Consider the following 144,179-nt stretch of genomic DNA (forward strand, 5'->3'; position numbering starts at 1 on the left):
TAGCAAAAAAACATTATAATGGAAAAGTCTTGATCCCCTCTGTATTGATGGACTAATGAGATGTTATACATGGTACCTAGTGGAGGAATCAATATGCCAGTGGTGTTAACTACTGGATCATCCTTCCGCTCCTTAAGTCACCATCCCTACCTATAGAAGAGTTGGGCTTAGTTCCCTACTCTGCCACATACTTCCCAGAGGGGCAAGTCAGCTAATCTCTCTGTGCCTCATTTCCCCATCCGCAAAATGAGGATATTTGAACTTCCCTGCTTCACAGTTGTGCCATGAGGATAAATATATCAAAGGCCACAGCCAAATAAATACTATAAATAGAGAACCAAAACAGTAATTTTGTCAGTGCTACATATTGGCACCTGCTTCACTTCCTAGCCAGCATGGATTTTTACTAGACAACTCAGTGACCATGCCCATGGTTCACCTTTCCCAATTCTGCTGACTTAGAATGCACTTAGTCCATAGCTTGAAGGCCATCACAACTCTGGCAGGCCAGCTGATTTTTGGGCTTCATGCAAAGGAAGCAGGCTGTGGACCAAATGGCTGTTGTTGCTATTGAAAGGAAAATGTGAACAAGGCAAATCCTGAAATGGAATTGAGTGGCCATGTCTCTTCTTTTCCAGCTGCCCCTAGAACTATGTAAATGAAAATTTCACCAAACTTGAATTGTTTGCCCTCACTGGCTTGACCCAAATTCCAAAACAACTATGCCAATATGACCTAGCTTTAAGGACTCATAGCCTGGCTCCTTGCACAACTCCCCAGCCAGACACACTACACAGGAACTGCAGTTACTAGATAACAGTTCACAGAAATGCTTTAATACTCTGACTAGTCCCACTTGGCAATTTAGAGAAACTTCACTTTTTAAAAAATGATCAGAATGAGTCTTCTCCTGTCTATCCAGTCATCTCTGCTCCCAAGCTGCTCACGTATTCACAGGGTGCTGGAAGAACCTGTTAATTATAACATCTTACCATTCTCTGACATTCCAAGCAGCCTGATGGGTTTAATGGTCATTTATTACTTCTCCTTTGGAGCTCCTGCATGTTAATCTGGCATGAAGTTGCTGCTTGGGTTGAGGGGTTGGGCTACACGCTGATCACCCCTCAAGGGCAATGCTCCAGAGGGAGAGTGCATGGGTTCTGGGCTCACCTGTGGAGCATATATAGTGGTAGTTTCTGATGCTCTTTCACAAGGTGCAGCATGCACTCCCATCTCCTCTCCAGCCCTACCCTGCTGACCAGTGTAAAATGAGGAGTTGGGCATAACCCCACCTTTGTCTTTCTTGCTCCTGTGGGGTTTCTAGTGTCACTCTTGGCCAGAATCCTCTAATCTTTATACACGGACAACTCACTGGGAGATCATACTTGGCCACAGTACAGGGGCATTAAAAATAGCTCTCTGCTCCTCTCCTCACACTTCCATCTATATGTCTGTGCGTAGGGCTAGGCACAGCCTAGTGCTAAGAGTTTAACTTTGCATCATGGGTTCAAAATAATGCAGGTCAGATCACTACAAAAATCTCCAAGAACCCTAATAGTACACATGTGGTTGGGAAGAGGGTGAGTGAAATACTAAGCAATCAGTACTGCTACATGCATATTAAAATATATGCTAAAGGAATCTTGAGAGGAAAAAAATTGCAAAGGGATGTAAGTAATCTTAAATTAATCTCAGGAAATGAGTTTTGCCTGCATGTGGAATAGTCTTCCAAGGTATGTGAGTGTGCATCCCCTGGGCATATGTGGGAGGAAGCCATGGCCCTGAGTCATCTTAAATACATGGGTCTATACTTTCAAGTGACCAGTGACATTGTTTTGGGGTGCCTCAGTTTTTCAATTGCCCAGTTTGGGGCACTGATTTTCAGAAAGTGCCTATTTCAGCTTTCCAGGGACTCTGCTATTGATTTTACACGGAAAGTGCTCAGATGAATGGCAGTATAAAAACCTGAGATAGAATAGACAAATAAATGAACCAGCCATATAAATCATAACTCCAGGGAAAATTTTAATGAGTATTTTTAAGCACAGGACCCTTGGCATTGTGACATTAGTCAAACAGCACATACCACACAGACAACTCATTAACAGACCCTTTCCCCTCCTTCCTACCCCATTCCCTTCTCCTGACCCACACATGGAAACTTGCCTTTAGGTTGCCACTCTTTTGATTAGTTAGAAACTAAGCCCAAAGCACATTCAATATCAATTTCCCTATGAAGAAGACATCTTGGTCCCTCTGGATAAACATGACACTTGCTGTGGCTGTACAGATTGCAGATTAATGGGCTATTCTGCTATGAAGACTAAAAGAAATGATAGCCACCTTGCAGTATTAATCATTTTGTGACAGTCTGCCCTAATAGCACCATTTTTATACCTCTATGGGAAAATTTAGCTTTCAGAGTTAAATCATCCCATTGGATATCATCCAGCCCATTGGATATCATCCATCCTATGTTTCTAATACAAAATGTTGAATTAAAATGGAATGGGAGGGAGGCGGTTTACCTTGTAATGTTTTTGATAAATCAGATGACTTGGTAGCACCGTCTGATTTTCAGATAGGTACAAACATAATCATATTCACAACATGGTCAAATACAAGTTGTCTTTGAAGCTATAGATGAAAAGCCAGCACAAAATGAAGAGATTTGTTTTGTTCATTGATGTCAGTATTTTCTCAATGCTTGAAAAGAATGAAGGCAGGAAAGGAGTTTGGCTGATGGGCCCTGTTTGTGTTCCTGATGCATATGTGTGTATGTTAACTTCTGTTTAATCCAGAGAATCATAGGTTAAAATGTTGAGCTCTGATCTTCCATTAAGGAAAACGCAAATATTTGCTTACCAAACAGAGCAAGCCTATCTTTTAAATGCTCATCTTGACATTTCTCCCCATATTTAAAATTATCTTATCTTATTTGATCTTGACAGTAGACCCCTCCTTCATCTATAATTCAAGGGAAAATCTTGTAGACTTTGAATTTAAATAATTGGGGTTTTGTTTATTCTCACATGAAGAAATTGATTCAACCCTGTTTTGACTAAGCTACAAGTACACAAAAGTAGCTTTTTCCCTGTATAGACTAGTTTGCGGATCCATTGCCCACTGGAGTCTTTCCACTGACTTCCAGTGTGCTTTGCATGAGACCTGAATAGTTCCTTTTACAAAACTCTTCCACCAGTTATGGAATAACAAACTGTGATTTCAAAGCTGTGTAGAGGTTTGTAGGATGACCGCATTTGGTCCTCCGCTGAGATCTTGAGCACAAAAGTGAAAACTCAAGCCAATGTGCTCTATCAAATAGTAATTAAAGCTGCACTAGCCAGTGTAAAATATGCATTACTCTCATTTTACAGATAACATTTTGGTGCCTCAGTTTACCTAGCTGATTTGCCCAAGGTCACCGAGCATGTCAGTGGCAGAACTGGAGATAGAAGTCAGTTCTTCTGCTTGATAACTCGACAGTACTGCCTTGCAGAACTGTGCTATTATCTGTATTCAGTCACACTGAATAAATGACTTAACCTTAATTTCCCTATTTCCCCATATTTCTGCACACATACTTTACACAGCCAGTGTTAAACTATCCTGCGCTCTTTTGTCTAACCTCATGCACTTCTCACATCAACTCGTTCTTCCAAGCCACTTCTTGTAATCAAGTATGCTCTGAGGCATGAAATGTGCATGTCTCAGCCATGAAGAATTACTTCTAGGGTCCCATTGTGTGCTGCAGTGCACCCTTCTCCCCTCTCCCAACCCCCAGTACATCTTTTTTTCCCTCTGCTTTTTACACTCTGGACCACTATGGATTTGTTTTCAAGATTGTTGCTGTACAGCTACAAATTCCATTTGCTGCAGCCCTGATTTTCCAACATGACCCCAGACAAAAACGAACAAGGAGCACAAGCACTTTGGCACAGGGACCACCTTTTGTTCTGTTTCTACAGTGCTGAACATGATGGGGTCCTGGTAAATGACTGGATCTCCTACGTGCTACTGCGATACAAAGAACAATAAATGTGTTAGGGTGATTATACTTGGCAGAAAGATGTTGGACATTTTCCAGCAAGAAAATAGAAAGGAATAACTGATCGGTTTACTGCCTGCAAGTCCTGCTTGGCTATAGTGGAGGACTGGAGCTGGTAATTACACTCCTGACATTTCCTTGGATACTAGCTCTTCCACTCACCCTCCCTGGTCTCTCCAAATTTAGCAGGGGTGGGGACTTAGCAGTTGTGGGGAGTGCTGCTGCAGCTCCATTCATCCTGAGCAACACGGACACCCTCTACTGCTGATAGCCTCCCCACCTGAATCGTGTGAGAAAGCAAGCGTCACACTGATTCAAGGATAGAATGGATGCACTCAGTTGGTTAGAATACCCAATTGCTCTACCACAGATTGATCTTTCTAGGGCAGACATACCCCTAAATAGGTTATAATCCTAGAAATGAAATAAAACACAAAACTAGGCAGAGGATATATTTATCCTTTCTGCTTGCAAAGTGTCAATTAGGAATAGCTGTTTGATTTTCTGTTGCCACAGATGCTCATTAGCACACCAGTTCATTAAGTTTCTCTTAATTGCTTCATTGGTTTAAGCTTCAGCAAGCATCTGAAAATATTTTCTATTCAAAATTACAAGAAGCTGGAGATGTGCCCTACTTGATTTTGTTTGTTTTTATTCATTAGAGAATAGTGGTATTTTTGCCTTTAAAATAATAGAAAACGGACTGACTTTGCTCAAGGAGAGTAGATCTAAACACAGGCCTCCTGTAGACTCTCTTTAAAAGACAGAGAGGTGTTTGCCTAAGATAGGAATGTCTTCTGAATAGCAATGCTTACTGCACTCATAAGTCTGTATCTGGCCCCAGGAATCTGGAGCTGCCTTCCCCTCTTCCAGAAAAGAAATAGGATTCTTGGTAATCTCAAATGTTCTGAGACTCCCAGATGGCATAAGTGGTTCAGCATCTGACACAGAATGCGCTTCCATTCTCTCTCTTTAATGATGAAGAATGGAGAGGGTTGCTCGATAGAGAGGCTCTTTTGGTCTGTACAAAATATGAACCTCTGTTCAAATATAAAGAGCTCCTTGTATATATCTGAGCAGGAATGTTCAGCTCAAATATAAGTTATGGCTAAAACAAAACTGGTGTATCAAATGCACTGCAGAAATGAACTGCTCAGAGTCAGTCAAAATATTTTTTTTTCTGCAGAAAAATTCCAATGAAGGAAGTTTTTGAAATTTTCAGCCACATTGTTTGACATAGTAAAAAACTCCCAAAAACCTGAAAATCAAAATTTTCAGCTGATGCTAAAAAAAAAAAGGATTCTTCAAAATGTAGTTGTAAACATTGTTAGTTTCAACGAGACCCTTTCATCTATAAAAGCAACCCACCAGGTTTTTCCATTTGCTTTAATAGTTGTAGGGTTCATAGAAAACTCAGTCCTGGAAGGCTTGCTTTTTGTATGTGAACTGGCTCACTCAGCTATACTCTTTTGTTCTGGTCAGTGTTTGGAGAAATGACATCTGAAAGATTTTACTGCTCAAGGTGTCACCTTCCATGTGATAGAAAAAACTTGGGTTGTCCATAACTCCTTGTGTCATTAATGATCTCTTGACTCTACTCTGAAGAACAGGGTATTAATTCTTGTGTCCTGGACAAATACTGTGTAAGTAATTACATTTCACTTCCTTAAATCCCACCAACAGAACTGAGTTTTTCACTCACTGTATTCAACTAGGTTTATCTACATGAATACTTAGTTTGTGGAGTGACCCTCACACTAGCCCACTGTGCCCTAAGGGTATGTTTCTGTGGCCTGTGGCTGTGAGCCTCTGAGCCTGCGTTGACAGATTGGGGCTCATGGGGCTTGCACTACCACACTAAAGATAGTGCTTTCTAAGTTGTGGTTTGGGCTCTGAAGCTCACTCCTCTCCCTCAGCTTCAGAGCCCAAGCTCCAGTCCAAGCTGCCACATCTACACAGCTATTTTTAGCAAGGTAGCACAATCCTGAGTCATTTGACCCTGGCTCGGAGGCTCCTTGCCACAGGCTGTGTAGACATACCCTAATTGGCCATGTGCACCTCAGCAGGGGTCCACAAACAGCTCATTGGCACACTTTGCAAACTCCAATTTTGAAGTGGGGTGGTTCTAAGTGGTGGTGGTGGTGTATTGAGGACTGTTGGAACTGCAAACTATCATGATAAAAGTGGGAGGGTTTCCTGGTCCTGCTTGTAGGCTAGGAGCTCAGTGGCAAGGCATATGATCAGAGTCAGTAACAGCTTAAATAAAGGCATGGTGAGTAGTGCCTCATTGCTTTGAGAAGCAATCTGTTTTCTCTTTTTCTGAGTTCTTATATGTATATCACTAAATTCTACGAAATAAAGCTGTGTAATGTTGCAATCCTCCAGCAAGAGTATTTGTTTATCTCTGCTTTCTCTGTGTATGCTGTGAACATAACAGTAATGTGATGACAAGGAGTCTGGTGGCACCTTAAGAATAGCAGATTTAGTTGGGTATAAGCTTTCCTGGGTAAAAAATGCATGGAGTGAAAATTACAGTTAGTCTTTAAGGTGCCACCGGACTCCTTGTTGTTTTTGTGGATACAGACTAACACGGCTACCCCCTGATACTTGAGTAATGTAATGGTGACTGTGTGTGACTGAGCACAGTATGTTATCCTCTTGTGGCTGACTGCAGAGAGAATAAAATCCGTACTGCTTCTGAGATCTGAGATTATCTTGTAGCGAAACTGTGTTGTGTTTTAGGAACAAAGGACCAGATTTTTAAAGGTATGTAGGTGCCTAAAGATACAGATAGGCATCTCGTGTGCTTTTAAAAATCCCACTAGGTGATATCTTTAAAAATCTAGGTCCCGAATTCCCAGGTTGTGTCCATTTTGGCATGTAGCTGTTTTTTGTGCCTATTGTTTCATTGAAGACTAGACTGAACAAGATGCAAGTAGATACAAACCAGCAAAGCACGTACAGAATTTATTGCCAATAATTTTTTTTAAACAAAATTGTGTATTCTGGAACACATTAGAATAATTTTAGCCATAACAAGTTAGTAAACACCACTGCCTTGATTGCCTGCTTTAAAAGGATGGTTGATAATCCTCCCTCCAGAGTCTCTTGTTTGATTTCCACCTCCATCCCCACCCCCACCCTGAAACTTGTTGAATGAGAAGATGCTATAGCTTCTGGATTTATCTGGAGGTTTTTAGACTGAAACTAATTACTCCTGAGGGCATTCTGTGCCAATAATTAAAAATTCTGTGCACAATATTTTGAAATTCTGCAAGTTTTATTTGTCAATAAATAAATGCAGAGGCTCCAGCATGGAAGTGGGGAGCACAGGCTACTGGCTGCATGAAGGTGGGATATAACCCTGCAGACCTCCCACCATGGGACATGGAGGCTGCACCCGACTCTGACACAGCACAAGGCATGGGCCTGTCCCAGAAACATCCTGGGGCCCTGCCCCTATGTGCCAGGTGCACCAGGAGTAGGGCAGGCAGACTTAACCAGGCAGGATCCAAGTGTGGACGGGCTCTGTGTGGGGAGATCCAGATGTGGAGTGAGAGGATTCTATGTTGGACAATCTGGGTGCAGGCAGCTCAGAAGGGGGTCTAGGTGTGTGTGGGGATCGCTGGGAGGTGTTCCAGGTGCTGGGGCAATGGGACTCTGCAGTTGCTTCCAGGTAAAAGTGGTTGGGGCTCAGTGGAGGGGTCTGGGTGTGGGGTTCTCGGAAGCGGGGTCTGGGTGCTGTGGGAGTGGGACTTGGTGGGGTGGGAGGTCTGGGTGCAGCTAGTTGGGGGTCAGTGGCATAGGGGTCTAGATATGGGAGCTCAGGGTGATGCAGGGGGTGGGCTCATCATGGTGAGGGTTTGAGTGAAGGGAGCTCAGTGGGGAGTCCATGTGCAGGGGGGCTCTAGATGCAGGGGGTGAGGTTCAGTCGGGTGGGGTTTGGGTATGGATGGCTGGGTGAATTCTAGATGTATTGTGTGAGGCTTTGCAGGGTTGTTTGGATATGGGAGGTCTGGATGCACAGGGGTTGGGTGAATAGGGGAGAAGCTCCCTGTATGGTGACTGCTCCCCCCACAGCTGAGGAGCAATGGGGACAGGAAGCATGGGAGGATGCTGAGCTTTCTGCAGCTGGGGGAGGTTTTTAGCCGTGGGTCTGACACAGCCCCAGCAACTCTTTGCAGGGGAAGAGGGAGTTCTGTCCTCTCCTGCCTCCAGCACAGCCAGACTAGCAGCTGATTCCAGCTTAAGGTAGGAGACACTGGCTAGGGTGTCCCCAGCCCTGCGATGATTTACCTCTCTGCTGGCTGCTCTGGGTGCCTGAAACAATGTACTTGCACTGCTAGGGAGTGGTGCATATCTGCTCTTGCAGCTTCCCTTTGCTTTCCTGTCAGAAAGTCATTTTTTCCTGCGGGGGACACGAATTCTGTGCTCGTGCATGATGCAAAATTCCCCCGGGGGAACTAATCAACAGAATTTTGTGCATAGCAATGATTTATGTTGTCAGAAGTCCCATGTTCAGCAAAGTCCAGTGTTCTTGTCCCTATGCTAGATCAATATCCCTATCTGATCACTGGTGGAGCTAATGTGAACTGCTTAGAAATCCCAGCACACTAAGTAAACTAAATTAACTCTCTCTACTTCCTTACAGTGCATAGAGTTTTTAAAGTAATGGCTTTTTTTTCCTAGAAAACCAGTACAAATCAGAAGTGTCCACAAATTAGACAATCAATTTTGTCCAGAAGAGGTTGAGGTTGGTAATACTGAGATACACTTACCTCTAATGGATAAGCCTAAATCAAAACTTCAGTCATACTGTTAGCCAAATAGGCTCGTTTCCCCCTGGAGCTACTCAATTACCCCAAGGAGGCACGGAAGACAGGATGACGGATACCAGACCTTTATTTTTGGTCAGCTGAGCGGGTGCCTCTTTCTCGGCTAATGCCAAAGGAAGAGGACACACCTTACAAGCTCAGAGTCAGCCTTCTTATACTCTGTAACAAACAAGTTAGCGTGCATACATTCCATTAGCCTATACATTGTTTACATTCCTCTTTAGGAGTAATCAGGATGCATCTGCCTAGCGTCTATCCTGAGTACTGGGGAGGAAGCAGCCTAGATGATAAGCGGATAGTTCAGATAGTTAACCCTTGCTCTAACACTAGGTTACAAACATCCTTTTCGTGCAGAGCTTCCATTTCTCAAGTTCCTTTTACAGACAACTTGGTTCCGCTTAACATCTTTCTCCTATGTATTTTGCCTATGTGCATTAAGAAGGGTTACATACATGCAAAGATTAGCTGGGAAGATACTGGGCGGATAAGCAGAAGTTGCCAAAAGCAAGGAATTGGCACTCCCTTTTGCTCCAACAATACATCAGCTGATCAACTGAGAAATTACAAAGATGGTGCAACATGTAATAGTATGTTAACAGTATTGTCAGCCTTACACAGTCAAATCGTGAGATTTTAAAAAAATAAATGTCTTCTCATTTGCTTTGGGGTTTGTGAGTCTTTCAGGTTCACACTTTCCAGCTTTTCTCTGTAACCATGAGGGCTAGAAACTTTCTTTTTTTAAAATGACAGCTGAAATTCTGAGTAATTGCATGACTCCAGGAGTTGGGGCTTAAAGAAAAACACTACGCGTTGCAAGGCTCACAATAAAACCATGAGCTGGCAACACTGCAATTAATGCCCCCAAATCTGTTTAAAACACACCAATTCCATTTGATTTATTCCATTAGATTATTCACTGCTGTCTGGAAAGATCAATCACTATTGAAAAGTGCATCCTAGATTCAGATGGGTTCCAAGTATAGAATGAAATCTTATAGATCAAGGTTGTTAATTGAAGAATTCTATACAATAAAACAAAAAAAACACTGGTTTTTCAAAATTGTAAATCTTGCTTGTAGAGCTTTCAGCTGAACCTTGAAAATAGGTAATTGTACATATATGGTTAATTCGGTGCATTTGCACATGCAGTTAACCAATTTGCAAGGGCAATTCTAATAAATGCATGCCATTGCACATCTTACATAACTAAAAATCATGTCTAATGCAATTTGAAATGAACTGAGAAAAGTCCAATGAATGCTTCTGGGGCTTACACTAAATATTCCACAAATATAATGACCTTTTAAAGAAGTTTGTACCTCAAGCAAGTCCCATTAGAATCACTGATTTAATATAGGGAAGTTTAAACAAAAGTAATGTTTGAATTAAAGTTTAATGTTAGGGAAATGGACTGTCAGGACGTGTACAGGCTGAGAAGGAAGGGCAGCACTTTCAGATTGTAAAATGTTGCTAAATGTCATAGCAACACTTATTTTGCTGTGGAAATTAATAATATATAAGAGCTTTTGCAGCCATAAGTTAAGCCGTGACTGGCAGCTAGAGTTTTTTCTGTCAGTCAAGACCATCTCCCTTTTAGGTATTCAATCCTGCTCCCACTGGATTCAATTAGAGTTCTCCCAATGACTAGCTACACATGTTCAATTAAGACCTGATTTTGTTCCCCTAATGTCTTAACTTTGTAGCATGCCTAGGGCAGAAGACAAGACCACAGGTGAAGCTTTGGTAGGCCAGACTTTCTAACAGTGTAAATTGACATTGCTCCTTTGAAATCAGTGGAACCATGACAACTTCTATGAGCTGAGACTCTAGAACAGAAGCTCATACTAAATAGTATGAACAGACCTTACTTGTTCAGCCACACAGTCACTAACTATTGCTATTGACACAGAACTGGCATATTTACCATTTAAAGGGCTCCGCTGATATTCAAGGATTAAGATACTGGATCCACAAAGTATATAAGCATGTGCTTAACTTTATTACATGAGTAGCCCCATTAATATTGGTGGGACGGCTCACATGCTCTAAATTGCTGAATCAGGGCTTTGCAACCTTCTGTGGAAAAGCTTGAGGGAGGGCAGGAGGAAAGTACGCTTGAAATTCTCAGGAAATTAATACTCCCCCACAGAAAAACCTAAATAAATGCTAGGCTCGCTAAAGGCTGGCCCTGAAGGGTAGCGCATGTTAAAGAATGTCAAAAAAGCTCCATCTGTCATATGTTTCCACAGCTGCCCCTTCCTCCAATATTCCTGTTTGTCTGGAGTGTCTTTGCCTTCTCCCATGCAACTGGAGCACCTGGTTGAAAAGGGACCCTCCCAACCTGGTGAAAATGAGTGAGTGAGGGTGGGGTAGAGCGAGCGATGGAGGGAAGCGGGTGGAGGGAGTAGGGTGGGGCCTCAGAGAAGGGGCAGGGCAAGGGTGTTCAGGTTTGTGTGATTAGAAAGTTGGCAACCCTACATGCAAGTTGTGGCTGAAGAGCCACATGATAGTCCTGAGTAACTTGCCCACGGTCACAGCCTGTCAGTGGCAGAGCTCAACAATTTTGAATCCTACTTCCAGGACTTAGAAAACCCATTTTACTGCACTTAGAGGAACTTAATGGAGTTCAGCCTCCAAATCCCATTGCAGGTTCAATGGGTTGGGCTTCTAAGTCTGTTAGTCTCTTTAAAATCCCAACCAAAGTGAATTATTTCAAATATATGAATGTCTAAAGTTCAGACAGTTTGAGTTGAGACTTTAAATAGAAGGCTATTGTCATGTGCTTAAATGTCAATACGAGAGCACCTGGACAATTTTTCATCTCTGCTTCAAACCTTCAGACGGTGCCAAAGGACAGATAATGCTACTGCAGCAAGAACAGGTACTGTTCAAGCTGACTGTATTTTTCTTTAAATGTATCTTAATTCTAACACCTCACCAGCATTTTGTTTTCAAAGAAGAGCTGTGAGCTAGACGGTATATTTCATAAAAGCTGCTCTTTGAATAACCATACCTTCGGTTTCAATAGATTAAGACGAAAGATAACATTGATTAGTTAACAGAAGCTCCATAGTGGGAGTCCTGCAGTCTTCTTTTCTTTCAGTTCTAGATAAATACTCCTTGGCTAGCATAGCAAATGAAGATGAATCAATAAGGAGTTAAATCATATTTATCAGGAGCACAGCGCATTGGACAAAGCACGTAGCCTGAGACATGAACTGCATGCCCCCAAACTGTCCAAATGCCATAAGAATTCCAGCTTACTCCCCGAAAGCACGCTGAGCAAAGGAAGACGACAGAGGCCAGTCTATTTACAGCAAAACACTTATACCCCGTTTGTGCAACCATTGCATACTAACCAAACATGAATTCATGGACACAGGATACTGTGTACACTAATCAGTCTTGGGACTAGCTCCTAAAAGAGGATTTAGGAATATGTTAATGCAAATTAGATATTTTTATAGTTTGTGCCAGCAGCATCCACATGGGGCAGTTTTGAGCACGACACTGGTGCGCCTTGCAGTTTGCATGTCCACAGCCCACACTGTGCTGCAGCGTAGGCAAGCCCTTGGACTCAGCGTTGCAGTGCCTTACTCTTAGATGTTCTGCCACCTCGTGGAATGCACAGCTCCAAGGTAGGTGCTCAGGCTCACTATACAATGCCTGGGGAGAGCTGGACCCCTAAGAATGGGACTCTCAGAAGCCAACATGCTGAGTGGGAAGCCATCTAAACTTGCCAATAGGCCATGCCCCTCTTTTCAACATTTCTTAAGTCCTACCCCTCAAAGGGATGTAGACTAAATTGGAGGCACCTCACTCTGCTTGGGATTCACAGCTGAATTAGGAGTACAAGCCCTTTCTTGGGCAGGTACACACATGCAGGTGCTCCTCCTATATCCAATAGCCCATGAGTTACCCAGGTTTAGTTCCCCATTCACCCTGATTTGGAGCAGATATTTGAACCCAGGTTTTCTCCCCTCTTAGGTGAATGGCCTAACCACTGAGCAATGGGGAGTTCTGGGTGGACCTTTCTCAGTGTCTCCTATGGAAGCTGTTCCTATGTATAAATAACTAAGTAGTCATTGGAACAGACTTGAACTTAAGTCTCTACCATCCCACTGGACGATAGTCACTGGGTGAAAGAAAGAGTGACTAGTAAATGCTCTCTGCAAAGGGACACAGCTTTAATGGGAAAAGACCCACCCTAGAATACCCCAAAGCCCCCAGGTTAGGGCACTCTCCTGGGAGATGGTATTTGAGCACAGGTTTACCTACTCAATGTCAGGTAGTGAGGGTGTGAATCTGGGTCTTCCACACCTGGAGTTTGTGTTCTAACTATCAGGCTAAAGGTTTTAAGTTTCCTTTGTTTTGTGTGAGGCCTGATCCACTAGGTATGCTCTGAGCACATCTACCAGACTGAGACCACAGACCAGGTAGATGGGGATGCCCTGTGGCAGAAATGTAGGCATTTAGACCAGTGGAATTTTAGGTGCGTGCAGGGCCAGGTAATAACTGAGTGAGGGTTTTGAGGCTCTAAATTTTGGATTTTCAGGCCTAAATGGTACTTTGGTGCCTAAATCCCTTTGTGGATCTAGCCTTTAAGAGTCCAATCCTGTGAGGTTTTGAGCACCTGCAAAAGTCTTAGTGCCATGAATGGGCGTTAAAGGTGTTCATTGTCTTGCAGGATCAGACACTTACGTCCCTTGAAATTAAACTGAAGCGAATGGAAGGGGCGTTGTAGAGGCATAATGGAGGGAAGAATTTGATTCTACAGTTCTAAGGTGACAATACATTTTGCTGTAATCAGTTAAAGCCACCAGTGTATCCTAATTTTTGTCAGTCCTCTACATGCCAAAGGAGGAGGGCATGAACTATGCAGTTGGAACTAAGTTTAATTTATCTGAATACAGGATTAAAATCATGGAAGCAGGAACAAATGTAGGTCCTGACTTTGAGACAGTTTAGGTGCAGAACAGTGTGCCTATATTGTGCATACAGGGGAGACTTTCCAAAGGAGATTTGTCCTCCTAAAACCCTTAAGCCTTTTGCTACCACTATGTTACTGAGGTACATACATATTTCTGAACCCTGTTTGAGTGCAATGCACTTTAGCCATCTTTAGTATCATGAAAATATTCATCACATTTTAAATAAAATTGTGACACAAGCTCATGCCAAGGCCCTGGGGCTTACTGAACAATGACAAATGCATGGCTGGAAACCAATCTGCTTCATCTCTATTGTGGAAATAAACATTAGAGTTATAAGAATGTGTTTAGTATTTAAACTTTTGGAATGCTTGGAGGATGTGGCATGTATTAATCCTACTTATAGCTGTGTACAATGTTATAAGGTAACATTTACATGTTTGCTCTAACTATAAAAATGTTTATGAAGACTGTAAACTCTCTATAGTCAGGTGAGAAGTATTACCAGCTGGGCAATGCTAGCTTACCACAAGAAGCATTCTCCCCAACAGAAGAAGGTCTATAGACAACTGAGAAGCCATTGTGCACAGGAGACTATGCTGATTGCTTCTCCCCAAATCCCTACAGAAGGTACATGAACAAACCCTCATCCCATCACAGCTTGAATGCTGGGGGAAGGGAATAAAAATCCCTGATAAGGAGAAACTTTATGCTGTCTGGACTCTGAGGGACAAGGATTCCTAAACATGGACAAGTGATCCCAATGCTGCTTGGCTTGCGTTAGCCTTAAAGGACATAACACTTGCTTATTATAGAAACTTCTGTTATATTTTTGAACTTAAGATTGTGTGTATATGTTTAACTGCTTTAGCCTTCCAAATAACTCTGTACTGGTTCGCTAACTCATTTCTTTTTTTTCCTAGTTAGTAAACCTTTAGTTACAGGATTGGCTTCAGCATTGTCTTCGGTTTGAGATCTGACCTTGTGTAAATGACTGGTTCTTTGGGACTGAATATTGATATTTTTGGTGTAAGGGACCATCTATCACAATAGCAGGCTTGACTGTGTGGCAAGATAGATTGGAGAACTCAAGGGGACTGTCTGTGGCTCCTTATTAGAGTGCCTGAGGTGTTCACGCTTGTTACTTGGTTGGTGAAATCTAAGTATGGAACACAGAACCAGCTTGGTGTTCATGCCCTGTTTTTTGACAGTCTGCCTTGAGTTTGACACTCATGGTCATGAGCCACTCCAGACAGCGTGACAAAAATAATGCCATCTAACAAGCTCCCAAACCTTTATGGAGCCAGGTTGTGAGCAGTGCTGGAGGTGGGAGGTGCGAGGAGAGACGAGTCATTGGTAGTGTTCCCTTTTAATTATACCTATTAATTTGAAAAAGTACCATACATACACCTAAAAGCATCTCAGGGGGACAGTCACCTCCTGCTCCCCATTAGCCTCACAGTCCCAAATCATGAGCTAAGTACCTTTCTTTTGAGTAAGAGGAATGTCATCATATTGTCCAGGTAATTGCATTTCTTTATTTTGTTTAGTTTGTCTTTTAGTAAACGATTGACCACAATGTTTGCTTTTGGATCAACTTTTACCTTGAAAAGTAGCAAAGAACATTCATGAATCTGGGGCAGGTTTTCAAACAAATTAGATGTACGTTTTCACATGCAAATTGCCACAATTTAGCCACTTTATACACAATTGTTACTAAGAAGTAGATTGAGTCTTCAGAGTCAGACAATATTAAGGGGAGGAAAATAGCTGCAGTGCCCCAGAGAGCCTTACAAAGACACTGTGACTCTGAGTCCTAATTCCTGCACTGAAACCCACCTTGCTCCTATGGAATAATAACTTACCACATTCCTTTACTGGATGCAAGTTACTCTTCCCCACATGTGACATTTTGGAAGAACAGCGTGGGAGCTAGGACTGCCATACTCTGCCCCTTCCACATTCATCTGCTCAAATGGAAAGAGTTCTGGTGCACAACCACTCCATTTCCCACTTGCAAGCCCAGCAACGTTGCTAGAGCACTATGTAGGCATAGTTGGAGGTTGTCTCAACCCCCTCTTCCTTCCCTGAGCAAAAGATTGGACCAGTCATGATCTGGTCCTGAATGAGCAAATGGGCACTTCTACTCCCTTGAATGTGAAACCAATTGAATTTGGGTGTGCAATTATGGAAAAAAAGCTTACAGTTGCAAACCCAAACCCTGAAAATCTATTCCAATATTTATTGATTATAAAGGCAGTGCATCAAACCTGTGTATTGTGTGAAATAAGACCATTAGTATCTTTTCAAAATGCAATCTGCAAATACTTTAATTAGACCATTTATTTTCCTTCTACCATTTAACATCAACAAATGTACACTTTCAGGCATAATTTATCAACAGACATGCAGCAATAAATGCTTAAATATGCATTGATTCAAGATAAGAATTTGCCTTGGAGACATTGTTAACACAAACATCAAATTAGCTTGACATTGATTCAGTAATGAGTATTTAGGGCAAAACAAACTTCACTGGAATCAGTCAACATTAGGAGACCTATAAAGATAAATGTGGAAGCTTAAGTCATAAATGAATTATTTCTGTATGTTCAAAATTGTATGATAGAATGTGAGAAGCTTTCATCAGAAGTGGTGTTTTCCTAAAGCATAAATTTAATAAAATCATTATTTAAAATTAAACATGAATGTTTCTTTGCCACATCAGATGCATAATTGTCAGGCTCAAATAACTAGAGGTCCCTTTTAAAACTAACCACCACCACCACCAGCTTAAGCCCCTACCCAGGATGTCTTGGATCACTAACTACTTTCCATGGGTGCCCTTAAAATAGGCAATACATCCCAGTTTGCAATCTGTTGTCTCTCTGTGTGCAAGTGTGAATTAAACAAGGTAAACTTTATTGGGTGAATGTTGCTATGTTCCCTGTCTATATAAAGAAAACACCACCCCACAGTAATTCTGGTAATAGCCCATTAACTTGGACTCCCACCTGCCACTGAATGTCCAATAGGCAAATATCCTTTCACCACATCACTTCCTCTTCCTGTCCATGAAACCCCAGCCAGTTTGGTGTAAGTGAGTAGTGAGTTCCAATGTCCTCATGTACATTTGGGCAGGTCCGTCTCAAGTTCATTGACATGCTGACTGATCCTGTTCTGAGGCTCCACCACCTAAACCAGCTATGATTTCAGCTTTATTTACTTGCTAGGAAAGGGCCTCACTACAATTCACTCAGCTCTGCTGCTTTCCTCTGCAGCTTCAGCAATGAGCTATCTGACTGCTGCACCTGGCTGATGCACCTCCTCTGTTATTTCCTGTCAGTCTTCCCAACAGCACAAGATCCCCAGAGAGGAAGCAATACCATGCAACCATGCCACTGGGGATACATTTCTCACCACAAAGGAGATGCCCATATTTCCCCCTCTCTCTGTCAGGTCAATTCTGGTACACAACCAATTCTGAATTTCTGTATAGCGTGGCAGATCCCACAGTGCTACTAAAATAATTTGGGGAAGAAAGCTTATGCAAATGAAGCACTCATTCTGTAGCTACTTCCACCTGTTCACCAATAGAAGAGGGAAGAGAGCTCCAGGCCCTCCAGAGCATCAGGTCACAGGGATCATATTGATATAATTATTTAGGACTTTATGAACAGGATTTCACTATGAGGATCAGGATTTTCAGGTTGTTGAGACTTCCAGAAAGAAGTATGGAAACCAAAAGGATGAAGTTCAGCACTTGATGTTTACTCCACACCTGAGGAGAGAGGTTTTAAGACAATGACTTGCAGAAGTGCTCAGCAACCTGAGCAAACCTTTACCAGAGTGGTGAGAATGGGTGAGATGGGGTAGAAGTGGTTGTGATGGGACAGAGATGGCAAGTGGCTACAACATATGTGCCATGAGTGCAATCCAGTGCATAGTGGCCATTTTAAGGATTTTTAATTACTCCCACGGCCTGCCAGAAGCAGAGGCTACATAAGTGTTGTCAAGAGCGGCACTTAGAAGGAAGTGGGCCAGACCCTTGGCCCCTCTTGTGGCAGCACAAGAAAGCAGCCATTGAGCTCCTCTAAAGTTAGCTGTGGATTTGCCTAGCATAGGAAATTCCCAGAGTAGCCTAAAGTTGACATAGCTGGCCTTATATTGCCTGCTCTCCTCTCTTCCCTCACAAAAGAGGCATGTTTGGGTTGAACAGAGCCTCTGGCTACCAATTGCTAAGAATTCTAGCCTTTGACCTGTCCATAGAGGAAATATTCCTGCTAGTATAATTTAGAGTGTTTTTAGGATGGGATTTGGTCAGTTGAACATGGGGTCAACCATGAGGGCTGCTGATACAGAAATGTACCGGAAAGTTCTGAGCAAACACTAACCTTCAGTCAACTGTTGGTGCCTTCTCATGAAAGCCAGGTACAGTGGACCTGCTAGTCCGCTAGCCTTTAATGCCCACACCTCTCACCTAATTTCTCCTTAGTAGATCATGAGTAAAAAAGCACACTACTCAGGAGCTCTAGTGGCGGCTCAACACCGGTCCCACACAACTCTTACCAACACACGTGCAGGATCCAGCTCTAAAGAAGCAATAGGATGACCCTCTTTATATTTTATATTAGTATGCCATGTAATCTTATTTTATGGATACACTTTCAAAATGAGGTACAGGGATTTAGCTATGCAAGCTCCACTGACATTAATGTCAGTAATGCAGCTAAATACCCACACCATTTAACATATCTATCTCTTAAGATATAATGTCATAGATTAGAATTTGCATTTTGCCATTGCTAGTGCCTGTATCTCCAGAAAAGTTGCACTGCTTCCTTGTTGCTTGTAGCCGGTTTTCACTGATAGCTATAACTACAGATTTAGGACTAATCCTGGGAATAATGCTCCTTGTGCTGACTCAGGCTGAGAGAATTACATAGACAATGATCCCAGCCACCAGGAGAAGCTAGCCTGTATCAGTCAGAGCTGTCCCTTAGCAGCCAGTTCAAAGGAAGCTGTCAGTCCTGGAGCTGTGCTCTGGTATGCTGTAGATTCTGATGAATTACATACTGGAAAGAGAAGAATGGATGCTGATGACTTTGTGATCTGACATTCAGTTCTACTTAATTCCTGAGTCACTGTTGTGTGGCTGGAGGAAGGTCCCTTGGCATATGTCCTCAGGAGATTGAGGATGACAAAGTTGTTCGGATACTTGTAACCTGTCAGAGAAACACAAAGCAAACAAAATAAATGTTTGGTTTCTCAGTAGGTAATGTTACCCAAGATTCAAATGCATTCACTTTGCCTGCAGATTTAGTCAGCATATATTTATTTTTATCTTAACAGTCACCATTTTGACAGTAATTTTGTTAGGCACACAACATTAAAATCAGAAACACAGCTTCCAGTAAAAGGACACATTCCATTTGCTGCTGTTATTTTTAATATATGCTGTCTCGCCCCACTTTGGCCCATATAAAATAAAAATATTTGAATGGGACAGAGGCAAGATAATTACAGTAACCTAGGACTCCATAAACTGGCATATCAGCCTGGTCAATAGATTCTTTATTTTCATAAATCATAACAATACAAGGTGTTTTCAGTAATAATTTTTTTCCCAGTTGTGCAATGGGTAAATACTTCTATTAATTCATGACCATATGTATTTGTTTTTTTAAAGTTAGGTGGGAAGTGAGCTGAATTTGTACATGCTGTCTCCTGATTTGTAGGGGCAATCAGAGTAATTTCATTCAAACTTAGGTCCATATTTTACTTACTTCACATTCTTGAAAAGCTGGCAATAAATTAGGACATTAAGTGGGTTCTAGAAAAAACACTCCATAGATTTCCAAATATAAGGGAAGAATGGAGGCTCCAAAGAATAGCCCAATTTTTAGGTCTGCCCAAATTTTGTGATCAGAAAATGACTACTCTGCCAGAAATATGTCCAAGTAGACTTAGGGATTCCCAGTCTTTGATCACTCGTGGCCATGGTTAACCTTGACCTCTCCTCTATGTTCACATATATGAACTTGCTATGCTTAATTCTTTTTCAACAGTAACCACCACAATAACCCCACCACACTGGCCTGATAGAGGCATAATTCCAGGGCTGAGCCAGGACATCTGCCTTCCTTAGACCTTCCAAGTTCTACAGTCATCCTCTGCAGAAAATGGTCCACACTGATCATCTCAAGATAATGACAATAAGTGTTCTTGGAGTGAGCACTGACATTTTCTCAAGAAATCCTCCTGGAGTTAAGTCTTTTGTGTCCAATGTTAATGTTGCTCCATCTGCTTGCTCAAATCAGATTAACTGGATAGCTGCATAATTTGGGAAATTCACAAAACATTCCTATAGCCAAGATAGAGCCATTTTTGGCCTTGTTTAATCAGACAGAGTGATTAGGTAGAAGAAGGCTCCCCCTTGATTTTCTCTTTATATAAAAGGATGTCACAAATAGAGAAGATAAAGCTATGCAACCCGGTTAATTCCACGCCAAGTAAAGAAAGCTGATACAACTTTACAGTCTCTCAAAGGCCACAACCTTCTGTATTGAAAAGAATGCTTATTAGGGACAGATTTTCAACAGTCAAATTACTTACAAATTTAATTAAATAGACTTTTGGGTTACTAAATGTTTATACACACTAGCTTTGCTCTCAGCTTAGTTCCATATATCATATAAGAGACAACCAGTCAGGAATAAAGGAACACTTGCAGGTCAAATTCTTTTCAGTGTGCATTATATCTTCTCTTCTAACACCAAGTTAACATTCCTCTCAAATCAAGTTAGGATGTCTTTCTATGTGCTCTAGTGCAACCAAAAGTTGTGGACGTTTGCAGTAATTACTGGGTGAAAATTTATTTATTCCCTGTGTTCTGCAAGAGGCCAGTCTAGATGATCATGATGGGCTCTTCTGGCCTTAAGAATCTCAGTGGGGAGAAAAAAAATCTTGGATTATCAAAGACAGATCCATGGTTTATGTAGAAAATATTACCATGGTATTACCATTACTGTCATCTGCTTTCATAGCAATTGTAGAGAATGTCAAAGGTAAAATTAGAGAGCTCTCTCAGCTGAAGAACTTGTTTCTCATCATAAGAACATAAGAACGGCCATACTGGGTCAGACCAAAGGTCCATCTAGCCCAGAATCTGGTCTTCCGACAGTGGCCAATGCCAGGTGCTCCAGAGGGAATGAACAGAACAGGTAATCAGCAAGTGATCCATCCCCTCTCGCCCATTCCCAGCTTCTGGCTAATAGCCATTGATGGGCCTATCCTCCATGAACTTATCTAGTTCTTTTTAGAACCCTGTTATAGTCTTGGCCTTCACAACATCCTCTGGCAAGGAGTTTCACAGGTTGACTGTGCATTGTATGAAAAAATATTACCTTTTGTTTGTTTTAAAACTGCTGCCTATTAATTGCATTTGGTGACCCCTAGTTCTTATGTAATTAAAAGGAGTAAATAACACTTTCTTATTTACTTTCTCCACATCAGTCATGATTTTATAGACCTCTTATCATATTCCCCCCACCCCGTCATCTCTTTCCTAAGCTGAAAATTCCCAGTCTTATTAATCGCTCCTCACATGGAAGACTTTCCATACCTCCTAATCATTTTTGTTTCCCTTTTCTGAACCTTTTCCAATTCCAATATCTCTTTTAAGATGAGGCAATCACATCTGCATGCAGTATTCAAGATGTGGGCATACCATGGATTTATATAGAGGCAATATGATATTTTCTGTCTTCTTATCTATCCTTTTCATAATGATTCCCAACCTTCTGTTTGCTTTTTTGACTGCTGCTGCACATTGAGTGGATGTTTTCATAGAACTATCCACAATAACTCCAAGATCTTTTTCTTGAGTGGTAACAGCTAATTTAGACCCCATCATATTATATGTATTACTTTGCATTTATCAACATTGAACTTCATCTGCCATTTTTTTGCCCGGTCACCCAGTTTTGTGAGATCCTTTTGTAGCTCTTCACAGTCTGCCTGGGACTTAAAAATACTGAATAGTTTTGAATCATCTGCAAATTTTGCCACAACACTGCTTACCCTTTTTTCCAGATCATTTATGAATATGTTGAACAGGGCTGGGCCAGTACAGACCCCTAGGGGACACCACTATTTACTTCTCTCCATTCTGAAAACTGACCATTTATTCCTACCCTTTGTTTCCTATCTTTTATTCTGTTACCAATCCACCAGAGTACCTTCCCTTTTATTCCATGACAGCTTACTTTGTTTAAGAACCTTTGTTGGGGGACCTTGTCAAAGGCGTTCTGAAAATCTAAATACACTATATCCACTGGATCCCCCTTGTCCACATACTTGTTGACTGCCTCAAAGAATTCTAGTAGATTGGTGAGGCAGGATTTCCCTTTACAAAAACCATGTTGACTCTTTCCCAACAAATTATGTTTGTTTGACAATTTTGTTCTTTACTATAGTTTCAATCAGTTTGCCCGGTACTGAAGTCAGCCTTACCAGCCTGTAATTGCCAGGGCCACCTCTGGAGCCCTTTTTAAAAAAAAATGGTGTCACATTAGCTATCCTCCAATCATTTGGTACAGAAGCTGATTTAAATGATAGGTTACAGGCTACAGTTAGTAGTCCTGCAATTTCACATTTGAGTTCCTTCAGAACTCTTGGGTGAATACTATCTGGTCCTGGTGACTTCTTATTGTTTAATTTATCGATTTGTTCCAAAACCTCTTCTAATGACACCTGGGTCAGTTCCTCAGATTTGTCACCTAAAAAGAAATGGCTCAGGTTTGGGAATCTCCCTCACATCCTCAGCCATGAAGACTGATGCAAAGAATTCATTTAGTTTCTCTGCAATGGCCTTACTGTCCTTGAGTGCTCTTTTACATCTCAATTGTCCAGTGGTCCCACTGGTTGTTGTACTTAATTTTTTTTGCTATTACTTTTTGAGTCTTTGGGTAGCTGTTCTTCACATTCTTTTTTGGCCTTCCTAATTATATTTTCACACTCCATTTGCCGGAGTTTATGCTCCTTTCTATTTTCCTCACTAGGATGTAACTTTTTAAAGGATGCCTTTTTGCCTTTCACTACTTCTTTTACTTTGTTGTTTAGCCACGGTGGCACTTTTTTGGTTCTTTTACCAAAAGGTGGGTCCATGAATTAATCCATTTAGGGTATGGAGTAGAGAAGTAGAATATCACTGTGGAGAAAATAGCATGACCTAGGACCTGCCTTTTCCAATACAAAACTCTATCTGAGGTAGTAGGTAAAGCAGGAGTTGACTCCCTTAAATATACCAGTGTTCTGTCTCTGGTCCCATCAGCTGCATTTAATGGAGATGCCTATAAAAGCAACCCATAGCTACAGGGCTACAGGCCCAGATGGCAGACCACATGCCTACACTCTCTGCTTCCATGGCTCTCAATGAAATTATAAAACCTTATGTGACTGGCCAACTTGTTGCTGGTTTGATGCCAACATTATGCTTAGGTCTGTACAATAGACATAAAAAAAGCAATCCCTGCCTGAAGAATTTAGTTACATACCTAGAAAGTACATTCCACATTTACTGTTGATCTCTGGTTTTCAGTGACTCTTTTCTGGTCTGCCTTGTAGCCATCTGCCCAGCAACTCTATAAGAAGGACGTCATTGCAGTAATCTGGCAGTGTCAGTGTAAAAGGGACAGGTATTTGAGTATATTCCTACCCAGACAACGGGTGCCTGTGTTTAGAACTGTTAACAGGTAGTAAAGGATGCATTTTTTAGGATGTCCAGTTTTACACAGTGAGCAATTCCTTCCCCAGCAATGGGGTGTATGAACAAGTCAATTCAACAGTGATGGTGGGGGTGCCTGGAGTTCTCCCTTTCCTGGTTTCATTGTTATGCTCAGCAGTGCTTGCAAACATCTGAAAACAATGACTATCCACCAGCTGCAGCATGCTGCCCAGTGCCAGCCAAGCTTTTTTCATTGGGACAGCCACATATTGCCTGAGTAAAAGTGGCATATGTCTGTGTGACATTTCTACCACTTCCACAGGGCCAACGCTCAGGTTACTTTCAGTCAGAGTCTGGAGTGGTGCCAGCTGACGCTTGTTGAGGCAGCCAAGAAACTTTCTGGGAAATGCACTTTCCTGCAGAAAACCACAGGTCACCACCACCACCTGTCCTGAGAATTGCTGGACAGCCCCTGTTATTGAGCACTGGTCCTTTCTTACGTGGATCTTAAACTTGGTACAGCACACACACACACACACACAATAAATAAATAAATATATAAATAAAAACGAGACTAAGAGCCTGATCCAATGCACTTTGGAGTCTTTTTGTTGTCTCCAATGGCCTTTAAATCAGGCCCCAAAATTGCATGTCAGCTTATACTCGGAATTGTATATAGATGCTGAAATATTGTAGGACAGTATCACTTTCAGTGGTTTTAAGGGTGATGTGCACTTTTTTTTTTGCTCCCACTTACCGTGGTGTGGGGGGAGCGGGCTTGTCTGTGGCTTAATGTGTGGCATGTCAGAGTATGATGATACAGTGGACTAGCTTGCTGTGCACCATGTTGACCCTGATACTGAGCATGAAAAGTTCTCTAGCATGCTTTGACATACTCTGATCTGTTTCAAACAGCTGTATGTCAAAGCATGCTCCAGAACTTTTAACTAAAGTCGCTTGTTCCAAGTGGTCAAAGTGCTATAGGTTTACACCCCCACTCTGCCCCCTTCTCCACCTCTTCCCCGCAAGGCACTGCCCCCGCCACTTGCTTCTCTCCCCCACTCGCTGGATCATCTCCACTCCTACTCCTCAGCAGGACTCCCTCTGCTTCGGGGCTGGGATGGGAGCTGATACAGCCTGACAAGGAGCCTGCTTGCAGGTAGGAGGTGGCCCTGGCTGAGCAGGAGCTGGCCTGAGTCAATCACTCAGTGCCTCCCCACCCTAGGGTGACCAGATGTCCAGATTCTCAGATCTTTTTCTTATATAGGCTCATATTAGCCCCTACGCCCTGTCTCATTTTTTCACATTTGCTGTCTAGTCACCCTACCCTCCCACCCCACAGTAGCCGGACTTTTGGTGGCTGGTCAGTACATCCCACTGGACACTGCTAGGGTTCCCTTTTCGACGGAACTTTCCAGTCAAAAACTGGGCAACCCTAATTAGGGCACCCAGAAACCAGACAGTCCAGGTAAAACCCGGACAGGTGGCAACCCTATGCTCAGCCCTATAAAAGGGGGAAAGAGAGACTGAAACATGGGTAATGAGAAGGGGTGAACACAACTGAGATGATGGTGAAAGAGGGGAAGAAACAGAAGAAACTGGGACAGCTTAGAAATAGACTTAATAAGGGTGAAGGTAGGTAGTGAAGAAATAAAAAGGAGGCCTAAAAAGAACAGCCAGGAAAGCTAAGTCAGTCCAGAGTGTGTGTTTGTATTTAAAGGGGCCGGGCAGAACATGTAGGGAACGGGAGAAAGAAAACAACTCACAAAGCAGCAACGTTTTCCAGCCAGCCCTATTCCACCAGGCTCTCATCCCTGCTCTCATTGTCTTGCACCGAACATAATTCTCCCTGGGATCCTCCCCACAACTTTCCCGTGCGTCCCCCTGTGTACAGCCAGGACTGCTGCTTCTCCAGGTGCAGCCTCTGCTAGGTGGGCTGGCCGGGGGGCTTTCTGCCCCGCTGGGGAGGAAGGCAGAGGGCGGATCCCGCTGTTCCGCAAGAGGAGAGGAGCTGGGCTGAGCTGAGCTGAGCTGGAGCGCTGAGCTCATTCCAGCCGGCAGCGCTGTCAGCTGATGCAGAAGGGTCCTCTAGCCTCTTCCCCCCTCTCCTGAGTGGATTAAAACTCTGGCCGCTGAGTTTCTGGGTCAGGAGGATTATTCCAAGTGATGTGAATCATTTCAGCTACCGACTGGATTCACCTTGGGCGAGCGGCTCCTCCCCACAAAAAGGATGGCTGCCAATTTTAATGACATAGTGAAGCAAGGGTATGTAAAGATTAGGAGCAGACGTTTAGGTGTAAGTATTTGTGCTTTCCCTTTCTGCTTGGTTGTTCCGTGTGACATTAGTTAGCATTCTTGTTGGCAAGGGCTGGAGGCAGCACGCGCGAGGGCTCCGATTGTTATTTCTTTTGCAAACTGCTCGGTGGCTGTCTAGGGGGCCGGGCGGGGGGAGGAGGATGTTGCCTTTTCTTTCTGTAAAGTGTGAGCTTGGGAAACGTCTGTTCCCTGCAGCCCCCAATTCAGATCGCTGCTGTGTCATCTGCACACCACAAATATAGGAACGGCTTGAGGTGCAGCGCAATAGGCTGCTCTCTGAACAGCAGCACTTTGGGTCTGGGGAAAGGGCAGATCAGAACTTGGACTCTGTCCTGCTTAGGAACACAAGCAAGATCTCCATTGCCAAAGGGCTCTAGTTCACTTAACTTTGCAGTGGAGCTGCAAGCTTTTTGATAGCAGGGACGGTGGCTCAGAGTCTGACAGTAACATGCAGCTATAAAAGAATCTGAACTGGGAAGATAGCTTCTGAAATGTAGGGTGGGGTTGGCTTTTGGTAACTTCTTTTAAAACAGATGTGTGTTTTGGGGAGTTGTTGAGAATCACTGGGGGCAGGGAGCAATGACATATGTGGAGGGGTGTTAACTAAAACTTTCTCTAGGATGCCATTGGAAGGCCTGTGTGACTGATTTTTAGAGCTTGTGTACAGGGAGAAACTCAGGAAAATTAATCCTAATTATGTAAAGGTGTGAATTTCGTGGATTAGTTAACTCCCATTAAACCCTTGTGTGGATGCTCTTACTCAGAATTAAAGCGGCCTTAATTCAGTTTATTAATCGTTAAGGCTGCTTTAGTTCTGAGAAAGAGCATCCACACATGGGTTTACTAAAGCCACTTTAAATTCATCCCCTTAGTTAATCAGGATTAATTTTTCTGAATGTCCCCATGTATACAAGACCTTACTTCCTGCAATGCAAACTTGTGCCTTTTGAACTCAGTAACATTTGTGGCTGTCAAAACCATTCATCTCACCTGGATTTGCAATTGCAGCTGCTCTGATGCCACACTGGATATTCCTATGACTGATCATCTGCCCATTAAAAGTTGGCATTTGTGATTTAAAAGCTCAGGTGTGTTGGGGAGAGGAGGGAGATTTGTACTAGTCTTAAAACATTCTAAAACTCTCTGCGCTGAGTTTGGGGGCTGCACAATAGATTTATACTTTCTGATATTTTTTCCTTCTGTCTGCCACTTCCTTTTCTTTTGCAAATATGTATTTGGTTACTATTGTGAAATGTTTATGGATTTACATGTAGGTGTGATACATATAATGTAAGCAGGCCAATTCCTTATGGAACATCTTTTGGCTTTCATTTTCCTGTCATGTGATTTATTCCCATTAGCATTATTGAGAATACGGTGCTGCTGTCTCTCTTCTGGGTATCAAAGCATGGCAGCTACCTAAAAGCTGCAGTTAATCAGCCTTTCAGGCTGCAAAGCATGATTCTTATTGTATAAAATATGCAACCTAGTTAGAAGGTAGTTCAAGGTAGGGAGTGGGAGGGTTCTCAGAATAGATTTTTCTTTTGGATGTACTTACCCTTTTGTTATGAGAAGTTTAGAATGCCTTCTGGTTTTTGTTGCATACCAACACGAATAGCCCTTGTATTATTAATCCAGTGACTCCTAATGATTCATAATTTGAAGCTTACACGGAGGTTTATCACATGGGAATTTATGTGAAAGATTCTGCAGATATCTAAAAGTTTTTGCGTGTTTATTACAGTTATGATTTTTTTGATCTATATTTACTTGGTATATAAACAGTGTTACAGAAAAACAGGCACTCATGGAAGTATAAAAGGAGAACTTTCCATAAGTGGTGAAAGGAGTTTGTACAGTGCAGTCTTCTGACAGCTAAAATATGATACTGCTTGTAATTTCCTCATGTTGATGGAATCTGCACAATCTGTATAATTAGTCTTGGAAGGGTTAGCTTTTTATCAATAAATGTTGGTAAACATTGATTCACTGTACACACACAAACTAATAAAAATATTTATATCAATAATTGAAATGTACAGGTAGCAAAGTAAGACAACTACTGCTTAAGAGCTTATTAATTTGATTTAAGGATATTTACTTTGTAGATTTTGATATGTGATATCAATTTGTGCTTTACCAGTGATAAAGCTTTAACTTTTTGAATTTCAACATCTACTGTCATAAAAAAACAAAAACTGACACCTTCTCACCCCCCTAATTTCCCCCCACCTGCAGAAAATTTAAATTGATGACAAAAAAAAGTTCCAAAATAAATATAGGTATTATCCATTGAAATTATTAAAAATCTAATTCTGCCAAGTATACACTAGGCGTGACCCTTTGAAGAGAAGGATTTAATTCTGGGCATTCTCCGATAGACTTATTGGGCTTAATACATCTCAGGTAGAACTCCATGACAGCCATGCATCCAGACCTTTATTATGGGTAACTTTTATTGTATTTATCAATACCGGGGAGGGGAAAAACACTCGTAAAACAGAGGAAAATGAATACCGTGTGTGTAATTTCCCATTGAAACAAACAAGGAGTATACCATGCAGTTCACAATAGATAAATAAACAGACCAAACTTCCAAACAGCAGATAACTGTAAAAGGGGTGCCGGAGAAGGTGGATGGGCATGTAAGCAAGCCCAGTCAGTGGTTTAGTGTTAGTAAGACAATGTGGAACTTCACTTATCGCTGTGTAAAACCTTGCAGCTGCCTCACTTTTTATGGAAGAGTACTCTCAGTCCCTATGGTATGTAGACTGACATTTTTCTCTCGTTGGTTTATTTAGTTAAGATCCATAGAATTGGAATTAATTTCTTTTTAAAAGGTTCTCTCCTTTACTTAATCTGATTGCCTTTTGTTCCAAGTATTGTTTATAATTAACCAAGGTAAAGAACTTTGCAGTTTACCGTCACCAGTTGATCTAAAACAGGACAAACGTGGTGTGGAGAGTGCACTTATAATTTGAAAGAGTCAAAAGTTGAACAGGACCAAAATTTGGACAGTGACCTAGACTCTAAGTCAAACACCCACATTTGGACCTAAATTATACCCTTGCCAAGCCACTGACTTTTCAACCCAATGGGGCATAGGTAATAGACTTGTTACAGCTACCAAATAAGTGGGTTACTCCTTTAGCTCAAGTGACCAAGGGCTGTGCTGAGGAACTGAGGACCAGGGGTGGCTGTGGGAGTGGAAGTCAGGGAGCCTTTGGCAGCATGCCTGCAGGAGGTCCGCCGGTCCCACAGCTTTGGCGGCAATTTGGTGGCATGTACGTTGAAGCCGCAGGACCAGCGGACCTCCTGCAGGCGCACTGCTGAAAGCCGCCTGACTGCTGTGCTTAGGGCAGCAAAATGCATAGAGCCACTCCTGCTGAGGACCCACCTTCAAACTCCACTGATGCCCCATACACATGCAACGAGTAATTTTGCAGTGTGTAATATTCTCTCTACTACTAGTTCAGACTGCTAACGCTAGAAATAACCGGGCTTCAGATTTTTTAGCACTTGCATTTGCTGTAACTGTCTGAGCTCTCCAGTGCCAAGATTTCTGATTCCACTTCGTTCTAGTAATACTTGAAGTAATTATAATTAATGTAAGTACTTAAATATAAGACCAGCTCGTGTAGAGTGCTGCAGAGACTAAAGATCAGTACCACACCCACTTGTCACTCTGAACTAGCACATATGTATCAGCATAATTCTGCTTCAGCCAAAGCTTTCAATGGGTTGTATTGACTCCTGGAGCTGTCTGTTTTAGGTACCTATGACCTCCATTAATGTAGTATCTGTGCACCTCACAATCTGGGATGATTTTTATCCTCAAAACACCCATGTGGGGAAGGAAGTGCTATTTTATACCAATACGATACCATCTTACAGATGGGGAACATAGGTCTAGATCCTCAAAGGCACTTAAGTGTAACTCTGCTCTGCATTGCAACTCCTAACCCATAGGCAGCTTGCTGTCTAGTGAAACGCACAGCTCTTTGTTAGGTGCCCAGGCTCCCCATACAATGCTTGGGAAGAGTTGGGCACCTAAGGAAGGGAACCTCAAAAGCCAGCAACCTGAGTCGGGAGCCTAGGCAGGTAGCTAGAAGGGAAATACTGAAGAGAGAGAGGCTTATGCACAAGACGGGGACCTTTCTTTGCTCAGGATCCTCTCCTGGAGTCAGGTGCCTGTGACAGGTCAGATAGCTCATGCTTCAGCAGCCAAAACTGAGACCTTTCTTTCTGTGGTTGAGAGAGAGAACTTCACCCCCTGCCAATATCCTGATGGTTAGGACACTGATTCAGAGCAGTCATGGAGGCAGGTCATGCAGGAGGTCTGTGGTGGAAGCAGGGAGTTGGACCCAGGTCCTGAGACATCTGGGCTAGTGTCTTGACCACAGGACAAACCTCTCTCCTAGATGGGGATACAGTACATCAAATTACCACTTTCCATATATTATGGGATGCAGCGGGCAACTCCTCTAACCTTATCATAGTGAAAATGGTAAATACAAGCTGCTCAGTACTCGCAACTGAGCCCAGATTTTCACTTCCATATCATTTAGGTGCCTACACAAGAGCTGAGCTCTTTGAAAATCTGGTCCATGAGTAACTTGGCACACTTTGTGGGAAGTCGCATTAAGTTCAGTGTGGCTACTCATGTGCCCAACTATCGATTGGATTGTGGCCTTAGTTTGCTTTATTTTAGAGAGAGACAGAATCTAGATGAATAAAAGGGCCTCTTCTCTTCTTTCCATATATTTATGGTTATGATATAGGTCTTGCAGTTCACTCAAGCATGCCTTGTTGACAGCAGTGATTAAGCTAATTTGGAAGTGGGTAGTTACACACCAATATTATTCAGTCCCACATTATTTTGGTGATTTCTAGCATGGTGTATTGGACTACAGGTGTATTTTCCTGATGTATTCTGGAGTTAGATACATTTAGATTGGAGAAGTAAAATACATAAGTAGATGTATAGTGACACATCTTCTTGCTTTCGTCTTCACAATAGTAAGTTACAAGTGCTATTTTTATGGATACAGGGTTGAGTTGTCTAGTGCTACTGTGTTCGAATCCTGACTCGGATGCTGAGTCTGTGGTCTTGAACAAGTTACTTCAGCTTTCCATCTTGGTGAATCTTGCTGGCTAAAGTAAGACTCTAATTCAGTTTGCCTTAGCAGAGGCTGGTGCTGGTTGTATTGAGCCCTGTGCAGGCTGAGGGGCAGGGAGGAGTGGGAGGTGAGCAAATACTGGTGAAATTCCTCTGAAATAAAGCTGGCTGAAAATTGTCTGAAATATTTGTGCAGCAAAAGAGGGTTTAGCTGAAAACATCAGTATTTTTCATGGAGAAACTTCTATTTTGTGTGTGTGTGTGTGTTTTGTTTTCTAACTTGATTTATTTTGAAACAAAACTTCAGGGGGGAAAACTGTTGTTTAAATTGTGGTGTTAATTCCACTTTCTGATTGTTTTCTAATTGGGAGAAGGTGGAGGAATAGTAAGTGTGTGGTGGTGGGGCAGGGAGACAATTTTAAAACCACAAATAAAACTTTCAATACGGGATTTTTCTCACTAAAACTTTAGTGGGGAAAACATCCTTGTTTTGTGAACCACTGTCTGAGGGCTCATTCCAAAGTGGGAAGGATTCCATCACTCTGTGGTGAGAGAGAAGATAGAGAATGGGTCTAATGTTTTTCTCCAAGAAACCTGGCATGTGTTTAATCAGTGAATCGGCTCTTCAGGCCATATTCTGCGCCTAGTTTCTCAAGTGTAAATCTGTGCTAATTCCATCCTGAGGAAAAATGGGAGCAGACTGTACAACTTCTCTTAAATTCTGACATTTCTACGAGAGTGGGGTGAAGCTGATGCTTGTGTGTGTGTGTGTGTGTGTGTGGTTCTTAAAGCTTGTTCAAGTAATTTTGTTTGAAAGCAAACCATTTATTCAGAAAGCGAATCAGAGGACAAAATTCTGGAAGGCCAGTGTATAACTTGAAATCTAATTTGGGTCATTTACGGTTTTTTACATTATCTAAAACCTGACAATTTACATTTATGTAATAAAGAATAGTTCCCATAGCAACATTTTTATCACATGCTTCCTCTGCAGAGCATAATGTATTCCTAAGAAAACACAACATTCTCATCTTCCAGAGTCTTTCCATCCTTACGAAAAAAAGTCCTCTAAACGATGACATACTTCCATCTCACTTTCCAGTAAAATTGAAATACACAAGGGGTTGCAGCTGGATTGTACTGCTGGTAATTTTTTAGTATGCAATATTTTAAGATTCATTTCATTCCACTGATCACCTGTTCTGTGTTAATGGACAGCAGTTGTTCCTTTGTATTGTGGTAGTACTTACAAGCCCCAGTAATGGAGCAGGACTCCGGTTCCTGTTTACAGTCTGTTGTGTGATCCTCTGTGATTAATATACAACTAATCAAAAGCATTTGAGCTGATTAAAGCAATGTTTGCAAGCAACAATCATACATTTGTGTCACAGTATAAAATGTGTGGATCTTTTTAATCCAAAATTAAATATTGTGGGTGTGACGGGTTCCCCCTGGGGTGCCACCTGAAACTGGGGTACTACTGAGCTCCCGACCCACCAGCCTGGGCTCCCTTTCACACCGTACTACTGTGATAAGCTGCAAAGCCCTCTGGCCTGCACTTTCACCAGCAGTCATACAGGTAGGGACACCACCAGCTGCAGTTACATGCAGGCTCTCTAACCACCAGCTTAGGACCCCAGAGCAGTACCATCCTGCGTGGTCAAATCTGGCCAGTGTATGGATTTAATACCCGGTCTGCCTCTCTCCCAATGTGAAGAGAACAATGCACACTTGTGATAACCAGGCAGAGATTTTTCCCAAGCACTCCAGTCAAAGCTCACTGGTTTAGATTAAAACAAAAATAAGTTTATTAACTCCAAATGATAGATCTTAAGTGATTATAAGGGATAGCAAACAGTTCAAAGCAGATTACTTAGCAAATACACCTCTATCTCGATATAATGTGACGCGATATAACATGAATTTGGATATAACGTCGTAAAGCAGTGCTCCGGGAGGGCTGCATACTCTGGCGTATCAAAGCAAGTTCAATATAACACGGTTTCACCTATAACGCGGTAAGATTTTTTGGCTCCCGAGGACAGCATTATATCAAGGTAGAGGTGTAAACAAAAACACAACCTAAGCTTAATATACTAGATTCTCATCCTGGGAAGTGATACAAGCAGGCTGCAGATTCTTACGGCACAAGCTGCATTAGCTTTACAGCTTGGATTTCTCATGTGTTCATTCACAGGCTAGAAATCCCTTTAGCCTGGGTCCAGCACTTCCCGCAGTTCAGTCTTTGTTCCTCAGGTGTTTCCATGAATCTTCATGGGTGGGGATTGAAGAACCACAGATGATGTCACTCCCTGCCTTATATAGCTTTTGCCTATGGCAAGAACTCTTTGTTCCCAAGATTGGTTCCCAGACTAGTCTGTGGAAAAATACTGACCTCTCAAAATGGAGTCCAGCATCATGTGGCCTGTTCACATGTCCTTGTCTAGACATAGCAGCCATCACTCTCAGGCTGTCTGTAGTGTTCTCAGGAAGACTCACTAGATGGGAGATAAACTTCTCCTAGGGCCTATTATTCTTTCAAATTGCCCATTTCTCTGAATAGGCCCTTCCCCACCCACTATATAGTGGATGTTACCCAAGTGTAACTTCATTTGAAGTACAGATACAAAAAATTATACATGCATACAAATAGGATAATCATACTCAGCAAACCATAACTTTTCCAATGACAGCTCACATGACTTATCTTGCATAAACTACATCATAATTATTCAATAATCATATCATAATATCACTATGAAGAATATGGGGTGCAGTGTCACAGTGGGATGCTGTCTCATTAAATAAGGCCTTGTGGTCCTTCACTTCTTGAAAGGTAGATGGTCATCCTACTGCCTGGAGATGTACATTCAAATTACCAGATCACATTGGACCAGCAGTCCATAAAGTCTGGCATGTAATATAAATAACTGACCATGACAAAAGCAGATCTTTGTGAAATAAGATTCCTCCTGTACTTGGGAGACATGAGAAATACAGGACATGCCAGTCAGGTTACACTGAAACTGATCTTGCCCTGTCATTTATCCTTCTAAAAAAAAAAGATTTCTGTCTTGCCACTGAATAAGCCAAACCAGAAAAAAATTTAATGAGAACTTTTCAGGTTTTTTTGACTGGCAGTACAGCTGACCAATGGCTCAACTCTTTTTTGAAATATTAAAAGTAATCTTTTAAATATTAATAATGGTTAGGACCTTATTGCCATTGACTTTTTTTTAACATGGAAGGTGCTCAGGTATAGCAGTGATAGACCGCAGTGTAATTCTCTAAGATAGGACTGTAATAGACAGCAAAGGCCAAGTCCTTATGTCAAACTCTACTCAGTGTGGGAGTGGGGTGGGAGAAGTGGCTGTAAGCCACTTTTCTGCTCCCCTAATGCAGGTGTTGGCTGGGGTCCAGAACACTTGATGTTAAGGTGGCAGGAGCACTTCTGAAAGGAATGCTGGATAACAGGATGAACTTTGTTTCTGGGGGGCAGGGACTGGGTGGTGTAGAGCTAGCTAAGTCAGTTTTATGTCCCTCCAGGATTTTCACTGTACTAGGGAATTTCCAACTGCCTTATCAGGGCATCTGTGCTGCTCAAGAAGCTAGCCTAAAGATTCCTTTGTTCAAGATTCACATTAGCATCATGAAATATCAGAATTGATATACATTTGGTTGTTGGGTTGAGTGCTTGCTTTGGCTATTGCCATTGGTTTCCCTTTGCCTTTAATCACTGGACAAGACTATATCCACTAATGAAGATACCCTATATATATTCTACTTTTAACAGCTGCTTCGTGACCCTGAGAGACTACTTGTGTTGGCTGCTGGTGGGTGCATGTGTAACTTGTAAATTCAGATTGTGTACTTCCCTGAATGTTGTGAGATTTTTAAACTTACCGTATTCTGAGACAACTCTAGACTCGCTTGATTTACAGTATCATAATGAAGGAAAACTCGCCCAGCTTAAAGACTAGTTGTCACTAGAGATGAAGTAAAAATTATTAATCTTCTTTAAATATCATGGGAAATACTGTGGAGCTCTTTCATATGCAAGATAATGCCCATATGTTAGATGAGGATGTATTAGAGATTAAATTTGATTCTGAGAAAAAGCCTAGTTATTTAAATCAGCTTTGACTGTCTCTCATATCTTGAGGCCAAACATATATTAATTCAATTCTATAGCAGTATATACACAGACAATTGTGTCTGAATCACTTGCCATTCTAAATTCTTTGGTCATCTTTGCCATTCGGCCTAATGCATTTGCTTTGTAATGTTTCTTTAATGTCTACAAGAGAAGAGATTTTTGCTGGAAAATATATACAGTTCAGTAATCAGCTACATGGTATGGTTGCAAGCCAAAGAACATCCTGCAATTGAAAATAATATGTAGCATTTTTAAAACCAATGGATAACTATAAAGAAAACTACTACTGTAATATATGTAATATCTGATTTTATAAAATTATTTTTTGCATTGTATCAAATGAGTATATGGAGATTACAGGGCAAATCATCAAGTATCATAAACTGTCATAACTCCATTAAATCCAATGGAGCTATGATACCTTACAGCAGCCGAGGATCTACACTAACTAACTTGTGTACTGGTGCACTTCATCCTATGATATGCCAAGACACGGCACACAAGAAAACCAGCTGCTTATTCCCTTAATGTGGGGTTTGTCGAACAATAGGAACGCAATCTGCGTCTTGTAGCTATGTCTTGGCACCAGTATTTACCTTGATCACACCTTCTTCCCGACTGCTCACTGGAAGTTTGTTCTGAGTCTTGTCAAATCTACCACCTCTGAACTTGCTAGGCCATTCACTGAGATGTTCTCACAGTTACCGTGAACCTGTCTGTCAGTATTTGTAATGATTAAATCCAGAATCACCATATTCTGTTTGCATCTCACAGCTGTAGTCCCATCTGCTGATGGGACGCCTTTGCTGTGTGAAGAAACATCCACCTTCCATAGAGTTAGAAAGTGGATCCTTCTTTGGGAGTGTGGCTGAGATCCTCAGAAGTATTTAGGTTTCTAACCTCCATAGGTCTCCTCCCATGTCTCTGCCTTTCTGAATTAGAGTATTGAGTTAGCCAGTTCAGAGGCGGGATTGCCCTACAAACTACAGTTATAAGCAATCAGCTGGCTTCATGTGTGACTTACTAACTGTGATATCTAGACACTAGTTCATAGAGATAAGTACGGATAACAGTTCTTGCGGAAGGAACAGCCCCAATGTTTAGTCCACTTCTAAAATATCAGTTGTATAGTTTTGTGCTTCAGATCCAAAAATTAACTTCCCAAATAGGTTTTACAGTTTAGGGAAACTTCAAAATGAATTACATACAGTTCCAATTACAAAGCTGGCCTTGTGTAGACACTTTGAACACAGCCCTCGGGCATCTAAATGTACAAGTGGCTTGGCCTTCAAAGGAAGTCAGCATTCTGTAGCTCCCATTCTTGTCTGTAGGAGCTGCTGGGTGTTGAATGCTCTTGGAAAATCTGGCCACTTCATTTGGGTGCCTAAGGGGAAGCTGAGCTTTTGAAAAATCCTGGCTCAAGTGTGGATGCCCAACACTTTCAAAAGCTTGATTTACTAATGAAGAGGTTAGATCTTCAAAAGACTCAGTGCCCAGCAACTCTCATTGAGAACAAAGGGGACTGGGTAGACGGTAAACACTTAGATGCCTTGGTGGGAGCTGTTGGGTACTTGGCTCTGTAGAAAATGTAGGCCATTTTGTTTTATTTTTTGCCAGGGAGAGAGGTGGGTAAAAAAATTCCCATTGTTTCAGCTCCATCAGAGATAACACTAGAGTAAAAAAGGCTCCTCTGGTGCAATTATCTTAATCATCATGTCCCCTAATCTGGATCAGAACTAGCCAAAACAAACATTGAGTGAAATCCTGGCTTCCAGTGTCCTGGGACATCCTGGCTCCCAATAATGTCCCAGTGTTAAAAACGCTAGTGGTTGCAATAGCTTTTGTCTACACAACATCTTCCACTACTGCAGTCACTGGTGGAGATGCAACAATGGGAATTTTTTTGCTCCTAGTGCAGACAAGTTCACTGAGGACTACATTGGATCCATGCATGGCTGTACTTTCCCTTTGTCAAAAAAAGTGGACCAGATTCCTCTCCCAGAAACCTGCAGCCACCCTTTTCATTGTTGTGACTACTGCCTAGGTTTAAAGAATTGTGGATCTGCACTCAAATTCTGTTCTGGGAATTTGGTTTTCGAGTGAGATGAGGGTGGGGAGAGGGAAAGCTGATTTTCTTAACTGTCTGTCACTTACTTATAGCTAATTTCTAGGAAGTATTTGTATAATAAAGTAGAGTAACATGAAATGCTCTGAATGCCAGATGTTTCCGGATTGATTAAAGATTCAAAAGGAAGAGGAGTTCCCCAGGCTTCTGGACTGTTTAACTAGATTGATGTGTTACCCACAGGATTACAGATTCTTCTTTTATCAGACTTGCATGGTACTGAGAGGCTAATGTCATCTTATAAAGCAACACAAAAATGTCACCTAAAAACTGACAGATGTGTATTTTTAGCATGTGCTAATGACCATGTTGAACCTGGAATTTACCAACAAATCTCAGCCACGCGGGCTAAATGCTAGATTTAAAAAATGTGGGCTATACAACAATTTCAATGTACTATGAGCCACTTAGAAAATAAATTGTCACTGTTGTTGCTATTTAGTTCTTAGATTGCACTAGAGCTAGCCAGGAAACCGTTTTGTTCCAATTTTAAAAAGTTGATGGATCTCAACTTTTTATATCAAAAGTCTTGGGGTCTTCAGGAAAAATCCAAAAATGTGAAAGAGGTGGGTGGGTGGAGACAGACTTTTTAAGCTGAAAATTTTCATTTATCAAACTGAAATTTGTGGGTTTTCGTTTTTTGATGCCTTTAAAATTTCTCAAATAGAGAGTTCCTTTTTAATCGGGCGGGGGGAGACATTATTCTTTTGGGGATTTTTTTTTTCAAATGAAATTTTTTGACCAGTTCTGTGTGGTGAACTTTGTGTCCTTGTCATCTTACAAAAAATAGGCCCAAATCCTGCAAGTTCTATGCGAGTGGACTCCTGTGTAATGGGGAACAAAGTGCAAGTTTGGGGTCATAGTGTAAGAAAATTCATGCCCTCACACTCATACCAGATAGTTATGGCTTAAACTTTAAAATGTGAAGACTGAATCGAAGGAGATGAGTGCTGGAAAAGCTAAGAACCGCAACCTGCAATATGTTAAATTGTTGAATGATCATATTTTTAGCAAATTATAAAATGTAAGTGTTGGAACAAATCTACAGCTATCAGGGATTTTGCGGCACTTAGTACATCCCAGTGACAGCAGGGATAGAACTCAGAACTTTGTGCTCTAAAATCAGAGGCCTCCAACCATTTAACTCTCTTCCATATTCATGGAGTAATGTTGTACCCTGTGAGTGTATACATGTTCTGATAACTCATGAACTAGCGGGCATCCAACTATGCTGTTTTAGGAAAATGTCATCTAGGCACATGTGCACAATTCAGCCCAAAAAGAAATAGCATGAAAAATATTTTTTCTGTATCAAAAAAGTATGTGGGGGTACAAAGTGAAACATATTTGGGGTACGTATCTTGTATTTTTAGTAGTTTTGTGTACGTTTGCTTCTAGGCAGAGTATCTTGGGTTGCAATAGTGATAACTATGTATCCTTCACTAAGCAAGCTGTTTGTTTGTTTGTTTGACATAAATATAGTTTATACATGCTAATAGATAATGCATTTCTGGGGTAACGTTGTACTCCATGAGCATACACATTGTGATAACTCATGAACTAGTGGCCATCCACCTATGCTGTTTTAGGACATTGCTTGTGCTTACTGATGATGGTGCATTGCAGTGCAAGTGGTGGCTTCATACAGTCACCTTAAGGTAGAAGATACTCCAAGGAGGTGTGGAAATTGCCTCTAGGCACACCCAGAATGAGAGTCCTGCTAGTTCTTTCAATTTGCTCGTTAAATTAATTTTTTGCTCAGAACATTTTTTTTTAATATTTGAAGTTTCTGAATGCATTTGGAGTACAAACTTCCCTCATGAGACAGTTAATGTAATTTTTTTCTAGACAATGAATGAAGATTAAACTGAAGGAAATCTTTTGTGGATAGAGGTATAAATCCTATGGCACAGCTGAGCAGGGTTGATTCCATTTGGTAAAGGGTGGTGGGTAGGCATGCATACTATTGCTCTAGGACATTGTTAGGGTGACTTATTTGGAGATTAACAGGACAGTAATTATGTGACTGCCACCATTTTGGCTAAAACGGGGAATTGAACAGGGGGCCTTCAGAACTAAAACCATACATTGCCACAGATTGAGAGGAAGGTAGTCTTGCCATGTGAGAGCTGTAACAGTCTCAGATCATCTGTGGACTGGAGACAGAGCAGGACAACATCCTGACCACTGGATTACAGTTGCAAACTGATGATTAAATTACATTTTATGACATAAATTAGTAAGGTAGTATTTTGTTTACAGCCTCGAGCACTAGCCCTGTGAGTTGTTCAGGGTTTTTGTTTGCAGAAATTCAGGGGAACCTGTTTCTCTTCACATGGTTTTCACCCACATGATTTTTCAATTTTAAATTATTACCCCAAACTAAATTAAGGATTTCAAGAGGAAGCTATGTGAAACTTAAATTATGAGTCTAGATGGATGTGACCATGTCCACTCAAAATTTGACCTGGGTACATTTGAGGTTTGCATAGTTCAGGAGTTTTCAGAGTGTAATAAAACCTTAATCAGGTGAGTTGCACCTAGTTCCCAGTTCTGTTAAAATTTCATAGCTTTTCCAGGTCACTAGTTTTGAGCCTCCTAATGTCATGCATGGTTATGCTGTTAATTTGTAAGGTGGTGGTTACCGTTAGTAGCATCTGAAATACTGATTGTAAGAAAGATAAAATTTTTTGATGATAACATCATAAGCAAAGGATGCTAAAAAAAGCTCCATGTTTGCCTGCTAAAATCTAGCAGATCTAAACATACCTTCTTTATGAATGTCTAAAGATGGAGGATTGTGTAGAAGACTTTTATGCTATGGTACATGTTAAAAGCCAACAATGAAGCAGGAATTTGTAGCTTTTTTTTTGTTTTAAGAATAGGAATTACTCATTTTTCTAGGTATTTTTCAGCATGTGTTTCAGACTGAGTTGAGTCCCCCATATTTCTCTGGGTTTTCATTGTTTTGATGTAAAATTGGCAATAATTCCAAATGTGAGCTCTTCCTCAGCCCCTACCCCCCTCAATAAACTAAAAAGACTCCCAAATGAAGGGGGAGAGTGTGTGTTAGCAGTGTTTGGGGGAGAGGCTTTCTGATTTCAAAAATCTCAAAACAAGAACACCTGATTACGATGCTTTTAATCTCAGGGATTCAAAGTAAGTCACGGTGCCCTGTGCAGCAGTGAATATATAATCATTGATTGTGCATGATGTTTAATAAGGACAATATTGATGGAGAATAATGGAATGGATGAAAATCCTTCATCTTCTTGCACTTCATCTTTGTACAAATGAGATAGTAAACAGTAGAAAATGGCCAAAGAGAACCAGGCTCTGTTGTGAGCAAAGTTGATCCTTCCCTATCATGGAAAGCCACCAGCCAGTGTAACTAACCATTATATAGTCTAAGGTCAGGTCCTCAGCTGGTGGAAGTTGGCATAGCTCCACTGAAGTCAATGGAACTATATACTATAGACCTGCAAGCTATATACATCTTTCAGTGCCAGTGAAACATCTTGGGGAAATAACAGATGGAGGGAGTACGATAACTAAGTCTGACATCTTGATTTTGTTTCTATAGTTTTAGATCCATTATGAGAGTTGATGGACTAATTTTGTAATTTTTTTTGCCTCAGTTCATCACATGCTGTCAGAAATATCACTGAAGTACCAGGCTGTCAGTGAATCCGACTTTATTTCCTATACTGAAAGTAATATAATTTGTTTTTAATTAAAAATTGATGAGTAGAATGACTGCAGCATTTCTCTCCTAGTAACCTCACTACCGCAGATGAATTGCCCCTTTACCTAGCATGTTATGTTCATCTGGGGAACAATACAATCTCCATTGTCAGCAAAGGAAAAATTAGTTTTAGTGCTCTCACTTATTTAGGTAAAGCATCTGCAAGATGCAGAGGATAAAGTGAGCTGCAAATTGATTGTACTGAAATAATTAATGCCTGTGTTTTATGTGCTGCTGAACTGCACTTACAGTACAATAGGAACCAAAGGCACTTCTTGCCACACTGTGTTCACATGGCAAAGTACATGCTATTATTTTCCTCTCTGTTTAGCCAAATAATGCGATTTGTTGTGTGATGTGAAGATTCTTAATGAAGTAAGTGTTGTGCGTATATGTCATAGTCTATGGGCCTGATTCTAATCTCATACTCCTGTAAATCAGGAATAACTCCACACAAGTCAACTGGTTTTAGGCTGGTATAACTCCATCTAAATGAAATTGGGTCAGGCCTGAAGCATCTAGTCCTGAAATACCTAAACTCCCTGGGACTACCTGAACTACCCCATTTATGTCCTGGGAGGACCAACTCATTCTCCTAATTTGAGATGCATGTAGTTTACACTGTCTGGATATTTCAGATGAGACCTAAAAACTGAACCCTTGTGTAATAGTTCCCAAATTAGCTGCACCTCAGACCCCCTCGTGGTCTCTATGAGGGCACCCCACTTAAATTTCAATCACTCATCTTTTTCATGGTGGAATCCCACATTCTTCTCCCTCCTAGCAAGAGTCCTAAGCAGTGGACTCCAGCAATTCACTGACATCACTTTAGCAGGTCAAAATTCAGATTAGCACCTGCAGTTTAGCAGGTTGGGTGCAATGTTAGGTTACCAGTGACCAGGAAGCTTTCATAAAGCAAAGTGAAGTTATCAAAAACAAAAGCATTACAGGAGCTGAAAAACACATCTTAAAAGCAATAGACAGCTTATACACACTGGTAGACTCTGGGAGCAGAGCTGGCTCTAGGGGTTTTTGCCGCCCCAAGCAGCCAAAAAAAAAAAGCCATGATCACGATCTGCTGCAATTCAGCGGGAGGTCCTTCGCTCTGAGCGGGAGCAAGGGACCCTCCACTGAATTGCTGCCGAATACCTGGACATGCCGCCCCTCTCTGGAGTGGCCGCCCCAAGCACCTGCTTGCTAAGCTGGTGCCTGGAGCCGGCCCTGTCTGGGAAACATAGGATATGTTTACATTGCAATTAAACACCCACCATTGGCCTGTGTCAGCTGACTCAGGTTTTCAGGACTCGGGCTGTGGGGCTATGAAGTTGCTTTGTTGATATTCTGGGACCCTCTCAGGGGAAAGAGTCCCAGAGCCCGGGCTTCAGCCCAAGCCTGAACATCTACACTGCAAATTTACAGCCCCACAGCCTGAGCCATGTAAGCCCAAAATACCAATGGATTCCACTGGCTCATTGATTTCCATGGAAGTTTTTATATATGCATAGGATGCAGGATCAAGATCACTTTAATCACACATGGGCTCTACTGTGTGTCTTGGTTCCACCTGAACAGCTCTTTGATTACTTTGGTAATTTAGAGCCCAGATGGGGCTATAACTCTTATGTCATTACATCAAAGCACTAGAAAAAGAAAATACATTTTGATAGTTATGGGCTCTGCTTGGCAACAGAGCTGTGCCACAATCCATTAGTACGTCCAGTACTTCATGCCAAATGATCTCAATTACCATTCTGATTTTATTTGCTGTGAGGCAGAGCTAAAGTGCTTGTTAGTATGATTTAATGGACTATAATTCTGTCACTTTTAAAAAAGCAAAATGTTGTTATTTAGGGTCAGCTTGCTGTGACTCACTTGATGGCGTTATTTGCTATTTCATGAAAATAAATATCTTCCCTTGATTTGAGTCAGTCATAAATACGAGTGTGGGGGGAACCATGACTCACTGCACAGCTGTGATGTCTCAATGGGAAAAGAATAAAAAAGTGAAAGGAAGTAGTTGGCAGGGTGTTTGCTTTGGGAGGTCTGCTCCTGCCCCCATTGAAGTTAATGGCAAACCATCCAGTGATTTCAGTAGAAACAGGATTGGACTTTAAAAGTGAACCATTATCCTCATCGTGTGCTAATAATACTTAGCTCTCCTGTAACATTTGTCATCTATGGATCTTGAAGCAACTTTCAGTGAGCATAAATATTGTTAGAATTTATCAGACTGGAAGGTGGAGACAGGTGAAATGACTTGTCCAAGGTCATGTACCAGGTGATTGGCAAAGATGAGAAAAGAGCATTAGTGTTTTGACTTTCACTCCAATGTCCTGTCCATGGCACCTCATTGTCTAAGGCAGGGGTCCCCAACATGGTGCCCCTGGGTGCCATGGCACCCACAGGGGCATCTAAATGTGCCTGTGTCCTGGCTAGTGGTGGAGCATCTGCCGAAGGGCATCATCGAGAGGCGTTGCCACCGAAATGTTGCAGAAATCAGGCGGCATTTCGGCGGATGCTTCACCGCCGCCATGGTCTTTCGTCTGGTGCCCGCCAGACGAAAAGGTTGGGGACCACTGGTCTAAGGAAATACACTGCAATAAGGAAAATATTAGTACTAACGTTAATTAAAGGTCTGAAATCAACCTAGATCCCTTTTCCCATGAAATCAACATCCTTTAATGCTGATAATGTTAGGTGTTAGTCAATACCTACAGGCTTATATACACAAACCACTTGAATAGGTACTATGCACATGGTATTACTAAAGTATGTATTGTTGGGTCACCAGGCTAAATTATACTATGCTTATTCTTGATCACTTTTGCTGAGACATGATACCCCCGCCACATGTATTGCTCAGTACTTGGCCTAGGAAATACAGAAACTGTCAAAAGCTAGATGGACAAGGTACAACGTGGAAATAAAGTAAGATGTATGAATGCTTTGTATTAGAGAGTATCTTTGTGCTCCTTAATATTTGGAATTTAATATTCAGAATGAGAGCAGGGGAAAGTTCCAGGAGGCCTCAAACTCAGAGCTGGCACTAGCTAGCTAGCTAGCTAGTTAATCTTAGCGATGTGAACAATGCTCATAGACTCATAGACTTTGAGGTCAGAAAGGACCATTATGATCATCTAGTCTGACCTCCTGCACAATGCAGGCCATAGAATCTCACCCACCCACTCCTGTAACAAACCCCTAACCTATGTCTGAGTTATTGAAGTCTTCAAATTGTGGTTTGAAGTCCTCAAGCTGCAGAGAATCCACCAGCAAGTGAGCCATGCCCCACGCTGCAGAGGAAGGCAAAAAACCTCCAGGGCCTCTGCCCATCTGCCCTGGAGGAAAATTCCCTCCCGACCCCAAATATGGCGATCAGTTAAACCCTGAGCATGTGGGCAAGACTCACCAACCAGCACCCAGGAAAGAATTCTTTGTATAACTCAGATCCTACCCCATCTATCATCCCATCATAGACCACTGGGCATACTTACCTGCTGATAATCAAAGATCAGTTGACAAATTAATTGCCAGAATTAGGCTATCCCATCATACCATCCCCTCCATAAACTTATCAAGCTTAGTCTTGAAGCCAGATATGTCTTTTGCCCCCACTACTCTCCTTGGAAGGCTGTTCCAGAACGTCACTCCTCTAATGGTTAGAAACCTTCATCTAATTTCCAGTCTAAACTTCCTAGTGTTGAGTTTATATACATTTTGTTCTTGTGTCCACATTGATACTAAGCTTAAATAATTCCTCTCCCTCCCTAATATTTATCCCTCTGATACATTTATAAAAAGCAATCCTATTCCCCCTCAACCTTCTTTTGTTTAGGCTAAACAAGCCAAGCTCTTTGAGTCTCCTTTCATAAGACAGGTTTTCCATTCCTCAGATCATCCTAGTACTCCTTCTTTGTACCTGTCCCAGTTTGAATTCATCCTTCTTAAACATGGGAGACCAGAACTGCACACAGTATTCCAGATGAGGTCTCACCAGTGCCTTGTATAATGGTACTAACACCTCCCTATCTTTGCTGGAAATACCTCGCCTGATGCATCCTAAAACCGCATTAGCTTTTTTAACGGCCACATCACATTGGTGGCTCATAGTCATTCTGTGATCAACCAGTACTCTGAGGACCTTCTCCTCCTCTGTTACTTCCAATGATGTGTCCTCAATTTATAACTAAAATTCTTGTTGTTAATCCCTAAATGCATGACCTTGCTGTGTAAGATGTAAATTCTGTGAGTGTTCGCTTCCTGGGAAGTACTGACGATATATGAACTCTTTCTTTCCTATACGTATTGCTTTGGCTGAGCTTGGTTATTTGATCTCTTGAACATTCTTAATATCGAACTGCAAGTATAGTCAATTGTTTGGTTGTGCCTTTTTAGTTAGGGTGACCACCTGTCCTGATTTGGGTGGTACAGTCCTGAAATGCAGAGTTCATGTCTCAGTCCCAAGCTGAATGACTCTGGGACAGCATTTGTCCCATATTCCCTGTGGTGCCATTCTGTGCCTGGCCAAAGTTCAGGGGGCAGCGCCAGCCTTTTCCTGGTGGGGAGGGTGGGGACTAAGATGGGCTCTGAGCTTCCGGGGTGGGGGGCAGGGACACAGGTCAGGAACTGCTCTCAGGCATCCAGCACCTGGCCCAGGGCAGGTGGAGGGTCCGGGCTCCCCGCAGTGGCCCAGGCTTCCTGCCTGGTCAGGAGGCAGGGCCTTGGGGGGGGGGGCAAGAGAAGGGATAGGGTTAGGGTCACAGGCCCTTGCATGTGTCCGGCTTTTGCCTTTTGAAAAAGTGTTCACTCTTCTTTTAGTCAATATAGCAATCCAAATCCAGGTCTGAGTGAATTTTGCAAATGGCTCTGAGCCATGTTGGCTAAAACAAAACCTCTGATCCAAACACACCTGAACTTTAGGGTGTTGAACTTGAGAGCCAAATGTTGCGGCCTGAATTTATATTTGCCTTTATAAGTAGCTAGATTTGGGAGATTGAAATAAAGCTGTTGTCCCATTGCTTTAAGAAAAGCTTTTTACATGCTCTATGATTGTCATGCATCCTGTTGATCACTCATAATTATTAGGTGCCAATATATTTGTGGCCTGCATCCCATGTGTTAATTAGTGCGCTCCATGAATTATTAACAATGGCATGGACACAGCTCTTTTCCCCTCTAGCTTCTCCCTAATCAAACAAGCTGTCAGATATTTGCAATCCTAGATGGTCACAGCTTTATTCACAATTAACTGGTCCATTCAAGCACAAATTGTATGCCAATCTACTTGTGAGTTGGTCCTTGATTTTTTTGTACCTTGCCAGCAGGCAGCCTATATTAATGGCCTGATTCAGTAAAACAACATATCTGGCTTGTGTTCTGATGGAAACTACGACCAAGCTAAGGTAGCTGCACTGAGTCTGTTTCCTGTAGTTTCTGTGGCTTTACACAGAAGCCTGGAGTTTTCTTTGACTCAGATCATACAGTGTGACTGTTCACCCCATTTAATGCCTAGGACTGTCTTCGGGTGCTGGCACAGTTTAGATTAGCAGGGAAGCATTCCATCGTGAGTTCCCTTAATAACTAACAAGATGGAGCTTCTGTTTGCTGGAAACAGTCCCTAGTTCTAGAATACGCTTCCCTCTGTGACCCACCAAAGGCTGGATTTGTTAGCTTTTTCTAGGTATGCTGAATAGTTGGCCATCTTTCCCCAGGGAGGTCGCAGGTTCGTAGGTGAATGAGCTGGAGACAGATGATTTAGGTTGATGTCTGTTACAAAGTAGTTGGGTGCAGTGGCTGTTAGGTTTTGAGGGAAGAGTCCCTATTAAAGGGGGAAATTGTAACTAGAAACTTGATTTAAGCGTTGTTCAGAATCTCTAGATTTTTCTATGTTAAATTCTGGAGAGATAGGAATAGTAGAATAAAGCCTTGGATAATGACTGCTCCCCGCCATGCCAATCCAAAACATTGCTCCTCTTTTTAATCTGCATCCTGGACAGTAGATTTATTTATTTACTTACAGGAGTTCCTATGGCACTCATCGTAGAGTCTGAACATCTCACTGGCCCTACTGAATTCAATACCCATGTGAAGTCAGGAAGTATTTATCTCTGTTTTACAGATGGGTAAGCTAAAGTGAAAAGAGATTATGGCCTCAGTCTTGTAATGGAGCTCAGTGCAGGATCATGGTTTAGTGTCTTACCCAGGGCTTCACAAGGACTCTGTAGCAGAGAAAGTAACCAAATGTCCTGCATTTCATTACCATAACCCTTAAGACTATCTTTCCTTTTGTCAGCCCTATACGTCGTTCAACCTGGATAATAAGAGATCAAGCTGATTATAACCAAATGAAGGTGCCCTCCACTGATTGTTTGGAAGCATTCATTGAGGTGTCTTTACAATAAAATATCTTCCAACTGTTTTGTACATCAACAGCAATTCCAAGGAGATATTTTGCTTTTAAACTGGCTTATTAACATTTGAAGTGATGTGCTGCAAGGGGCTCTTGGGAGCTCCCAGGTGCCCTTTTAAAATTTGTCTCCAAACTGAAGGGAAGGTTGGAATCGTTTTCCTGCCTTTGAATGAGTTCACTACATTTTTGGATCCTGCCATGCCAGTCCTGCCAGAGATGATTTATTCTTGAGTCTTAAAAAATGTTTCTGATGAGCAACTTTTTAAAACCTTTTGGAATGCATGAGACTACACCAAATGTCATGTACACCTTCATCTTCCTACAAAATTTTACTCATACTTCCTTTTCCTCCACACAAACACTTCCTCCAAGCATCTCCAAGAATCTGGCAAATGTTAATAAGAGCACTGGACGGGAACTCAGAAGCTTTGGGTTCTATCCCCAGCTCTGCTATGGGGTTGCTGAGTGACGTGGGGCAAGTCACTTCATCTTTCTGTGCCTTAGTTTTCCCCTCTATCAAATGGGAATAATGATGCTTGCCTCCTTTTGTGAGAGCTTTGAGATCCACAGCATAAGATCTAGTTATTTAAAAAAAAAATCTGCAAAACTCCTATGAGGTAGGTGAACCTTTTCTTACATATGCATAAAGTGAACCCCAGACAGTCCAGGGCAACACAGTGAGTGAACAGCAGAACAATGACTAGAACGTATTGGTTTGATATTGGGACATAGTCAAGACACATATGTCAAACTTTGCTGCCAGAATTTCTGGTGACGTGTCTACTTTCTGTGGGTTAACACTTGGCTATTGAAACTCACTCCTTAGATTTCAAGCTTAGCTGATGCTGGACAAATAAATAGGGATGTGGAGTTAGTTGGAAACTTTTATCAAAATATTTTTACTCAAAACTTTTTTGGAGAGGAGGGAGAGTGTTTCAATTTTGACTGTAGATTTTGCTGAAATTTCAAAATAAAAAAAATTAAGAAAAAAATCATTTTGGAAAATGTAAAAAATGTTGTTTTCAAATTTTGTGGGTTCTCATTTTTATTTTTGCATGGTTTCACAATATGGCCATAATGTGGGGAAATCTCTTCTAGACAAAAAATTATAAGGTATGTGCACAATTGATTGAAAAACTATACTCCCAGTAGTTTTCAGTTGTTTGCTGCCAAACTGGGAGAGTGTATCTAGTGGGGTCCTGCAGGAGTCTGTCCTGGGTCCAATACTAGTCAATTTTAAGACTTGGATAATGGAGTGAAGCATATGTTTATAAAATTTGAGGATGGTATCAAGCTGGACGGGGTTGTGAGCACTTTAGAGGACAGGATTAGAATTCAAAACAATGTTGAGAAATCAGAGAATTGGTCAGAGATCAACAAGATGAAATTCAGTGAAGACAAGTATGAAATACTATACTTAGGAAGCAAAAATCTGAAAAGCATCTGGGAGTTACAGTGAATCGCAAACTGAATGAGTAACAAGGTGATGAGTTGCATGCATTAGAAAAGATGGAGAGTGCTCATAGAAGAGTAATAAAAATGATTAAAAGCTTAAAGAACCTGACCTACAATGAGAGGTTTCAAAAACTGAGCATGATTCTGAGACTGAAGTGGGACCAGATAAGTCTTCAAATATGTTAAAGGCTGTTATAAAGAATACATGGATCAATTGCTCTCTATGTCCACTGAAAGTAGGACAAGATGTAATGGGCTTAATCTGCAGTAAGGGAGATTCAGGTTAGATATTAGGAAAACCTTTCTAACACCAAGTAGACTTAAGCACTGGAATAGACTTCTAAGGGAGGTTGTGGAATCCTCATCATTGGAGGGTTTTGAAGAACAGGTTGGACAAACACCTGTCAGGGATGGTCCAGGTTTGCTTGGTCTTGCCTCTTTGCAGGGGGGCTGGATTTAATGACCTCTGTCACGGAGTCACCGGGCGATGCTCTGGAACTGCTCCCCACAAAGCCAGTCAGGACTTTGGGGAGCCTCCTCTCCCTTGGAGCAGACTTGTTCAGGGCAAGACGCTCACACGTCTTCACCTCCTGGGTCTCTCCTTGGAGCATTCAGCATTCTCTGCCCCTCCGTGCGCTTCCCACAGCGAGCCCACCCAGGCGGGGTCCTGGGGAAGCCACTTTGCAGTCAGACGTGACTCTCAGCCAGCCAGTAAAACAGAGGTTTATTCAATGACAGGAACAGGGTCTAAAACAGAGCTTGTAGATACAGCGAACCGGACCCCTCGGCCTTGTCCATTCTGGGGGCAGTGAACCAGACTCCCACATCTGCCCTCAGCCAGCTCCAGACTAACAACCCCCTCCAGCCCCTCCTCTCTGCTCAGCTCCTTTCCCGGGCCAGGAGGTCACCTGATCTCTTTGTCTCCAACACCTCCAGCTGGCACCTTTGCAGAGGGGGGCCCAGGCCATCAGTTGCTAGGAGACAGAGTGCCAGGCATTTAGGTGCACTGGCTCTTTGCTCTGCCAGTTACTTAAGAACTGCCCAGGGGACACTGAGGCACCAACACAGTATTCATAGAAAACATTAAGAACATTCCTAGTTCATCACAACCTCTCTCAAGGTCCCTTCTAGCCCTATATTTCTATGATATGCTCTGCAACTACTGGCACGTCATTCTGACATAACAGCTGAAATGTTTTGTTTTTAAAATCAATAATGGCAGCTGCTAGTTAGTACTAATTGCAACATCTGAAGGAGCAGGTTCTCTTAATGATTTTTTTAAAAAGAATATAAAAATTTAATATTCGAACCATATGGAATTGACATGTCATAACAGGCACTATTACTGACATGTCATGAAGTAATGTAAAATAATAAAAATTATAAAACCATCAAAGTTAAAAACAAAATTTTGAAATTCTGAAACTGAAATTTCAGAATTTTCATTTCAGTAGAAGTTCAGAAAATTGTTTTTGTTCCAAATTGGAATGTCAGTTGCCTGAGAATGGAAATGTGGAGTTTTGATCAGATTCTTTTGATGAAGGATGCTAAATAGAATTAATCAAAAATGTTCCACTGCCCCCTTAAAAAACACATGCATCATTTTTGGTTTTAGTGGAAAAATTTAAAAATGGGATCCTCTTGATATGATTTTTTTCTTTAAATCAAGTCACTTTAAAATTTTATTTCCTTTTGGTGAGACAAATCCCAGTCTTCTTTATACTGCTTCCCCCTATTTTCCACTGGGAAAAAAGAGAAAGTAGGGGGGAAAAAAATCTCATTTTTAATTTTTCCACCTTGTCCAGTGGGGGTAGGTTAGGGAGGGAAGAGATTTTTATTTTTAAAGCAAAAATGAAAATTATCCATACTTCAATACAAGTTTTGAAATTTCTTTGAAAAGCGACGTATGACAATATTTTTTTTCAGGAAAAATATATTCAACACCCTATTTCTTATTGAAAAAAATTTCACTAGCTCTGGTACTAAACATGTACAAAGAATTATCACTGTCTCGGTGTATTCCAATATCAAATGCTATAAGTTACGCTATTTTGAACTACTAGGTAATAGTTTCTTTTGTGTACACCTGTTACACTGATAGTGATGTTTCACTTTGACATCTTGGGTTAAAAGGCTTTCCCCATATTTGTAATGTGTTTATAATGTGATCAAAAAAGACATTACAGACATATCTAGCGGTACAGTGCTAAACACTTCAATTTATTGTCTGTTGGAGACATACACCTCTGCTTTATTGATCTGAATTCCTACTGACGTGTCTGTGGGAAGAAAGAGGCTTTAGATTCCCTCTGGAATCTGTGCAGTACAGAGCAATTTTCATTTATGCCAGATGAGATCTACAGAGAATTATATATATATATATATATATATATATATATATATATATATATATTAGACTAATTTATCCTAACCATTTTGGTCTGAAGACACATATGAAGTGAGCTTCTCATGAGATTTATTTTAATTTGTATGCATTTGTTTACCCAGGAAAGGAGAAGAAATGTCCATAGTCTTCTGTAAAACAACGTTGATTTATATGGTCATTACAGCCTGATCACTGTGAATAATATAATATATCATTTATGCTCATAACACAGTAACATTAAATAGGTATTACAGGAAAATAAAGTCCTCTGTACTGCCAAGTGCAGTTACATTTTATAAATAAAGTACAGTTTCAACACTCTGTTTGCCAAATCAGTGAACCAATCTGCATTTGCATGCTTTGTTTGTTAGGTCTATAACAGTCTGTTTCTGATTATACAATAACAATATCTTTTTTTCCCCCTTCAGTGGGAGGGTAATAATAGTGTTATGCTAAACAACCCAAATTGCAGCTGAAATTAGTTTGCAGCTGTGTAATACCTGCTACTTTTCTATTTAGTAATAATTGTATTTTACATTGTATCGTGTTTTCATCCTAAAGGACCACATAGTACTTCACATAGCACTGTATACATGTCTTTTAAATAACAAATGTTGTGGCTGCTGTGCCCAACAATGAAAGAATAAATTTCTCCAATATCTGCTTGCCTGTAATTATCTATTCATGCGGAAGTGCAGTGATAAACAATTCTCATTCAGATCAGTTTGTAATGAAAAAAAGAGAGTGTCTGTGTTCAGTTAAAAGGAGACCATCCTGCATTCTTAATCTAAGGGACATTTTCTCCAAAATAGCTGAGTCTTATATTATCAATGTACCAACCTTCATGTTTGACATTATCAGCATTCCCTGGCAATAGCTCCACCAGTTTTCCTATCACCATTTGTAACACATTAGAAGATGCTCCCAATGCTTTAAGGGAAGGGTATCTCTTGACTGCACCGCTGTGTGAATGAGCACTAAAAGACAAAAGTAGAAGTCAAAGAACCAGCATTTGGAATTCTATCCACTGTATATTCAAAAGAAAAAATCATTGCTTTTGATCAGAATAAAACTGCAAGTCCTGCTAGTTTAAAAAAAAATGCAAGTTAGCCCCTGCCATAAATAATTTGAGCAATCTGTCTAACTGGATGTATTATTCTTTTGTGGTTTGGGATTTTATTGGGAAAAATATTAATGACGGGAAAACACATGGAGACAGATCGTCAGATAGCGTAGGTGAGGATCTAGCCCATGGAGTTACACAGATTTACACCAACTAGGGATATTGCCTGATGCATTTTGGAAATAGCACAAAGGAATTTTCCATTACCATATTGACTGTCTTGTTCAGGAACTGAAAACATAATGCAGGTAGGTCCTTTTCGAAGATAAAATATTTAAACATAAATTAATTTGTGTTGCATACTGCCTAGGAATCCTTGTCATGGACCAGGACTCCTTTGTACTAGGTGCTGTACAAACTCAGAAGCTCGAATTGCTTACAGTCTAAGCAAAGAAGACCCAAAGAGTTGCAGTATGTTTAAGTCATATCAGTTTTATAGACCATGCATAGGGAAAATTGAGGATGTATTGGCTCAATCTATTTTTGAGAATTTACACCAGATTTTTCAGCTGGTGTAAATCAGAGCCAATGGAACTATATTAATTTGCACCAACTGAGAATTCAGTGCTTTGTGTTCAAAGTAAGGTGCAGTGTATTAATGAAAAGCCAAAGCTTCTCAGCCCTCATTATAGGTAGATCAGGCCTCAAATCAGTTAAGTGATTGGTCATTGGTAATTGGTGTTAATCGTAGGAAAAGTCCATTTAACTGATGCCAAGAATGCTAGTTATTTGCATCTTTGTTTAAACTGATCAGATTCAGTTCTTTCTTCAAAACAGACATGTTTATGTTTATATTCAGTGTTCAGTATGGATATTATTGTAATGCTGGGTGTGATATATTCTGCTGTTATTTGCAGGTGCAGATCATAGTGTCTCAGGCTGAATTCACAAAAATGTGCTTTAACAGATACCCAGTACTCATAAGTCAAGTATACATAAGCATGCACTCATGAAGATTTATCTCTAGATGACTGTATCCAAAATGTTACTGCACTCACAAAGCAGGTAGACAGTTCTCCTGGTCCATCAGAAGCCAACTTGTATCTGTGTACAACCTCACGTGGACAAACAAATGTCAGGGGGCTTCATATTTCAACTTAATTTTAAGTTCCAGGAGGTTGCACACGTGCAAAGCAAATAGATGTTTGCTTTTGAAAGTTTAGCACTTAGACTGAGTCCAGTAGGAATCTTTCGCCAACTGAATTCAATGGCAGAAGTCCGAATAAACTAACACTTGCCATGTTAGAACTCTGACTGATGCCATTTTGGAAATGTCCGTAAATATACTGTTTATGAAAGAACTACCTAATCTCAATCTGGGTCACTTTATTGGATTCCAGTTCACAAATTAGATTGGCCAATGGATTTTCCAACCTACTACGTCTCTCTGTCTGTGTTTTGATTGACTCTGTAGTTGGCAACTGGATCTTCCAGTGTGTGTATGTGTGTAATTTTTTTAAGCAGTTACAAAATGTTTAGGTTCTGCACTTTTAATATCTATTTACAGTGCTTTTCATCGGTAGCTCTCAAAGCACGTTACAAAAGAGGTAAGTATAATTATCCTCATTTTACATATGGGGAAACTGAGGCACAGAGAAGGCAGCAAATGTCCATGGTCATCCAGTATGGCTACGGTGGAGCCAGGAATTGTGTGCAGGTGTAAACTGTAGAGGTTGTTTAAAGAGGCTTCAGTACTCCCCAGTGCTACTACAGTTGACTGAAATTGCTGACTCATTTAATGTCTCCAAGGAGCAATTCCACAGTAGGTTCTTTGTAGCCATCTGTTCATGTGGCATCCCTATCTGACTTTGAATCCAAGAACAAATTCCTCCGCTATATTGTTTGATGGAATATGCTCAAGCAAACTACCTTGGAACCCAGTAAAATTAGCATTTTACATTTTCCTTTGTATTCTATGCGAGTTACACAGATGGCTTTGCAGATGGTTTTGGATGCAAGGAGTTTTCATGTGAGCTGAGTATGTTGGTGTTCATAGGATCAGATCAGGTTCCCTGCACACAGCCTGAGAATAGGGATATATCAGAGATTGGTCAACAGATAATAATCTCATTCCTATACTGTAGTTATGAAGCATTAATGGAATTGCTCCCCAACTGTGACTGCAGCCCATGGGACTCAGTAACATTTGTGGTATATGTGCATGGTGGGGGCACATTTCTTAGGGCTTGTGTACACAGGGACCATCACAAAAATTAATCTGGATTAATATTTAAAGTGAATTAGTTAAACTACATTGAATCCCTGTGTGGACACCTTTATTCAGGATTAAAATGGCCTTACTTCCAATGTGAATTAAGCAAAACTGAATTAAGACCACTGTAATTAGCATCCAGAAATAGGTCTAATGTGATTTAACTAATCCATGTTAAAGTCATGCCTTTAGTTAATTCAGATGAATTTGCTGTGTGAGAATCTCCAATTAAGCAGCATAGCTGCAAAGGATGGTAAGAGGCAGGATTTACTTCTTTATGCTACTAATCTCCAGAGTTAAAACTGGTGGTTACTAATTTTTTTTATCAATATTTTGAGTTTTGCTTAACATCTGCCAGTTAGAGCCTATTCCTTGGTACTAACTCTCCATATACAACATAATTTGAGAGGAATTGGTAGGGTATCCATCATCAATAGCATTAGTAGTGTAGGAGAGGCATTAATTAGGTTTCCACTTGTTTGTGTATTTGGCCTCACTGAACTGATGAATTCTTACCTCTGATAAAATGGAAATAGACAACAGAGAACTTTGATCATCTGTTTTAAGAAGGAGGCTAGATTGGACAGTCTACATACAAAAGACAACTGTTTTGCCTTTCAGTAGTAACATGCTGTAAATGCATGTAAAGGGTAACAGCTATTTAATGTTCTATTTAGCATCTTATTTTAGGGTCTACAAGGTAAATAAGGTTACATTAGGGTGTAGTGATACTAAGGGGGAGAAGTCACCCTTCTGCACACATTATTCAATTCTGTAAGTTTTACTTACTGTTTTACTTGTGTGATCCCAAAGTTCAATGTGACAACAGTGTGTGTGTGTGTGGGGGGGGGGGGGGGAAAAGAGTATATCAGTCTGTTTCATTAGGAGATAATGTATCCTATTTATGATATATTGATTGTCATTGTATTTGTATTTGAGCACTAACACAAGCTATATAAAGAGACAAATACATTGTCTCCTCCATCCTCCCCCACATAGGCTATGGGAGTATGCTTGGAAAACATGTCCTCTCTTTTCCTATCTTTGGGAAGAGAAACTAGGCTGTCCTGGCACTGTTATTGGGGGATAACTGATGAGTCTTACGTACACGTGTTGGTTTTTTAGGGTGCAGCCCAGAGCAGTGACTGGTTGTGTCACCACTTGTCTTGTAATCCTGAGTGCCTTAAAATGCCCTGCTGCTGTAGCTCCTTGTCTGGATGCTCCCAGCCAGCATACAAGCATGCAATAAGTATCTCTATGATAAGCAGGCCCGGTTTTGCAACTTTGAGTCCAGCAGCCTGCTTGTTACGCCACAGCCATACTCTGGTCTCCACCAGCCTTGGTTAATATTAGCCAAGTGACCCCAACACACCCACAATCCTGAATTTCCCTCCAAACCATCTGCCCTGAAATGTCCACCAGCCTTCTGTTGAAACACTTAGGGAAGTAATAAGGTCTGCTGCTTCTTTCAAGAGGCAGATACAGCAGTTTGTTGTGTTAACTGGTGTTAATCACTTCAGTTCAAACACAGTAATGGGTTTCTTTAGATTCAAAGTAAAACAAGTTTAATAACAAAGAGAGAGGATTTTAAGTGAGTTCAAGTGTAAGGGACAAAGTCGGAGATGGTTACAAGCAAATCAAAGTTTTAAAAATGCTTTCCAGTGGCTAAGATTTAACAAAACTACATTCTTGGTACAAGGTAAGATTCTCACCTCACTTTATTCTAGCAAGATGGCGGACCACCTCCTTGGTCAGGATCTCTTTTAAAGTCCAAAGTGCTCAGTTCCTTTGTCATCTTCAGTGAACAAGAGAGAGGGGCAAAGAACCCCACATTTTTATAGTCCAGTGAACTTTTGAAATGTACCCTTCTCAAAATCCAGTGCCTCTGCTCTGAGGAAAATTGCCAACGAGTCTGATGGAGAAGGTTCCATGCTGGTTTCTTCCCCACTGGTGCTTTTTACAATGCAAATTGATTTGTCCCTGCAGTCTCTGACATGCCAACGAATGGCCACTTTACTGATTGCCAGTTGTCTGTGATTACTCCTGAATGAAGGCATCGGCCTTGGCTTGGTCTGGAAAAAACACTTGTTTATCCATTCCCCAGACTTATCTGGTTCAAACACATTTTAGTTCCATATTTCCTTTGCATTTGAACAGTCCTTCGGGTGTTTACTGTACATGCACCCCACAAGAATATTAATGATCAGCACGTTGGTTTTCCAGTGGTACCTTACATGACATCTATTAGATGCAGATTGTGACATTAATGAATTGAGGCACACTGAGCTGGTCAGGGCAACTGAAACTCGCTTCCTGATATCAGGGAGCCCCTGCTTTCTGGCATTGCTTTTTAGGGTCACAACATGTCAGTCCCATTTTGGTTGTTGGCTCTCTATATTAGTGAATGAGTGCCAGTGGGAACCAACATACTTTCGCTATTTAAATACATATTAATACACACCAATGTAGGAGTTAAGAATGCCATCGTATGCAGTTTCTCTTGTGGCAGACACTGGTGTAGCAAACAAAAGGGTTTTATACCAAGGCTGCTAAGGACACAGGGACTCTAGAAAATTGACTCTCAGCTCACAGACTGAGGAACAGGGTCTGTGTGAATCCTGGCCTGGATAAACCAATCACAGAGTGTGCTGCAGACTACATTATGCAATAAAACATTAAAGTGTTAGTCTGTACATTAATAATTAAGGGTGCTCACTCACTATCACCCCATGGGAACATGTTATCCAGCATTCCTAGTTTATGAAGTGTAAATTCCAACAAAGTACCATTTAACATTACCATTTGGTTAGTGAAGTGATAGAACCTTGCTAGCTGCAGATTAATTTGTTAGTCCATTAATATACATAACTAATTGCCTTTCAGCAGCTAATTTTTGGGGCAATGATGCCCCAAAGTGAGCAATTTAAATGATCTGTTTTAAAACTTGCATAGCACCTTCCTCTGACTTTGACCAAGTCTGCTCATTTGATCAAGTCTGGTCACAAAAACTGGTTGCGAATTTTTTTGGGGGGTGCGCTGGAAAGTTTCATTAGAAAGTGCTGAGCTATAACTGATACATTTCTGTGAGCTTTCATTGGAAAGAATTTTCCTGGTCCAGGCTGGAATTTGTTTGTGGGGAGGTGGAGGAGGGAAGGGAGAGAGACAGATAGACTGACTTCCCTTTTCCCACAAATAGCCAGGTGATTAGGGTATTCACTTAGGAAATCCAGGTTCAAGTCCTTGCTCTGAGTTAGGCAGAGTGAGTACTTGAACTTGGGTTTCCAACATCCCACTTATGTGGTCTAACCACTGGGCTATTGGCTACTCTGGCTTGGGTGGATCATGGTGGGCCTTGAAAAATTACAAAGGTCTCTGGTTCATGCCAACTCAGAATGAGAAAAAAAAATTGAAACTGCAAAGATTTTTGCAGGATGGGAAACCAGTTTCTCCACCCAGCTCTGCTTGTTACTGACTGTAGTACCGTCAGAGGCTAATCTTGCTTGCCATGCATGACCATGAAGGTGTGAATTGCAGCGTGAGTAGTACATGGTACGTTTTATAAGTGTGGTTGAGGTCTGGTCTCTATTTGTAATTGCAATATGCTTTGCTAGATTGGAGACAGAGGGCTCAGCACCTTACTGGATCATACCTGTAAACCTGACAATACATAGCATTTATGATGATTAAAAAAATAGTTTTAATGTGGATGCGCTGATGCTGACTGTTCTAATGCTTTGAGTTTGTTTGGTTCATATCCTTCATGAAAATAACATAACAATACCAAAGCAGAGTTAAAACTCTTATTCGACATACCCAGGAAATTTGATACTTTTTCCATTCCCTTGTACTGATCTTCACAGCTCTGTCCATGAAATCACTTGTGATTTTGATACTATCTCATCAAATTCCTTTTTGACTGACTTCTTCAATATCATCTTTTTTTCTCTGGTTCTTAGTGGTCTAGTCAAACATTGAGCTGGGAGGAATTCCAGGTGCCTCAGAAGTCTTTTGTCTCAATGTCCGAATTTGACTTCAAGATTTCTTTAGTTGTGTAAAGCTTTTTGCTGTAGTAGCTCAGGTGTCTGAATCAATATAGAAATGTTAGAGTGTTGCTGTTGTTCCATTTTAATTTAAGCATCAGATAAATTATTTCTCTGAATCTGCACTTAGGGAGCCATCAGTGTACTGTTAGTTTTCCGTGTCCTCATTTTTTTTCTGCTACCTGTTTATTTGGATGCAAAGAAAATGAAGTGGTGAGCATGGATTTATTGATCTGTCTGTCGAGGTATTTATAGCTTGCTCATTGCTGTGGTACCTGAATTCCCAAAACATCTCCTTTCTCAATTATTTTTCTTTCAAATCTTTTGATCTAGTCACATTTCTCATAACTTTGGTCACTTTGCTGCATATTGAGGATTTCCAGAGAGCAGGCATATCTTGTGCCGAGTAAATATTACTTACATTATACATTTTTCTCTATCACACCCTTCAGTGATCAGATGTTGGCACCACCTGCCAGAAATGTTAGACTACTACTTCAGTGATTCTCAGACTGGGTCAGGACCCCAAAGTGGGTCGCAACCCCATTTTAATGGGGTTGCCAGGGCTGGCTTAGACTTGTTGGGTTCTGGGGCCAAAGCCTGATCCCACCACCCAGGGATGAAGCTAAAGGCCAAGGGCTTCAGCCTTGGATGGCTGGGCTCAGGTTACAGGCCCCATGTCTGGGGCTGAAGCCCTTGGGCTTTGCTCCCACCTCACCTCCCCAGGGCAGTGAGGCTTGAGTGAACTCAGACTTCAGTCCCGTCTCCTGGGGTCGTGTAGTAATTTTTGTTGTCAGAAGGGGGTCATGGTGCAATGAAGTTTGGAAACCTCTGTACTACTGTAGCATCGACAGACCCCGGTCGTCAGTGGGTGGGATCGAACTGGGGACCTCTGAAGCTTAGTGCATGAGCCTCTGCTGCATGAGCTAAAAGCCAAGTGCTTGTTAACTAAAGCTGTAAAGCGGACTCATTTTATCTCTCTCGCTGTCTCTGTGATCTTGGTGCCACTAGATGGGACAGAACACAGCACCCAGGAGGTGTGTGGGTTACACTACTTCATTCCCATGAGTATAGAACCTGTATTTAATGCTGTAGTGGCAAATGTGAAGTCAGCTAGTATAACTGCAAAATCTGAAAATACCTTCTGCTTTGGATGGGACATTAGAATGCCACGTGGACTTAAACATTCTTCGTGTCACAGAGGAGGTTCCATAACTATTTCTCTTGTTTCTCTGGGCTTTAACAAGATGGATTTTAGATATGCACATTCCTGTATGAATAATATATTTTATCTACTTCATGTTACACTCCTGATGTATTTGTAAATTGCTGAATATTAGAGTCAAAAGACTGTAGCAATGAAGAAGATAAAGTTTTATAGGGAAACCCATCCTATTTAGTAGAACAACTGCAAATGGTGTAATGATCTCCATTGATAAAGTTCAATCCATATTCTTGTTAGTATAGCTGGACATTTTAAATTCATTTACTTTCTCCATCTCAAATATTTAGGTAAAATTACATGGTTTTCTTGGCTGGAAAGATAACTAATAAAGACCCTCTCCTGTTCCAGTAGCAGGCTCTTTTTAACTTCCTCTGAAGAAGCAACAACTAAGTATGAGGTCATAGAATTGTTTGATAGATGTGTGGCTGAGGAGGCAAGTGCATCTAGAATAGGAGAGACACATAGGTACATATCAAACCATCTAAAATGTGCTGCTCTAATCATTCTAGCCAGCATAAGAAACATAAACTTTAAGGATGAAAACAAACTGGACACTAAATATTGTAAAATCTTAAAGCCAATATGCAAGACTAGGGTTGGAATCCAAAACAGATTCATAGTCCATAATCTTAGTGCTCTGCTCTAACCTCTGTTGACTGTTCGGTCAAAGGACCTGTTGCTTTGTAAAAGTCTATCGTCAAGTGACTCAAACCCTTAGCAAGCATTAAGAATAATTGTAATAATAACATTGTGTAATCTTTTTTAAGAATGGAAAGTTTAACTGCTTAGTGTTTAGTATAATATCCTATTGATCAGAACAAATGTTCTAACTTGAAGATGTACTAGCTGCATTAGTATGGAAAATATGTATATTGCAATATGTACTTGGAAATTTGCAACATATGCCAGAAAAAAGTGGATATGCGTAATGGTCCTTAATGTAAAAAGGGACTTTATAGATTGTTGACTGTCTATCTATAAAAGAATGTAAATTTGAGTTAATGATTGAATCGGACAAGACTGGGATCAGACTGTCATCAGCTGCAAGCTTTGGTTCCATAAGGACCAGGTATTGTATATCTCTTTGTTGTACATTGTTCTTAAATAAAAAAGACAACTTTTAGTAAGAAAGGCAATGAAATTTGACTGCCTTTTCTCTCTATTTTATTGTAACTGGCTGAGACCAGACCTCTCATCAATTTTTTATATAAAGCTAATACCACTAGCCCAGTATAATGGTTCTCATCTAGACTGTAAGGCTTTAAAAGAAGAGGTACTGTGGGACTTTTATTTTCCAGTTTATTGAGCTGTAAAGTTTCTGAACTGAAATGGTTGTTTCATTTGTAAGTGAGGTAACAAACCAGGATCAATACTCAAAAGATATATAATAAAAATCTCTAACTACTTTTTTCCCTACTTGGAAGCCAGTCTGGTTCTCCAACCTCTTCCCTCATTGGGAGAAGGATTTGAGGAGAATATTGTCTCAAATTGTAGGAGTTATATGGTTAAAATAGACTAAGCTTTTCATGGCAGGATCCCTCTTGTTTGTATAGCATGGCACAATGAGACCCTGTTCTTGACTAGAGCCTTTAGGTGCCATGGTAATACAAATAAGGGGAGATTTTTCTGAGGCAGAGAGGGGAGTCAGCTACTTTGCTCCTCATTGTGGCTATGAAAATCTTCCTCATAACAAATAATAAAGATGCTCAGAAAAAACAACAGTTGCAACACGTGTCCTAATTGCTAAGCCCAGGTAAATGCAGAAGAGTTTTTTAAAAGTCTTGACGTAAGATCTATTTTTGCTTGATTAAACACAGGGTTTTCATCGTGGTCACTCTTTAGACATCCTTGAACAATGCAATTCACAAATGCTAGTAACTCTAGTGTTCAACAGAACATGTTCTTGAATTGCCAATAAACTGGAAAATTAGAGAGAATTCTCAATAGGCTGTAAATGTGCCTGACCGATCTTCATTGGGGAAAGGAGACAGTAAAAGTTATTAGCAGAACAGAGCAATACTCAGAGGGAAAAAGGATAAAATGGAAAGCAGGGTAAGATTGAAAAGCAGAGGAAAGAAACGTAATTAGTCAACAAAATAGTCACTATCAGAGTTAAAACGGAGAATCTGAGGCTGCTTCTCATAAGCCACATTTGTATCTGGTGTGGGACATAGGTCCTGAGCAAAGTACTTAAGCATGCACTTAAAATTAAGCATATGAGTAATTTCACTGAAGTCAATGGGGTTAATCCTCTTCTTGAAGTTGGGCACATGCTTGTTGAATGGAGTTATAGGCTGAGATCTTCATAAGAGCCAAAGGGAGTTAGGCACCCAGTGACCAATAATTTCAATGGGAGCTGGATGCCTGACTCACCTTTAAAAGCTCAACCGTACTCTTTTCTATGTTAATATGCAATACGGGTTTCCTGCTTTCCATCTTTATGACGTGATTTGGTTTACATTAACGGTGTAGAGGTGTAAAAAATCATTTAACAGAAATTTCTGGTTACATCCAAATTGAAGGATGGGGATAGCTGGTGATACCTTTTTAATGAGGTTTCTGTGCACATACTGTTATCTGAGTTAGTAAGGGAAGCTGGTAATGCTACTTTTGATTGCTATGCTCAGTACAATCTCCTGTCTGTACGAGGGCCCTAATGCAATAGAACTGCATTATTATGGCTGTTAGCCTTAGAGCAGGCTCACAAGGTGGATTGAGTTTTCTCTGTGGCAGATGTTTTGCAGGTGTTTTTCACATGGATTATGGCAAATGAGAGGGGTGTGTGTGTGTGTAAATACTTAATAGGAAATGCATATTAATCGATTTCACATACACACGACTTTCAAAATAACAGGCCCAAAGAGTGTGCTATATTTTCTTAATGTAATTCCAGACTGTGTGAAATTCTTCCCTACAACCCAACCCCATCCCAGTTTGTTTCAGTCCAAAGATTTATCTTGAAGTCTTTACTCCAGCCAACTTCTCATTTATTTCCCTGGGAATTAGCCACAGTGAGCACTGTGGATTGGTTTCCAAAGGCCTGATAGAAAGCCCATTGAAATCTATGGAAAGTTTCCCATTGTCTTCAATGGACTCTGGATCAGGCCCCAAGTTAGTGTTTCCATCAGAGATGTCAGATAATTCAGTCAGGCAGAGTGCATAAATTGAATGCCCCTTGTTTCTTAAATGCGATTAACATTATTTGGTTTGGTGATCTTCTCCAGCAATGTTTTCTTTTATTATTTGTAATTACCATAGCGTATGGACCATGACCCTGTTGTGCTAGACCAGGGGTCAGCAACCTTTCAGAAGTGGTGTGCCAAGTCTTCATTTATTCACTCCAATTTAAGGTTTCACGTGCCAGTCATACATTTTAACGTTTTTTGAAGGTCTCTTTCTATAAGTCTATAATATATAACTAAACTATTGTTGTATGTAAGTAAATAAGGCTTTTAAAATGTTTAAAATTAAATTAAAATGCAGAGCCCCCCCAGACTGCTGGCCAGGACCTGGGCAGTGTGAGTGCCATTGAAAATCTGCTTACGAGCCACCTTCAGCACCCATGCCATAGGTTGCCTACCCCTGTGCTAGACACTGTACAAAGAGTGTAAAAGATAGTCCTGCTCCGAAGAGTTTACAATCTAAATATCCTAATCCACCGCATGAAATAGTTCTGCCTGAGTTTTCTGTATGTTCTTGTTTCATAACATGGCCTCTAGTTCTTGTCTTCATTACCTGCCTGCCCTTGTATTTTGTTAGGTTTAATCTGTGTAGACATCTGTTGGTCATAAAATACATATGGATCCATTTATGAATTTTTCTACACTAAGCTGTCCTACATCCTATATTTTACTACCATGAATTTGGGCTTTAAATTGTATTAGTGTGTATATTCAATCACTAGGCTTTAATTCAAACTTAGATCAAAGGAAACTAGAAGACATTATCTTCAGTAGTACTTTTATATTTCTTCCTAACCTTTTAAAAGTATCATAAAGATGTCTGCTTAATGTCTGAGATTTGGAAGGTTATCCTAAGTAAATTGACAGCTTAATGACTTGGTCCCATAAACTCTGAAACTAAGTAATGTAGAAAATTACTTACTAACCTCCTGCTCTCATCCAGAAACCATCTCAAACATTCCCAGATGTAAAGTATAAGCAACATCTGAGACTCTTTCAAGTAGAAAGCAGCACAAAGTAAGTGTTCTCATTGCAATGTGACACCAGAGCTAGCCTGTAAGTAACTATTCTTACGTTTAACTAGTAAAGCTTATGGTACTCAGGCAAGAGCACTATGATAATAAATAACTCTAGACTTTTTCCTTCCATTGTTCTTTGCAATCAACATCCTGCTGTGTCAAAAGCAAGATCTGACCCAAGAAGACAGTCAGATTTTCTGCTGGTGCATATGGCTACCTTCAATGTTAGGCAAGTCTTGCATGCAAATAACAGTGGTGAATTTGGCCCCTTAATTCTTATTGCGTCTGAGCTGTATTCTTTGTTCCCTTAGTTAGACTTAGGGTGTAACCTGCCAGGCTCTGAAGATTACTTAGAAATACTGTGCTATAGTTATGGAGTCTGTATAATTGCACAGTAAACAGATCATTTTGTTACAAGTGTGTATCTAATACACACAAACATTTCATTTAAAAAATGTAGTGGTGCTGACCTTACTGCCTGATCACCTCATGAACAAACTTATCCTCAAAACACTTCTGTGAGATAGGAATATTTTATCATTCAGTTTTTACAGATGACGAAACTAAGGTACACAGATGACTTGCCCTGGATAACATGGGAAACTTGTAGCTAAGCTGGCAAGAAACGCTGACTCTCCCGATTCTTATACTGGCACCTTAAGCACAAGACCATCCTTCTCTGAGGCTGTTTGCTTGGAAGCATCATGAGAAAGTGATGGATGTCTTCAAATGTTTTCATTTTCCCCATGATCCATTGCGTATCTGTCAGTAGCATGCATAATAGCTGTAATTTATATAGTGGATGTTAAGAACGGAGTACGAATAAGTGGATCCAAAAGGTTTCTGAAATACTGCATTGTGAAAATGAGTGTACTTTTAGTGACTGAATCTGAATCCACATGCTCTAGAATAGTTGGGGAGTTTCCATAATCAGATACACTATCCTCTAAATATGTGTCCATAACTCCCAGTGGCAGAATGAGAGAAATCAAGAACTATGTGCCCATTCGATCATGTGATAACATGACAATCTCCTCTGACACACAGCAGATTAATGATCCATGTAATGTGGCATCATGTCTCCACTGGTGGGATCTATTTGAGAAAGCACTCCTCCCCACTTCATCTGATAGTGCACCTCAGAGAGCATAGACAGTGCCAGAATGCAGATCAGACAAGGACACCTGGAGTGAAATTGTGCTGCACTTTTAAGAGGTGAAGTGCAGGACTTGCAGCCTAGAGGGAGGATGGACTAAGGTGTGATTAAGCCTTTTTCACACACTCTTGGCCCTAAGTTGCAATGGTCTCTGGTAGATAGCCCTGAGGGCCTCTCAGATAAAGCAGCCTATAGGCTGCAGAGCTGCCCAGAATCTCTGGGCTTTGCTACATTTCCGCCCCCAGCATACTTTCCTGCTCCTGGTCCCACTCCCATTATGCTGGGGTGTGCTGGAGTATCCTTAGAAGGCAGTCTTATAGCTGTCTTTTGCCTGCACCGGGGTAATCAACCCCAGGTAGAACCAGACAAAGAAGCAGGAACAGTGTCCTGCTCTGTATCTTTTGAAGCACTAGTTATTGTCCATGCTGGCGGTAGAATAGTGCACTAGATAAACCCAATGATTATGTTTATAAATAGTAAAAGTTGTTGTCTGTAAAGTGCCATCCACACCAATGGTATTATGTATACAAATATACATACAAGATGACAACTACAGAGCATCATACTCAGGATTTATAAATGTATAAAAATTATTAATATTACTGACTTAAAAAAGAATACCTTCCCAGCTGTTACACTCAACAAATAAATACATTTCCCTTGTCTGTTAACTTTCCAGATTCAAATAATCACATTTAACCTTTATACTTAATCTAATGGCTATTTTAATAAGGCAGAAATTGCTCATCCAGCTTCTGGATCCTCTAAGTCTGTAACTCTGCTTGTATTTGTCTAGCTGCTGAAAACAATTTCATCTCAAGAATGCTGCAGTTGCTGGCATTGCTCTGTGTTTTTAAGTGATGCACACTATTGAATTGATTACAATTTAACTCTTCTCTTCTTCTTAAATGCTGGTCGTGCATTGATTGTGCACCCAAAACTGCCACTTTGTTGGTGCAAGGTATGTAGTGGTAGGAGGCTAGTGAGAAGGAGGTTACAGTAATCAAGACAGGAGATGTTATTGGTGTGAACAGGAGTTTTGAGCTGTCTGGAGAGAAGCTAGGATAGATGTTACAAATTGTGTGGAGGAAGATTTAGATACAACCTGAATATATGTGTGGGGATGAGGATGGGAACAAGGTTTGAAGATGGCATCCAAGATGATGTGTTTCAGACATCAAGGATGTTAATAGTGACAGAGTGGGGAATAGAGATCTCAGAGGGAAAGAGCAGGAGTGGGGAAGAGGTCCAGGTAGTCCTGGTCTCTCTGGTGAAGGTGAAGCCCTGGATGGCTCCAGTCTTACCAATGGCCTCCACCTTAGGAAATTTCAGGTTGAGCCACTGCACCAGACACCCACAGGGAGATTTTAGAGAGAGAGACTGAGGTTCAGGATTGGATGAGGAAAATAGATCTAAAAGTCATGAGCATAAAAATGGTAGTTCAAGCTGTGTGAATGGATGAGAGAGATGGTATGTAAAGAAGAGAAGGTGGGGCCTCTGTAACCCATCATGCACGGTGGCTGAGGAGAAAGAAGATACTCACCTAAAAAGATACTGAAGGAGAAATCCGAGGTTGGAGGAAAACAAGAAGGGGATGGAGTCAAGGAAGGAGAAGAAGTCAAAACATGTGTCGCCCACCTTCTTGGAAACAACAGAGGGTTCAAAGAGTGGGAGGAAAGAATAGAGATCCTGGGGTCTGGCTATAATGGAGTAACTAAAGACCTCTGAGAGGATTTTGGTAGTGGACAAGGGTGAATCAGGCTGTCTACACTACACATCTTACATCAGCACAGCTACTGCACTGCAGTGTTGCTTTTATAATGCTGTAGTCTAGACACTGCTGAGCACCATAGCTAGCTCAATTGAGGGGTTAAGTTTAGAACAGCCCTCACACTGAAGAGGGTTGAGAAGCAGTTGTATGGAACCAGAACTACTTTCCCACCCCAAAGCCGGGACCTCACTCCACTTTCTTTCTGTTTAAGGAACTTACATGGCTCCCATATCTGAGCACCTTACAATAATCTTAAGTACAGTTATCCTCATCACACCCATCTGAGGTAGAGAAGTGCTGCTGTTCCCATTTTACAGATTGGAAACTAAGGCACTGACAGTCTGTGACTTGCCCTGTGCCAGACAGTTGGTGGCAGAGCAGGGAGTTGAATCTGGCTCTCCCAAATCCTAGATTAGTGCCCTAATCACTGGACAATTCTTCCTCTCATGCCTACTTCCTTTCTTCCTTCTTTCTTCCCTGCTCTTTCTCCCTCCTGCCCCTCCCTTCCCATGTCTTTCCATTTAGCTAATCCCCATCCTAACAGAACACTCCCTTGAAGTGTAGAAAACCCATGGCACTAACATGATGCTCTCAGCCCACCACGTTTTTCACTCTACTTGTGTTACTTCCCCCTCCCTTACCATGTGCCTACTTGTCTCTAAAATGTAGATAATAAACTCTCAGGGGCAGGGACTATTTACTAGTCTGTGTTTGTAAAGTACCTTGCACAATGGGGCCACAATAGTTTTGAATCCTAGAAATGTGGGGCTGGAAGGGACCTCAAAGAGTCATCAGATCAGGCCCTCTGCACTGAGGCAGGACCAAAGAAACCTAGACCATCCTTGACAGGTTTGTCCAACCTGATTTAAAAACCACCAGTGATGGAGATTCCACATCCTCCCTTGGAAGCCTATTCCAGAGTTTAACTAACCTTACAGTTAGAAAGCTTTTCCTAATATCCAACCTAAATCTCCCTTGCTGCAGATTAAGTCCATTATTACTTCGCCTAATTTCAGTAGACGTGGAGAATAATTAATCATGCTCCTCTTTATAAAAGCTGTTGAGAGTAAAAGTTGAGAAATTGAGTTACAAGTCCACCTAATTTAGGCTTAATCAATTTTTGCCTTATTTGTACAATTTCAGATAGAGTTGTAGTCACTTAGTCCGGCCAGACACACATTTATTCCAGGCAAATAATGACAGACAAGACAGAATTTATAAATGGACCCAAATTACCACATCTGGGGCTCCGGCAAGTTCTTCCATCTTTTATAATAATCACTGCTTTCTGTTCTCCCTTGGTCTGGTCCTTTAGTCTTGTTCTTCAGTTTCTGGTCTGGTGGTCCTCCAGTTTGGGTCCATGTTCACTTAGGTCTTTTATACATTTCTACATTACAGATTATTTAATCTTTATCCCATTGGTTTTTAGCACATCAGCCCTTTGGATTTTAGGTAACCTGTGTATTACACATGTGCGAGCTTCAGTTACTCATCTTCTGTATTTTTCCTGCTGGGTTTGCAGTTTGTGGGTCAGATTGTTTTTATCACTGTGCCCTGGGTCTTCCTAGAAAAAGTGTTTGTTTTTAATTTATTTATTTACCATTTCCTGTTTGTGACTCTTTTTTACTTACATCTTCCAACACAACGTTATCTTCTGTCAGCAATAACATTGTAAGCAGATTAGCAATTCCATGTAAAAGAATTGCCAAAACCATGCATATGCTAACCAAAACCATGGCTTGTGTTAATTCATCTGTACATAATTACAAATCATTAAAAATACAGCTATCAAAGCTCTTAATCTTATCATTAATAATTCTTTATTTTCTGTTTGAGTGTTATGAGTAAATATATGTTATTCTGTGCTACATTTAACTTACTATAAAGGGGAAGGGGAGGTATGGAAAACATGATTCTTTCATATCAACATTCCTTGTCATCTTTATACATGTTTTTTTTCATTCAAAGTCTAGTTTTGTTTTTGAATCATACAATTAGAAATTTTCTTGTGACTGCGTTTTGAGGGGGGGTGTCACAATTTTAGGGCTTTGATAGTTAGTTGCTTAACGTATTTGAAAACTCTTCATCAGGTCCTCTGCTCAGTCATCTTTTCTCAAGACTAAACATGCCCAGTTTTTTAACCTTTCCTCGTAGGTCAAGTTTTCTAAACCTTTTATCACTTTTGTTGCGGTTGTGTGAATTCTTTCCAATTTAGCCACACATTTCTGAAAGTGTGGCAATTTTGGTTGGCTCCCAGATGCTATCATAGTACAATTAATGATAATCAGTAAGTGGCACAATTGAATTTAGAGGTGAACAAATTACGGGGAATAGAGCAGTAGTTGGAGAGACAGGTGGGTCAAGGTTGGGTTTATGGAGCGTTATGAAATACTCCTTCAACTTCCCTGGTGTCCTGTTAAGCAGAAGAAGAGCTCAAAAATAAATAAGTTCAGGTGAATACAGTGAACATGTGGGAATGATTAATGGCTAAATGCTGGTAAAATTCCCGTTGACTTCATTGGGAGCAACTTTTGGTTCTAGATTCCAGGATAAATGAATGATTTTGCCTTTGTGTTGTCCAGTAACTTTTCAAATCCCTTCAGAAACATAGTTTTCTGTCTTTGTTACAGAAAGCTCTGTACCTGCCTGTCTGCTCTGATGAAGATTTTATGAAGTTGCTATCTGAAGTGCATGTAGCAAAACTGAATCCTATGTCTATTTTAATTACTCCCATTACAATAATGCAGTATATCTAAATAAAAATCATTCAACTATTCTCTCTGTAGTATTGATCCCCTGGGAACTGAAATTATCTTGCATTAGTAAGTCCATGATTTACATCCTTTTCCCTCTAGTGGCTAGCATTAAAGAAAATGTTCAGACAAGTATTTGGTCTGAAACTTTTTCTTCATGCCATTGTATTCTGAAATCAGGCCAGTGATGATTTTTTCCCCCTGGATCTGTCTTCAAAACCCTCATTTTCTTTCTTCTGATTTAAGCAAGCCTATCTAAGATCCATGGTGGAAAGAATGTTTTTATTTTTACCGTAAGCAACAACTAGTTTGTGACTTATAAATAATTTACATGCAGAAGTATCAAAAAGAAAACATTTTATGCAAATACCGGTGATATTCAAGTCATTGGAGATGCCAAGCTTACTCTTTTGTGCTTCCAGATTTATCAGAGATGCTGGTTAGTTTTCAAGAAAGCTTCAAGCAAAGGGCCAAAACGACTGGAGAAGTTTTCAGATGAGCGTGCTGCCTATTTTAGGTGCTATCACAAGGTAAGATTTGGCCATATGTAAACTTACCCCGATTCCCATTGAATTAAGAATTCTACACTGCTCCCACAGATGTTTAGAGGCCAGAGATGCTTAGCTTTGCTGCTACTTCAAAGACAAGCTCTCCAGTGAAATTTATAGATTTTGTAACGTGTGTAGTTTGACAACTCATCTACTATGAATATAAGTGTAAATAATCAAGATACTCAAAATCCTGGGCTCACTTTTGTGTCTGTCTTAACTCTGTTGCACTTATGAGCCGTAAAGCTGGTTGAAAAGTTGGAAAAAAATTCATGAAAGTTTGTCCCCTCTTTTTCAACATTGAAAACATGTGATTAAGTTCCTTTATGAATCAATGCCAGAGTTTATTATTAGCATGGTAAGAATAGTGAGCTAAATACGGTTCAGACATATAAAAAGATAAGACCCAAGTCTCATTTACGCTAAGGCCACTTAAAGGTCCCTTTGCACTGTCAAAGGTGTAAGTGTGAGTAAGTTAATATTTACACCTACTGTATTTTAAGACCCATTTGCACTGCTAAATGAGTGTAAAATGGCCTTAATGTAAACAAAAATCAGGCCCAGAGTGCTTGTCTTGGAAAGTGGAGTCTAAAGCATAATTGCCATAACCATGACCCTACCGCTAGGTTTTTTTTAGACACAAGTTTCAGTTGATCTTGTAATGGTCTATATTGGCAGGGATTGTTTGTGCAAACTCTTGGTAACATAAAGGACCACATTCATCCTTAATCTAACTCGGCTGAAGTTAGTGAATTTGGCTCCGTGTTAATATGAAGGCCCTTGTTAGATGCTTTTCAGACCAATGAACTTCCTTAATTTTTCTAATCACTTCTCTCTAGAGAGCTCTGCTCATCTCAGTTCATTTGAACATTTACATGAGTAATTCCCTTGGGCATGGAGTTGAAAATAATATGCTTTAATTTATAATCTTTGCTGGTAAAAGCTTAATACGTTTGAAAATCAGAAATTATGTGCATAACCTCCAAGGTGCCTGAGACTGCAGATGAGCTTCTGAGGCTGATCCTCTCTTATCCAGTTTGTGAGACACATAGGAGGAAATCATGAGGGAATACTGGATCTGAATTCTCTCCTATTTGCCTCTAGCTGTATCTATGCTCAACATAATTTATAAGGGATTGGTCATAAAACCCCAGGGCTATTTGTAGTACGTCATGCCCAGAAAAAGGAGTTCATTCAAATTTATATTAAGCAATTTGCAAAAGCAATGAAAAGTGAATAATTTTCCATTTGATCTGTGTGGGGATTACACAGTATATATTTTTAGAGTAGATACATTTTAGCTCTGTGTGGAATATGTAACCTCTATGATGGTGCAGTTCTGACAATTACTGATGCAAATTTAATCTCTTATAATATTAATACAGAGCATCAGCCATATATACACCATTGCCTGAAAGATTTTGAATTTAAGACTGGATTTGAGATCCAAGAGGAACCAAAATGCTTAAGGCTAAATTTTCTTCTCTTCTTAAGAGGATATCCATTTTTACATTTGCAAGTTTATTACATATGCAATCCAGACATCAGTTTCTGCAACTGGATCTGCACAAGTGGACCACTATACCACAGGGCTACCACTAGCTTCAGAGGGATTCCATGAAGGCATAGGGATCCAGCCACATAAATCAAGTTGCAAGATATGGCCTAATGTCAAGTAACTGAATTATGGATGTAATTGGGAGCTCAGACAGCTAGTGTGGCATTTACAATAGCTCTCAGTATAGGCCACACTTTGCTCCCAGTCACTTAAATGGTAAAACTCCCACTGATTTCAATAGGAGCAGAATTCAGCCAGTTCTGAGTACTTATGAAAATCTTACCCTTAATCAGCTAAATTTTATACCCGGAAATAGTTGCAGGCACAAAATAAACACTAGACATGGTTGAAAGTTTTTTTTTTTCTTTTTCTTTTGTTTTTTTTTTTTAAATTTTTAAGTAAAAATAACATCTAAAAATGTTAATGGAAAATATTTTGAGTTGTTTAGAAATGTTTTGGTTTAAAAAAAACCAACAACCCAAAAGCAAGCCCCAATCCCAACATTCCCCCCCCCCCCAAAACGAAACGTTTCTAAGGAAATAATACATCTTCATGTAACTTTAAAATAAAAAAATGTGCAACATATACTTCTGAAAGCTACATTAGTTCTATCTAGAACTACATTTTATGATTTTTTTGGAGTTGTGCGAAAGATTTGACTCAGACACTGAATACACTTGAAATCTGTTTAGGTTTGAGCTTGACCCGCACTCCTAGATCAACCGCCATCCTTTCAAACCTCTATGTACATGCGCTTCCCGTTCAAGATTTTTGGAAACTGTTCTTGGTCTTTCTGGGTATTCACAAACATTTTGGTATGGTTGCTCATGCTGCATTTTGAGTTCAAGCCCAAATGTGTCAAGCTAAATGGTATATTCCAGTCAGTTGACTCTCATCCACAGGCCAAGCAGCCAGTTAGCCAGGACTGTCCTTTTATTCCCCCAGAAAGCCCAATTCCTAGTCACCTGATGCTTCGTCAGGTGACTTCACTCGCTGCTTCTACATGGGGTGACCACCACCAGACCAAATCTGATACAGGTTCAGTTGAGGCCTCAACCCTCTTAATGGGCCAGCTCATCCTGTGACAGATTAATAGTCCCACTTCTGGTACTGGCCAATCCATGAGAATTTAAGCAAACCTATGGTGCACAAGCCATGCTTTCCCATTGAGATTCTGCCATGGGAAATCCAGGTTATTCCAACAAAAACTTTTCAAACTTCAGAGCCTGTTAACCAGACCTGCCCCAGTTTCCAGATATGTAAGACTCAGATGTCTAAATACAGGGAAAGCAAAGCCACAAAGAATCCATGCAAGGTATTCTGCAGTTTCCTTCACAAAATGGAGTAGTATTACAGGATGTCTCCATATGGGGGACCACAATGGACAAGAATTTGTAGGTGAGCCATGCATGTGGCCAGTGGAGCTCGATATTGTAAATATGTTGGTCAACAAGCCTGGGAGTGGATGTCCTCATGTCCAGTAGAAGTGTGTTCACAAGAAGCTAGTTTGCCCCCATGGTTTAGATGTAAACTGTCTGGCACAGGGTCTGTCTCTAACTATAAGTTTGTGCAGTGCCTTGTATGACAGGACTCTGATTTGAAGCAGTGCCCTAAATGCACTACTGCAATGCAAATTAGTCACAATAATAATGATTTATATCCAGAATATTTGTGCTGCAGTATGTACGTTTTCATCAGAAATCATTTGTAATCTAGAGTAAATGTTTTAATTACTGATTTCATTCACTATACCAACAGTGAATCTGGAAGTGTATTCTCTCAGTGCCCCTCACCAAACAGTCAGTGTCGTCATTATAATTTACTACTTCTCCATGTTTATCATTCTTCTGTGCACTCGTAAAAATGAAAAATAAACAATGCTTATCAAACAGTATTGTTTAAATTTAATTATGCACCAGGATGAGCTATAGTACTAGTATTTCCCCTTAGCTGTGGTAACAGAGTCTGTGGCGTAGCAGTATCCACATTTTTCATTGGGAGAGAAATTTGACATGGAGAGAGGGTGTTTTCCATCTGTAGCATAACTTATTAATTTACAAAATGTCCACAAGTCCTGTTTACTAGGCCTGGTTGGGAATTTTCTGACAAATCTTTTTGTTGAAAAATACCATTTTATTTAACTGTTTGTAGGAAAGGGTCAGTTTTGACAAAATTTTCAACACAAAACAACAAAATTGGAGGAAAGAAGTAACAAAACTTTGACAATTCTGATTTGACATTTTTGAAACACAAAGTTGCAGTTTTCCAAGTTGAAATTACTTTTCCTTTGAAATTGATGCTAGCTCTAATATAATAATAATTAATAAATTGAAATCTAAATGAAACTTCTCAAAATTACTAAAAGAAAATGTTTTGATTTGACCTAGCTAGATTTTTTTCGTGTTTGTGAAAATTTTTCAAATTTTCAACCAATTCAGGATGGGAAATTCTTTTGGTATCTCAAAAATTCTCATGGGACAAGAAAACCATTTCCAACTCAGCTCGACTAGTGTGTCCAACCTGTAGCCAAAATAACGGCAGCTCCTTTTTCTGCCCCTTACTCTTGACAACCCATCTAGTTTTAGCTGGGAAATCCCTTGTCCTCAAATCACTACCCCTGTTTGCATGAAGTTTCATGTGCTCAATGTTAAGCACAGGCTAGTTCAGATGGCCCTGGATGTTTACCTTTCTCCGACAGGTGACTGAAGACTTTTAGGCCAAAGTTAGAATTTTTGAAAAAATGTGAACCACTCTATAAGCTGGTCAAAATAGCAAAAACGTATCACAAAATGATCTTTTTTTTTTACTGTTTTCACCAGAAATATGAAAATTTTCCACCAGCTCTGCCTCATCCAGACACTCTGCAATACAAAGGAACTCCTCAGTGAGATGTGTCCCTAATCAATGTCCATCAGAGCTGAATTCTGTGCTAGTGTCCATCCAAGCAAAAGAGATTGTCTAATCTCGTGGTTCTGAAACTAGGGCCACTGCTTGTTCAGGGAAAGTCCCTGGCGGGCCAGGCCGGTTTGTGTACCTGCCGCATCTGCAGATTCAGCCGATCACGGCTCCCTCTGGCCATGGTTCACTGCTCCAGGCCAATGGGGGCTGCAGGCAGGGTAGCCAGCACATCTCTCGGCCCGTGCCGCTTCCTGCAGCCCCCATTGGCCTGGAGCGGCGAACCGTGGCCAGTGGGAGCAGAGATCGGCTGAACCTGCAGACACGGCAGGTAAACAAACCGCAGGCCAGGGGCTTTTCCTGAACAAGCGGCAGCCCTAGTTTAAGAACCACTAGTCTAATCCACAGTGTAGCTTGAATGATTATCTGAACCTGGCTGGTTGTGAGATCTACCTTTCATTCTTTCTACTGAGGTTATCAAATTATTGATGGGAGTATTGAGTAACATGCATTCAGTTGCTATTTCTACCATCAGAGTATATTTTATAGGACATTTCTGAGAGTTTTGTAGAACTGTCTCTCTTGTAGTCTATGGCATCAGAACAAAGGCTATCGTAGCCACAAAAAGTAGTACCTAAAGTTTGGAGGATTATTTGGGCCAACTTGTCAGCTATACTCAAACCTCCCTCTCCCATCCACCCTCATGTATCATGGAAAAACTTTTTTTTTCCTGCATCCTCTCACTTAGGTGCTGGGCATATATCCATATTGTGAATGCAAATTTTGAAGGTGATTGCTCAGAAACGGAGTTTAGTCTTTCTGATGTTACGTGCTATGATGTCATAGTTACCAAGAAGAATGGTGACATTGTCTGTCTAGATGAGTCAGGGCCTGAGGGCTACTTTGTAAATGTGTGAAATTCCAATCTGGGATATAATCTGTGTCATAATAATAACAATTAATAATAGTAATATTAACTAAATCTAATAGAGTGAAGAGAAAAATAGCCACATCATCATTATTCCTTTATTTGACTCATGAGCTGATTCTAGGAACAGCATGGCTAATAATTCAAAACCAATTTTATGTGGCAGAAATTTCAGCTAATATTCCCTCTGGTCAGTTTTTCACTATGTATATCATTAGAGTAATGTGGCTTCGGTGATGTATTGTACTAAGGCATCATCTTTATGCTCTGTTGCTTTGATGTATGAGACTAACATGGAATCGTGGCACTCTGCCTTTATTGATATATAGTCACACTGGTCAGCAAGAATGGGTCTAAGTGTATGGTAATAGCTTTGTATTCTTTTCTGTTAATATTCTCATAAAATACCCATGGGAAAGAAGGTTGCTTTTAAATAGCTATAACAAAGGCAGCATTGCTACAAAAAATGAGAAAGCAGCCCCACCCCTTTACTATGTCTGGTGTCACTGTGCCGAGAGATTGTGCTAATGAATCCAGGGGAATGAGGTCCAGCTCGACAAATGATACTGTAACTCCACTTTTGCATTAATAACATTTAAGAATTTTGGTTATTAACCTCCCTCTTGGCCCTGAAAAATGACTCTCAAATGCTGATGAAGGCAGTATCAAATCTCGTAACAGCAGGAGCCTCTGCTCGCCTTATATATCATTCTACAGGAAAAGTTTTACACTATTACACTATTATAAGTGGGGAGGAGGGAGGAAAAATGGTGAAAACAGCCAGTGTTTCTGTAGTACCTGCTTCTTCACTGAAGTGTTGAGTCTTTTCTTCTTCTTCTTCTTCTTTTTTTAAATGATAGATTTAACTGCAGGTGTTACTTTTAATTTATTGTGATAGGACGGGGCTCTTTCTTAGCATCTGCTTTCATAACATTGTTATACCAGTAGTCCTGGATCTGAGGTCAGACTCTCAATTTCTGTGGTCTGAGAACTCTTTTGAGTTCTGCTTGGTGGGCTGCTTTACTATGTCACCCCTTAGGGTTTTGGTCTGTAGGGTCTAGAATGGTGTCATCACATCGAGGTATCTGAGACTGCTGATCACGGACCCACGATATCTATATTCTGCTTTGCATATCTGAACAGTCAGTTCAGATGAGTTTGCTTTGCTTTTCTGAATGGTTCACCCAGGTTTAACCCAGATTGGAATTCTGAGATCAACTCTGCCGCCTCTATGGCACTCCAGTGGTGTATGGGGCTGTAAAGGAACTGAAAGGGTCTGGGTGAGATCCTCTATTGTAGAAGTAGCATAGGGATGACACAAGCTCCCTTATAGTGTCTCACCCCCACAAGCTCCAGTATAAGATGCAAGGCAAGGATTGGGTTGAGCGTGGGAGGAGGCATAGCCATAGTGTTTGGCACTGTGGAGACACTGAGATGCAGTCAGTCCATAGGCAGCCTGGAGGATGCTCTCACTTATGCTGAATGCTGTTTTGGCTGCCTTGCAAACTTGGTAGGGTAAAGCCACCTTTCCTCCCACGCTCTGTGGCCTGTAACTTCTGTGTTGTGTCTCTGATGCAACACAGATTTGGACCTTTATTTTAAGTATGCATCAGGCCACTTCCTAAATGTGAAAAATATGCTGGTAAGTCAAATACAAATAAATGGAGAGTATATCATTTATTGATGTAAGTTGTGATTAATTTCAGACTGACAGTACAGAAGCCAGCATGAATTTCAACTTCAAGACTGACTTCCCCAATCAGTGCAAATGCACAACCAAATAACTGGGAGCATTTACATATGCAATCAGAGAGATTATGCACACCTAATTTATCTGAATCAGGCCTTTAAACATACATATGTTTGTTTTATTTAAAGAATATCCTGAAAAATATGAAAGTGTGTGTGTGTGGGGGGGGACTAGATGTTTTAAAATTAATCACGTTCACCCAAGATCACGGAAGAACATGTAGCGTGGCTTATGGGAAATCCTGAAAAACCTAAAATCTTCACAGCATTTTCAAATTAGTTGTAAAAGGCTTTTTACATTTTTCTTTCTTTTATTTTTTTTTTAAAACAACACCTCTGACCCCTCCTCCAGCCAGTCCCCTAAATGTTAAAAGTCTTTTACTGGACACACACAAAGAGGGAAATTTAGTTATAGATTATTGTTTTCATGCATAGCCCTGCTCATTATGCCTAGTGATTTGGGGCTAGATTCATAAAGTTATTTAGGCACTTAACTGCCTCTTTAGATGCCAAAGTCCAACATTTAGGCTCCACGGACATTCATCAAACCACTGCTCAGGTGCCACCTAATCTTGTAGATGCCTTACTCCCCATAGATGCTTAAGTTTCCACTGATGGGCACACACAAAGACCTGATGCTGCCCTGCAGCTAATGAGCTACTTGGAGCCCTAGCTTCATGCCCAGAGCTTGGTGGGATTCCCAAGCTAGGCATTCCCCTGCCTGCGGTGCCCAATCTGGTAGTCATTCTCAATGCACGCTATCTTGCTCAAAAGACAGGAGCAAACAGATGGGGAATTTGGGGGACTGCTGTAAGCATACATGTCCTGCAGAATATCCAATAGCCCAGTGGTTAGTGTAGGTGACTCAGATTCCATCCTCCCTGTCTAACTTGATGTAGGACTTAAAGACCAGGTCTCCCATGAGGGTGCCCAGACATGGGTCATTCTCAGTCTCTCCTTTTGAAGCTGTTCCACATTGTATAAATTTAAATTTTCATTGGAGTAGCTATAGAGTCAATCTCTCTCTTTCTCCCCGTCCCTCCATGGCCTAATGAATATTTATGCATGGAAAGTGGGAAAGCTTCAACAGAAGAGAGTAAGAGAGACCCGCCTCAGAGCAGCCTCTAGTGTGGTGGTTGGGGAAACTCTCCAGGACGGTGGGAGACATAGATTAAAGTCCCTGCTCTTAATCAGGCACAGCAGGGATTTGAACTGGGTCTCCCACACCCTGGGTGAATTCTCAGTTCTTTGGACTATTCACTATTGGAGTCAGGTGGCATCTCTATGGTTTTTCATGAGAAAGGGCTGACCTGGAGAAAGTTCATGGATGAAAGTCCCAAGCAGAGATAGGCACCTTCTTCTGGCCTGTCAATCAGGACATGTCTACACAGTAGCTGGGAACCTGCTTCTCAGCTCCAGTAGACAGACTCACTAGCTCTGCTTGAGCAAATACAATAAAATAGCAGTGTAGACAGGGATAGCACAAGGGGCAGGGCTTGGGCTAGCCACCCAAATATGTATCCAGGGGATCTGGGCGGGTCTGTACTTGTGCAGCTAGCCTGAGCTGCTGCCTGTGCTATCCCCAGCTATGCTGCTATTTCTAGCATGTGAGCTTGAACAGAGCTAGCATGTGTCTGTGTATCCAAGCTGGGAAGCATGCTCCCAGTGTAGATGTTCCCACAGATGCTTAAATACCTTTGTGGGCCCCAAATCCACCCTCATCCTTGGCATTTCACTCCTGGCAGTTAGTTACTCACTCATCTTGCTGGCTTCTGAGAATCCCTCTTTGTCAGCTTCTAAAGATAGACTCAATTGTGGGCACAAATTTTGAGGACAGGACTGAGAATTTGCCAGCCCTGCACGTGGCTTAAAATACCTACAGCAGAGAATCATTAAAGATAGGAAAAACAGGTTTGCCTTTGGGTTGAAGATTCTAAAGATTAATGGTATGTGGGCTTTTTTCGTATGTGTGTGTTTGTATGTGCCCATGGTGATGGGCAAGGCATAATAGTTTCAGTAGATGTTAAGTTATGCCATACAAGCTCTCTACTAATTTCCTAGGGCCAGATTTTAGCTATCCCTTTTTTGAGTGCATAGGGGAGGGTTCAATAGTTCCATTACCAATCCAGGTTCCATGGAAGAGTCCTGTACTTAATAGATAAAAATCAATGCCTCGTTAAGGTAAAAGAACAACAAATCCTTTCGAAATAAGTAACTTTGTAAAATATTGGCCTATAAATAATATCAGTTTAACTTTGGAATCTTCTATTAGTTTTACAACATATAAAGGTTAAAAGGCTCTATGGATGTGATTTATTCAGGGCAAGGCTATAGATAGGTGACCTGTGTGAGAACAAAGTCGTTTGAAGCTTAAGAAATGGGCTGCAAATTTGTATATACAAAGCGAATTGACCACTTAATTCATGCAGTCCCACAAGAGAGAAAAAATAATTAGGATACGGGCTACAAAAGCTGGGCAGAAAATTGCCTTTTCGATAGCTGTCTTGTTTTCATTGGTAAACATAAATAAATCATCTACAAGTTATCATATGCAAAGAAGAGGGGGAGAATGTTGGAAGTTAAATTCTTGTTTCTCTAAATGTCTTTTGACTTTGCAACATACCAGAAACAGTCTTAATATTCCAATACTATACCAACTAATTGCATAATGCTGACAGTAATATACTGATTCCTCACGGGGATCTGAGTTTTAATCCAGTCGTATTAATTTTCCCTTGAAACAGCAGAAGTAATGTAAGCAGTCTTTCTGCCTAGTTACAAAATAATCCATTTGGAAAATTGAATTGTGTAATTTGTAATTGTTCTCCAAGCTCACTAATGCAAAACTATATTGGTAGCAAATTAAACATTTAAAGTATGACCACTCTGCTAATCACTGGTTGTTAAACATTTATTTTAATGAATACTATCACTAATTATAAATAAAGTGTCTGGTCTGAGACTTGAAAAAAGTTGGCAGGGCATTTTTAGCATCTTTATTGGACTGTCATACATCAAGATTTATCAGGCATATTATGGTGTATATAGTGTATATGTGCCATTCCTTACTGTGAAGTGACAAGTAGTATAAAGCTGACAGCCAGTGGTTATGTATCTCAAGCACAGCTCAAATGAACATGTGAGCCAAGGGACTAGTTCTGAGAGTGATAGAGTTGGTGATAAGTCCTAATAATTACAGTCTCAAAATTCAGTAGGTGGTTTTAACCATAATCCTTCTACAAGCCAGATTTGGAAGTGTTATGAAATGTAATATTTTTGTCAGATGTCAAACCATAACACACTTGTATCTTTGTGTGCATGCAGCTTTGCACATGCAGAGATGGAGGCTAATGGTTGATAATTTACCCCTTTCAGAAAGGTATGATATATTTGGCCCTCTAAACATTTAAAAACTGTTTATGCCCACAGGTGCTAGGATTGTTAGCAGGTGTTTGTGGCTGTAAAAGCAGGTGCAAGTAAGAGTACATATAATTTTTTTGCACCCATACATGGAAGCCGGAGTAGAGTTTCAGCTGCAAATGTACTCCTCCTAATTTTCTGTTAGAATACTGGCACTTAATTACTTACATATGAAATGTATATGGGTCAACACCAGAAGCACATTGTCAAGTAGTTCTGAAGCAGTTGAAACAGTTCATGGAGTTCAGGTACTGCTATTCATATGCATGAACGGGCTTTGGCAGGTTCGTTTTATAGGAAGAAGTATTCTGCCCTCCTCCCTCAAAAAGTCTTGAGGGAATAAAATAGAAAATAAAAAGACACTCCGAGGAATTTTAAATCTAACTCAGGGTAGGGTGAGTACATGCACACAAATCCACAGCCTATGCATATGCTGAGACAATATGCTGTGCAATTTGGGAGTGCACCTATTTTTGAAAATTGGGACTTAATTTTGAATTACTTGGTTTTTAGATGCCAGATTTTAGACCCATGGGCCTGATTTAAAAAAAAAAGCCAAATACCTATAACTTCACTAGCTGCAGACCCTTAATACTTTTAAAAAATTAAGCCCTAGTGGTGAACTGACCCAACTGAAGTCAATGGCAATAGAAAACCAATGGATTTCATACAGTGTGTAAGCTGGGCATTTACAAACAGAAGCCATGACAGATTTTACAATCACATGCAGTATTTTCCGGGACTATTATATTAACTTTATGAATATTATATGGATCACTGTGCACCAGGGATCATATTCTACTCCATGAGCAATGGTTACCAAAGCTCCTCCAGGAACTAAACACAATGGGGGTCATTACTGCAGTCTCTCGACTGTAAACTACTCCAGAGAAGTACTATCGCATAGGGTTGTTTTTGTGTATTGGTTTAAATATGTACCAGAGGCCCAAGGACAAAGAAAGACTTTTTGGTATAAAAGACTGAGTTTAACCTGCCAGAGGTGCCTTCATTTTTATTGAACAAATGGACACAACCTTTTATCCAAACCCTGCTGAAGGGTTGGTGGGACTTTGACTTGCCAGATTTGTGAAGTCATACGATGAAAAATTGCTATATTACAAATGCCTATCTGTATGTAGATTCACTGTTGCTGACAGGTCCTGTAGCATGTACACACCAGACAGATACAAAGGGAAATACTTAAGAATAACAATGGTACTTGACAGTGGAAACATACCAGCAGTAGAACAAAACAGGCCAGCTGACCAGGAGGGGCTTAAATAAAGAAACAGAGGAACTGGTGGCCAGAGAGGAAGAGGTAGGATGGGGCAGGAGAGCAAAAGGTCACAGAAGCTGGGTGAGGGGCTCCATGAGTGAGAAAGACCAGCTAGCATACTACAGCCTGTATGAGGAGGGAACACTTGGTTTTCCTGGACCCCGATGTTTCCCAAGAGCTCACAAGGGAAGTGTGAGCTAGAAAGTGTGGGACATTGCGGTTTCAGATGTTTGTTCTTTTGTATGATCCGTGCTCCCCTGTTCTTGACATGATTACGAATAAAAGAGTATAAAGATTTTGGATTGTGCAAAGTGTGTGTGTGTGTGCTGACTGCTCGACAACTACTTTTATGCCCTGAGGGTGTTAAACTGTAAACTAGGACCTTCATACTTTTTGTATAGAGTTAAGGGAAAGGAGTGTGTTTAATTAACTGGGGTATCTCGTAGGGTGTCACTGCTGGTCCTGGGGCTAAGGCAGGAGACTGAGCAGGTAGCAGACTGAGTCAGTACCCAGGAAGTATGCCAGATCAGCAAAGGGAGGAACCAGCGCAGCAGCTCTAGAAGTCTGACAAACCCCAGGGGATCCAGAGCCGAAGGCAGGACATTTGTCTGATTTTAAGTCCTGTTTTTGGAAAGGAGGCCATTTTGCAGAGTGTGCTGCTCCGCCCCATCTGGCATGACCTCACATACATGGTGCGGGTTGTGACAAAGTTCCTCCTCTACCTTGGTGGGTCCTGCGCTTATTGGCAGATTTGCTCACCTCAGTGATCTCCCTCCCGTGTCTGATCAGGAGTTGGGAGGTTTGGGGGAACCCAGGCCTGCCCTCTACTCCGGGTTCCAGCCCAGGGCCCTATGGATTTGCAGCTGTCTATAGTGCGTCTTGTAAGAGCTGCGTGACAGCTACACCTCCCTGGGCTACTTCCCGAAGGCCTCTTCCACACACCTTCTTTATCCTCACCACAGGACCTTCCTCCTGGTGTCTGATAATGCTTGTACTCCTTAGTCCTCCAGTAGCACACCCTCTCAGTCTCAGCTCCTTGTGTCTCTTTCTCACAGCTCCTCACACGCACTTCCTCTCCTCTGGCTCCTCCCCATCTGACTGGAGAGAGCTCCTTTTAAAACCCAGGTGCCCTGATTAGCCTGCCTTGATTGGCTGCAGGTGTTCTAATCAGCCTGTCTGCCTTAATTGGTTCTAGCAAGTTCCTGACTACTCTAGTGCAGACCCTGCTCTGGTCACTCAGGGAACAGAAAACTACTCACCCAGTGACCAGTATATTTGCCCTCTACCAGACTCCTGCACCCCACTGGCCTAGGTCTGTCACAGGGGTCACACCACTCCAGAAGTACTGCAATGTCTAGTATTCTGGGGATGCATCGGTGGCCACTCTACAGAACACAGAGGGTTAGATATCACTCACAGCAGTCCTAGGTAGTGCTTGCTAGGACCCGTGATGGCTTGTAACCACTGGAGTATATCAGTCATAGCCCTTGGAGAGACAGCAACACATGGAGACTAGACTTTTGATCAGAGCTGCTGGGGAGAACCTCTCTGAGTACCAGAAGGCTGCAAGCCTAAAGCCCTGGAAAGGAGAGAGTGGAACATGGGTCCCTGTTCAGTGAGAGTGATTGTTAGAGACCTAAGAGGGCATGGTTTGAGCAGATCACAGGTGCAGTTACCCTGAAACTGTGGCAAACATCCACAATTAGTGGCCACTTTTGAAAATGTTGGCCTTAATTTCTTTCTTAATTTCTCAGTTTTCCTATTTCTAAAAATGGGAGTTGGTACAGTAATTGTCATTATCTGAAAGAACTGCTCAGGATTAACTAATTAATGTTAGCACAGCACAAATCATGCATATGAAAATACATTTGCTGTGAAAGAATCTGAGTCAAGGAGAGTTAGTAAGATGCAGAAAAGAAAAATAATAGTAGTAACAATAATAAACAACACCAAGTAAGAAGGTGACACAAGTCACCCTCAAAGAAGCCAGGAAAAATTCAGACACAAATATTTCCAGTCATTTTCAGATTTCCTCATCAGCCATTCTCGCCAAAAAGCACAATACTAAAAATGTTAGCAGTCTGTCACTTTTCAACATAGATTGAGCATACATGTGCCAGACCATTTGCACCATCTGCCACACAAGTGTCAGCTGAAGGAAGACTGCTTGGATACCTGGGGATGATGATGATGGTTTATTGAGGATTTAGTAGCTCAGTTATCAAGAGATCTTTACACAGTTTCCCCCTCAGATACACAGGTGCAATTTTGAGCCTAAAGAACATGGATAACCCAATGGTAAAGTTAGATCTTAAAAGAAGGGGGTGTTCCCATGTTGGAATGTGTCTGTCTTCTTTGTCATCTCTTACATGTTCAGGAACAATTCCAAAAATAAAAATGTAGCTGTGAAGAATAAAAGGGAAACAGCAGAGACTTCTGCTGCACAGCTCAGGCTACATAAAATGGCAGCCTTGAAAGCAAAGCACGCAAGAAGTAAGTCTTCTGGCTGAAGAGTCTGGAAGTAGAGGATTGAAGAATTGATCAGGGTAGTAGAGGATTGAAGAGTGAAGGGATGTTGGTGGTTAGTACTTCACAACAAATCATTTGTGTCATGGTCCAAATGACACCCATAGCACTTGGTTTCTTCAAGTTATTTTTCTCATTGTGTTTATGAAGCCTTGCACCAAAGAAGAATTAGAGTTGAAGCCAGCTGGGAAGAGAAGGAATGATGTGCACATTATCATAGCTATTTGGACTAGGATCAGAGGTCAAAATTGTGGATTATACATCTATCACGGCACACAGGGTAATGTTTCCATTGCAGCCTGTTCAGATTTACAAAACCAAATATAATCAGAAAATGTTCATAGCTACAAGTAAAGGATTTCAGAAAGACCATACTGTGTGAAATGCCTCCTGCCTGAACTAAGTTTCCAGTGCAGTTTGCTCTAAAGTTTGGTAGCTGTTGATAAATTTTATCTATGGTGCTAATCTTTCTACATTTTTGTTTACTATGTAACTTCAGTTATAACTATGGGTTTTTTCTGCAGTATAATATCTCATTTAAATCTATGGCAAAGTTCCTACTGATTTCAATATTCCCAAGATTTGTCCTAAAGAGTGAAATTTACCCCATGCATGACCAGCAGAAGGCCCATCTGAAAGCCTTCAAAATAAACTTTCTGCCAACCACACCATTCTGTATTCCATATATTTTCCTCCTCTGATCTAATATTGGTGTGAAGAAGAGTTTGTTTTGTTGATTAGGATTAATGTTTCTTGATAACCGTTAAAGCAAAATTGGTTAGTATGGGCACTATGAAGGTAATCGTGATGAGAGATAGATAATAGTATAAATAGTCTTTGCTTTGTGATATAGTACGCTCATAAAGAGCAAATGTGAAAGGAAAAAGGAACCAAATGAAAACAAATGTTGCTGTTCAAGTGGATGAACTTTGGCATTTCAAGCATGAATTGAAGCGTACTAAATTACTATTGAAATCTATTGCTCTGCCTTTTGGATTACCACAGTAGTTCTTCATAACTGCGTGACCTTTGAGATGAATTGATAATGTCAGTAATTTTTTTATCCTCATCTTCAGTTGTATATTCTTCCCAAAATCCATAGTCATGATATGCTGAACAGCTGAAAACTCATGTTTAAATTTATACACAGTTCTCTCAAAAATCTTATTTACATAAAGAAGAATTCCATTTGAAACTTCTAAGAGCCTAGTCACCTGACTACAGTGCTTCTTGCTCCTTGCTAGGCCTGTGGAAGAGAGACTTTTGAACCTCCAATCTACCAATGTGTTTTAATGGTAAGCATGTGCTAAGTCCCATTTAAGATGATGAAGGCTGATATCTCGCATCCAATCTGCAGGCATTGAATTCTTCCATGGTAGCTCTGGTGTTGTACTTTGTGGCTTCAGCAAAAAGTTCTCTCAATGGCACACGATCCTCAGTAGAGGGGAACTACTACATATAAGTCCCTTGAGCAAAGTCCTTGCCATTTTGGATGCACTGCATGACACAAGATAGGGTTCCCCTCTCTTCTTTGTCAGTTCAGTTCCACTACTCAATAGATTTTTGAGTTTGTGGCCAGTTTGGTGGCTCCCAAAGTGTCACTGGAGGAATTACTAGTAGAAAGATTATGCAAATAAAGCTTTCTCTGCAACCATACTTTCCCTATTCACCAATAGATGGAGACAGAGAGCTTCTTCCTCTGGGACATGTCCATTATGTCCCATTATGAAACCCTTATCCACACTAAGTAGTACATTATTCTGCAGGTAATGCCATTGATTTGTAAGGTACTGCTCAGCATGAGTACAGATAGCAGAATCTGGCCTTTGTGAATGTATAGAGAATATTTGGAAACAGAAGACTTTATTCAGGAAAGCTTTTCTCTGGATGTGTCAAGTCTAATGTAAATCATTGAAAGAATGCATATACCAGCTTCTGGCAACAGTCTTTCTCCATGGTCTGGTCCTCTACCAACCACAAGATGAAGGCTACATTATTTCAGAGATGCCATATCAGTGAATTACGTTATTTCACCTTTTTGTGATCATGGATTCAAATTCTGTAGACAAAAAACACCCAGTAACATCAGTCTGGCGAAGGCCCAGTAACTGGAGTTGTGAAGGGAATTCTACGATGTAAAGCAATGCTATTCACATAGGCCTAAGCCCACTGGTAGGGAAGGAGCTATAATACCATCTCTGTGTGGCCACTAATCTTGCACAAATCTTGAACTGCCTCCATGTTGTGGTTGTAAACAATGCGGAGAACTAAAGCAGGCTTGACAACTTCAGGAAGTGGGCTCTTATTTTGGAGGCTGCTCACAATGCACCCATCACTTTGCTACTTTCCCCATTCTCCTTCAGAAGAGGTTAGCTTTCAAAGATTTTCCTCCTATAGAGCTGTGTTCTCTCTCTCTCCCTCCCTCCCTCTCTCTCTTGCCAGAAGGGAACATGCAATAGAACTGCTTTGAGGAGGAACTGGGTCAGATAGGGTCAGTTGGAACCTAAGGCTCATTAGGATATTTATCTCTCACTTTGTAAATAGATTGTAATGCTTTTAGTTTTTCAGTACTGTAAAGGATCAGCCCACAATGGTTAAAAAAACAAGTGAAATTTTCCACTGGGATGTAATGTTGCTCAATGTTACAATACCCTTTCAGTAATATTCAGAGAACTAGGAAAACCTGGACAATGATGGTGCAAGTTGTCTTTGGAGAGAACAGGTCTAGCAGCCACATCCTTCCTCTTTCTGATGAAATTACCAAAAAAATGTGGAGGGAGTGGCTGAAGTTCATGTTCAGATGGTTATTTTGGCAATGAAAATGTTGAGGTGTAAAGCCAAGATTTTTCCAAAACAGAAGCCTAAAAATGTAGTCTCCTAATTCCATATTTAGCCACTTCTCTGAGTGTTAATAGTGCAGAGCAACCAACAGTTACCACTGAGCCAAATTTTAAGCTCTTTTTTTGTCAAAATCTTAGTCCAGGCTGGAAAATAGGGCTCTTTGTGTAGAAATGTTAAAAATCACCTGTTGTCTGCTGAAGCTGTCTACTAGAGCTGGACAGAAAATGGGAGATTTCCACAGGGGAGGGAGAAATCAACTTTGCATTTAAAAAATGAAAACTGGAAAATCAAAACTTTTTCAGTTTTTATCAACCAAAGCCTGGAAATCTCTGGCTAAAAACTACTGAAAACCATATTTTTGGTTTTCAGGTTTTTGTATTTCTGACAAAAAAATGAAAATTTTCAAAGAATGTAGGACATAGGACTGGAAGGGTCCTCCTTGGTCATTGTGTCCAGCCCGCTGCTATTACAGGCCTACAAGGAAAGTGGACACTTCTGTTGAAAAACTAATTTTCCATCAAAAATAGTTTTAGGTGAAAAATTTCACCTACATTAGTGTTACTCTTCCATAGAGCAAGTCATAACAGAATCAGTTTCACCTGCTAAAAGTGAGTGGCTCAAGTGAAACCTTTTCTCTTGGTCTTGTTGCTACTTCTGCTGCGCCAGTTTGCTCTTTACCATGTACTTCATAATGATGTTTCCCCACTGGCGTGAATGCTGCTTCCTGAAGAGATGATTTCACCATCCTTGTGATTTAAATCCTGTTTTCACTGGGTTTCACTGGAGCTTGTGCACAGACAGAATGAGGCAGTGTGGAAGTGTCAATGTGACTACATCATTTAGAATCTTCAGGTTCATCTGAAAGCCTGATTTATCTCAAGATGGCTTTTCCTTATGTGTGCTCATAGGCTTATTCTTTTTGGGGTTTTTTCCCAGCTTGGCTTAATGCATTTCCTTTCTCTCCTCTGTTCAATAGTCATTATTCAAGGATTCTAATTAGAACTCCAAATTGCTCTTTTTCAGGTCACGGAACTCAATAATGTGAAGAATATATTACGACTGCCAAAAAACACGAAGAAACATGCCGTAGGCATTTATTTTAATGATGACACATCCAAAACCTTTGCTTGTGAATCAGGTGGGTAAACTGGCACAGTATATTAGAAAACACTGGAATGTAAATTGTGAAATTATAAACATATTGTACCTACACACAGATTTTCTGGGCATTTATACAGAACTCGAGGCGGATGAGTGGTGCAAAGTGCTGCAGATGGAATGCCTAGGAACTCAGATTAATGACATAAGCCTTGGAGAGCCTGACTTGTTGGCATCTGGTGTAGAAAGGGAGCAGAGTGGTATGTACAGAAATATTGAACTTTATAGCATTTAGAAAGTTTTAGAACATAATTCCTACCTGAGGGCATGGCTTAGTTACTGAAATGTTTGGGCTGTGCATAGAGAAACCAGAAATATACTCAAATTTTTACAATCTGGTGCAAAAATCAAACCAACAAACAAAAAAAACAAACCCCAAAACAAAACTAAAAACATGAATCTTGACTGTTATCAGCACTAACCTGTTCTGCTAATCTAACACTCTGATTTAGGATTTTAGAAATGTTCTAGTCAGATTTTTTAGACAAATTAGTTGCATTGTAATCTCTTTGGGGCAGGGAATGCTTTTTGGTTCTGCATTTGGAAGGAATCTAGCCAAATAAGGTCCCAGTTCATGACTGTGGCTTGTAGGCACAAATACAAATAATAAATAGTGCAATATAAATTATAATTGCATACATAATCTGAGCTCAATTACTTCACTTGCATATGGAAATCAGCTACTTGCATGCACACGTGGGCTTTCCATGATTTAATCAGTGCACACAATTTTATTAACTGCATGCAAAATACAGTTGTGAATGCCTTTTGTGTGCCCACATGCATATACCTTGAAAATACACTCTTTTTTGAGCAGCACAGGCTGGAATCTCTCCTCCTTTCAAGCAGCCCTAATTATTAGCTTATTTCCCCTCATGTCTGTATACTGGCCAAACACACACTCTCAGATGCCCATGTATGGTTAACATATTAGAATTTATAATTAACCCTCATCCCATTTCTGTTGCAAACTGCATCCAGGGACTTGCACTAAAAATATAATGGAGAATGCAATATCAGCTACATTTTTAACCATTCATTGAACCTAAAAGAGTTAATTTTGAAAGTTTAGCTTGTCTTTTCACCTGAAGAAAACCTGGAATTCCTTTAGTAGCATTTCTCTAAGCTTTTTTAAAACCAGATTTCAGAGTTAAAAATCTGAATCTGTGTTTCATTCCATTGTCTTTTCAGAGCAGGGGCGGCTCCAGGCCCCAGCACGCCAAGCGCATGCTTGGGGCGGCAAGCCACTGGGGGTGCTCTGCCAGTCGCCGCGAGGACAGCAGCCTGCTTGCTGTGCTTCGGGTGGCAAAATGCTTAGAGCCGCCCCTGTTTCGGAGACATTGTCTCCATTGTCCATTGCAATTCCATTGGCTTACACAGTTATACCATCACAGAACTAATGTAACAGAGTGGAGAATCAGATTCTAAAATACTATCCCGACTTTAAATTAAAGAACATATTAATTTTCAGATTTACTTGCCACTTTCCTCTATCAATTCTGATTGTTACTCATTCAATCCAAAATATGTGCACTAAGTCAAGTGAATTAAAAAAAGGTGATGAATGAGAAGAAACCAGTTTGACAAGTGGGTGAGTGGCTTTAGATAATTCCATGTCTGCGAGAAGTAGACTGAGGGAATCCTCTTTGCGAAATTGAGTTCTTAAGTGCTCATGAACATAGATTAGAGACTTATTAAATGCACAAACTTGCAATTTAACTATTCTTGTGATGCTTTTTATATACAACTATAATTATTAGAAGAGAAGTTCATTGCCATAGTTCTTCACAGTGACATACATGTCCTGAATATAAGGCCTGAGTAAATAGGCTTTGTCTGGGGGAATCAAAGCCTACTTGGGTAGAGAATGCTGAATCTTCTGTGCGATCCCAACCTGGGCCAGGGCACTGGAGTGTTTCCCAGCTCTTCCTAAAGTTCATGGGTAACAAGTTGTAGCCTACTGCAACCTTCCATATGACATGTTGTCAGTGAATTTGTGTAGGTCTAGATCCATTAGCAATGTCCCAGTCACTTCCCAGGCCATACCCGAGCTCACCTCCCTTCCAATCTCCTGCAGAGCAGACCACTGGGGAGTTTAGTTGTGCAGCATGCAGAGAGCTGTTAAATTCCACTGTGTGGCTTCTGTATGGTCTCCGATTCTTGCAGCCCCCCATATTGAACCTTGGCAGCTTGAACTTTCTCCCTTGGTGTTTGGAAGTTGAAGCTAGACAAATTCAGACTGGAAATAAAGTATAATTTTTTTTAATGATTGGAGAAATTAACCATTGGCACAATTTATCAAGTCTCATGGTGGATTTATCACTGATGATTTTTAAACCAAGGTGGGACTTTTTTTCCAAAAGATCTGCTCTAGGAATTATTTTTGGGAAATTCTATGGATTGTGTTATACAGAAGAGCGGACTAGAGAATCACAATGATCCCTTCTGACTTGGAATCCAGGATTCTATTAGGCCCTTTATGGATGAGTAATAAAATAGACCCTTGCCCCAGAGAGCTTCAAATCTCAGTTGCTTTAAAAAGTGATCACATAGATAACATTTTGTTGATTTTTAGAGACCATTGTTATGTACTGTTCTTATGGTACTGAAATGGCTTCACTCTGTATGCAGTATATATTTAAAATAAATGCAATCAATTGAGGCAAGTGAGTTTTTATTCTTGGTGTAATTGCTAAAAGTGGATATAAGACTTTGTAATTATAAATAAAGGAAAAATAGGAAAATCTTAGAGATTTTAGACCCAACCATTTGTTTTTCTTCCAGAGCGATTCAATGTGTATTTAATGCCATCCCCTAATTTAGAGGTGCATGGGGAATGTACCTTGCAGATAACATTTGAGCATATCTGTCTTTGGGATGTCCAGAATCCCAGAGTAAAACTCATCTCTTGGCCATTAAGTTCCCTCCGGCGGTATGGACGAGACCCAGCTTGGTTTACATTTGAAGCAGGGAGGTGAGTGCTTTGCTATGATACTATAAGCCATTTTCATAGAGAGATGATAGGGGGGCTAATTCTAGGTGGTACTAATGAGCTTCCCCACCTCATACTGAATTGAATGAGAGTGGAGATTGTTCAGAACCTTACAGAGGATGTTCCACACCTTGTTCACGTTTCATCCTTTTGATATGGATAGTTTTAAGTTGCTGCTTAAAAAAACACAAATTTTTGCACACTGATTCTACTTTTTACTGTGTAGTTATTTTTAATAAATACTGTAATGAGCCCGGAGAATTGAATGTACAAATTTAAAAAAATGGGGGCGGGGGAGAAATATTATACTCTGTCAGTAATTCGTACAAGACAAAGATTGACCCTTGGTCACTAATAGCCCCTACCTTAGCCATAATGGCATGAAGATTCAATCAGGAGTTACTAATGGATCTACTAGCTACATGTACAAGTGTTTTAAGTGGAAGGCAAACTCTGCTCTCAAAATTTTACTGGAGTTCTGTGCAATTAGGGAGAGCTAAATAGCGGAGTCAGGATCTGTCATGTAGATGCAAGAGGGAATTTTACCTTAAAGCATTGGCATTAGTGTTAAAATGCTATTTTCATTCCTATTAGACCCTTATGTTTTATGTTGAAATGGATGTTTCTCTATAGAGCAGAAAGAGCAACAATCTGAAGAGATATGGCATGGTGGCTTCACACAGGTCCCAGAGGAAATGTTGTGCTCTCCTAATGGGGCAAATCAATATAAGCCTAATTACTGACTTTCTCTGCAAATTTACATATTGGTCTCCTCAATTAAATAAAGTTCACATCCACCAGTGCATGTGGAGGTAACATTTCTCTTCTTAGTAACTCTTCTGATCTAAGAGACACTTCCCTATTTCTAACAACATCTTTAATAAATCTAAAGAGATACACAATCATTTAATTTAGTTCAGTAATGTAGATTCCAGACAGGGGCCTGAGTCTCACAGCTGAATCAAACCCTTTCAAGCGTACATAGTTAGAAACTGAAATACACCAAGGACTTGATTCTGTACATTGAGAAGCAATTATGTGCATAAGTAAATACTTCTCCATGAATATGGGTTGGAGAATCTGGCCCATATGTTAAGGATAATGATGAGTAATCATCATATCCTGTTCTAGTGGTTTGTAGATATGTTTATGAAGTTGTATCTAAATCCATGTGTTGTACTGCAAACAATCATTTGTTATTTTTATTACCTTTTGCTTTGATATCACTTTTTTTTTTTACAGCAGTAGTGCTGAAAATATACTTTACAAATCACCCCGAACAAATGAAAACCTCATATTTGGATCATTTCTGTTCTCGCTTTGGCAGGATGTGTGACACTGGGGAAGGACTATTCATCTTTCAGACAAGAGATGGGGAGGCGATCTATCAGAAGGTTCACTCAGCTGCTTTGGCCATAGCAGAACAACATGAGCGCTTATTACAGAGTGTGAAAAATTCAGTGGTATGGCTGTTAGTTGTGTTTGTCATCCAACACTCCACATTAACGAGTAACACAATCTGTAGACCACTTTCTTGAGCGTGTTCTTAATATTTGATTTACAGATATTAAATAGTTTGAGTGCATGATGATTTTCTTCTCTTCTAGTTAAGGTGGTAATGTGTTCAATTCTGATGGCATTTAGCACTTGGGGTTACTAAAGCAGGAAATAATGAGTTTTGCTTTTTTAAGCAACTGAAAGTAAAGACATTTCTGCTTTTATATTCCTTGATTGCATTATTTGTAAAACCATCAAGAGGTGTAAATTGCTATAGGAAAGATGGCTGGGTCCTGTAGGCACATGTTGTCTATTCTCATTAGCTTCCCATTATTAATCAGCAACTTGAGTAGTTTATTTGGAAGTGTTTCTCATCAATGTAATTCCAAAATATTGTGGCTGACTCATGGTTTTCCATTTATTAATTGATGTCTACACTTTAAGAATAATTTAGAAAGTGTCATGTGGTGTTAAGGGGAAACAAATACTGGTCTAGAGTCTCAAAGCATCTCAGCTTCCTGGGGCTGTAAAATGCTTTAATCATGTCTTCAGTCCTGTTTTTTGGCATTTACAAAATTAGAGAAAGTAGACATATACAGACCCAGTAACTGGCATACTGGATCAGACCGGTGGTATATTTCGGCTACTGTCCTGCCTCATATAGTGATCTGTGTAAAGTACGGCTCCCATCGTTGTAGCATCTGAGCACTTCACAATCTTGAGTGTATATGATCTTCACAACACCTCTGAGAGAAGGGGAAGTACAGTTTATCTCCATTTAACAGCTGGGGAACTGAGGTATAGAAAGACTAAGTACTTGCCAAAGATCATATAGGAAGTCTGTGACAGAACAGGAAACTGAACAGTAGTATCCTGAATCCCAGACGAGCACTCCAACCAGTTACAGATGTTTCAGAAGATATAAAGTTCTCTTAATCCCTTAACTGTGGGATAACTTGACCATATGGGAAATTTTCTCCTTATTCCAGACAGATAATGATTGATTTATACCCTAAAGGATAAGGGATTATACCCCTTATCAATACTTATCCTTCCTAATGTAAACATTGATGTTGTTATTATCCATATTAATGTCTAGTCCTTTTCAGAATTCTTCTAAGCTCCTGGTCTAAGGGATATATCGTGGCAGTGAGTCAGGCTGAATGTAATTGGTTGAGATAAAATGGAAATCGTCCTCTGAAATTTCATCCAAAGGTCGCCCTTTTTGGGGAAGATTAATATGTTGAATTAATATTTCCCCTCTGCCTCCCCCACTTTTTATCTTTTGTAGGTTTTTTTTGTTTTTCTGAATGTGGGCCAGGAATTGGAATCAGAATCACAAAAACAAAGCTAGGAAGGCTGTTCTCATAGTAATTCCAGCCCAACCAGAATGAGGAAATACAAGAAACCCTGAAAGGAAAAAGAATCTAACTGTTCTCTTAAGGCGTCAAGCCAAATTTTGCAGATTGGATAATTGAGTTAAACTTCAGTTAAGCACCCAGGCTAATAAATAATTCATTGGTGTAGTTTGTAAGGTATTTTGGGGGAGCTTGAATCTGCTATTATATAAAACAAAATTCAATGCTATATTTTTTTTTCACCTAAAAAGGTCCAGTGGTAAAACATTCACTTGTTTCCAGTCAATTTGTGGCTAATAGTGACACTTCACAGATATTGTTACCTTAGTAGCTTTCCTCGACTTTCTGCTTTCTATTCATTTCCTTAATCAGCATCTGTGATCACCGTGTAGGGTAGCAATATGGGGACGTTTTTACCAAGAAGTCATTCTTGAAGGCAAGATTCTGCTGTTGAATCCACATGGTGTTAGCTGGCTCCTTATATATTCACTGTCATAATGTCAATAGGACAGCCACATGTGTTGTCATGACGACAGAATACAGCATGCCAAACCTAAATGCAAAGGTAAAAACTCTGCTCCAAGTGCAGCCATTGGGATTTTAGCAATTTCCAATGCAGCCTTCAATTTATTAGGTGATATTTGGGTAGTACTTGTCAAGGACACACTTTGCTTTTCTGCCTGTAGAAACGCATTGACCTGAGGTGCAAAATCAGTAGCAAATGAAGTTTTATGCTGTTCTTCCTCTCAATGCAGTATCCTCTACTGATATATTTCTTAGAACTGCGTAGATGACTTTTTGATGGTTGAAACAATGGGTTATTTTCAAGTCTTCAGGAGCAATATCAGTCTTTCATCAAAGGGGGAATAAAATAGTGATAATTATTTTGTTTATCCTGAATTAGCAGCTATTTTACTAGTGTAACAAAACCACTCAACAAAACAGATTAAAAATAGCCTGGCATGGGTCATACATACCTTGGAAGCAAGGACTGGCTGCAGTCCACTACTGTTGGAAGAGGCTGAGTAACATGTGTTGTCTATTCAATCGTAGCTATTTTCAAAGACGGTATAAAGTCTGTGGTAACTTTTTCCTATTGAAGTGAATAGCGTTTTCAGGCCACTTCATATCTGGTGTTTTTACAGAAGTGTAAATGGCAGCCTTATTGTGCAATATGGTATCTGAAGAGTCACTTCAATTGATTCTTAAAATACTAAACTGCACTATAAAATCGTCACCTCAATCACTTCACAAAGATACAGCTGCCATAAATTTCAGTGGGGAGCAGCTGCAACAGATCTAAACTCCATTTTACTTGAACTAGGTCCAACTATAACTTCTAAAAATAATACAGTCAATCCTAGAATGCTAACCTGATGATAACAACATACTCTTCTTTTCAATTTAAAGGCATATCATTTAGTATTGGCATACAAAGATGAGCCCATCTGGATACAGACTTGAGACCAACCGGAAATTCAGATCTTGGGTTTTTAGTGTAGCCTGTCACAGAGGTGGCTCTGAAATATGACTCTGGGTCTAGGTTCAGATTCCAACCTTCATCCTAGAGTTCAGAGGCATCCAGATTAAGGTTTTTTGGTTGTCTTGTTAGATCTGAGAGAATACTTCATACTAGGTAATCTATTTGATGAATTTCACCTCTTTTGCTGATCACAAAACATGTTCAACTACATCATGAAATTCTCATTTTTATTTATAGAAAGCGTACCTGGAAGGGTAGAATATGTAGATTAACATTCGTTTTAGAACTCAAATATTCACAGAAAATGTTGTTCGCTTTTTACTCATCTCTAAGATCCATATCTAATCATTGGCTCATGTACTCCAATCTGGCTGAGTTGTGCTTAGCACGAGACTGGTGGAAGGTTGGCAGAAGTGACATTAAGCTACCCACATGCTCCCCTATTCTGGGACTGACAAGGAATCTGGCTAGCCCTCACTGCAAATTAGAGCAGACAAGGGATTATTTCAGATAAGATGCTGTGACCACATGACCTTTGTCTAGACACATGACAAGTCTCATATGGGAGTGGCGTAGAATATGCCAATTTTATGGCTTCTTTGCACCATTGGTTGCATTTACTTGTCAGCAAAGTGAATTAAATGATGTGTCCTTTCTGGAAAGAGTAGAAACAGTGTTGGCCCTCTGCTTGGGTGAATTTCACTCTTTCTGATTATTTGCTAGCACACTGCATATCTGGTTTGTACCCACCCTTTTCATGCTTTCTTCCTTTCTGTTTTGTATGGTAATTCAATGGAAAATTAATATTTATTTAGAGCACAAACACATTTTTCAAAAACCATGAAAGATTATGTAGCTGGCCTTAATAATTGACCAACAGAATTATAGTTCTTGACTGTTGCCATTTATGCCAGGGCTCAGTTCAGGTAGTTTGAGAAGGAACCTTATTACTTCTCATGACAGAATATCAAAACTTAATAAGAATGAATCTTCCTAGATCTGGCAACCGAAATCCAATATTGCCTAGAATGATCTTATTGGCCAGTTCAAAGGGCAGCCTAGATGCTCGGGGCAGATTTTCAGACAAAGGTACATCTGATGCGTATGATAATACAAGTGCAGCTGGATTATTGGATGGCAAATTGCTAATTATGGTCATTTCCATGTGTACGTGTGATCATTAGAAATGGAAATTAGTGCTGGGAATGGTACTTCCTATCTTTGGGACTAGAAAAGAGGAGTACCATGTAGTAGAAAGGATGACTGTAGGGTAAAAAACGAACAACATAAGTAAACCCATCAAAAAAAAAAAAGATCATTAACATATCCCTGTCTGTCTGAAGATGTTAAAATAAAAATATTTCCTCTTCTACAGCATTTGTATATCTTTTGCAATGGATTTGGTAACTGCCTTAACGAAGCAATTTTTGTCTTAACAGTTTGAATTGACTACATGAACGTACTTCACCTGGCAGAAAAAAGCCCCATCTCAATTAGAGCTGACAAATTATTAAAAAAAAAATCACAATTAAGTGTGAGATTAAAAAATATTATTTCTTTTATCTTTTTTTCCAGTGCAAATATTTGTAATAAAAATATCAAGTGAGTACTGTACACTTTGTATTCTGTGTTGTAATTGAAATCAATATATTTGAAAATATAGGAAAGCATCCAAAATATATATAATAAATTTAAATTGGTATTCTAGTATTGTTTAACAGTGCAATTAAAACTATGATTAATCACAACTGTTTTTTATCTAGTTTGTTTTTGCATTAATCACATGTATTAACTGTGAATAATTAACAGCCCTAATCTCAATATAATAATCCCAGGACTAAGATTCAGGTACTTTATAATTAGAGTGTTAAATCTCTGAAATGTATATTCATCAGACTAAATGAACAGATCACACACTATTAACAAATGTTTTATATAAATTACCTAGGTGTTTTTTGTTGTTGTTTGTTTGTTTTTTAAGAGCAAGAACACATGAAATACTAATTTGTGGGATGGTGGTAGTAGGGAGTTATATTCTTAAAAAAAATAAAAAATCTGACCCAAACTTTTAGTCCTGGCTGAGCTGTGCTTAATGGAGATCCAAGAGATGATGCAAAGGTGACTCCCTCAAACTGCTGGACTGTTTGGAAACCAATCCCCAGGACTAGGTTTCATCCTGGTAACTGTCCTCTACATAAGCCTCTAATACAACGCCCATGCCAGGGGAATTCTCAAATGCACAGCTAGGGCAGCTTTACTCTTCTTTTGCAACACTAGAATGACACAAGGGCCATAGTAAGAGTGATAATTTGGCCTTTTTTCTGTATTCCACAGAAAACATTTAAAAAACATTGGAAACCCCAGTAGAAATACGTGTTTTATTCGCAATGGACAGATAATATTGGAGAAGTATTGTAGGAATTAGACCAAGTTCTATTCTCAGTCACACTAGTGCATTCCTACTGAAGGAGGACTCAAGGATACTCTCCTTGTTTAGGAGAAGGATTTAAGATGTGGAGACATTCATCCATAGAAATTTCAGGGAGAGCCAGGTATATACACTATATATTACATCTTGACTGTTTCATTAATTTATTGAAATATGAACTAAAATAGTAACTTACTTTTCAGCACTGTGTTTTTGCTTCTCTCTGAATGCAGAATGGAGTCACTAACATGGCACAGAATTCCATGGTTGACTGAAACACCACGCAATAACGTCCCATCATACTGCATTGTTTTACAAAATAGCGTTTGGCTTGCCTCCAATGGTACAATGCCACAACTGACTCCTGAGTGCCTCTAAATTGCTTTTTCCGTTAACGTATATGCAGCAGAAGAACATTATCAACAGAATACACCATCCAGGTTGCCAGTGAACCTCAGTATACATCGAAAACCCAGCTAATGGTCACTGTACCATGATCATCCATCCAAATAGCCAGTAAAATGTCAGCCTTTGTGAGAATGCCTCCACACTGCATTATGCAGTCATCTGTTACAAAGGTCAGAAAAAATCCAGTCCCTTTCATTGCCTTTAAGAGGAGATTTCACCATAATTAAGGTATAAGGAAAATGAAGAAGAAGCCACAACTAAAAGTGCACATAAGTAGGGCTGAGCATAAATGTTGGTCTTGATGGAAGAGGATGCATTAATGTGCAGTATTTTTGTGCTAGTGCAGGGTTCACCAGCAAGCCATCACAAGTGTTACAGTGTATTCTCTGCAAAGATGGTGTCCCATCAGGGAGAACGGCAATATCTTTTGGATGGGATGTGACTTGAAGGGCCCCGATAGCCTTTAACCAATGACATGAGTGGAAATATCTAAGCTGCACTCCCCACATGGTAGGTTTTCAGTTTGATGTCCTTCGGTTGCCAAATCATTCACTCACCAAGTTAATGCAACACAGACTCACACTTCTCTGCTCTTGGCCACCTCATAAGCACTGGGCATGTGCACATTAGCATTTCATTTCCTACGGCTTTCAACCCACTTCATAGTGCTGAGTGTTTATGTGAAATAAAATCAGCCAATTATCATGTCATTCCAGCTCTTCCTGTTGCTGCAGAGATACCAGTGAATTAATTATGGGAATCAAATCAGTCATGGTCTAGGCAGGGTTTGCATGGAATCTGAGCTGTGTTAACACAGTCTGTGTGTTCAGGACATAGAATTGCTTCTCCTTATCTCTCCAGGCCCATTTCCTTTCCTTTTGGGTTAAAACTCACAGCAGGCTCTCCTTCAGGCCTTTTGATTTCTCCTCCTCAAATCTTTTCCCTCCCAAGTCTATTTCCCATCCTCCAAGGATTCCCATTAGTAACTCCACTTACTTCAGGAACATTGTACTGTCACTTAAACTCCCTTCTCACCTAACCTACCTTAGAGACACGGTTAAATGGAATTCAGACTGCTAAAGATTTTGTGCAGTTGGGGAACTGTCAATGTCAGTGTTCTAGTTTTACATTTCCTGGAATAGATCCCTAGTTGTTTGTTTCTATGGTGCTGAAGTGTATGCTAACACTGAAGTTTCTGCTGATACTTTATTGAAGAGACTGTAAGTGGAAGTGTGTGTTGTTTAAAGTGATTCACTAATAGTAACTTCAAAGTAGGCGTTTTAAAGATCAGTAGTTGACTTGATGTTTGCTTTTTCTTTCAGATCCCAAGCACAATGTCCACACCTTACAGAAAGGAGGTTGTAGGCAAATGGGTTCTGCTACATGACTTCAACCCTGACCTGAAGAAGAGCTCTGTGTAAGCTTGAAAGCGTGTCTCTCTCACGAACAAAAGTTGGTCCAATAAAAAATATTACCTCACCCACTTTGTCTTTCAAATCTTTACTACTTCTGCTCTAAGACAGCCAGCCCTTATCTCTGCCTCTTCTGTGTGCTTGCTTGACCCTTCCCTTTTCGCTATGAAATACACTAATTTTGTAAAGATTCTTTCCCTCCACTTCTAGATACAGATTTTTTTTTTAAGGAAAATAAAAGTTGAAGCATGCTTGAAGCATGTCTTTCAGAACATATTCTGCAAGAATGCAGAGTAGCATAGATATTACTGTGCTTTTTGCTCCCAAAATAATAAGAGATTTTAAGAGACTGGGATGATCCAAGCCTAGTCTATTATATATGTTGGCATCTCATGTACTTTCTAAAATATTATTATTTATATTACTGTAGCACCTAGGAGCCCTAGTCATAGAGCATGACCCTATTGTACTAGGCTCTGTATAAACACAGAACAAAAAGATTGTCCCTTCCCCATGGAACTTACATTCTCCAGATTTTTTTTTCTTTAAACTTTGGGTTTTAGAGCCCTTAGTCTGGCTTTCTGGGCAGAACCTTTGGCAGTGCCACAGAGTTAAAGTTGAAGAAATGTGTAGCTTACTGTTGGCTGGAGAAAACATATTTATTAAAAATGGAATTAATGATAAATTGCATTAAAAAGTCAAAATTCAGAATGTTTACCAGCTCTAGTGCAGATCTCATGCATTTTTGTATCTTGAAGCACAGTGTAATTGACAATGCTTTCTACTTTAAAATAAAGAATTAGGGACTATACATGTAACACTCTCAGCTAAAGGAAGAGGCCCGAGACTGGTTTTTCCATGAGATAGTGTTAGCTCAAATCATTTGCTGATCTCAATTGCAGAAATATGGCACCAAGAGACAAGGAGTCTCCCAGGAAGTCCTAAATCCTAAATGGATTGGGACTTCTCCATTTGAGATTCCAGTCTTTCCTGAGGCTCCACTAACCCAGTTGCAATCAGAGGAGACGTTCAAGCTGAGAAAATGGTCAGGAGGTAGGACATCCTCCTGGAGGGTCCCTAAACTCTGGGAACAGCTTTCTACCCTGATCTGAAATACATAGGATCTCCTGACCTTCAGAGGAAGCTGTAGAATTTGTCTATATGCTAAGGTTTTTGCAGATGAAAGGTTTTTGACAGAGTTTAGGTCTGCACAAGGGAGAGAATCTTTGTGTTGTAAATCTTAGAGTTGGTAGGGCAACTCCTACCTTTTCAAGTTCTCTGTATGTGTATATATATCTCCTTACTATATGTTCCATTCTGTGCATCCGATGAAGTGGGCTGTAGCCTACAAAAGCTTATACTCAAATAAATTTGTTAGTCTCTAAGGCGCCACAAGTACTCCTGTTGTTTTTGCAGATAGACTAACACGGCTGCTACTCTGAAATTTGTGTTGCGTTGTTGACTATCAAGTGGCAGGATGATATGTAGTATTCTTGGTTATCCTTTTTCTGTGCAAGTTTTATTTCATGTTTTTGAGTTCTCCAGGTTGTTAAGCTTTGTGATTTTTGGTGTTCACCTATTAATTGAAAGACACCAGAAATTGTTTGATCCTGTTTACATTAGCAGCTGGGACAGCTGAGAAAGTTTCAATGAGGTTCATATAAGCATCTAAAAGTTTCAAACATGCTCTGAACATCCAAAACTTCTTGGTCAGAAAATTACGCTGGAAATATTGTGAGAACAAGATGTCAGGTTGGGCAGGCTTGAAAATCTCCCAAGAATGGCCCAAAACTCAGTATCTCTCTATCTCCACTTTTGGTCTCATACACAACAAAATATAGAGACAAATACAAATAGCATTATTTTAAATGTTTTGGTTCAAGTTGGGAGCAAATCGAAGGGCATAGGAGACTTACTGGTTAAGGAAGGGATCTGCTTCTCTTCCCTTTCTGCTACACATGCTTCATCTCTGACCTGAGCCACATCACTTGCTCTCTCTGTGCCTTGGTTTTTCTTTTCTGTAGAGTGGTGGTAAAAGGTGGCTTTCTGATCCTTGCATTCATTGTTTGTTTGCGTATGCAAAATGGCTGCATACCCACTTCTTGCAGGTGCAATCAGTCAGTGCACAAAATTAGAGGCAAGCCAAAAAATTATGGCATATTTAATTTGATATGTCTCCATTTAGAAACTGCCCATGTCATAAAAAGAGTACTGTATCTCAACGTACTTTATTTGGTTGACTAATGTGATTTGAAATTACAGTAATTTGTTAGCTTTCCTGTTTTCAGGGGAGCAAATTGTAAAGCTGTAGGCTGTGGCACAGTAATACTACCGCAACTCTTGTTTGAAGTCCTGCATGTTTGTCTGTTGACATGAATGTGTAGTAAGCTATAAACCATGCCATCTTGCCACTATGCATTGGTGGTAATAGCCATACAGAACAAGTGGCCAGGAAAGGCCTGTCTGCATAGAGCTGTGCAAAATTCAGCAGATCTTTTTGTAAGATATTAGGCAAACGTTATTTCATTTTGAGACTCAGAGTTGAATGAATCCCCAAATTAAGTGCAATGCAGTTCAAACCTGCCATTTACATCTAGGGATGAAAGGGTTCATCAGTAACTCAGGCTGTATCCACCCAAAATGTGTCCTGGGTTTACCTTGGTGAACCAAGGCCACGTTCATAATGAATCCCTAAGCAAGATGAATTGGATATGAAAGATTCAGACAGCTGTATCCCTGGGTAGGATACATTTAGCATGGTCCCTTCTGCTGTATCCCAGCACTGCCTCTGCATCGCCACAGGGTTCTTCTTTCACAAGACTGCCTGTCTCTTAAACTCCTGCTTCAGAGGGCTTAGTTGGCAGCTTAGTCCATGCCAGATGTTCTAACTCATTGTATGAAAAGTTGTAGCAATAGCTCTGCTCGCATTCATAGTTTACTGTTCACGTTCTAATTTTTAGATGGTGTGCTGACTTGACTCTGTTGCTAATGAGAACAGTTTGTCTTTGTCTGACCTCTGCCTGTTTATGAATTCTGTGAGGTCACCCGAAAGCCTTCTCTCCTCAAAACTGGATTGGCCATTCCATCCCCACCCCGCCCCCAACATAATATTAACACCCCCAGTCATTCTGTTTAGAAAGCTCCTGTGTAATGTACAGCATTTAATCATCATGATCTCGTCAATCTTTTTCCTCAGGCCAGTGAAGTTTGAATGGGCCCAATCATGCCAACTCCCTAGCTAGGTATTTCTGTGGTGGTCCTCACTGTGGAAATCTGATCATTTGGTGTACTGAGCCCTGGTCTACTCTACAGACATATGTTAGTATAACTGTGTTGCTCAGAAGTGTGGAAAATCCGCAGTTATACCAACCGAACTCCTGTTGATGGGAGGGCTTCTCCCATTGATATAGCTACCGCCCCTTGGGGAGGTATAGGTGGCCTCTTCAGTAAGCATTATAGCAGCGCAGCTTCACTGGTGCAGCACTATAAGTGTAGGCAAGCCCAGATGTCTAACTCAATGAAGGTGCCCAAGGGATGAATTTGTTCTGTTGTGTTGAGGAGCTAATGAACTCCTGTGTTGTCCTCAGCACAGCATGTTAGGGAAAGGTGTTTGCTGCCCTGCAGATGAGAGAGGAGACAGAGAATAGTGAAAAGAAAAACCTATGGCCAAAAAATAAGAACAACTTTCCTTTTCTTGTCACACCCTGGCTGAAAAAGACATTAGGTCAGATTCTCAGGTGCAGTGTGACTACATTTGGCCCAGGCAGGCTGACCCCCACTGTAGTGGAATTCTCTGACTGCAAAGAGGTTTTGTTGCTGGCAAAGGGGGAGTAGCCAGAAATTCTTCATGTTTCACTGATTTTCTGTTTCAACCATTTGGGGCTCAGAACAGCCTTCAGAGGAACTAGTGCTGGACCCAGTGCCGGCGCTTCCATTTAGGCGACCTAGGCAGTCGCCTAGAATGCCAGGATTTGGGGAGGGGCATTTCGCCGCCCTCGGTGGCAATTCGACGGTGGGTCCTTCACTCGCTCCGGGAGTGCAGAAGGACCCCCCCCCCGCTGCAGAATTGCCGCCAACGACCAGGAGCACAGAAGGACCCCTGCCTAGGGTGCCAGGAGCTCTGGTGCCACTCCTGGCTGGACCAGGACCAGGACCAGGGAAGCACAAACATGGGTTTTAAGCTGCCTTTGCATACCCCTCTCCCAGCCTTGCTTTGTGGAATCTGGCCCCTAATTTCCTGTGTCACTGCTGCCAGGGCAAAATATAAAACTACACCACTTTTGGCAAGAGCAGGGGGTGGAGGGATAAAGCTAGTATTCCATTAGAAGCTCCTATTGGGAATTGACATGAAGGTCGTTTCTAAATGATATTTGTACTGATTTGGCTGGCTTCAACCTAGTTTTAATATGAGTGTTGTCTTTGTGACCTTGTTATTAAGTAACTTGCTTACAGCTGCTGCTGTATGGGACAACGATGATGTTTTCACCATAGGATGTGCTTAAATTGGAGGACAATGAATATACAAAATGTACTGCCAAAAGCTAATTGGAGAAAAATGAGTGCCTAATATTGGGTAAAAGATAGAAGTAACCTGGTTGAGCATGTGCCATCAGTGTACCATCAATGGTAATAAACAAATTAGAAACAACACGAAAATAGCAAAGGCAGTAAAAGTCATGCCAATTGAAGTTTTCATGTGTATATTGTATAAGTTTTATAAACCACAGAATATTCATACTACTTAGTGGTGATTGGAAGAGAACTATTGAAATATATAATTTGGATGTATACAAAAGGTGGTAGATTGTAAGGGGTAGTTGGGGCTCCTATGGAGACACAAGAAAAGTCCATCATGACCTGCCTGCTCCCTAGGAGAAGGTAACCGGACATTGTCTTTTTCAGTATCTCTATCATTTCTTGCTTTTAATACTAATTGTAATCCAAGACATACATCTGTTTCAGATAAATATTTGAGTTAATAAACCTGTGTGTCTCGGACCTGAGTGTTTGTCATTCTCACCCAGTGCTCCAGCAGGTTTTTCTGTGCAACTATTGCCTTAGCAATTAACATGCTCAGGTGGGTAATAGAAACACTGCTGTAATGCTCTTCTCCTGATGTCACTTTCCTTTCTTACAGCTTCAAATGAAAATGAGCGAGCGAGCCGTCTCCCTCAACACCATAGTGCCCTTGCCTCGGAGTGCCTATTGGCAGCACATTACACGGCAACACAGTACGGGCCAGCTCTATGGCCTGCAAGGTAAGGGAGAGATGGTGCAGGGAGACTCGAACTGCCACAAACAGGACCAAAGTGTGGTTTGAACGCCTATTGTGCTAGAAGCAATAATTGTATTGTTATAGGCAGGGATCATAGCACCACCTTCTTATGGTTGCCCAGCACTTCCTATTATAATTAGTTGCTTATCATTTGCCACACTTTGTCCACTCTGGCTGAAGTTTACTATGTCACGTGTCTGTCTAAGGCTGAATTATTTTGGAAAACTTCAGCCAAGACCAAGAACAAAGCTACGCAAAATACATTGCTCTGTCCATGTCAAAAAATTCTAACAACCTTTTCTTTCTCTAGCATCTTTTCATTTCTCTATGCTTTGGAACGGGGACTTGAATTTGTCAGCAAGTGGCCTTTGTGTCAGGGCTGTATCATTTGCTGTTCCTGTGAAAATCTGCCCAAATTTGGCCAAGTTATAAGCCTTTGAAAAATGGCAGTTTGCACATGTTTATGGTCCAGTCCTGGAACATGCCTTAGTCATGGGAGTAGTCAGTTGATTACAGCAAATTCAAATTATTCTAATAACAAAATAGTTTGAAAAGATCAAGTGATTTTAAATGATCAAAATGAGTTGAAATGATTTGCTGGGGGATTTTTAAATCCACACCATTCAAATGTGTTATCACGTCACTAACAGTTACTAACCCTTCTCCTTCTCACTCCAGTCCCTTCACCAACAAACAGGGAAATATGGCTTAGTAAAGCACACAGTGGAGTGGCCTTGTTGTGAACAATTCATCCAACTCAGCAGTGGGATAACTGCTTCCTTGCAGTCTCATACTAAGGGGAACTGCAGTTCCTCTGGCTATTGTATTTCAGATATACTTCCCGTTGCCAGCCTAAGGGATAGCACAGACCATTCTGCGAGATTTCTCATAAGAGCCTGGGACGTTTTCAGTAAAGTTAGATTTTCCAATGAGGTCAGTAGTTCAGCAGTGCTATAAAGCCCATTATTGCCTCTATCATGATCACCGGGAGACATCTAGTGGCTAGTAAGAGTCTTTATCCTGATGGCCAATTCAGTGCTCTAATTTATCAGGTTGAAATGTTGAAATGTTGAGTAGTGAGTGTGCAGTGGACACTTACAAACATGGAGGAAGACATGGTCCTATCCTTAGTATCTGGCATGTGATTTTTAAAAATGATCCATGTTGACCTAACTCAACTGGTAAAATTCTCCCCAAGCTCAGTAGGAGCAGAGTTAGACCAGTGCTGAGCATTTTTTAGAATCCCACTCTTACAATTTAAGAGCTGACCCCAGGAGGTTATACTGCAATAGCTCCAATATATTATAGATCCTTTGGTTCAAATACATCCATGATGTAACTCTGTGTATGGATGCAGACTCACCCCTGCAGCATCTCCTGCTGGTCGTCCTTGGGAATTAGCTCATTTTCCAGCCAGGAGCACCTTCTGCAGGCCGGTGATCTGCCTTACCTCACTCTGGCCCCCGTGTCCCTCCCAGGACTCTGATGCCCCTTTAACGGGGTGCTGCCCCCTGGCAGTAAACCAACAGTTCTGGGTCTCCCCCTCCTAGGGGAACCCCCCCCCCCACTATCCCCACTTCACCTCAGTCTTGGCTACTGTCCAGTCTGCATCTATCCCCCGTTCACTGGGGCAGACTGCCGTGTAAGCCACTCATCACAGGCAAAGGGGTTCGGACCTCCTGCCTCTGCCTACCCATGGGCTGCCTCATTGCAACCCTGCACCTATTCAGCCTATAGTCAGGCCTGCAGCCTGGGGCTTTCCAGGCCGGAGCTCCCAGCTTCTCTAGCCCTTCCCCAGCCCTGCTCCCAATCTAGGTGTCTTGCTTAGGTCCCTGCAAGCAGGCCCTTGTCCCTCTGCAAGCAAAGGGAGACTGCCTTTATAGGGCCAGCTGAGTCTGTTTGGGTCATGGCCACAGCTGAGGTTGTCTCCCAATCCTAAGGCTCCCAGCCCCAGGCCTCTGCAAGGATTGGCTTTTAACCCCTTTCAGGCCAGGAGTGGGTAACCGTCCCGCTACACTTAGTTAAGCTCCATTACATGTCTAGACTGTCTTGTTTGTTACCATTGACTTCAGTGGGAATTGTGGATGCTCAGCATATTTCAGGATCAGGCCCTAAATCAGTACCTTCTAGTTTGTGCACATATTCTTAATTTAAAACTGAAACCTTTTCCCATCTACATTTTATGTTGTGAAGTTTATTATTTTAAATCTGCTGGAATGAAGCTGATGGGCTCTTTGGGGGTTGGTACATGTAGAAGGGTTTGGCCGAGTTCGTCCCTCTCCAGGGTGACGGGGAACCAGACCGCCTCACTACGTCCCTCGGATTATTTCGGGGAACTAGGCTGGCTGTGGGGTTTCACGCCATGGTGTCATGGTATAATTCCTCACTCTGAACCTTAGCGTCCAAAAGATGGGGTACCAGCATGAATTCCTCTAAGCTCAATTACCAGCTTAGTACTTGTAGCACTGCCACCAACCAGGAATTCCAGTGCTTAGTACACTCTGGTCCCCCCAACCTTGCCCGGGGACCCCCAAGACCCAGTCCCTCTGGATCTTAACACAAGGAAAGTAAACCCTTTCCCTCACTGTTGCCTCTCCCAGGCTTCCCCTCCCTGGGTTACCCTGGAAGATTACTGTGATTCAAACTCCTTGAATCTTAAAACAGAGAGGAAAATTCACTTTCCCCCCTCTTTCTCTTTCCCCCTCCCAGGCTCTCCCTGAGAGAGAAAGTAATCCTAACACAGAGAGAAATTAACCTTTCTCTCCCCCTTCCCTCCTTTCTCCCCACCAATTCCCTGGTGGTTCAGACCCAGTTCCCTGGGGTCTCACCAGAATAAAAAAACAATCAGGTTCTTAAACAAGAAAAGCTTTTAATTAAAGAGAGAAAAACAGTAAAAATTATCTTTGTAAATTTAAGATGGAATATGTTACAGGATCTTTCAGCTATAGACACTGGAAACACCCTCCCAGCCTAAGTATACAAGTACAATTAAAATCCTTTCAGCAAAATACAAATTTGAACTCCTTCCAGCCAAATACACATTTGCAAATAAAGAAAACAAACATAAGCCTAACTCGCCTTATCTACCTAGTACTTACTATTCTGAGTACATAAGAGCCTGTATCAGAGAGATTGGAGAGAAACCTGGTTGCACGTCTGGTCACTCTCAGAACCCAGAGAGAACAACAACCAAAAACTAACAGCACACACACACAAACTTCCCTCCCTCAAGATTTGAAAGTATCCTGTCCCCTGATTGGTCCTCTGGTCAGGTGACAGCCAGGCTCACTGAACTTGTTAACCCTTTACAGGCAAAAGAGACATGAAGTACTACTGTTCTATTAACCTTTAACTATCTGTTTATGACACAGCAACGGTAGAGACCAACAAACAGCTCTATTGCACAGACCCAGGCCCTAGTTCAGGGCAGAGCAGTCAAGAGTCTCTGGCTCAGGTTCTTATGCAGGGGCTGAGCAAACAAATGAGTTCAGGAAGCCTAGGTCCTGTCTTCAAAGGGCTTGGGGAGGGGGGAGATGGCCACCTGCACGTTGAGTGGCAGGCAGGATGCAGGCCCTCCCACTCCACTGTGTCCCAGCTCGGGGCCCTAGCAGCAGTAGATGAACCGCTGCTGTGTCAGTGGGGATCCTGGCTGCAACACACTGGCATCGGCTCTGGGTGTGCTGCAGCCAGACTAGGGTCAGCTGCCTCTGGGCTACTTCCTACCTCCCCCATCTAAAGGTACCTGTGTCTGGACAGTGTCCTCCATGGAACCAAGCACCATGGGCCCTCAGGATACCCATCAAGCAGTAGGCATGGCAGCTCCTCTGGGTAGCTTGCCGCAGGCAGGTTTAACAGCTTCTCTGGGGTCTGGTCAGCATCAGGCCTCGGCTGGTCTGGTCAATCCTCGGGTCGATCACTGACTGCAGGAGTCTCCCCACCGGGAGCTAGGCCACAGGCATCTGGCTTCTCCGGCAGCTGGGGCTCTAGTGAGCTCTGGGGTTGGGCTTTTGTACTTCCTGTCCTGCGCCCTAACCGCTGGGGGGGCGGGTGCAAGATCCACTGGCTCCCCCCACTTTGGCATCTGGAGGGGTTTGTCTCTCTCCGAGGCGGCAGGGAACCAGATCGTCTTGCTACAGTACAATATTGATGATGAATCAGTAACTAATGATCAGGGATCTGTTCTGAGTGGTCAGCAGAGGAGTTCTGAGAAACAGACTGGACTAACCAAATATTTAACAGAAACAAGGCAATAGTGGATTATTGGATAGCAGAAACCAAAAACTGTCAACACCTCTGGCCTGATTTTTTCTCTAGAGCACTTTAGAATAAAAACTTGGACAGTTCCTTTGTTTCATTTATTTAATTATGAGGGATTGACATAGCTTTGATAGATATCAACACTGGAGAGGCAATGGAGAGAGGCCTAGACTCTGTGATCCAGGCACAACCCTTAGTAGGGTTGAGTTGTACTGTCCCAAGAGGAAGCACCACTGACATGCACCACAGAAGTAAAATGTTTCCCTGAGCTCACTGACTTGCAGGGAGAAAACACCTGCTGCGCTAACCCTGAGAAGGGTGCACATGAATTGTTTAGTGTGTTGAAGGATAGGCTAATCTTGGGGTGGCTTGCACTGCAGAGAGCATCAGTGGGGAAAATCCATGCCACTCAGAGAGCTCAGGGACAGCAGTTGTGTCTGATGCCTATGCAGGGTGATGCACGGGGGCAGGCTACTGGCAACCTTGTAAAGTTTACCAATGGGGAGGCTGGCAACAATTTGGCCCAGAAAGAGAAATAGTTGGAGAAGTCAAGACCTTACTGCTCCTGACTGCAATTGTGTCCCATGAAGTAGGGAGCATGTGGACAGACTTTGAGCTAAATTACTGTAAAACAAAACAACGTTGTAAAAGTATGTTCCGCAGAATGATTTAGGGCAGGGGTAGGCAACCTATGGCACATGTGCTGAAGGCGGCACACGAGCTGATTTTCAGTAGCACTCAAACTGCCTGGATCCTGCCTGGGGGGCTCTGCATTTTAATTTAATTTTAAATGAAGCTTCTTAAACATTTTAAAAACCTCATTTACTTTACATACAACAATAGTTTAGTTATATATTATAGACTTATAGAAAGAGATCTTCTAAAATGTTAATGTATTACTGGCACACAAAACCTTAAATTAGAATGACTAAATGAAGGCTTGGCGCACCACTTCTGAAAAGTTGCCAACGCCTGGTTTAGGGGCTGGTTAGGCAGCACACTGCAGCCCTGGTATCAAAGTGCATCTATCACTTGCCAACCCCAAGTGTTCAAACATCAAGTCAGGACTCAAAAATCATGAGATTGGCATAAATGATGAGTTTTCCTTTTTTAAAAATGGGGGTTCTTTTAATTTGCTACCTAGTTTTGAGCCTTAGGGTTCATGTTTTCAAGTTTTTTCTCTGCAATAATGAGGAGTACAATTTTTTTTTTAAATGAAAGCTGAGATTCTCACATTCAAATGACTCCAGGAACTGGGTTTACCATATGTTGCAAGACTTGTGATAAAAATCACAAGAGATGGCAACATTGAGATATAGATAGGCTTGACAGGAATAGATTGTTATTGGTGTCAGTAAAACATCAGCTTCACAGACAATTTATAAACACACAAACCGACAAAAAAGTATTTCCATCTATGATGATTGAAATTTACATATAGGCAAAGTCAGAAAACTGCTGCTTCAGAACTTTAGCATTTGATAGAATGATATTTATTTTGTATATTTTGACATATGATGTTGACAAATTGTGTTTTAATAGTTATCTCAAAATCTATTGTCATGAAATAATTGTCTGACCCCCATAACTTCCCGCAAGTGTGAAAAAAAGGTTTAATATACCATTGATATTATCTATTGAATTTATTTAAAAAATCCAATTCTGCCAAGCCTATATATAGTCTGTGTACCATTCTCATTCTCTGCCTCATTTATCACCAACTCATAAACAAAGCTAAGCTGATTTTCCTACTGTCTTTGAAGATTATCTGAACACTAGGGGGCACAGACACAACGTAAAAGCAGCAAATGTTTTGAAAAAGGGATGAAGAGTAAAAGCAATATTTTGCTTAAATGCCAGTTTGAATTTGCTCCATAAATCAGGGCTTATGAAGTTGACCTGCTGATGACAGCCTTTGACAAAATGAGAAAAACATTTATTTGCAACATTGCCCCACAATCAGCAGATTTTTCTTACTGTGTTTTATGATAAAGCCCCTTATTAAAGTAATAATTTAATACCAATGTATTTGATATAAGATAAATAGGGAGACAATATTGGTACAAACTGTTATTTTTATACTTGAAAAATCGCTTAGATTTAATAAACTAAAGAGAAGGATCCTTGAAAAAAATCCACAGCTCAGATTGGCTAATGGATCTAAATTCTCTGATAAGTCCTGGGACTTCCAGAAATAAGTCATACATAGAAGAGTGTTCCAGTCAGTAAACACTCGTTAGGATTATTATGTCATTTGGTATTTAGAACTGCTTTTCACGCAGCACCTGTAACATATGTAATCAGTTGAGTTCACCAAAATCTTAGAATGTACCAGGTTACCAAGAGGAAAGGAAACACTCAGTATAAAATAAATTTTATTTTGGCCTAAGCATGGGTCCAATTGCAATACCCTTACACACGTTGAGTAGTATCTTACTAAGTGAGAAGTGGAGAAGGTTGATATTTGTAAAATTGCTATGAAACTACATTTTCTGTGGGGAAGAAGTTTTGAAAGCAAAAAAAAAAATTCAATTTCCATATTTTTTTGGAATTTTCCAAAATATATGAAATTTTTTTTTTGACATTTGGAAACAAAATGGCCTGATCTTGTTTTGCAATGTTGAATGAAAACATTTTGTATGCTGTTGGTTTGTGAAATGTTTTGCTGTTATGACTTTCTGTTCTGATTCAGAATGGAAACTGATTTTCTGATTTTGAAATTTTCATTTCCTGATCATCTCTAAGGAGTAGTCCCATGGATCGTACTGGGATGGCCTTTGAAGTCAGGCACCGTTCAGCCTGAGTACATGCAGCTCAATTTGGCCCTGTTTAAATTTTTATTTAATGTAGGGCAAAATGATTGCTTGTCCTACAGACTCACACAGGAGAGTGAGGTGATATCCTGTGTGTCCTGAATGGGCTACACACTTTGGGGTCACAGCAAGAAATGGAGAACAGCCTCTATGGGGCCCCTCTTGTCCCTTCTGCACAGGAGGGTGGAGAATGGATGGAGTCATGGCTCCTTCCCACAGCACATCAGGTAGTAGAGCTGAATCAGCATGGCAGAAGAAGCAGTCTTCTACCTTTATGTATATGTACAGACCAGTAGCCTATTGCTTCCCCGTGGAGTAAGGAAGGAGCCCAGAAGGGATATGTGACTCTACATTCCCTTCTTGGTCAGCTCTTAGGATAGTGCGGCAGATTGCACAGTGACAGTCTTTGCCTTAAGTAACTAAAGTGAGTCTAATGCATGTCTCATTCTTTAACTAGTTCTAGAATAAAGTGCTGTGTACAGTAACTACGCTTGTTTTTCTTACATCTGATTTGGTGAAGATGTTTCAAGCCCCCTGAAGCTTCATCGAACAGAGACTTTCCCCACTTACAGATCAGAGCATTGATAAGACTGTAAAGGATTTGAAAACTTTCTCTGTCTTGTGACAGCTTGGCCCAGCGGATAATAATGATGACGGCAAGCAAAGAAAGTTGGAAATGCAGAAAAAGTCGGCTTGGATTGAATTAAGTCCTTGAATACATTTTTTTTTAACCTTGGCAAGAAAGGAATGTATTCTGTAGGTATTTAAAAAAAATACCAAACCAACTATCACAGGTTTATTTAATATTTTACACCTGGAGGGGACAGAAATCAGCCCCTAAATGTTACTGAATGTTTTTATATGATAGATATATATTGCAAATATATGAATTTGTCTTATTATGTGGGGTACTGTGATACCACTTAGTCTGTTTCCGCAGTGTTTGTGTTGACTTCAGCTGTGCCAGCAATCTCATGGTTCCTGTTTGCTGTAACTCATACCCTTTAGTTGCTAACATTATTGATTAAGACTAATCTTTGACCATAGTACTGATGGCCAGTTTTAAGCAGCAATTGGATCTGTTTTTCCTGTGTGAAGTCTCCTAGAGTCCTGACAGACTTTTAAAAGGACACTGTCAACGTTTCTTTAATTTTTCCATGTTTATTTCCAACTCTGTGGTGTGTAAAAATAAAACTTTTCCCCCACCAATGTTGTGCTTTTCCATGTGAATGCCACTATCAGCAGTGCAGTCAGCTCAGAGAATAATGTCAAGCAACAGACACTCATGAGTCAGCAGAGGGAAACTGGGTTATTTTGGATCTCTCCCAAAGAATCTCCATTCTTCAGGATTTGTAATTAATTCAGAGAAACAGAATAGTAACTTCCACACTCTTTATGCCATGAGTGCCAATTAATTTTGTGACAGAAGTCACATTTTGTGTCACAGGATACGTCTAGACTACGGGTAATGATCGATTTCTTGGGGATCGATATATCGCATCTCATCTAGACGCGATATATCGATCCCCGAAAGTGCTCCCGTCGACTCCAGAACTCCACGAGCGCGAACGGTGGTAGCAGTGTCGACAGGGGGATCCGCAGATGTCGATCCCACGCTGTGAGGACGAGAGGTAAATTGATCTAAGATACTTCGACTTCAGCTACGCTATTCACGTAGCTGAAGTTGCATATCTTAGATCGATTTCCCCCCCTCCCCGCCAGTGTAGACCAGCCCCTAGCTACTGTGTTTAACAGTGTCCCTTTAAGTACTGCATTCACAGATATGATATTAGAATGTTAATTAATTTGGACAGGATTTTTCATGCAACAGTTATGTTTTGTGTGTTTTATATTGCACTAACTGGGTAGCCAGTTTGTGGGCATTAAATGGGGAATTGGAGACCTATAGATGGACAATTCTGATTGTTCTGATATTTCATAAATGAGGGAGCTATGTGTAGTGATGCAGACTGTTAACAATAGTTAATAAAATTTGCTAATAAGTCAATGAGCAGGAGCAAGGGTGAAAAACTGGTTTATTTTATTCCAAATGATGTGCACTTGTAGCTTGAACTCTAACCAGAGTCAGTTCTAAAATGTATAGGTTTGAGAAGCCACTCCTGCATCCTCAGGCAATGTTCACTCTAGGATCAATAAACCCATGCATGCCTGAGGAACTTGGAAACGGACAGGAACATGAGATTTCCCTTGAAATAAGCACTAGCATTGTTTCCCAGGATGTATCAGTGAAATGTAAAATAGTGACATCTATGAAATCCATTCTTTTTTTTTTGTTTACTCAAAGTATAGTGTGATTTTTTTTTCTTTTTTCTTTTTTTAACTGGAAGAATTAAAGTCACAGGTTGGGGAAATAGCAATCAACCTTCTTACAATGCCAGAAGTCAGAGCAGTCTCTCTGAAACCTATTACTTCTGTAAAAAGCTTTTTCCTTTGCCACTAGAGATGGTGCTGTTTTTGCAAACCCAAACTCAAAGTAGGTTCAGACAGGGCCAGTGCAAGGAAGTTTCGTGCCCTAGGCAAAACTTCCACCTTGCACCCCCCACCCAGCTAACCCTGCCCCCATCCACGGCAGCTCACTCTGCATCTAACCCGGGGAGCCCCCCCCCCCCACAGCAGCTACCCCACCCCACCTCGACAGCTAACCCCTCTCCCCCACATCCTCCCACGGCAACTAACCCCACCCAGGGAGACTCCCCCTGTCCCCCCACGGCAGCTAACCCTGCCTGCGGAGACTTCCCCCCTCTCCTCCCCCCACCACGGCAGTTAACCCTGCCTGGGGAGACTTACCCCCTCTCCTCACCACGGCAGCTAACCCTTCCTGGGGTGACTTCCCCCCTCCCGCCACAGCAGCTAGCCCTGCCTGGGTAGCTCGCCCCAGCTCACCTTGGCTCTGCCTCCTCCACTGAGCACGCTAGCGCTGCTCTAATTCTCCTCCCCGCCCAGGCTTGTGGCGCTGATTGGAGGAGACTTAGAGCTAGGCTGTGTGCTCAGTGGAGGAGGCAGAGTGGAGGTAAGCTGGGGCGGGGAGCTGTTCCCCTGTGCACACCCCCCGTTACTGCGGGCAGCCATCCCCATGCGCCCCCCTCCACCCAGCTCACCTCCACTCCACCTCCGCGCCTGAGGGGACTTTTAGGCGGCCGCTTAGTTTGCCTAAATGGTTGCACCAGCCCTGGATTCAGATCCTGGTCCCATTCAACCAACTCCCACAAAGTTCACGCATGTTGAAATAAATGGCTCCAGTTTGGGGATGTGTGTGTTCAACATCAAGGCAAGATAGAAGGGGTGGTTTGGGCTTTGCAGAAATGTGCTGATCATGTTTAGGTTCTGCAAAATCCCAAGCAGGGTGGTTTACATCTGAGTCCCATTTTACCCATACTACAAATGTCTGATAAATGGTTTAGATTATCTGTCTTTCTGCCTGTGGAATGTATAGAGTCCTTATCACCCGTGTCCCTGTCTCAAGTAAAGTGAAATGAAAACCTTTTCACAAAACACTTTTAGACGTGTATTCCAGGAAAACAATTACCTTTTACATTACTTAAAAGGAAGCATAGTCTTTTGTAATAAACCATAATACTACCATAGCCTTCAATATTCAGAATTTAACCCATTTTCTCCCCTTTATCTACAATTTTATTCTTGGGAGTCAATTGTATTATGATGTTTAATATTAGAATATCTTAATGTGAGCAGATACCCTCCCAGCTGAGGGTTACATGGTGTGGGTCTAGTTTAAGTGCAGCTGTGAAGGAGCTGGGTGATCTCAGGGCCACCCAGAGAATTCAGCGGGTCTGGGGTCTTCCCGCCACCAAATTGCTGCCAAAGACCCGGCACTCTGGTGGTGGGTCCCAGGGCAGAAGGACTCCCCGCTGCGGGTCTTTGGGGCACTTCGATGACAGGTCTCGGGGCAGAAGGACCCCCGCCATGGGTCTTTGGGGCACTTCGGTGGCGGGTCCCGGGGTGGAAGGACCCCCCGCTGCTCAATTGCCGCCAAAGAGCCAGAGCAGAAGAAGCTCCGGTGGCCCGGGACCCACGAGAGTTTTCCGGGGCCCCTGGAGCAAGTGAAAGACCCTGCTCCAGGGGCCCCAAAAAACTCTCATGGGCTTGCCCCCTCCTGCCCCCCCCGGGCGGCCCTGAGTGATCTCAGTCTTTTAGGGACAGCTTGATTGTGAGGAAGCTAAGCTGCTGCAAGGAGGGGCTTGTTTCTCATGTGGCCTAGCCCTGAAGGGAGAGGATAACTGGAGAGAAAGAAGCGCATGCAGCAGGGCTTGGGAATGACCCAGACTCTCAAGCCTTATGGAGATGCAGCAAACACTCCCCTTTGTAGCTTGCGAAAGGAGAGAGCCTGTTACCTCCCCTCCCCACTCCACTCAAGAACGTTGAAGGTCTGCAATTGTGAATGATGCTTATGTGTAATGCTAATGGCACAATGGGGAGATAAATGTGCTTTGTGTCCCAGCCATGTACACACTCACAAGGTGGGTATGGTGTTCATTTCCAGGACACATGTTACTGTAGTGGAGCTAACAAAGACAGTCCGGTCAGATTTAGTGCCTATGGAATTGCTAGTGGTATTCACTTGTAAAAAGAAAACAGAGAAAAAAATATGGAAATTGTATATATTAAAAGAGATGGACATTAGTATAATATTTTTATTTCAATCAAAAACAAAAAATAGGCCAACATTTTCAAATTTTGATCCTTGAAATTAGATACTTTATTTGAGTGTGTACCTTTCAGTAACCTCACTTGGGAAATTTGGCAATGGCTCATGTAATTATAGGAAACAATTCTGCAAATGTTTACTCAGGTGAGTAATTCTCTTGATTTTTGTTTCTCAGCATGTCTCTTCATGACTGGGCCTCTAAATCACTTATGGGAATTTAATTTTTATATTTACATATTTTTCTCAGGAGTCAAAAAAGCTTAAGCACATGCTTAACTTTAAGCAAGTGTGTAATCACATTAATTTTAAGCATATGTCTGAAATAAATCTTGTGAGTAAGTACTTTTGCTGAATTGGAGACTCAATACTGACTTTCTGGGAAGTTGCCTCAGAAGAATGAACAATTCTCCCCACCCCCACCTCCACCCCCAAAAGCTAAGCAAACTACAGAATAGCACAAAATATGTTTATGTATTTTTGTTAAATAAAGCCAAAGTCATGTTTCTTCTAAACTGGAAGTCAATAAAACAAAATGAAGGTATGCAGGGGAATAAAAGAAGATTTAATATTGAAGTAATTAAGGTAAAAATGCTGATATGAAGGAAAAAATAAAACAGGTTGGCTGTTAAGGGAACATATTAATTCCACTCTTCTTAACTTTATTTTGAGGTACATAAGCAAGTAACCATTTCGCGGATTTGGGCTGAAATGAATAATTTATAGGGCTGTTTGGGAAACAATTCCATTTCACACAAAAAATTAATTGAGAATTTGTTCCACATCAGGATGAAATGGAGACTTCTCAGGTCTTTTCATGCAAAACCCCAAGGAGACATCCCCACCCCAGACTAGCCAATAATCCAGAAGATAAGGACTTGAGCCTGAGTCTCCATCCTCCCAGTGGGTTATTGGTGACATGCACATGTACATTTTGACCAGAGATTCCATCCTAGACATGAGAAACTTCCTCACTGAAATGATACGTTTTGAAAGGTTTCAGTTTTAAGAAATCAGTATTTTCTGACACAAGTTTCATTAAAAAAATTCCTGACCAGCTCTAATAATTAATTTCACATTGAATCCCCTGGAGGTTCAGTCATACATCTGACAAAGGAACAACTTTTCAAATGCAAGTTAGTCTTTTCCAAGACCATAGGTTTGAACCTTTTTAAGGATGTTTTGGGAAGTTCATTTTAGGCCTTTCTCTAAAATTTAATTCTGGTCAAAGGAAATGGACTAATAGCTCAGGAGACTCATATTCTGTATTCTTAAATCAAACAGAACAGTCAGATGTAGTCTAGACTTCTCCACACTTTCCCTAACCATGTGCCTCAATCCTGTGATAAGGGTGGGTGGTTAGTTCAGTTTCCACACCATTTCAAGCCTTGATTTCTTTGTGGTGTCTCCCTTGACTCCGAATAGGACCACACATGCATGTAATAAAATATTTAAAAAATCAGCCTTGTGTCCCTTGCGTCCCCTCCTATATTGTTTTGACAAATTTGGGATTGTTCAGGATGCAAGGCGCTATAGAAATGTAAGTGGCTAGTATCCACTGGCTAGAAAGTCAAACTAGCAAAACGGAGAGTGATAGGGACTTTCAGAAAAGCAGCCTGACATGAAGTGCTGGGAAGAATGGAAGCATGGACTTGTGAAGGGGGAAATCAATGCACATCTGTTGTTTGATACACTGTTCAGTACTAAGATAAGCTTAATTTACAGTAAACAAGGATTATATTCTTTTTTTATTGCTGAGCTGGACTGTGACCATAAATAAGTGATCTTAAGGGCATGCTATGACTAGTCTTTATCTTTAAGGTTTTGTCCCATTAATGTATTCCCTTTAAAGCTGACAGCATCTGTTGTTTTATCATGGATGTGACAGTTCAGTAAATGCTTTTATTCAGCCTTCATTCATGCAGTGATTGATATGGTAAGACTTTACCTATGGTTGAACAGTCCAATTATAAAGAAGACAGAAAATGCTGTGACCTTTGTCTTTAAGTGAAGGGTCCTTAAATCAGTGGGGTCTAATTCTTTTCCCTTTTAGTGGAACTGTCTGCAGGGTGGGAAAAATGACCTAAAAGTAACTTTCCCTTCAAATACTTTGTACTCTTCAATTGTATCACGACATTTAATGTCAAAAACCTGTCACAAACTGTTAGCTAAATGTACAGCTATGATTACAACAAATCAGGATGAATTTGGTGGGTTATTTATCTTTTGTATCATCACCAGACAAATCAGCTGGATAGGTCATTAGTTAAGCTGAGTGAGAGAGAATGTCCATCCAAATTGCCCATGGCTTTATGGGAGGTGGGTGAAAAGTTTAGTGTGTGTTTTGAATTGAATTCTAATTGTCTTATTGTAAAGTGCCTAGAAGTCTGTTTGCATGTAATGTTGATAATGGTGATGAATCTTTGGGTGATATTGTATTATTCATCCAGATGGGCTTTGAACTATTTACTAACTGATACAACAGTGAAGATAGTGTAGAAATAGAATAGCAAATCCACCAGATTGAGCACTGAGAATGCTAGAAATGTAATAGCTGGGCCATGGCCCTTACGGATCCCATTGGGATCGGAAAAAAGAATAGTAGGATCCATGCAGTAACGGGTCCCTCAGCATTATTTCTCCTGTGGCTCTCCCATTCTCTGCTTCCACCTGCCACACAGAATGGTCAGCCACCCAAACAAGAGGTATAATCCTGCTGCACAGGGGGTGGGCTAGACATGAGCAGGGAGACAACAGTTCTACCACCCAGATCCTCCGATTTGAACTCTGTCACCCCCAGCTTGCTTTCCCTCCAAACTCTGGGGTGATTAGAAATTCAGCTCATATATAAACACTTCAGAAGAACAAAAATATTCAGCATGAGTGCATGTAGCAGATAGCCAATATGCATGCCCTCCAAAGGGCAGCCTGGAGCTCTGTGTAACCTTCACCACTGGACATAAGTAACTCTGTGCTCTTTGTCAAAATGCAGTTCCACATGGATCTGACAGATCAGTGGTGGACTCTGTCCTTTCACTCTCCCTCATCTTGAAAGAGATCAGCACGGAATATTTTTACTATGGAGGAATAGTCTTCCGGGGCAAAACATGGAAAGGGAAGTATAAATGTGGGGCTGGAAGAGGAGAGGAAATGAGGAGGAAGTGAATTGCCAAGCGAATTACACTTCAGTCCAAAATCACAACGAGAAAGTATTCTGAACTGTGCAAGTCTCTCTAGCTCATGAGCAGGTCTGAACTACTTAACCAACAGCAACGCAGCAGGTAACCCAAGCTGGCACTGACCTTGGCAGCACTCAGTGGGGGATAATTTTTTAAGACTTCACTTGAATTAGATCTCCAGTACATCAGGAAAAAAATCACTAGCTGCATCCCTGGAAGTAAAGTCATGGCATCCTATACCATTTTAATTTGATTTTCCTTGAACATATTTAGTAGAGCCAATGCAAAGCAAATTACCTCAGCTGAATTTGTCTTTTAGAATACAGGGTATTAAGACAGAGCCAAATGTGGTTCTGTTGTTTTGTCTCATTTAGGTATTTCCAGAAATTTCCAGAAATTAATGATAGACATTTAGTGATCTTTAATGTCAGAAGTTCATCTTTTGACCCTGGGAATCGACTTTCTTCTTTATATATGTAAATTCAGAGTGGGACAATTGCTCCAGCCCCGAGGCTGTACTTAGTACCGACAACAAAGGGTTTGAAAGCCACGCTGAAGCAAGGATGTAATTTTGAGACCTTCATATAATTCTTTCTAATGCTTTGATTGTCCTCTGTTTCTTTACACAGTCATGCATAGTTCTGTGTTTCTTAGCTTACATTTAACACATTCAAAGGGGAAAAATGAGGTTTAAATATTTTCACTAGAAATATGGACCTGGTTTTGAAAGTATGTGGTTGTGCTGCAGACACATATTGCATCTTGAATTATATATCTAATTTGTGAGCACACTAATCATTTTTAGGTACATATATAAATATACATCATTCGCAATCACATGCATATACACCGCATTCTTCGTGCAGGCAAATGAGGGGCAGGATAACACACACACACACACACACACACACACACACACACACACACACACACACACACACACACACACACACACACACACACACACACACACACACACACACACACACACACATTTTAAATCAAGCCACCAAGGTGCAACTATGATAATGCACATTTATGTGCAGTGTAATATATGGCTGTGCAAATCAAGCAATTGTACATACAGCAGGATTGGCCAATATGATTTGTGTGTGCAGAGATAATAGGGGCTGGGTAGGCATTTGTGCATTGTCTCAAGAGCTGGTTGCAAAACACAATCATCCTTGTTGAAAATTTTCATCAAAAATTATTTTCAGTTAAAGAGGAGTCAAATTCAAAACAGAATATTTTGACTAGCCCTAATTGTACCTACACTCAAAACTTTGGCTGTCCATGTTCTTGGAAGCTATGTATTTAGAGAATTAAAAACAAAACCACACAACCTTATCCCCCTCCGCCCCCCGATAATTACAGTGTTTATCAAAACTAAACCTCCATATTTTTTCACATTTGGCCTATTGTGTTAATATTTTGGTGGTGGGTTTTTGTTTTGTTTGGCTTTGTTTCCTTTTTTTTGTTTTGTGTAGGGGTGTGAACAGCTTCAGTTCATATTTAAGAAAAGGAGTAGCTCTTCAAGTTTGCAATGTCCAGTCTTGTTACCATTAACTAAATAATCACACAAATAATCTGAATACCAAAATAGTTGTGTCTGAGCCCTGTTGCTATGCTGAAGAGTGCATAATAATGCTACTCCTTCAGGCACTGAGATCACAGGTCACGATATCATATTTCTGTGTATTCATTAACTTTCCCAAGTACAGATTGATCTTCCATTGCCATGAACACTAATGAACCATTTTCTTGTTTTTACAGAATATTGTATCATTACCACCAAGCACATAATAGTTAAAGAAAAACTGCTTCCAAACAAATGGCTCTAATTAGAGTTCTAACATAGGTTATCTTGATTATGTTACACTTCCCCATTTAATTTCCAAATGCCAGCAAGTATATTTGATAGGAAAAATTCATTGTGTTTCTTGGAACATTGGGCCATTTTTGAAGTACTTAGAGTGTGTCTGCATGGTGGACTAATAAGAACATAAGAACGGCTGTACTAGGTCAGACCAAAGGTCCATCTAGCCCAGTATCTGTCTACCGACAGTGGCCAATGCCAGGTGCCCCAGAGGGAGTGAACCTAACAGGCAATGATCAAGTGATCTCTCTCCTGCCATCCATCTCCATCCTCTGACAAACAGAGGCTAGGGACACCATTCCTTACCCATCCTGGCTAATAGCCATTTATGGACTTAACCACCATGAATTTGTCCAGTTCTCTTTTAAATGTTGTTATAGTCCTAGCCTTCACAACCTCGTCAGGTAAGGAGTTCCACAAGTTGACTGTGCGCTGCGTCAAGAACTTCCTTTTATTTGTTTTAAACCTGCTGCCTATTAATTTCATTTGGTGACCCCTAGTTCTTGTATTATGGGAATAAGTAAATAACTTTTCCTTATCCACTTTCTTCACATCACTCATGATTTTATATACCTCTATCATATCCCCCCTTAGTCTCCTCTTTTCCAAGCTGAAGAGTACGAGCCTCTTTAATCTCTCCTCATATGGGACCCTCTCCAAACCCCTAATTATTTTAGTTGCCCTTTTCTGAACCTTTTCTAGTGCCAATATATCTTTTTTGAGGTGAGGAGACCACAGTATTCAAGAAGTGAGCATACCATGGATATTTATAAGGGCAATAATATATTCTCAGTCTTATTCTCTATCCCCTTTTTAATGATTCTTAACATCCTGTTTGCATTTTTGACCACCTCTAATGTGACATAACTGGGGTGTAAATTCAAAGGTGCATCGATGTGTCACAAACTAACTGCCCATGTGGACACTGCTGGCACACATCAAAGCTTCCCTAGTGTGCATTGGTGCATTTTGCCCAATGAAATCTTGAGAGGAAGGATTGTCTAATGCAGTGGTTCCTAAACATGTTCCGCCTCTTGTGTAGGGAAAGCCCCTGGCGAGCCAGGCCGGTTTGTTTACCTGCCATGTCTGCAGGTTCGGCTGATCACGGCTTCCACTGGCCGTGGTTCGCCGCTGCAGGCCAATGGGAGCTGCGGGAAGCGGCGGCCAGTACGTCCCTCGACCTGCACTGCTTCCAGCAGCTCTCGTTGGCCTGGAGCAGCGAACTGCAGCCAGTGGGAGCCAAGATTGGCCGAACCTGCAGACATGGCAGGTAAACAAAAGGGGCTGGCCCGCTAGGGGCTTTCCCTGAACAAGCGGCAGAACAAGTTTGGGAACTACTGGTCTAATGGTTAGGACACTAGCCTGAAAGTCTGGAGACCTGAATGCAATTCCTGGCTCTTCTGCAAACTGTGACCTTGGGCAAGTCACCTGTTGTTTTTTTCCCCAAACTCTCCGTCTCTGAAGTGGGGATACACAGTACTTCCCTTCTTCACAGGGGTTATGAGGATAAATGCATTCAAATTTGTGAGGCGCTCAGATGTGGTGATAAGGGGGACACATGAGTACAATAGATAAGAAAATCATCTTAGTGTTAGCAGTAGAGGAAATAGGTGGCTGTTTCAAACAAAGCTGTCACCATCAAACAATCCCAAAATCACACAAAAGTCTCACATATTTGAGATTAGCTCAAGTCCGACTTGCTGCCTGAGGAATTCTAATCCATATGGTTTAAAAGAAACTACTAGTAAAGGACTTATTTAGAGCCAACAATGAGCTGAGAAGATCTAAATGCTTGCCTTAGAATTATCCCTGTAGGCAGGAACTGTTTGTTATATGTATGTACTTTATAGCCCCTAGCATATTGTGGACCCGATCCCTGAGAGAGGCCCCTAAATGCTATACGTATTAATAATAAAGCATTACAAACATGTTTTTCTATCTCATTTTATTTCATTCTGGAAGGAAGCTCAGTGATAGAGCAGAAACTGTTTACAACTAAGACTCTAAGGGCTGGTCTACACTAGGGGAGGGGATCGATCTAAGATACGCAACTTCAGCTACATGAATAACGTAGCTGAAGTTGAAGTATCTTAGATCGAATTACCTACTGTCCTCACGGCGCGGGATCGAAGTCCGCAGCTCCCCCTCTTGATTCCGCTACCGCCGTTCGCGTTAGTTGAGTTCTGGAGTCGTCGGGAGCACGTTTGGGGATCGATATATCGCGTCTAGATGAGACACGATATATTGATCCCTGAGAAATCGATTGCTACCCGCCGATACAGCCGGTAGTGAAAACACCTTATACACCAGATGACACTGGGTTGGCATAAACTCGTTAAGCTCAGTGTAAATGCACCAGGCTAGTGAGTGTAATGGATTGTTCAGACAGGTCTTTTATCACATGATGGCATTGGGGTGGATCTTCAAAGGTTTAACTGCAGGGAAGCATTCAAATAGTTATCCAAACTCACTAACCCTCTTCCGTGCTAAAAACAAGGCTGACACTTGCATGGGAACACAGAATCTGATGAGACTGGAAGAAGGATGTATCAACAAACTTTACTTCTGAAACCTCCTAGATGGTCTCTCTTCCACTGCTGACATTAGCCAGGATTTGTGTCAATGAGTGGGCCTGCAGGTACACAGATGAAAGACAATTGAGGGAAAAACAACTGTGAACAGATCAGTTCCCATTTTGTCAGAAATGTTGGCCCAGTTTTTCTTTTATCCCAACTGGTTTGCACTTCCCAGAAATCAAACTCGGAGAATTTCCTGTTAAAGAATGAGGTTGATTTGTGTCCCTCTCCTTTGCCACTAAGTGTCACTGTTTCCATGTGATAGAAAAAGTGAACAACTTGAGTTACCTTAACAGCATCTGCCCTATTCTTTGCTCTCTGGCTAAACTGGGGTTTATAGCTAATAAAGTAAAACTATCCTATCCTTTTTCTTCTTTCTTTCTTATGACAACTTCCACCATTTCTGCCATATCAGGCCTCTACTCTTTATCTTTCATGTTGCTTGCATAGCAATAGCAACAAAGTGAAACATTTGGTTTCTTCTAAAAGAAATCTCTGCTGTGAAACCTTATAGAGAAAGCAGCAAAGAATCCTGTGGCACCTTATAGACTAACAGACGTTTTGGAGCATGAGCTTTCGTGGGTGAATACCCACTTCCTCAGATGCAAGGAACTTGCATCTGAGGAAGTGGGTATTCACCCACGAAAGCTCATGCTCCAAAACGTCTGTTAGTCTATAAGGTGCCACAGGATTCTTTGCTGCTTTTACAGATCCAGACTAACACGGCTACCCTCTGATACTTATAGAGAAACATAATAAAAGTGTAAATGGATTGGAGACCTATAATTCCCCTTTGCAGAAATGAAAACTCTGGATTCAAAATTAGTTCCGGTGTGCTATACGTCCACCACTTACACAGATGGTGATCAGGATGGAGTAGGATTTAAACAAAGGTGTGCTGCTGACTCTTCTTGAATCTTACAGAATGGGGGATTGTTCTGTCTGTGAAATAGCAGCAAGCAGCGTGACATCACTCTCTGTCACGGAGGAGTGATTCACAACATGAAAAAGGGAGGGTTGGTGTAATTGGGGAAGAACCTAAATTATACACATTTCTCCTGCTGCTTGCAACATTTATGAAAATCAAAGCATGTAAATGAACACTGGCCTTGTCTGTTTGCATTTCAGCTCCTTCCCATCTAGCTGGAGGACTGTCTAACTGCACACAGCTGCAGCATAGTTCTCCCAGGTGGCTATTGTAACACAGTGTGAGGCTCCATGGCTTGCTTGAAGGAGGTATTTCTTCTCCCCTCCCCAATTAACCCATTCCTGATCTTTATCACCATCCTGATTTTCCTTCACATACAGTCCAGACTCCAGACCTCCTCCTTAACCACAGATAATGCTCCAGCTGGCAAAAGAGAATCTATTGACTCACTGCTGGAGTCATCCCCAGCTCCACTGAAACAGAATTTGCTGTCTTTGAGGGTATTTCTTTTCTCTGATGCTGAGATAAGAGGTAGAGATGAAGATTCAAATTTGTGCCTCTTGCAGACATACAAAAATTCCTCAGTTGCAATGCAGCTATTAAAGGCTTGATTATGTGTCTACAGACATCAATGTCATTGCTCCCGCTGACTTCAAAGGTGCAAGATCGAGCCCTGTGGCAGGTCCCACATATCTCCTCTGTCCTACGTGTACTGCAACCTTAGCACTATTGACAAGACATGCTACAGACTCCTTAGATGCTAAAACATTCTGGATACTAAGGGCTCTCAATCACTGTGATCCCTTGTGGTGGAGTGTACAAACCCAATAGTACCTGCCAGGTGATGGTTAAGGAACTGTTATGGGCTCACTTTAGTACACCTGCAAAGCATTTCAGGCCTGGAAGAAAGGCTTAAAAGAGGGGAAGCCCTGCTCAGTTAGCAGCAAGCTAGGGAGGGAACAGACCTTCAGTCCTCTGCTCCCAAAGGAAAGTATGGCAGAGAACAAGGACTGGTAGTGCAACTGCTGCCTGTCTGAGCTCCTTGAATGCCAGGTGGTCTGGATTCTGAATAATTGCTTTGGAATGTTTCCCAGTGACTCACCTGTGGGTGTAGAATTGGACCATGGCTTGCAAAAAGCTTCTGGAAAGAAAGGAGGCCTGCTGTGGGCTAGCTTCAGGTTTTGTTTTCTCCCCCCATCTCCTTTTTTGGTGGTGCTGGGGGAGACCTTTGGTAATCCTGGAATGGTGGACTCCTGTGGGGACTCAGCTGAGTCTCCCACACTTGGAAGCAATGAGTTCTACAGCACTTCACTGCAGGAACTGAGCAGATCCAGTTCCACTGAACATTGAAATCATAGAATGGGAAGAGACTCATTGTGCCCTTAGAGCTTGCAGCCCACACGTTGTGCGCTGCTGCTGCTGCTTGATTTCAGTCAGATTTCTCAGGCTGAACAAGGTCAGGTGCATGACTGCCCTTGGACAGGAGATACCCCAGAAAGGTGCTGAAGTAAATGGGAGTGGTATTCAGTAGGTTTCCTTTCTTCCTCTAACTCTGAAGCAATGCTACAGCAAGGTGCTAGAGTAAGGATAGGCCAGTGGATAACCTGGATTTAAATTCTCAGCTCAGCCACAGACTTCCTGTATAATTTTGGGTAAGTCACTTAAGCTTGTTTCCTTCTCATCTGTATTGTGAAGCTAACAACCTGTCAACAACTGTGAGGAGCACAGACACTACAGTAAGGAGAGTACATATCTAAGGAAGGCTGTGCTCTTGGACATGTTGCCTTTTTATTAGATGTAAAACAGACACTAATTACTTCTGCTAATTATAGGTCCCATGGTACTTTCTGTAAGAGTAGAAATGCATTCTGGCCACATGTTACTTAATTCATTACCTGACTTTCCCTTCACATTTCTACTGCATATGCTCTTCTTCCCTTCCTATCCTAAACTTTTGTGGTGTGCTGTGATCTGTTAAAAGGCTTCCATACTCCACCCAGGGCTGGATGCACCGTCTATGTCCTTTATAGCCATCAGAAATGGGGAAGTAGTAGGCTTTAATAGTGCCTATAAAGTGTTTTGATCCTTGGATAAAAAGCATTGTAGAGGAGGTCAATGAGTTGTTATACTAAGAAATTCACTTATTAAGAAAATTTCTCTCTTTCACTGAACAAAGAATTCTTCATTTTACATAGTGAGATAAAACCTATGCAAATCACAATGATTTACAAAACCCTTTGTGATGAAGACATGTCCTCTGTAAAATATACTGTCTATAAAAGTGAGTTAATATCTGCATAAACACCTCATTTTTCCATAAACATGTAATGACTCCGATGAAAGCCTTATGGCATTAATGATTCATGAGCTCTATTTTTAGTTATAATTTAGTTAGATAAAATGCCATCTACATTCAGTATTAATAATGTTATTTTATAGCGTCTTGATGCCAAGGGTACTGCAAGTAGACTTATGGCTCTCTTCCTCATACAGAAGCATCCCACCTTGGAGCGGCATGCTGCAATGCTGCAAAATATTGATCCCTGAGAAATCGATTGCTACCCGCCGATACAGCCGGTAGTGAAAACACCTTATACACCAGATGACACTGGGTTGGCATAAACTCGTTAAGCTCAGTGTAAATGCACCAGGCTAGTGAGTGTAATGGATTGTTCAGACAGGTCTTTTATCACATGATGGCATTGGGGTGGATCTTCAAAGGTTTAACTGCAGGGAAGCATTCAAATAGTTATCCAAACTCACTAACCCTCTTCCGTGCTAAAAACAAGGCTGACACTTGCATGGGAACACAGAATCTGATGAGACTGGAAGAAGGATGTATCAACAAACTTTACTTCTGAAACCTCCTAGATGGTCTCTCTTCCACTGCTGACATTAGCCAGGATTTGTGTCAATGAGTGGGCCTGCAGGTACACAGATGAAAGACAATTGAGGGAAAAAACAACTGTGAACAGATCAGTTCCCATTTTGTCAGAAATGTTGGCCCAGTTTTTCTTTTATCCCAACTGGTTTGCACTTCCCAGAAATCAAACTCGGAGAATTTCCTGTTAAAGAATGAGGTTGATTTGTGTCCCTCTCCTTTGCCACTAAGTGTCACTGTTTCCATGTGATAGAAAAAGTGAACAACTTGAGTTACCTTAACAGCATCTGCCCTATTCTTTGCTCTCTGGCTAAACTGGGGTTTATAGCTAATAAAGTAAAACTATCCTATCCTTTTTCTTCTTTCTTTCTTATGACAACTTCCACCATTTCTGCCATATCAGGCCTCTACTCTTTATCTTTCATGTTGCTTGCATAGCAATAGCAACAAAGTGAAACATTTGGTTTCTTCTAAAAGAAATCTCTGCTGTGAAACCTTATAGAGAAAGCAGCAAAGAATCCTGTGGCACCTTATAGACTAACAGACGTTTTGGAGCATGAGCTTTCGTGGGTGAATACCCACTTCCTCAGATGCAAGGAACTTGCATCTGAGGAAGTGGGTATTCACCCACGAAAGCTCATGCTCCAAAACGTCTGTTAGTCTATAAGGTGCCACAGGATTCTTGCTGCTTTTACAGATCCAGACTAACACGGCTACCCTCTGATACTTATAGAGAAACATAATAAAGTGTAAATGGATTGGAGACCTATAATTCCCCTTTGCAGAAATGAAAACTCTGGATTCAAAATTAGTTCCGGTGTGCTATACGTCCACCACTTACACAGATGGTGATCAGGATGGAGTAGGATTTAAACAAAGGTGTGCTGCTGACTCTTCTTGAATCTTACAGAATGGGGGATTGTTCTGTCTGTGAAATAGCAGCAAGCAGCGTGACATCACTCTCTGTCACGGAGGAGTGATTCACAACATGAAAAAGGGAGGGTTGGTGTAATTGGGGAAGAACCTAAATTATACACATTTCTCCTGCTGCTTGCAACATTTATGAAAATCAAAGCATGTAAATGAACACTGGCCTTGTCTGTTTGCATTTCAGCTCCTTCCCATCTAGCTGGAGGACTGTCTAACTGCACACAGCTGCAGCATAGTTCTCCCAGGTGGCTATTGTAACACAGTGTGAGGCTCCATGGCTTGCTTGAAGGAGGTATTTTCTTCTCCCCTCCCCAATTAACCCATCCTGATCTTTATCACCATCCTGATTTCCTTCACATACAGTCCAGACTCCAGACCTCCTCCTTAACCACAGATAATGCTCCAGCTGGCAAAAGAGAATCTATTGACTCACTGCTGGAGTCATCCCCAGCTCCACTGAAACAGAATTTGCTGTCTTTGAGGGTATTTCTTTTCTCTGATGCTGAGATAAGAGGTAGAGATGAAGATTCAAATTTGTGCCTCTTGCAGACATACAAAAATTCCTCAGTTGCAATGCAGCTATTAAAGGCTTGATTATGTGTCTACAGACATCAATGTCATTGCTCCCGCTGACTTCAAAGGTGCAAGATCGAGCCCTGTGGCAGGTCCCACATATCTCCTCTGTCCTACGTGTACTGCAACCTTAGCACTATTGACAAGACATGCTACAGACTCCTTAGATGCTAAAACATTCTGGATACTAAGGGCTCTCAATCACTGTGATCCCTTGTGGTGGAGTGTACAAACCCAATAGTACCTGCCAGGTGATGGTTAAGGAACTGTTATGGGCTCACTTTAGTACACCTGCAAAGCATTTCAGGCCTGGAAGAAAGGCTTTAAAAGAGGGGAAGCCCTGCTCAGTTAGCAGCAAGCTAGGGAGGGAACAGACCTTCAGTCCTCTGCTCCCAAAGGAAAGTATGGCAGAGAACAAGGACTGGTAGTGCAACTGCTGCCTGTCTGAGCTCCTTGAATGCCAGGTGGTCTGGATTCTGAATAATTGCTTTGGAATGTTTCCCAGTGACTCACCTGTGGGTGTAGAATTGGACCATGGCTTGCAAAAAGCTTCTGGAAAGAAAGGAGGCCTGCTGTGGGCTAGCTTCAGGTTTTGTTTTCTCCCCCCATCTCCTTTTTTGGTGGTGCTGGGGGAGACCTTTGGTAATCCTGGAATGGTGGACTCCTGTGGGGACTCAGCTGAGTCTCCCACACTTGGAAGCAATGAGTTCTACAGCACTTCACTGCAGGAACTGAGCAGATCCAGTTCCACTGAACATTGAAATCATAGAATGGGAAGAGACTCATTGTGCCCTTAGAGCTTGCAGCCCACACGTTGTGCGCTGCTGCTGCTGCTTGATTTCAGTCAGATTTCTCAGGCTGAACAAGGTCAGGTGCATGACTGCCCTTGGACAGGAGATACCCCAGAAAGGTGCTGAAGTAAATGGGAGTGGTATTCAGTAGGTTTCCTTTCTTCCTCTAACTCTGAAGCAATGCTACAGCAAGGTGCTAGAGTAAGGATAGGCCAGTGGATAACCTGGATTTAAATTCTCAGCTCAGCCACAGACTTCCTGTATAATTTTGGGTAAGTCACTTTAAGCTTGTTTCCTTCTCATCTGTATTGTGAAGCTAACAACCTGTCAACAACTGTGAGGAGCACAGACACTACAGTAAGGAGAGTACATATCTAAGGAAGGCTGTGCTCTTGGACATGTTGCCTTTTTATTAGATGTAAAACAGACACTAATTACTTCTGCTAATTATAGGTCCCATGGTACTTTCTGTAAGAGTAGAAATGCATTCTGGCCACATGTTACTTAATTCATTACCTGACTTTCCCTTCACATTTCTACTGCATATGCTCTTCTTCCCTTCCTATCCTAAACTTTTGTGGTGTGCTGTGATCTGTTAAAAGGCTTCCATACTCCACCCAGGGCTGGATGCACCGTCTATGTCCTTTATAGCCATCAGAAATGGGGAAGTAGTAGGCTTTAATAGTGCCTATAAAGTGTTTTGATCCTTGGATAAAAAGCATTGTAGAGGAGGTCAATGAGTTGTTATACTAAGAAATTCACTTATTAAGAAAATTTCTCTCTTTCACTGAACAAAGAATTCTTCATTTTACATAGTGAGATAAAACCTATGCAAATCACAATGATTTACAAAACCCTTTGTGATGAAGACATGTCCTCTGTAAAATATACTGTCTATAAAAGTGAGTTAATATCTGCATAAACACCTCATTTTTCCATAAACATGTAATGACTCCGATGAAAGCCTTATGGCATTAATGATTCATGAGCTCTATTTTTAGTTATAATTTAGTTAGATAAAATGCCATCTACATTCAGTATTAATAATGTTATTTTATAGCGTCTTGATGCCAAGGGTACTGCAAGTAGACTTATGGCTCTCTTCCTCATACAGAAGCATCCCACCTTGGAGCGGCATGCTGCAATGAGAACTTTGCTAGGATATGTCAAAGTGTCCATAGTCATCTTTCACTTGGATTCCTTGCCACAGGATAAGGGCGAAGTACACCTCATGCACCTTAAATAAGAGGCCTAATCATGTTTTTGTTCCAGACACAGAACTCCTACTGATAACCATAAAACCCTGCATGCATTCAGTATCCTTTATCTTAAAGTATTTCCTAGTGTTAGCAACGATGGGACAGATTTTCTGTTATGTTAATAAACTGACAGTAACCCTCTGGAGGTATAAAAGGGCCCTTAAAGGTGATGAATCTGGCCTCTAAAGAGTAACCCTAGCATAGCCAGCATAAGGGCTCAACACCACCTGTTCTTGCAGCTACCAGCAAAGTGGATGTGGCCAAAGCATTACTGTGCTCTAGTTATGTGCTGCTGATGGGATATCTTGAGACTACAAGTAGCCAAGGGCAAATAAAAGTAGCTCTGAGAGGGTGATCTCAGTATTGGGGATCTGCAAAGCTGCCTCTGATTTCCCTGTCATGCTCCTATGCCAAGTGTAGATCCAGCAGAATGAAGAGTCAGGGCCATCATAACAACAGGGATTGCTTCACCCTGAAATACAGACTTCTGGGGTGCATAGTGGAAGCCAACACAAGAGACTCAACCTTATCTGTGGAAGGATGTGATATTTTGCCATAAAGACTGGAACAAATACATACCCTATGAATTGTGTCATGGGACTGGTAGTGTCTTGATCCCCTACATGCAACCCTTAGTTTGGTACTAGAGTCTAGATACCACAGTGATTAAGAAGTTTATAAAATCAATCATTAGATGATCTACCCATAACTTCAGACTTTAAGTTCTCTGAAAGTACATCTGCCCAACCCTCCGGCTGTCTGAAACTCATTGGAACCTGGCTCTGTACTTATAGCTGTCAACATCTCATGTTCAGCAGACTAAATGAAATTGGTGTAATAATATTAATACACAGATTTTTATGCAGCATTTTTCACCCATAGATCTCAAATCTTCTTACAAAGGAGAGAAGTACCACCATCCCCATCGTACAGATAGGGAAACTGAGGCACAGGGAGGTGGAGTGACCTTCTTGGCAACCTGTCTAAAGGCTGTCAAGAAAAATCTGCAGCAAGAGCAAGATGTCTAATTGTAACAGAGACAAGTCCTTTTCTTCCCTAAAAACCATCCTAATTCTCTAGTTTAATATATTTTTTTTCTCCAGATAAGACTCCCAAGCAACAAATATTTCTGAGAATGAAGTTCTGGGGTGGCAGGTCTTTGCCAACCTTTTGCCATTCAATGATAAGGATTGATTTGAAACAGGGGCTCAACTAGAACAGCAATATATAAAATAAATTTCATTTAGCTTTATTTGGGGGTTGGTTATTTATAACCTCTGTTTCTCCAATGGATTATTCAATTTACTTGTTTACAGAGTGAAACAAAATCAATCCAAAGTTGCTTTTCCTTTGCAACACGTGACTGTCAAATCCTTGTGGAAAATTGCTTAAATTACATAATCCATTGCTTGAAGTGAGAACCTGGCATTTAATTAGAGTTTAATTATCTTACGAGATTTTTAAGGTCTCTGGTTTGCTTTTGTTTTTCCTTTTCTTCTCTCAGTGCTCTCTGCTGAAGTGCTTCCTCATTTAGACCACAATCAGATCCAGAGTCTTAAACTGCACAGCTGCTCCCCCGGACTCTCAATAAAGTGAAGATTTCATTTCTTTTCTGTTGCATGAGCCTAGTTATACATATATCTGGGAAACTAAGAAAGGAAGCTTAAAATACACCCTGCAACAGGAGCATAATCCTGACAGGTGCTGAGCACCTGGAAGTCCAAGCAGGACCACTCAGAATCAGGCCCTTTGATTCAAAGACATGAATGGGAGCTAAGCACATAACTGTTGTTTGTGCCTTTAAAAATCTGAGGCTTTTTTTAAATGCAAACTACTAATGGCTAATAATCATTAGTTCCCATCACAATTATTTACATGCTATTTGGTCATGTCCCCAGGCTTGGTAATTTGCTCCTGCATGAGTAGGGACTCAGCAGAATAACACTGACTTTCCCAGTTTTATCAGGTAACTTGTTTGATATGTCATTACACATGAAATGTTGACAGTTGTCGTCCTGCTTTTGAAAAGCTAGTGCTCACTGGGCTATAGATTTAGCTGCCTAGACCCGTTTCTGCACCAGGAACCCTGCATACAAACCACAAACGCTATAATGCCCAAGCAGAACCCTGAAGAGGCAGATGCCTTTGGCCTACTTTACAAAGAGTGGTCATCAGCACAGCTTTCCAAATACAAGCTCTTGTTGTCAGTGGGAGCTAGACTTATAACCGCTTCCCACTCTACTGACTTCCAGTCTACAGGTAGGATACCAGTTCTGTTCCAAAGGGCGATATCTCACCAGACACTGCACATCTTAGAAAAAGAAACGAGGCAAAAATGAGCTTGTCAGTAAAGCGAGAGGTAAATAATTTGAAAAAACATCTGAGATAACTGCACATAATTAAGGACCTAATCCTAAACCCAAATGAGGAAAGTTCCTGGGTTGTGGGAATCTTATCAGTGCTGGGGAAGGAATGCATCTCAGACTATAGGATGGCATCCGAGTTCTTCCATGGTCACTGTTGCAGTAGCCTCATGCCCAAAGAAGCCATGTTGTGATAGATCTACTGCAGCTGCATCACTATATCTGTTCCCTCACCACCCCAGCACCCTGGGCTGCTGTATTGCCCCTGTAGGGCTTTTCCAAGCAGCTGCAATTTAAATCAACTATCTGCTTTCCTGAAACCATGCCAGGTACTTATCCAGTGCACAGATGGCTCTAGGATTGGCCATGGGGGGAGAGGGTAAACTTGGCTGCTGCTCCAGGGAATGGGAAAAAACACACACATCACGACAAAGGAAATAGAAAGCAGTGCTAGGGGTGGAAATCCATAGTATTTGAGTATGGCAGTACATGGGAAACATCAGACCTATTGTTGTCCCTTCAATCCAGGTGAGGCAGATAGCCATGCTCCATTTCAAGCTTCCAAAACTGTGACTTCTCAACAATGAAATCGATACACTCCCATTATTGGGAAGGGATCCTTTAGCTTCATTTTAAACTGCCATCTAACATGAGATATCAACTGACAATTAATTTCCCTTCATTTTGCCTTTTATTCTTTTCAGTGGCTTGTGATCAAGTCAATATGCTGAGCTCCAAAATCACTACAAACCTAGGATCTCAGCTATGTAGTACAAAACGCTTTCATAACAGCCCAGTAAAGACAACATGATGGGACAAACCGCTTCTCTCTCATTCCAGATCTGGTGGTTTTATTTGATTTTAAAGTGTTCTATTTTTTCCTCTGTGAATAGCCTGGGTCAAAGAAGCTGGTGTTACTCAAACAGATAATTGCACTGGCTTTCCCTGACAAACTGGGGTTTGAGCTCTCTCACTGCTTAGTGAGTCAGAACATACTTTTTGACATTGCAAAGTGTTCAAACTCGGCTTGTTTTGGCCCTTTGCGGGAAGGGAACATCTCATTTATAACACTCCTGATGCCTTCAAAAAAATAAAGGAATCATCAGCTGGAACTGGGAGCTATGGTAACTTCACAAAAGCCAGACTCCCACTAGGGTAAAGGTGAGATAAATGTGAACCACATGGCATATAATATTGTTTAAATGAGTATCTTAGGTACCTGTGTCCCCATTACCATAGGAGCTGAGTGCCTCACAATCTTTTTTTTTAATGTACTTGTCCTCACGACAGCTCTGTGAGGTAGGGAAGTACTATTACCCCTATTTTACAGATGAGAAACTGAGTCTGAGAGAGACTGAGACACAAATCCTCAAAGGTATTTAACTTCCTAACTCAATGGGCATTATGCACCTTAAGTACCTTTTGAAGATCTAGGACTAAATGACTTGTGTGAGGTCCCACAGAAAGTCTGTTTTGGAATCCCACTTTTCCAAATTCTACCTTGCCCCCTGGACTACCCTCTCTATTACAGGAAACTGTGCCTAAGTAAAAGACCAGGTCAAATGTACGTCCCTGCACCACTGATGGGCTGCTACAGTTTTTGAGAGCATGACAATCAGAAGACAGGAACAGCTCTTCTTGCCCACAAGTCCAGGAGAAGGATTCCATCTCACCCCAGTTGTCAGAGAACTCAATTGCTCAGTCTTCACCAAGGAGAGGACTGGACCCTAGTGCTCTCTCCAGCCCTAATGTATCTTGAGTAGGCTCATCCCTATTCTCTGAGCTTGTCTTCATATGTTGAATGGAGATTAAATATAAATAGCACAGCTGGTTGGAAAATGTTCCACAAAAAGGTTTTGTTCAGAGGAGATTTTTGAGGCACCTTCCATCTGAGAGCACATTGCAAACATTAATGAGTGTAGCTTATAGAGCTCTGCAGATTTATATGAGTATTAACTCCATTTTACAGACAAGGAAACTGAGGCAGACACTGGTTAAGTGACTTGCAAGACTGTGGCAGAGATGGCAACAGAATCCAGATCCCCACTCCTTGATCCATGCTTTATCAGAAGATAACGACCACATAGATAGGCTATACCTAGACATGAAATCAAAGATTATTTTCTCTTATGTTCAAATTTCCAGCCAGAAACCTGGTTTGTATCATCTCTAGCAAAATTGGAACCTCTTGACAGAACAGGGTAATCTCAAATGGACAGCTGGCCATATTAGACACTGAGCATATATGGTAGTGGAGAACAGCATTTAAAACTATCAAAAAACTGGTAAATGGAACCACTTTTCTTAGACTAATGAATTAATCAGTACATCGCTGAGTAACATGATCAGAAAATGCTAAGCTATGTATTTCTGTCTGTGAAGATAAGTAGTGGAATGTTCCTGGCCATAGGATTTGTAGATTCTAAAATCACTTCTATTTAATTTTCCAGCTGCGTGCTGTTGATTTTCATGAACCATACCTGAACCAATCAAGAGATCAAACTAACATGTCTTGCCTTTCTTGATTGCACCCTATTGGATCCTACTGATGTAATTTTGTCTGATGTTCTTTGATGGTCATCAGCTCATTATTTAGTAAGTTCCTCTAGTTGAAATTTAGGAAGATATATACTGTATGTATATATCAATTTGCAACCTCCATGCTTCAGTTTTTATTGAGGCCATCAGTCCTTCTGCAGTTTTCCCTCCTTCAGTAGGAGGGCATATTTTCCATACTCTACAGAGATAGATGTACTTTATTAAATGAGGTAAGGAGTTAATTTTAGGTTTCAGACACATTGTGACAGTATTTGTTCACCTGAATGAAGAACAAGTATGTGGGATCCATTTGTACTGTTTCCTGGAATCAAAATAAACCTTTTGTCATTGTAGGAAACCGTTACGTTAATAGCCCCTTGAAAAGCATGTCAGTCCTCATAATTACTTCATTCTGCAAAATTCCATTGAACACTGAAGCATCAAAACTGTCTGCATTATAAATATGGAACAGTGCAGTGCAATTTAACAAGGCCTCAAATCAGTGGAAGTTTGCCATTTTTGTCCTTCATTTCATTTTAGCTTTTATTAATGTGTTGGTGGGGGGAAGAGTTGATTGCTGATTTATGTGCTTCATCTTTCATACTGTTACATTTCTGCTGTGCAGGGAATCACTAAAGAGTTATTTACAGCTGATTTTCTTACAATCACATCAAATTCTCTTCAAAATTGCTACTAGTTGCTTCTTTCTTATCAGTGTCTCCAAAGTTTGCATTCTGTTCTTTTAGCTATGACTAGAATGTTAACTGCCTGACAGTCTGGTGTCCATTAGGGTTTTTATTATTACTAATATGGCCTGGTTTTGAGCTGTCTGCTTTGCTACAGTTACTTTCAGAATGTGTCTTCAGAATGGAGATATAGACTTGAGTCATTCCCGAGCTACTGTTAGCTGAGAGAAGCATTTTAAAGGAAGAAATATTAACCTCCACTAAGGCTATGTCTACACTTGATATGCTACAGCACAGCTGTAGCACTTGAGTGTAGACCAGGGGTGGGCAAACCACGGCCCGCGGGCTGGATATGGTCCTCAGGGCTTTGAATCTGGCCCGCAAGATTCTCACCCCTGTGGCACCGTGGGCCCCAAGCCGCTCCCAGAAACAGCCAGCACCACTTCCCTGTGGCCCTTGGGGAAGGGGGAGCAGAGGGCTCCGTGCGATGCCCTCACCTGCAGGCCCCGCTCTCCACAGCTCCCATTGGCCGGGAACGGGGAACTACGGCCACTGGAAGCTTCGGGAGAGGTACCCGCAGGCAAGGGCAGCACACGTAGCCCTCAGCTCCCCTCTCCCCTAGGAGCAGCAGGGATTTGGTGCTGGTTGCTTCCAGTAGTGGCGTGGGGCCAGGCCAGGCAGGCAGGGAGCATGCCCTGGCCCCAGTGTGCACCACTGCCACCCCAGAGACATTCCAGGTAAGCAGGGCTGGAGTGGAGCCTGCACCTCAAATCCCTCCTGCACCCCTGCCCTGAGCTCCCTGGCACACCCCTTCTGCATCCCAGCCCCCTGCTGCATGCTTCTGCACCCCAATCCCCTTCCCAGAGCCCCTGCCACACCCTGCATCTCTTCTGCACTCTAACCCCCTGCCCAGCCCCCTCCCACATGCCACGCTCCTCCCTGCACCCCTGCCCTGAGCTCCCCCCACTCTGCACCCTTTCCTGCACCCCAACTCCTTCCCTGAACCCCCTAATACATCCTGCACCTCTCCTCTGCCCCAACCCTTGCCCTAAACCTCTTCCTGCACACTTCACCCCATCCCATACCCCGCACTCCCTCCCGCACCCAACCCCTGACCCAGCCCTATATTCATGGCCCTGCATGCAATTTCTCCACCCAGATGTGGCCCTCACGCCAAAAAGTTTATCTACCCTGGTGTAGACACTTCAGCATAGACAGGAGGGCTTCTCCCATCAGCATAGGTATTCCAACACCCTGAGAGACAGTGCTAAGTGCTTAAAAATCTAGTTCACGGTGTCTTTTTTTTACATAAGCTCATAGTAGAGTTTCAGCCTGATCGTCACTAGAAATTTATATCTGTATAACTATGTCTCTCAGGGATTCTACCTGTGGCATTCTGTTATTTCCTTTGTTCTCAGGGATGTCTCAGTGTAGACAGTGGTAGGTCAACAGAAGAATTGTTCTGCTTGGAGACAGATTTTCAAGGAACTAGCTGCTTAGCTCCCAGCCTTTTTTATGGTCCATCTCTCTCAAGTACTTGTAGTGCCCTCATTAGCACAGTATCTGAGAACCTCTCAGTCTTATATGTAAAAAGAACAGGAGTACTTGTGGCAGCTTAGAGACTAACACATTTATTTGGGCATAAGCTTTTGTAGTCTACAGCCCACTTCATCAGATGCATAGAATGGAACATATAGTAAGAAGATATGTGTATACATACAGAGAACATGAAAAAGTGAAACTTACCATAACATCTGTTAGAGGCTAATTAATTAAGATAAGCTATTATCAGCAGGAGAAAAAAAAACTTTTGTAGTGATAATCAAGATGGCCCATTTCAGACAGTTGACCAAAAGGTGTGCTGATACTTAACATGGGGAAATAGATTCAATTTGTGTAACGATCCAGCCACTTCCAGTCTCTATTCAAGCCCAGATTAATGGTATCTAGTTTGCATATTAATTCAAGCTCAGCAGTTTCTTGTTGGAGTCTGTTTTTGAAGCTTTTCTGTTGCAAAATTGCCACCTTTAAGTCTGTTACTGAGTGACCAGAGAGGTTGAAGTGTTCTCCTACTGGTTTTTGAATGTTATGATTCCTGATGTCAGATTTGTGTCCATTTATTCTTCTGCGTAGAGACTGTCCGGTTTGGCCAATATACATGGCAGAGGGGCATTGCTGGCACATGATGGCATATATCACATTGGCAGATGTGCAGGTGAACGAGCTCCTGATGGTGTGGCTGATGTGATTTGGTCCTAGGATGGTGTTACTTGAGTAGAAATATGGACAGAGTTGGCATCGGACTTTGTTGCAAGGATAGGTTCCTGTTTTTTGTTTTTTTTGTGTAGTGTGTGGTTGCTCATGAGTATTTGCTTCAGGTTAGGGGGCTGTCTGTAAGTGGTGACTGATCTGTCTCCCAAGATCTGTGAGAGTGAGCGATCGTCTTTCAGGACACATTGTAGATCTTTGATGATGCTCTGGAGAGGTTTTAGTTGGGGGCTGTGGGTGATGGCTAGTTGCATTCTGTTACTTTCTTTGTTGGGCCTGTCCTGTAGTAGGTGACTTCTGGGTACTTTTCAGGCTCTGTCAATCTGTTTTTTCACTTCAGCAGGTGGGTATTGTAGTTATCCTCACAACACCCATGTGAGGTAGAGAAATGAAAGACTGTCACTTTTGGAAATGGGACTTAAGAGCCTAAGTAGCTTCAGCCTGGGTGCCCGAGTCCCTGTTTTAGCCTCCTAAATCCCAGTTTCAGCACTACTGAGATGCACAAAACTCCTGATGAACCAGGCAGGTGCATAAACAGACTTGGTACCTAAGTTTTTCAGAGTAAAAACTTCCTAGAACAGTGTTCTTCACTGCAAGGCCTGCAAGCCAGTGGTGGCTCCCATGGACCCCAAATTCAGCTCCCTGTCGATCCCGCTCTCCAGCGGCAGTGGGGCTGCAGCTAAGGCAGGCTCCCTGCCTGCCCCTGCCCCATGCCACTTCTGGAAGTTGCCAGCACACCCCCACGGCCCAAGGGGGGCAAAGTGGGCAACAGAGGTCTCCGAGCACTGCTCCTTCCTGTAAGCACCACCCTTGCAGCTACCATTGGCTGGGATCGAGAAATTGTGGCCAATGGGATTTGCGGGAGCGGTGCCTGTAGAGAGGGGCTGCAAGGGCACGTTGGCCACTTCCAGGAGAGGTGTGGAGCCTGAGATACTCCAAAGTAAATGCCATCCCCTTCAGTGGGCAGGTTCTGAATAGCTCTTCCACCAACCAACTTGCAGCCACCTGGAGCCAACCCTCCATACCTCCTCCTGCACCCTAAGCCCTTTCCCAGCCCTGAGCCCCCCTCCCAGAGCCAGCCCCCCATGCCTCTTCCTGCACCCAAGCAATATTACCAATAATGGTAATATTACCATATCAACTAGCAAAGAACTCGAAGCGTTCAACCATCTGTGTCGGGTTGATGTGGCTCTCACATTGACGGTTTCTTGCCAGAGTGGCTTCCCGCTTCAAAAATAGTGAAGAGCAGTGCTCTAGAAGCATACATTTCTGCCTCTGGGCAGCCACTCTACTGCTTCCATCTAGGTGCCTATCTCCGGCCTACGCCCCAGAAGGATTCACTAACCAAGGGAAGACAGGCATTCAGCCATCTGATTCACAGAGAAGGGGTGGCCCAATTCAGTAGGCGCCCTCTGAGCACCTCTACTAGATTGGGCCTCTCAGGTGAAAGGCTTATCATAGCCTGCTATTCACTTAAAGCTCCTTTAGCTGTAATTATAGAGTCCTGTATGTAAAGTCCCAGATTCTACTCCTCTGACTACCATGTCTGTACATATGCAGCCACAGTTTGTTCTGGGTGGTTTAAATCCATGAAAAGAAGAACGCTGTGAAGATATGGCACTAGCTCATCTTTGGCTGCAAGCCATCACTTTGTAGCAAAGTAATCCAGGAGAATCTTCCCTGTGAGTGGTGTGAGCAGCATGTCATTGTGTGTGTGTATGTGTGTTAAAGAAAGAAATTGATCTGTCATAATAGATCAGTTTCACCAGATGCATCTTTTATAAGAAACTACACACAAGTTCATGATATCAAACACATTCGATTCATAAATATGTTCAAAGACATGCTGATGGCTGGCTACTCCTACTCCTACTCTCCTTACTGGAACAAAACTTCCATTGATCTTGGAACTCATGGGAGTTTTGACTGAATGATATAGCTTTAGAATGGACCCTCCCCTGATTCCTTCCATTCTTTTTGGGCTATGCATAATGGGATATGCATATTACTGCAATGAAGACTTACTAAATAGCATTGCAAGTGGCTGAAGTGGTTGCTGTTTGTGAACATGCTTGGACACCTTTATGTCTGTGCAAAACCTAATCCTCTATACAGCTCTGTGACAAGATGACTGTCCCTTCCCTGACTTCTGGTCATGTATCTGCCTCAGTTTCCCCAGGCTGGTCAACTGTCATGACCATTCTTCTCTTTTCTGACTCTTCTTAACAACTACACCCTTCCCCACTTCCTTCTGTTGGCTTTCCAGTCACCTCGTGCCTCTAGCAGCTCCACATTTCTACTGAGTACAAGCTACTCTACTTATATAGAGGCTTTCATTATCACTTGATGCCAGTTCCCCTAAGCAAACCCATTCCCTGGGAGGCAGATAAGTAGGCACAGGTGGGGCTGAGCCCAGTTCCCTTAAAGGGTCGGCCCACGCACTGACAAACTGTGTAATGTGATTTATTGTCTATAGATAAAATGCAGTAAACCGCAATGGTCATCATGGATGGAAATGATTGTTCAGAGCTCCTTCAGCAGCAAAAATAAACCCTCAGCCTAACATCTGGCAAACCAGATGAACAATGAATGAATTCCCTACTGGAAATAATACTGTAACAAGTTGCTTTTGTGAAATCCAGCAAACTACATGTGTATGATGAGATATGGCAATCCATTCTAGATCTATACACTGAACAGAAATGATGTTGGACATTCCAACTGCACTGCCAGCAATGCCAGCAATGAATCCAGGTCAGAGAAGTGCCAGTCTAAAGATTTATAGTACATATCACTCCATTTTTCCATTCTTCCTCATTTCTCCTCTTAAATTATCTCCCTCCTCGCTTTCAGTCTTGCTATTCTTACTTTCTTCTGCCATTCAAATATTTCATTCTTAGCTTTAAAAGAGATACACAGAACCCATAGTCTGACACTGGGGTTACATCTGTACTACAAGCTAGAGGTGTGATTTCCCCTGCTCGTGTATGGATACTCACCCTAGCTCTCATCAAGCTAGCGTGAGTATCAATAGCACTGTAGCCATGGGTAGCAGCAGCAGAGGCATAGCTGAGTTGGGACAAATACATAGCCATCAACTTCAGGCAGGTTTGTACTTTATGACAGCTAGTGCAAGTATGTACACACAAGCAGGGGAATCGCAGTCATAGCTCCTAATACAGAAGTGGCCTTAGAAATTGGTTCCTCCCTCTAGCTCTGATCCAGCATGAGATCTGTGGGAATAACTGCTATATATATAATATATAGGAATAACCGATATATATTAGTGTGTGTGCGTGCTTTGTTTGTTGGCTGAACTGAAAAATGTGGGAGGGAGGAATTGTGGGAGGGAGGAATCCATTTTGGTCAAACAAAATTTTGTTTCATTTTTGAGGTTTAAATTTTTTCTAAAAAATAGTAGATTCAAAGTAAAACCGGAAATGAAAAGCCATTTCCAATCAAAACATTTCATTTAAAAATGTCTCTGTGAATTTTTGTTTTTGTTTTGATTTAAACAATTTGGCAAATTAAATACAAGTTTGCAAAATGTTCATTCACCTGCATGTGTGTTTTTGTTTGAAAAAAAGATTTTGTCTAAATTTTTTTGCCCAGTCTATTAAGTATGTGCATATCTTTGAACGTGTGTAGTCCTACTTTCTCTACCAAATCAGAGCCTCTGTTGTTCAATACTTTTCAAACTAATAGATCTGGAGAACTGCAGTGATTTCAGTTTTGCACAACTCTTTTCTGTGGGACAAATTTTGTTCTTAATTTTGAACTCAGTCTGAGTGCACTGGGTATAAATCAGGTCAGATTATTTCTATATGACTATATTAGATGTAACCAAACCCCCAGATCTGGAGCCTCCTTAATTTTACAGGGTTTTGGTTTCAGATCTATATTAAACAGTGGGCTCTTATCTCTATAATAGTTCAAATCCAAACCCAAGATTTAAACCTCCCCAAGAGTGGGAATGAAATGGCTTTGAAGTACGGATCTTGTAGTATATGGACTGTTTATCAGATTAACTACAATTTCATTTGAAAACGAACCACAATGTCTCTCTCATTGACTATCTAGATTCTGCCTGTA

The 144,179-nt window shown here is 41.3% G+C and overlaps 1 protein-coding gene across 3 annotated transcripts; it reads left to right on the plus strand.

Annotated features, from left to right (window-relative positions):
• The first annotated feature begins 25,606 nt into the window (after positions 1 to 25,606).
• On the plus strand, positions 25,607 to 113,782 carry DOK5 (docking protein 5). 3 transcript variants are annotated; one of them, XM_050918219.1, is made up of 8 exons: positions 25,607 to 25,837; positions 70,156 to 70,263; positions 88,498 to 88,612; positions 88,692 to 88,832; positions 91,417 to 91,606; positions 92,952 to 93,087; positions 105,348 to 105,468; positions 113,076 to 113,782. In XM_050918219.1, exons 1-8 carry the CDS (start codon positions 25,772 to 25,774, stop codon positions 113,138 to 113,140), a joined length of 942 nt encoding a protein of 313 aa, XP_050774176.1. In that variant the 5' UTR covers positions 25,607 to 25,771; the 3' UTR covers positions 113,141 to 113,782. The 3 variants fall into 3 exon arrangements, with proteins under 3 accessions (XP_050774176.1, XP_050774179.1, XP_050774178.1); XM_050918222.1 differs by having other exon boundaries at positions 113,184 to 113,782; XM_050918221.1 differs by having other exon boundaries at positions 88,713 to 88,832; positions 113,076 to 113,781.
• The last annotated feature ends 30,397 nt before the right edge of the window (positions 113,783 to 144,179 follow it).

This window comes from Gopherus flavomarginatus, chromosome 11 (genome assembly GCF_025201925.1).
Source record: "Gopherus flavomarginatus isolate rGopFla2 chromosome 11, rGopFla2.mat.asm, whole genome shotgun sequence".
Taxonomy (NCBI): domain Eukaryota; kingdom Metazoa; phylum Chordata; order Testudines; family Testudinidae; genus Gopherus; species Gopherus flavomarginatus.

Coding starts and splice junctions, on each gene's coding strand:
- DOK5 (XM_050918219.1), top strand. CDS start 25,772: ATGGCTGCCAATTTTAATGACATAGTGAAGCAAGGGTATGTAAAGATT. Junction 25,838..70,155: donor TTAGGAGCAGACGTTTAGGT/GTAAGTATTTGT, acceptor TTGTGCTTCCAG/ATTTATCAGAGATGCTGGTT. Junction 88,833..91,416: donor TGTAGAAAGGGAGCAGAGTG/GTATGTACAGAA, acceptor TTTTTCTTCCAG/AGCGATTCAATGTGTATTTA.